The following is a 144,179-nucleotide window of genomic DNA, read 5'->3' as shown; positions in this document are numbered from 1 at the left end:
ATTTATATCAAACAGCCCAGTTCACGACTTATTCTGAATCTTAGTCACTTTGCATGACATTCTCCATATCCCTTGGGAACCCAAGTCTCTAAAAGTTAATTGATCTAAACTTTGATTAGGTATAGTAACCGAGCTTTCAGTCATTAATCCACATGACGATTTACAACTCCTCTTACTACAGAAACTCACCATCAGACTGTATCCTCAGACTGTGCTGGACAGTTCCTGTTCTTTCAATGGAACTTCAATGACACGGTGGCGCAGCGGTAGAGTTTCTGCCTTACAGCGCTTGCAGCGCCAGAGACCCGGGTCCAATCCTGACTGCGGGCGCCATCTGTACGGAGTTTGTACGTTCTCCCCGTGACCTGCGTGGGTTTTCTCCGAGAACTTCAGTTTCCTCCCACACTCCAAAGACGTACAGGTTTGTAGGTTAATGGGCTTGGTAAAAATGTAAATTGTCCCTAGTGTGTGTAGGGTAGTGTTAGTGGGCAAGGAACGCTTGTCGGTGCGGATTCGGTGGGCCAAAGGGCCTGTTTCCGGCCTGTATCTCTGAACTAAACTAAACTAAACTAAACTGTACCAGTTCAACACAGAACCTGGTTTATAGATGTGGAGTGAATGGTGGGCAAGGTTATGTTTCCTAAAGGACAGGAGAGGAAAAGCTTCCGCGACCATAAGACATTGGAGATAGACACAAAATGTAGGAGTAACTCAGCGGGTCAGGCAGCATCATGTATCATGTATCTGCGCACTGCGATTGTAATCATGTATAGTCTTTCTGCGGGCTGGTTAGCACGCAACGAAAGCTTTCCCCTGTATCTCAGCACACATGACAATAAACTAAACTGAACTGAACTGATCTGATCTCTGGACAGAAGGAATGGGTGACGTTTTGGATCGAGACCCTTCTTCAGACTGACCTGAATCGTCACCCATTCCTTTTTCTCCAGAGGTGCTGCCTGATCCACTGAGTTACTCCAGCATTTTGTATCTATCTTCGGTATAAAGCAGCATCCGCAGTGCATTCCTACACCATGAGACATTGGAGCAGGTGCTCTACTGCACTTCACACATGTGACAGTAAAAGCACCACTGGATTAGCTGGTGTGGCGGCCACTGTCCACAGCCGACACTGAGTGCCAGGGACTTGTCCAAGGTCTTGTGTTCCAGCCGACTCTCTCTAGGAGATGAACATCATCCATGTGTTGGAAGGAACTGCAGATGCTGGTTTAAACCGAAGATAGACACAAAATGCCGGAGTAACTCAGCGGGACGGGCAGCATCTCTGGAGAGAAGGAATGGGTGACGTTTCGGGTCAGGTCTGAAGAAGGGTCTCAACCCGAAAGGCCACCCATTCCTTCTATCCAGAGATGCTGCCTGTCCCGCTGAGTTACTCCAGCATTTAGTGAACATCATCCATGTTTGTCTAGGTGCTCCATGTATGGTGTTTAATGCATGTGTAAACAACCAGCTTCATGTATGATGTTTAATTCATGTGTAAACAACCAGCTTCATGTATGATGTTTAATACATGTGTAAACAACCAGCTTCATGTATGATGTTTTATGCATGTGTAAACAACCAATCACTGATGGAATTAGTTCATAAATTCATAGGTTCCAGGAGCAGAATGAGGCCATTCGGCCCGTCAAGTCCACACCGCCATTCAATCATGGCTGATCTATCTCTCCTTCCTACCCCTATTCTCCTGCCCTCTCCCCATAACCCCTGACACCCGTACCAATCAAGAATCAAGAATCAGTCGATCTCCCATTACGAATTACGTAACATCCGAGTTACAACTTCAGCATCCCAATTTAGATATTTTTTTATCTGAATCCAAACACTTGACTTTAATAAAAATCAGAAAATAATAATTTGCAGATGCTGGGTATCTGAAATGAAAACAGAACATGCTGGTAATACCTGACAGGCCAAGTGGGATCAGTGGAGACCCAATCAAAGCTAATGTTTCAGGCTCATGATCTTTCATCAGCTTTTTACTACATGTGCTCTGGGTGAAGGCTATTCTACACCGAGAGCTTTCAAACAACCCAATAAGCAAATTTTACTGCAATTATCAAAACATACTTGATATGAAATATTTCTAATTGATTACATATTTCTGCAACATTTGAACAAACTGGCTTAAAGCCGGGAGCACTTATTTTTAAATGCAGTTATCTTCAGAATGTATATCTTGCATTCACTCTTTATATTGCTAAATCGTTGTTAAAATATGGAAAATGTAAATCTGGGGTTTGGTGGGATTTTCCATTTTTAAGTTTATTTTATTTATTTTCATTCCTAATCGACAAATACTTCCAACTCATGTTTATTCATCCGATCTCACTCTTCCTGTTCAAAATCAATTTAGTTTAGAGATACAGCGTGGAAACAGGCCCTTCGGCCCATCGAGTCCGCGTCGACCAGCGTTCCCCGCACACAAACACTATCCTACACACACTAGGGACAATTTACATGTACACCAAGCCAATTAACCTACAGACCTGTACGTCTTTGGAGTGTGGGAGGAAACCAAAGATCCCGGAGAAAACCCACGCAGGTCACAGGGAGAACGTACAAACTCTGCACAGACAGCACCCGTAGTAGAGATCGAACTCGGGTCTCTGGCGCTGCAAGGCAGCCACAATACCACTACGCCAACGTGCCACCCATGTTTATCTTAATTATTTTCATTCCTAATCGACAAAAACTTACAACTCTTGCTTATTCATCTGATCTCACATTTCCAGTTCAAGATCAATTAAAGCAGCATTTCAGGAGACAGTGAGTATGTGAGTGGGAGCTGTAGATAACATGATCCAAGGTGGTTACAGACTTGTCAACTGCACAGACATCCCATTGACAGGAGAGTTCATTTATAAATCAGTCGAGATTCTTCACTTTTATTTAAATAATAATAGAGAAATCAAGCAAAACAATGCTGATGTGGAGCTGTTTGCTGAAGGAAGCGATACGCTCTTGGTATAAAATGAAACTCATTCTCTGTTGGTGGCGCACTGGTGCAGCGGGTAGAGCCGCTGCCTCACAGCGCCAGAGACCGGGTTCAATCCTGACCCCGAGTGCTGTCTGTGTGGAGTTTGCACGTCCTCCCTGTGACCACGTGGGTTTCCTCTCACATCCCAAGGCATGCGGGTTTGTAGGTTAATTGGCCTCTGTAAATTGTCCCTAGTGTGTAGGGGAATGGGCTAACATGGGAACTAGTGTGAATGTGTGATCGGTGGCCGGCATGGACTCAGTGGGCTGCCGGGCTGTTTTCAAACTCTGTATCTCCAAACTCTAATAACACTGATAAATAAGTGATTAAAATGTAAACAAATCACTTGCTGTGTTAATCTTGAATTACTAATAAAATAATCCACTGAGACCAATTGCACGTGAGGTTAATGTGATCTACATTTGCCAATGATTACTGTGTTTACTGCTGTCTCTATCCCTGCAGACTAAGCCCTAGCAATACCATTCATCTTGACAAAGTATTTTCTTAAGATGTGGCTTGACTCTACCTTCTCACTCAGTAAGTCTTCAGATGGTGTGTGTGGTTGACAGGCTGGCTAGGTAACCAGCTGTAACTCAGAATGCCAGACAAGATCCATCTGCAGACTTCGTCCCAAGCTGAAATCCCTCTTATTGCTTCAGTCAAGATTCAACTGCACCACTATACTTAGGTGGCGGCATGGTGGCACAGCGGTAGAGTTGCTGCCTCACAGCGCTAGAGACCCGGCTTCGATCCTGACCACGGGTGCTGCCTGTGCAGAGTTTGTACGTTCTCCCTGTGACTGCGTGGGTTTTCTCCAGGATAGAGTCATAAAGTGATACAGCGTGGAAACAGGCTCTTCGGCCCAACTTGCCCACACCGGCCAACATGTCCCTGCTGCACTGGTCCCACTGATCTCCGGTTTTCTCCCACACTCCAAAGACCTACAGGTTTGTAGGTTAATTAGCTTGGTGAAATTGTAAATTGTCCCTAGTGTGTGTAGGATGGTTTCAGTGTGCGGGGATCGCTGGTCAGCACCGACTCGATGGGCCGAAGGGCCTGTTTCCCCTCTGCATCTCTAAACTAAATTTTAAAGAAACAGGTTGCTTTCTGTCTTCTTTTAGATATGCTTCTTGCTGTCCAAAGTTTCACTTGATCCTATTATCTACATTCAACTTCCTCTCCTCTCAGTTCACACTAGTTCTACGTTATCCCACTTTTGCATCCACTCCCTAGTTTAGTTTTGCTATTGTCACGTGTACCGAGGTACAGTGAAAAGCTTTGTTTCAGAGAAAAGATTATACATGAATACAATCAGGCTGCCCACAGATTAAAGTTAAAGGGTACAATATTCAGTGGGCCTACACACCAGGGGCATTTTATAAAGGTCAATTAACCTACAAACCCGCACGTCTTTGGGATGTGGGAGGAAACCGGAGCACCCGGAGGAAAACCATACAGTCACGGGGAGAACGTGCAAACTCCACACAGACAGCACCCGAGGTCAGGATTGAACCCAGGTCCCTGGCGCTGTGAAGCAGTGGCTCTACCCGCTGTGCCACCGTACCACCACTCGGGAATGAATTTCATTTTATACCAAGAGCGTTTCACTTCCTTTCCCAAACAGCTCAACATCAGCATTGTTTTGCTTGATTTCTCTATTATTTAAATAAAAGTGAAGAATCTAGACTGATTCTGAATTCTAAAATGAAGTCTGCTGTCAATGGGATGTCAGTGAGGTTGACAAGTCTGTAACCACCTTGCAGATATATCTGTAGTACTTGTCGTGACATCGCATAGGTGGTATTTTGGGTGCTTCAAATATATCTGGACCATTAAAAAATATTCCAAATGGAAAAGGCACAAGGAACAGCAGATGCTGGTTTACAATTAAAAGACACAGAGTGCTGGAGTATCTCGGCAGGTCAGGCAGCATCTCTTCTCCACAGATGCTGCCTGACCCGCTGAGTTCCTCCAGCACTTTGTGCTATAACTGTAGCATCGTAGCTGGCTGATCACCAGTGAGGCCATAGCACCATGGGCAGCACAGTGGCGCAGCGGGTAGAGTTGCTGCCTCACAGCGCCGAAGACATGGGTTCAATCCTGACCTCGGGTGCTGTCTGTGTGAAGTTTGCACGTTCTGCGTGGGTGACTGCGTGGGTTTCCTCCGGGTGCTCCGGTTTCCTCCCGCATCCCAAAGACGTACGGGTTTGAAGGTTAATTGGCTTCCTTAAATTTCCCCTAGAGTGTAAGGAATGAATGAGAAAGTGGGATAACATGGAACTAGTGTATGAACGGGTGATCGATGGTCGGCATGGACCCGGTGGGCCGAAGGGCCTGTTTCCATGCTGCATGTTCAACAGTTCAACAGTTCAACAGAGCTTTATTTGTCATTCGGTACCAAGGTACCGAACGAAACTACATAGCAGTCACACACAAAAAAGAACACAAGACACATGACCCCAACACAAACGTCCATCACAGTGACTCCAAACACCCCCTCACTGTGATGGAGGCAACAAAACTTCCACTCTCTTCCCCACGCCCACGGACAGACAGCTCGTCCCCGACCGACCCGCACAGTCCCCGCAAGGGGATGGAAGTCCCCGCGGCCAAGTGGCACCGGGCGCTGAAACGTCTCGCGGCCGAGCCGGGCGATGGAAGGCCCCGCGACCGAGCCGTGCGCAGCTAAGTCCCGCGGCCGAGCCGCACCGGGCGATGTTAGGCCCCGCGGCCGAGCTGCACCGGGCGATGTTAGGCCCCGCGGCCGAGCCGCACCGGGCGATGTTAGGTCCCGCGGCCAAGCAGCACCGGGCGATGGAAGGCCCCGCGGCCAAGCCGCACCGGGCGATGTTAAGTCCAGCGGCCGAGCCACACCAGCGATGAAAAGTCCCGCGGCCGAACCGCGCCGGGCGATGTTAGGCCCCGCGGCCGAGCTGCACCGGGCGATGTTAGGCCCCACGGCCGAGCTGCACCGGGCGATGTTAGGCCTCGCGGCCAAGCCGCACCGGGCAATGGAAGGCCCCGCGGCCAAGCCGGGCCGGGCGATGTTAAGTCCAGCAGCCGAGCAGCACCGGGCGATGTTAAGACCAGCGGCCGCGCCGGGCGATGGAAGGCCCCGCAGCCGAGCCGCACCCCACGCCGTGAGGAAGAGACCTAAAAGAGAAAGGTTTCCCCCGTCCCCCCACCCACACCACCACCCCCCACACATACACAACCAAAAAAAAAAAAAAAACATCCCAACACCGACACACAACAAAAAAAAAAGGAAAAAAGACGAACAGACTGCTAGCGAGCCGTAGCCGTTAGGCGCCGCCACTTCCGCTTAATCGTTTAATCTCTAATCTCTAACCTCACTAGTATAATCACACGGCCTGCACTGGGTTAAATGAACAGGGGTTAATCACAACTGCAGACCCTATACACCACTTCCCAGTACTATTCCATGTTGCCCCACTGTAGTGCAGCAATTATTATTCGATTTGCAAATGAGTCAAGATTTACCTGGGGTTAATGTCTGAAGGAATCTTTTCCATCTCTGGTGCCATCTACGTCTTACCTTTATGGTTGTTTTACAGACCTATGGCTTGAGGTATATCATCAAAATTTCATTAACTCAAGAAGATAATTTTAAAAGATGTCATGTTTGCATGCCGTCTCTCATCAGCTACTTGCCTCAAACCAAACTGCTCATTATAGGCAGCGTACATCAAAGTAGCAGGATAAAACATGCAAACTTTAAAATCAAAATGCCCCTTTGTTGTGTTCTTTCGACTTACTTATACAATAATCTCAACGGTTTTATAAAATAAAGTTAATGAGATTTATACAACAACCTTACCTGATGTTAAATTGTTTTGATGAGCAAAGCAAATTGCTGCGGTTAACAAATTTGAGGCAGCCTGCTATATTGCTACAGGTTTGTATGCATGTGAATTAATCAAAGTGGAGGCGATGATGAACAGTTTCTGAAGAATACTGTCAAAGGTTAAGAGCTAGTTATTTTTAAGAATGACATGAATCTAGCAGGGACAGTGATTGTCTAGATGACCATTGTAATTACCAATTATTACTTGATGCAGAGAATATATTCATAGCATGCAGTCTTCTAAATAGAGGCAGGCATTAGCTCATTTATGTACTAATGCACATAATTTAGCTTATGAAAAGGGCAGAAATGGGAAATGAAAATGCTTAAAGATATAATAGATACTTTATAATATCATTTTGGAGAATATTGGATTTATGGAAAATGAATATTACTTTATACTCGGTTTTTTTAGAAGAAAGACCAAAAAAGTCTAATCTTGTACATCCTGCAGTGTAATCACATTGAAATATGACAGACCTGCAGAACTGGAGAACCATTGAGAAGGTGAATGCTTACATTTAAACAGGAGAATATTATTATACCGAATCATTGAATTTTAAACTATGACACAATAGAATTCCATATTTAATTTTCTAGTCGATTCTCTCGCCCATTTAAATTCCTGAGAGTGCTGGCAGGCTCTGTAAGCCCTTGTGTTCTCACTGTAGTCTGCAGTGTGGACTGTGTGATCACCAGTGAGCAAGGAACTTTAAAATTGTGCCATTCAGCGCAGTCCCATTTCAGATTCCAGCTAAAAATCTTAACTTGCGGACAAATAGTGAAATTGGAATTTCATCTCATAAAAAAGAAACAGAACCCAGCTTGGGCCTCTGTGAATTGCCCCCAGTGTGTAGGATGCGAAAGTGGGATAACATAGAACTAGTCAACGGCGGGGGGGGGGGGGGTCGATGGTCGGCATGGACTCAGTGGGCCGAAGGGCCTGTTTCCATGCTGTATCTTTAATCTCTAAACTCCCTAGTATTTCACACAGCCTTCATTGGGTTAAATGATCAGGGGTTAGGGGTGACATATGATGCGGTGTGAGGCATGATCAGGGGTTAATCATGACTCCAGATCCCCTTCACCACTTTGCTAAGTTCTCAGTTATCCTCTACACCACTTTGCTAAGTTCAATTATCAGCTGCATTGACCCTGGATTTCCAATGAAAACAGACAGTGTCATAGATCCGTAATCATACAGCGTGGTAACAGGCCCTTCGGCCCAACTCGCCCATGCCAACCATGATGCTCCTTCTACACTAGTCCCATTGAGAGGACATATTGAGAGGACATATTTTAAAGTATTTAAAATGAATTTGTGAGGATATGTTGGAAGTGATTTTGTAGGGAAAAAAATATTAAAGACAACATTGCCACTGATATTGTGGTGTGGCTTAAAGTGAGATCACGAGGCACAGATAGGCAGATTTTTTTTCCCCATGGTAAGGATGTCCAAAGCAAGATTGTATAGTTTTAGGGTGAGATGTAGGAACTTAAAGGATGCAGAGGAGTATGTTTTACTTTCACAGTGAGTAAAGGTGGTTGAGAATTTATTAAAGAGGGCGTGCAGCGGTAGAGTTGCTGCCTTACAGCGCCAGAGACCCGGGTTTGATCCTGACTACGGGTGCTGTCTGTACGCAGTTTGCACGTTCTCTCCGTGACCGTGTGCATTTCCTCTGGGTGCTCCAGTTTCCTCCCACATCCCAAAGACGTGCAGGTTTGTAGGTTAATTGATTTCGATAACATTGTAAATTGTCCCTTGTGTGTGTAGGATAATACTAGTGTAAGGGGTGATCGCTGATCGGCACAGATACTGTGGATTGAGGGGCCACTTCGATCTCTAAAGTCTAAAGAGTATTGATAGACAATAGGCAATAGACAATAGGTGCAGGAGTAGGCCATTCGGTCCTTCGAGCCAGCACCGCCATTCAATGTGATAATGGCTGATCATCCACAATCAGTACCCCGTTCCTGCCCTCTCCCCATACCCCCTGACTCCGCTATTACTAAGAGCTCTATCTAGCTCTCTCTTGAAAGCATCCAGAGAATTGGCCTCCACTGCCTTCTGAGGCAGAGAATTCCACAGATTTACAACTCTCTGAGTGAAAAAGTTTTTCCTCATCTCCGTTCTAAATGGCCTGCCCCATATCCTTGAACTGATGTCTAGAACGCGATGTTGCGGGAGGTGGTGGAATGAGTTGCCATCACTAAACAGACACGGTAAGAGAAACAGAATATGGAGGTCCTAGAAGGACAAAGTCCTAATGAGGCAAATGAGATGAATGTCGAGCGGCAAAAAGATTGGCAGAGATATTTCTGGCTGCAGGGCCTGTTTCTGTGCTGTGTGACTCCATGACTCAATGAAAGAACTCCCACATATAAAAGTTAGGGGAGCATTGATCTCAGCCTGAACAATATAAGAAAGTTACAATTAGCCTGGAGAGTATTAATTAACTAAAGACATGATCGTTTGCGTCAACAAAAATAAATTATTTGAATTAATGAATAAAATAGGTAATCTGGGAATATCCAAAAGAAACCAATAAAACAATTATGAAGATAATCATAGATATCAAATGAAAATTGGTAAAAGTAATTCGAAATAAAAATTGGATAAAATAATTGGATAAATTAATTGCGGGCTTAATGTTCACAAATAAAGGAATTATTTTAACACATTAATGGTGAGATGTGTGGGAAGAAGCTGTTCCTGAACATGGACGTTACAGTTTTCCGGCTCCTGTACCTTCTTCCCGATGGCAGGAGTGAAATGAGTATGTGGTGGTGGTGTGGGTCTCTGATGATGCTGGCTGCCTTTATTGAGGCAGCGACTCCGGTAAATCCCTTCGGTGGTGGGGCGATCAGAACCCGTGATGGACCGGGCAGTGTTCACAACATTTTGCAGTCTTTTTCGCTCCTGGGCATTCAAGTTGCCGAACCAGGCCGTGATGTAACCAGTCAATATGCTCTCTACTGTACACCTGTAGACGTTCAAAAGAATCCTCTCTGACATTCCGAATCTCCGTAATCTTCTCAGGAAGTAGAGGCGTTAATGTATTTTCTTTATAATTGCATCAGTGTGCTGGGTCCAGGAAAGATCTTCGGAAATATGCACGTCCAGGAATTTGACGTTTTTGACTCTCCACCATTAGACAATAGACAATAGGTGCAGGAGGAGGCCATTTGGCCCTTCGAGCCAGCACCGCCATTCAATGTGATCATGGCTGATCATTCTCAATCAGTACCCTGTTCCTGCCTTCTCCCCATACCCCCTGACTCCGTTATCCTTAAGAGCTCTATCTAAATGATCCATTGATATAAACAGGATTGTGGGTCCTCATCCTTCCTCTTCCAAAATCCACAATCAGTTCATTGGTTTCACTGATGTTGAGAGCCAGGTTGTTACGCTGGCACCATTTGGTCAATTGATCGATCTCACTTCGATGTGAGGGAGATGTGATTCTCCAGTGGCAGATGATTGGCTGGTTGGCCAGAAGCACTCTGTCTTCCACATTTCATGAACGTTACATTTGCCACTTTCCCACCCTCTGGAACCTCCCTGGAATCTTCATAAATAACAAGCAACACATCCTTCATCCCTGACCAGCCATTATCTTTAACATCGTATGATGCTGACCATCACATCTAGGGGACCATTTGTTTTTAGTTTTAGAGATACAGCGTGGAAACTGGCCCTTCAGCCCACCGAGTCCATGCCAACCAGTGATCACCCGTTCACACTAGTTCTATCCTACAAACTCCTGACAATTTACAGAAGCCAATTAATCTACAAGCATACATATATTTGGAGTGTGGGAGGAAACCGGAGCGCCCGGAGAAAATCCACGCAGTCACAGACAGAACGTGCAAACTCCGTACAGACACCACCCATAGTTGAGATTGAACTTGGGTCTCTGGCGCTGTAAGGCAGCAAGTCCACCGCTGCACCACTGTGCTGCCCTAAAGACTTATTGGCCTTTGAGATGGGATTGAGATGAGATGGCGATGGGGCCATTGGGGTTGAGAGGGGAAGATAGATCAGCCATAATTGAATGGAGGAGTAGACTTGATGGGCCAAATGGCCTAGTTCTGCTCCTACAACTTATGGACCAGCCCAATTGGTGCCCACAAGGCCATTCGAGTAAGCAAGGTGAGGCCACTGACTACTGCTGGTGAGAATAGAGTGGACTCATGCAAACATCCCTACTTCTGTTGGAAGCAATCGCCATATGTGGGCATTTCAGGCTCAAAGTCCTTTTGCAGTGCAATGTGTTTACACATTACATACAATAAATGGACGAAAAAAATCAAAAATGAAAGGTTATTAGTTAAATAATTAACTCCTCCAAACAACAATGCCCAAGAAACAAACTACATCAATTCAAATGAAGGAGATAACATTCTCCATTTTCCTGATAGAACATTTTCAACAGAATTAAAGTTTTGCACAATGCAAATCAATTTACAGAAAGTTACATTATTTAGACTCAAGAAGAATGTGTTTAGATAAGGTTAGTGTTAATGGCTCTTCTCTGGATAAACAAGGAACTGCAGATGCTGGTTTTCACAAAAAGACACAACGTGCTGGAGCAACTCAGCAAAAAAAGACACGTGCAAAAATGTAAATCTCTGGTAGGGATTTTAAATGGAAAGCAAAGCACAGCCACATATATTGGTCGGGTGATGTAACGATACGATACGATGGAACTTTATTGATCCCAGGAGGTAAATTGATCAGCCAACAGTCATAAACACACAAAACACATGAAACAACACAAAATACGTGAAACACTGATAGGCTGCCGAACATGAAGTTATCGGAGTGGACCGCGAGTGTAAACACTGGTGGGAGGTATATGGGAAAGCAACTTCTCCCCAGGTCACAGCGACCCACGCTGGCCTCAGTCTGTTTCCAAATGAAAATCTAAACAGAGCCTCGGAATCTCGTGTATTTCCTTGTGGTCTGTGTGCGGAACAGTCAGAGGAGCAGCCCAACAGCTGCTGAAGAGAGCTGCTTTCTCCAGCAGGGCTGGTGAATTCACACACTGTCCCTCAATCGCTGGTTGCTCACACAATCCGTCCACAATTGGTGGCTAAAGTTCAGCTGAATCCGGCTATTAGTTCACAGCTTTCTCCCCTCTACTCCATCAACGTTTTGTGTCACTTGTGATATCATGAGAGGTAGAGTCATAGAGGGGAGATACATTTCCTCCCGGTGGATGCAACAAGGACTACAAACCATCATGGCTGCCAGCAAAAGACTACAAAACCCATAGTCAGCAGGGCTGCCTGCCCTGCTGACACTGATTGCTGCTGACACTGATTGCTGCTGACACTGATTGTTGCCCAGCTGAACCAGATGAGCTGATTGCCTCAGTGAGAGAGCTAAAAGGGAAGGGAAGTAGTGTATTTAAAAAGAGGGACAACAACTGGAGCAGACAGGGGGAGAAGCAGTGTTTGAGTTATATTTTGTAAGAAGGCAGCAAGCTACAGTTTTGATTTAACTACCTATTTTGGTTTTGTGTACCTGTCTGCAAACAATTAAGTTTACCTGTTTTTGGAAAAGACTAAATATATGGAATTTAAGTTTGAAAACAAGAACTTTTCTGTCTTCATTTCCGGCACCCAAACCTCCCAACTTTCAAGAGAAAAGCTCCCGACCTCTCAAGACATCACACACTGTAACATGACATCCCAATCTTTGTATTCAGATCTGTAATCGAAGGCCAGCATGCCAAAAGCCTTCCATAGAAACATAGAAAATAGGTGCAGGAGGAGGCCATTCGGCCCTTCGAGCCAGCACCGCCATTCATTGTGACCATGGCTGATCGTCCCCAATCAATACCTCGTGCCTGCCTTCTCCCCATATCCCTTGATTCTACTAGCTCCGAGAGCTCTATCTAACACCCCACCACCGCACCACCCCACCACACCAGGGAACACTAAACAATGACTCATAGGTTTTGTAACAAAGTACTTAAGTACACGCTAAGATACAACACCCTTTGGCCGTTTCAAATTTCTGAGGTTGCCCTTCGGCATCAACTCCGCCAACAAAGTTTCCCAACGTACAATGGAACAGTTGTTTGCAGAGTACCCGTGCGCCATCATCGCATCGTTGATGATATTCTTGTCTACGGTCGCGACCTGGCTGAACACGACGCTAATCTGAAGAGAGTACTCGACCGCGCCATGGACATTAATCTCAAACTGAATCCACCAAAGTGCAGGTTTCGCGTTCCTGAGGTCACTTACGTCGGATATGTTTTCACCGGCAGCGGTCTCCGACCAGATCCACTGAAAACTGCAGCCATCAATGAACTGCCGGTTCCTACTGACGTTATGAGTTTACAACGATTCCTCGGCATGGTTAACTACCTGGGGAGGTTTATCCCCAACCTTAGAGAATTATCAGCCCCCCTGCGCGAACTGACGCACAAAGACCCGGCGTGGCCCTGATACCCGCAGCACCAAAGGGCCTTTGAGACCCTCAAGCTACACCTGGCTAGCGCACCAACACTTTCATATTTTGATCTGGAGCTACCGGTTACCATCACCTGCGATGCGTCCCAGTACGGGCTAGGCGCAGCGTGCCTGCAGACCACGACTGACGGCGGCTTCAAGCCCGTCTCGTATGCATCCCACTTCTGACACCATGTAACAAAGTACTTAAGTACATGCTAAGATACAACGCATCATTTTATTGAAGCACTTACAGCATAGGACCTGCAGTACATTACAGCTCCGAGCTGCTAATCTACTGCCTGACGTAGGCGAGTTCTTAATATTGAGGCACGGTGGCGCAGCGGTAGAGTTGCTGCCTTACAGCAAATGCAGCGCCGGATACTCAGGTTCGATCCTGACTATGGGCGCTGTCTGTATGGAGTTTGTACGTTCTCCCCGTGACCTGCGTGGGTTTTCTCCGAGATCTTCGGTTTCCTCCCACACTCCAAAGACGTACAGGTATGTAGGTTAATTGACTGGGTAAATGTAAAAATTGTCCCTAGTGTGTGTGTTGGCTAGTGCTAATGTACGGGGATCGCTGGACTCGGTGGGCCGAAGGGCCTGTTTCTGCGCTGTATATCTCAATCTAAAAATCTAAATTATAAAGCACGTACTAGGCGGGACTACTATTAACAAGCACTATGATTGGCTAGCATGCAATAGCCCATCTAAAGGTTTATTTTATTATTGTCACTTAAGTCATCAGAGTGGAATTAGGCCATTTGGCCCATCGAGCCTACTCCGCCATTCATTCAAGGCTGATCAATCTCACCCTCCCAACCCCATTCTCCTGCCTTCTCCCCATCTCAGCGAAAAGCTTTGCTTTGTATGCTATCCAATCAGACCAGATAATATTATGCATAAATGCGATCAGGTCACACTCAAGTACAATAGGTAGAGCAAAGGGCAAGATACAGAGGGCAGAATGTAGTTCTCAGCATTGTAGCGCATCAGTCCCACAGACAAAGTCCAATGTGCGCAATGGGGTAGAGGTGAATCGCACAGTACCCTAGCTTATGGAAGGAGCATTCAGAAGCCTGATAACAGAGGGGAAGAAGCTGTTTCTGAGTCTGGTGGTGCGCGCTTTCAAGCTTCTAAATCTTCTGGACGGGAACAGGGAGAAGGGGGAAGGAGAAGTTAAATAGAGCTCTAGATGATAACGGAACAAGGGGTATGGGGAGAAGGCAGGCAAGGGTTACTGATTGTGGATGATCAGCCATGATCGCAATGAATGGTGGTGCTGGCTCGAAGGGCCAAATGACCTCCTCCTGCACCTATTTTCTATGTTTCTCTGTTTTTATGAATGACTGGGGTGTGGGACAGATCTTTGGTTATGCTGAGGGAATCTTCACTACTTCCCTCTTTCCCACAGCACAGTGGCCAAAACACTGAAGTCAAGACTCCAAGCATGGCCTCACCAACATGACTACTGTGTTGGAGATTGTGACTGGAGCGGGCACATCTCCGATGTATCCTGGTACTTCAGCCGGACACCGGTGCCATGGAAGTCAAGTCAAGTCAAGTTTATTTGTCACATACACATACACGATGTGCGGTGAAATGAAAGTGGCAATGCCTGCGGATTGTGCACAAAAAAGAATTACAGTTACAGCATATAAATAAAGTTAATATGTTACTATAGTGTAGACAAAAATTTAGTCTCTGGAGTTATAAAAGTTGACAGTCCTGATGGCCTGTGGGAAGAAACTCCGTCCCATCCTCTCCGTTTTCACAGCGTGACAGCGGAGGCGTTTGCCTGATCGTAGCATCTGGAACAGTCCGTTACTGGGGTGGCAGGGAAAGAGGAGAAACAGTGACCGGGAACGAATGTGATATCCACAATGATATCAACAACTAATTTCACACAAGGTCACGTCCACAATCGAAGGGCGATCAATTTTTATATTTGTGTTGGAAACCGACTTCATTGTCAATTACCAGGTGGTTGGTAGAAGGGAACAAATGCAATTAGACAGCTTTACATCAGAAGAACAGATCAGTAGACATCAGTGACTGCTCTGCGATATCAGATCGGATGCAGAGGTTCCTTTTATTGCTCTCTAAGGTCACTCATTTAAACTCCTGCCCTCTGGACATGGGTTATCAGGCAACAGAGAAAACTATTTTTAAGCATGTTTCTACTTTTCAGGTAGTCAAATCAAGATTCTAGCCTGAGGGTGCAATAATACCAAATGATGCTAATTAGAAAGGGGATTTTATGATGTAGCGGTGGTTATAGATTGATATGTGTTGGGATTTGTGACCACAGGAGAAATGAATTCAAGCAAGAACCTCCAGCTATGTGATTGATGTCTGAAATGTTCCCTTCTTTAAAGGGAATAGCCAACTTTTCTTTCCAGCATTTTTCAATGCAAGACCACGACCATTTGCAGGGCAACCAAGATATATAATATTTATTCACAAAATGCTGGAGTAACTCAGCAGGTCAGGCAGCATCTCAGGAGAGAAGGAATGGGTGACGTTTCGAGTTACTCCAGCATTTTGTGAATAAATACCTGTGATTTGTACCAGCATCTGCAGTTATTTTCTTACAAGATATATAATATACTAACTTAAGGGCGCGGAATGATTTGCAACACAATGGAAACAAAATTTGAGAACGCACATCCAATAACACGACCAAAGTTAAAACTCGTAACTTAGAATTGTAGAGTTAAATGCCAACGTTTGCCCACCTTCGCTTGGTTTTGCTGCAAACTGCCTCTCCTCCCAGTTCCCACATACATCCAACTCTATCTCTTCTGCTTACATGGGTCTCTCTGGTTTTCGTCTCGTAAAGAGATACTTCCTGAGGGGGACAGATAGAGTGAACGCACAGAGTGCTTTACCCAGAGAAGGGCAATCAAGAAAGAACTAGAGGCCGTTAGCTTGTGAGAGGAGGAAGATTAAATAGGAACCCACCGACCCTGGATAATGGACTCTGCGCATTCATCCTTAATAATCCCCTCGTGATGTATCTGTTTATTGGATAGAAATCTAGATCTCCGTAGAGGCTGAGGAGTTAATGGTGGATGGATAACAGGAACCAAGGGTAGCTTTTTCACACAGAGGGTGGTGGGTGTATGGAACGAGCCGCCAGAGGAGGTGGTCGAGGCAGGTACTATAACAACGTTTAAAAGACACTTGGATAGGTACATGGATAGGGATATGGGCCAAACGCAGGAGGTGGGACCAGTGTAGACGGTCCATGTTGGTCAGAATGGATGGGTTTGGCCGAAGGGCCAGTATCATTAGATATGGTCAACACAGTCCATGTCACACACGTTGAGGAAGAAGCCCTTGGTGGTGTGAAAAATGTCATCCCCTTGATTCCCTTCTCAGATGACAATATCGTTTCAGTAGAGTTCCTGAGATGTGGAAGCACACGTGGAGATTCTGGTTACACCTGCCGTTCGTAAAAGGACAGAGGTGGCACAGTGACGCTGTGGTGGAGTTGCTGCCTCACGGCACCAGAGACCCGGGTTCGATCCTGACTACGGGCGCTGTCTGTACTGAGTTTGTACGGTCTCCCCGTGACTGCGTGGGTTTTCTCCAGATGTGGGTTTCCTCCCACACTCCAGGAACGTGCAGGTTTGTAGGTTAATTGGCTTCTGTAAATTGCACATTGTCCCCGAGTGTGTGGGATAGTGTTAGTGTACGAGGTGATCGCTGGTCAACACGGACTCGGTGGGCCTGGTGGGCCTTTTGTTCTCCAAAACTAAATCTGTAAGGACCACATATCATGGCAGTCGTCTGCCATCCTTCCAGCACTTTGTGGATGATAATTGCAGCAATAACAAGGGGCACACAGATTTTGGAAAACCAAGTTTGTAATGAACAGGTACAGCAACGGAAAGCCTTTCCTCTGACTGCCAAAACAACTTTTATACCCATGCAATTTGGAAAAAGATTGTATGAAAGGAGGAAACATGACTACCCATTAATACAATGTGGTTACGTCCTAACCTTAATCCTAACGCACTGTATAAATCTTCTACAGTTTCAATGATGGTTTGAGACTGGTGAAAAGGACAGGAACATACATTCACACTGGCAATCATGTACTTAAAACATGAACGGGAAAATAAACTAAAGACTTAAGGAAATAAAAAAGATCGACAAATCTGATGTACTTAGAGGATTTAATAGGACACATTTCAATTTGATTCCTGGTAAAATATTCCTAATGAGATGTGAACGATAAGATAAAAACAACACTTCAATAGCTGCACAATAATCAGAAAGGCAAGCACTTAAAAACGTCACTGTCTTATTATTTTCACTCTGTTGACAAATTTATGTGCTTTCGTATTTTTTACATTTGAGAATAACACCAAATCCCTAATGGACTCTCCTTTCCATCGGAAGGCAAGATATAGTTATTAATTTAAAAATTAGACTACATTTAAAAATAAAATTCCCCACTGTGAGATGCCAAATTATTTTAAAAGAGGTTACAGTATTAAATCTGGGGATATTGGAGAGGTTTTAAAAACAAATCTGTAGTGCAAGTCTTATTTTCCTGGTGGGGGCTCAGGACCTTCATCGGCCTGCTCGGCTCGGCCCTGGGACTTTCCATCGCCCAGTGGGGGCTTCAAGAGTTGGGAGCCTCGATCACCTCGTGGCACCACGGGAGAAGAATGAGGAGGAGATAAGACTTTTCTTTGCCTTCCATCACAGTGAGGGTGTGCCTGGAGCAATCACTGTGATGGCTGTTTGTGTTAAAAATTGTAATTGTGTGTCTTGTGTTCTTTATTGTCTACTGCCGGACCCTGACGTGAGAGGACGCTGGCGCTATTTGTTCGCCGCTTCTCCGTCAGGTCAGTTCGTTTGTTTGTTTTTATGTCTTGACTGTTTTTGTAAAGCATCTTTGAGCATCTGGAAAAGCGCTATAAAAAATAAATGTTTATTATTATTATTCTTATTATTCTTATTATTATTATTATTATTATATAAAATACAAAACTGCACAAAGACCTACAGCAGTATGTTTCTACACAGAAGAAGGGTCCCGACCAGAAACATCACCTGTCGGTATCCTCCAGAGATAGGCACAAAATGCTGGAGTAACTCAGCGGGACAGGCAGCATCTCTGGAGAGAAGGGATGGTGAAGATTCGGGTCGAGACCCTCCTTCAGACTGAGAGTCAGGGGAGAAGGAGTCTAGAGATATGGAAGGGTAAGGTGCTGCCTGACCTATTGAGTTACTCCAGCACTTTGCGGCTATTTTTTTGTACACCAGCATTCAAAGTTCCTCGTGTCTAGTTTTCCATTCTTTGGTTCGTTACCAAAGTTGTGTTTGCAAAAATAAGACTTCCGTAAATGATAAACCGTGGACAGGATTTTTTAATATTTGGATTGCCAGGTAATTAATGGTTCTTGATGTATTTTGCAAAGATGAATATCCTCTAAAAAGAGGGAGTCAAGCAGATTTTGTTGTGGGAAGGAACTGCAAATGCTGGATTAAACCGAAGATAGACACAAAACAGGCAGCATCTCTGGAGAGAAGGAATGTGTGATGTTTTGGGACGAGACCCTTCTTCTGTGTGGAAATATATTGTTGTTGGTCTTTGTACAGTTTGGGATTTTATATAATAAGACTTTTGAAGATGGGTCTCGATCCCAAACCGTCACCCATTCCTTCTCTCCAGAGATGCTGCCTGTATCGCTGAGTTACTCCTGCATTTTGTGTCTATCTTAGATTTTTTGTTGTTGTCTGTATTTAACCAGAAGGTAACATTTCGCCTGCTAACTTGCATTATGATGGGGAAGATAAGAACGGAATCCTATTTTTATTAATAATTCCTTAATGCTGTGGAGTTTTGAATTTATCAGGCATGTAACCACAACAGACTAATGCAGAGAATAATTACTGCTAACAGATTTTATTGGATTTTTATAGGAAAAAAATTCACCCAGCTTGTTTTCAATTTTTGTTTTCATCGTTTGCGAATAACCGCCATTTTCTACTAGAAAATATAATGACCCGTTTTAGTTTTGACACACATTTTATATGTGTGCAAAAATATGTGTGACTCGTTTTACACAAAGAAGCACATTTTAATTCTGCTGAAGAAATGCATTTTGTATTCTTTCATTCAAAATGTCATTCTATTCTGCATTCCGTCCACACATAATTCATTTTCCAATGGAAATATTTATTTTGTAAATCAAATATGTACTATGCACAGAATGCAAAGCACAACCTGCATTATGTTAATGAAATGGGAAGAGATATGAAATGCATATTTCATGGACAAAACAAAAACCTTAGCACACATGCTTTCCTTGATAGCATCTTTAAACAAAATCTCATTTGGTGGGTTACATATTGCAGAGGCAAGCAGTACCTCATTAAAATAGTTTCTTTTAAGATTGCTGCATAGTATATGGAGGCCTGTAAATAACCATTGAGGTGTAGGAACAGTAATGAAATACTGTATTATCTGCAGCATGGCACCTATGTCAGCACAAATTAGTAGTATTTGGTTATTGGAAAAGTGAATACAAAAATAGGCAAAAGATTCTCAATGATAATTTTACAGACAAGGAAGGCAGCTGACTAAGGCAAAGATGATATGCATAACACTTATAGCCAGGAAATTGTGCTGACCTTACAAAGACTCTGCTTTTATATTATATCTCCGTTACATTTAATGAATAATATATTCCACAGGTGTTGTTTACCTGATCACTGTGCTAATGAAACTGTGTGTGTGTGTGTGTGTGTGTGTGTGTGTGTGTGTGTGTGTGTGTGTGTGTGTGTGTGTGTGTGTGTGTGTGTGTGTGTGTGTGTGTGTGTGTGTGTGTGTGTGTGTGTGTGTGTGTGTGTGTGTGCGTGTGGCCGTGTGTGTGTGTGTGTGGGTATGAGTGTGTGTGGGCGTATGTGTGTGTTTGTGGGTGGGTGTCTTTTACTCTGCTGACCAACAAACAAGGGCAGCACACAGCTCTGTCGGACCTGACCTCTGTGTGTGTGTGTGTGTGTGTGTGTGCGCGCGTGTGCACGTGTGTGTGCACATGTGTGTGTGTGTGCGTGCACGTGTATGCGCACGTGTGTGTGTGTGCACGTGTGCGAGTGCATGTGTGCATGTGCATGTCCGCATGTGTGTGTGCGCATGCGCACGAGTGTGTGTGTGCGTGTGCGTGTGTGTGTTTGCGTGCACGTGTGTGTGTCTGCTCGTGTGCGAGTGCATGTGTATACACCTGCATGTGTGTGTGCGCATGTGCGTGTGTGTGTGCATGTGCGTGCGCATGTGCAGAGACCACTGCCTTTCAATAGACAATAGACAATAGACAATAGGTGCAGGAGTAGGCCATTCGGCCCTTCGAGCCAGCACCGCCATTCAATGTGATCATGGCTGATCATTCTCAATCAGTACCCCATTCCTGCTTTCTCCCCATACCCCCTGACTCCGCTATCCTTAAGAGCTCTATCTATCTCTCTCTTGAATGTATTCAGAGAATTGGCCTCCACTGCCCTCTGAGGCAGAGAATTCCACAGATTCACAACTCTCTGACTAAAAAAGTTTTTCCTCATCTCTGTTCTAAATGGCCTACCCCTTATTCTTAAACTGTGGCCCCTGGTTCTGGACTCAATCGACCACCATTGATAATTGAGCAGCTTCACTTGTGGCATTCATTCCCATCATAAACTCCCCGTGAATCAGGAACCAACCAAAATAGTGTCGGCAAAACGTTACTGTACCCACAGGTGACCTAAGGCAATGGCTTTTCACTTCAAGTTAATTTAGTCTACGATTTTTACATTTACTATTAAGCTATAAGCTGTATAAAAGGCTTCTTCAGAGTCCATCATTTGATGTAATAAAACTCAGGTGAACATTGATTGATCAGGAAGGCCGGCTCCATCCTGGGGGTGGAGTTGGATTCATGGGAGGTGGTATTGGAGGGGAAGATGCTCCTCAAACTGCGGAGCATCCTGGACAATACAGCTCACCCCCTCCATGACACACTGGTCAACCTTCAGGAGCACCTTCAGCAACAGACTGGTCCCACCAAGATGCAGCACAGAACGCCACAGGAGATCCTTCTTCCCTGTGGCTATCAAACTGTACAACTCCTCCCCCTTCTGTCGTGGGGTAGACTGACTCCCCTCCCCCCCACCTCCAAATTTTTGCAACTCCCCAATCCCCAATCCTTTCCTTTCGTCACTTTAATTTCATGTTTCATGTATTTTGTGTTTTTATGACTGTCGGCAGATCAATTTCCCTCCTGGGATAAATAGAGTTCTATCGTGTGGTACTCTGCAAATGTTTTCAATGAATGATACTTTACTGTCAGCTGTACCTAGGTAGAGTGAAATGCTATGTTTTGCGAACAACCTAGTTGGCGCCGACAATGTTTACAGAGGATACAATATATGGTTAAAGACCATGATTATGATTAGATATATGATTTTATTAAAGATACAACATATGAAAAAGGGAAGTGCAGGTGAGTTTGCTGCCTCCAGCGGCTGAGCATGTGCAGGAGGGAGCGAGAGATCAGAGCTGCAGGTCCATGGGCCATCTGACACCTGGAGCCGTGTGCTTCATGCTGGTGAGGTTTGCCCATTCTCCAGTGACGACAGAACAGGCAGCCTCTGTGCCAAGTTGCAGAGGAATCTGTGGAACCCATTGCCACAGAAGGCTGTGGAGACCAAGTCAATGGATATAAGAAAATAACTGCAGATGCTGGTACAAATCGATTTATTCACAAAATGCTGGAGTAACTCAGCAGGTCGGGCAGCATCTCGGGAGAGAAGGAATGGGTGACGTTTCGGGTCGAGACCCTTCTTCAGACTGAAGAAGGGTCTCGACCTCGAAACGTCACCCATTCCTTCTCTCCCGAGATGCTGCCCGACCTGCTGAGTTACTCCAGCATTTTGTGAATAAATCAAGTCAATGCGTATTCTTTAAGGCAGAGATAGATAGATTCTTGATTAGTACCGTCCTCAGGGGTTATGGGGAGAAGGCTGGAGAATGGGGTTAGGAGGGAGAGATAGATCAGCCATGATTGATCACAAGTGATAGGAGTAGAATTAGACCATTTGGCCCGTCAAGTCTTCTCCACCATTCAGTCATGGTGATAGGAGTAGACTTGATGTATGGAATGGCCTAATTCTGCTCCTATCACTTATGAGGTGAAGACAGGTGGCTCTTCCTCGTCTAAATGAGAGCTTTTTTGAAAAGAGTTGTAAGTGATGATCCTTGAGCTATCTCTCTGTGCCTTGGCTTTTTTTTTTACAGTTCTGTCCGAATTGTGTAGGTTTGGGTTTAGATCTAGGTTTATTACCATCACGTGTACCAAAGTACAGTGAAAAATCTTATTATGCTTGCTCTCCAATTAAATCAGGAAAACACTATATACAAAAACAATCAAGTCAAACTCAAATAAAGCAGGCAGGGCAACACCATAGCACAACAGTATAATAGCTGTCTTATAGCGCCAGAGACCCAGGTTACGATCTCACTTACCATCTTCAATTCTGGCCACAGGTGCTGTCTGTACGGAGTTTGTACGTTCTCCCATGACTGCATGGTAGCGCAGCGGTAGAGTTGCTGCTTTACAGCGAATGCAACGCCGGAGACTCAGGTTCGATCCTGACTACGGGTGCTGCACTGTAAGGAGTTTGTACGTTCTCCCCGTGACCTGCGTGGGTTTTCTCCGATCTTCGGTTTCCTCCCACACTCCAAAGACGTACAGGTATGTAGGTTAATTGGCTGGGTAAATGTAAAAATTGTCCCTAGTGGGTGTAGGATAGTGTTAATGTGCGGGGATCGCTGGGCGGCACGGACTTGGTGGGCCGAAAAGGCCTGTTTCCGACTGTATATATATGATATGATATGATATGATATGATATGACTGCGTGGGTTTTATCAAGGTGCACTGGTTTCCTCCCACATTTCAAAGACGTGGGTTTGTAGGTTAATTGGCTTCAGTAAATTGTCCCCTAGTGCGTAGGATAGAACTAGTGTACGGGTGATCGCTGGTCGGCACGGAATCGGTGGGCCGAAGGGCCCATTTCCACGCTGTATCTCTAAACTAAAAGAGGAGAAAGGGGTAATTTGCAGGAGAATAATAAATGTAATTTCCTCCGAGCACCACCAAAGTTTTGCGTTCCAAATTGTTCTGTGAAACCTATCTCTGTGTTCCTCCTTTATTAAGATTATTAAGGAGTTGGACACGTTAGAGGCAGGAAACACGTTCCCAATGTTGGGGGAGTCCAGAACAAGGGGCCACAGTTTAACAATAAGGGGTAGGCCATTTAGAACTGAGATGAGGAAAAACTTTTTCAGTCAGAGAGTTGTGAATCTGTGGAATTCTCTGCCTCAGAAGGCAGTGGAGGCCAATTCTCTGAATGCATTCAAGAGAGAGCTGGGTAGAGCTCTTAAGGATAGCAGAGTCAGGGGGTATGGGGAGAAGGCAGGAACGGGGTACTGATTGAGAATGATCAGCCATGATCACATTGAATGGCGGTGCTGGCTCGAAGGGCCGAATGGCCTCCTCCTGCACCTATTGTCTATTGTCTATTGTCCGCATGGCACGTGTTATGGAATGAAATGAATTTTTTACCCAAGGATCATAAACAATATGCACACAGTTAACTGTGCCAACTATTTAGGAAGAGAGAATACAATGCACTTCCATGAGTTATTGCCTGCTATCCCCCTCTGACAGAAACAATATTTGCAGATACAAGAGGAATACAGCAACGCTGATGTTGAGGCTGAGATTATCTGGGACATTTATAGAGTATAAACAAATAGGAGGCTTGTAATATTGGCTGAACTATGAGCGATCCATATTTATTGTACCAAAATACATACAAAACCTCTGAATAATTCACAGGTGCTGTGAAAATTGTTAAGGTCTCTCGAAGGTTTTCCACGCCTGGAGTCGTTCCTTATCCATTTTCACACATTTGTCATCAAATTATTTTTTTCATTTGATAATGTTCAAAATGATTCCATATTTTAAGTAAATGGCATCAGTGGAAATTACTACATTTACGAATCTGTTAACATTCTGCCGAGGCAATATGTAACACCTACTCATTTGAGCAGATGTTTATACGAAAATAACGGAGCAAGTCAATTCCACATTGAAAGAGATTGATTTGTTTGTTGGAAGACAATAAGCTGACAAACAAAATAGCATTTATTTAACTTATTAAAAAGTGTGTTTTTTTTTTTTTAAAAGACACAAAGTGCTGGAGTAACTCAATGGGTCAGGCAGCATCTGTGGAGAACATGGATAGGTGACGTTTCACAGAGTGCTGGAGTAACTCAGCGGGTCAGTCAGCATCTCTGGAGAACATGGATAGGTGACGTTTCAGGTCGGGACCGTTCTTCACACTGTCTTTTTTAAATGTGCTTTTGTACATTTACATTGATACTGGAAATAAATGTATCAAACACGATTTATTCTAAGTAAGCACATTCTTCCCAAAATTGGCTTCTACTCATGTATTTATTCATCTTATGTAATGTCCTTCCTCAATGTAATCTGAAACCAGCCCAGTGGGTGCATTTTGCTTTATGCCCATATAGAATATAATTTAGGATGGAATTGCAGATGGTGGTTTAAACCAAAGATAAACACAAAATGCTGCAGAAGGGTCTCAATCCGAAACGTCACCCATTCCTTCTCTCCAGAGATGCTGCCTGTCCCGCTGAGTTACTCCAGCATTTTGTGTCTATCTTTAGAATATAGCTTATTTACAGATACAGCATGAAAACAGGGCCTTCAGCCCATCGAGTCCATGCCGACATCAATCATCAGATTTTGCTTGGGGAGCTTACAACCCAGCAATAAGAACACTTCCTCTCTTTTTAAGTAACTTCATCTTACACTTCCCTCTCCTCCCCTCCCCTCCCCTCCCCTCCCCTCCCCTCCCCTCCCCTCCCCTCCCCTCCCCTCCCCGCCCCCTCCATCCTTGCCCCCTTCCTCTACCCTAGTTGTTTTACCAGTGCCACATTTCTCCACCTTGTTTGGCCTGAGATCACACCTTCCCCAGCCAACAATGGACCATAGACATGGACATAGAAAATAGGTGCAGGAGTAGGCCATTCGGCCCTTCAAGCCAGCACCGTCATTCAATATGATCATGGCTGATCATCCAGAATCAGTGCCCTGCTCCGGCTTTTACACCATATCCCTTGATTCCTTTAGCCCCAAGAGCTAAATCTAACTCTCTCTCTTGAAAGGTCATTTGTGGCTGGCCCTGATCTTTTCTAGCCTCCAGTTCTTAACCCACCTCCACCACCCCCACCCCCTCCACCCCCACCCCCAACCACCCCACCACCCCTACTTTCAGTCTGAAGAACAGTTCCGATCCGAAACGTCACCTATTAATTTTACTCCCAGGATGCTCTGACCCGCTCTGACCCGCTGAGTTACTCCAGCAACTTTGTGTCTACTCATTCACACCAGTTCTATGTGATCATACTTTGACGCACTGTCCACACAGTGTGCTCCTGGTTTTTCTACTGGTGGTCAGAAGGTTGCAGGTTCCACCATTGGAGAGGAAAGGCCTTGCATCTCGTCAGGGAAACATTAAACAGTGTATTGTGTTTGTCAGTGCAACACATCGGACAGGAGTCACTAGGCTTTTATTCCACTACACAATCTCCACATCGACATCACTGTCTTTATCTCTCTTTTCTTGATTAGTGCAGGTGTCAGACATTATGGGGCAAAGGCAGGAGAATGGGGTTAGGAGGGAGAGATAGATCAGCTATGATTGAATGGTGGAGTAGACTTGATGGGCCGAATGGCCTAATTCTACTCCAATCACTTATGATCTTATGACCTCCCTCTCCCCTGACTCGCAGTCTGAAGAAGGGTCTCGAGCCAACAAGTCACCCATTCCTTCTCTCCGGAGATGATGCCTGTCCCGCCGAGTTACTCCAGCTTTTTGTGTCTATTTTCGGTTTAAACCAGCATCTGCAGTTCCTTCCTATGCAATCTCCACATCCCATAAAACCCACCTGCTTCCATTTCGGTTCTTTCAATATCTTTCAAAAAACTTTTTTTTGCAAACTTGGACATTTTGGAGTGCTTAAATGAACAAAAAAGTAGTAAATGCAACCTATTCCAGTCCTACCACTGACATCCGGTGGCCATGTCTGGTAAAGCAAGAGTCATCAGTGTTGGTGATATTTTGAAGGTGTGTATGGTGGTAAGGAATGTTAATGAGGCTTCTGTTTGTCAACCTTACCACAAGAATACTCCCTGCTGGGAAAAATAAATCACTGCTCATGTTTCTATATCAGATCGCCACTTCATCTTTGGCCTGGGATAATTGTAAAGTAATTTGATAACCCGAGATCCAATGGATTAGTTTAGTTTAGTGTATTGTCACGTGCACCAAGGTTCAGTGAAAAGCTTTTGTTGCGTGCTAACCAGTCAGCGGAAAGACAATACATGATTACAATCGAGCCATCCACAGTGTACAGATACAGGATACAGGGAATAACATGAAGAACGTTTAGTGCAAGATAAAGCCAGTAAAGTCTGATCAAAGAAAGACACAAAAAGCTGGAGTAACTCAGTCTGAAGAAGGGTCAGGACCCGAAGCATCACCCATTCCTTCTCTCCAGAGATGCTGCCTGACCTGCTGAGTTACTCCAGCTTTTTCTGCCTATCTTCAGTTTGAACCAGCATCTGCAGTTCCTTCTTACACAAAGTCTGATCAAAGATAGTCTGAAGGTCTCCAATGATGTAGATGGTAGTTCAGCACTGCTCTCTGGTTGTGGTAGGACGGTTCAGTTGCCTGATAACAACTGGGAAGAAACTATCCCTGAATCTGGAGGTGTGCGTTTTCACACTTCTGTACCTTTTGCCCGATGGGAGAGGGGAGGAGAGGGAGTGGCCAGGGTGAGACTGGTCCATGGTTATGTTGCTGGCCTTGCCGAGACAGCGTGAGGTGTAGATGGAGTCAATGGAAGGGAGGTTGGTTTGGGTGAATTAATTAATCGCCGATGATTAATTTTATTTGACTGGATTCCCACTAATGTTGGAGACCCTGCATTTCTTCAGGCATCTCAGTGCACCAATGACTGGCGTCAGACTTCGATCATAGTGTGAGGCTTCATGTGTCACACAAACGGCAAGCGATTTATTGGATTTAGTGGACGATCGAGTGGAAAAAAAAACCTTTTATATTCTGGTTACTTAAGTAAAGTATGTGCCCTAGGAGTGGAGTCCTTGACTGAAGAACCAACAGGATTACAGTTAATGAAACCATCATTGCAAAAAAGGTTCAAGTTTATTTGTTCCATAGTTTGCCAAAATCAAATGTACTGAATGGAATTTCACACCTCCATCTATATACTAAAACTCTCGTTTGTTTGTTTGTTTGTTTCTGAACTACAGCCAAATGGTGCACGATAGCGCGCCAATTTTAGGCCCACCTTACTCACTGGCATCCCTTTGGGCTAATGGAAGAAGTTTCATTGAAATCGGTGTTATATTTTTTAAGTTATTCACATTTTAAAGTTTAAACCTATCTCCTAGGGAGGGAGGGGGGAGGGAGGGAGGGAGGGAGGTGGAGGGAGGGGGGCGGAGGGAGGGGGATGAGGGAGGAATAAGGGGGGTTGAGGGGGATGGAGTGGGGGGAAGGGAAAGGGGGGCAGGGGAAGGGGAAGGGGAATGGGGGGTGTATGGGGAGGGGAGGGGGAGGGGAGGAGGAGGGGGGTGGAGGGGGAGGGGAGGGGGGAGAGGAGAGGGGAGAGGGGAGAGGGGAGAGGGGAGAAGGGAGGTGCTGCACCAATGCAGGAGAGGTTTGGGCCCAACGGATCCACTTGGTCTCGTGTCCTTTAGAAATACCTGACCTGCTGAGTTACTCCAGCACTTCGTGTTGTACTCAACACAAGTAGGTCACCTAGAAAATAGAACAGTCCAACTGCCTTTCAGCCACAATGTCTGTGCCGAACATGGTGGTAAGTTAAACCAATGTCCTCTGCCTGGATGTGATTGATATCCCTCCATATATAAAAGCCTCTTAAACGCCACTATCGTAGCTGCCTCCACCACCACCCTTAGCAACGTGTTCCAGGCACCAGCCACCCTCCGTGTAAACAACTTGCGCACATCTCCTTTAAACTTTGCCCCTCTCACCTTAAAATCTCTGCCCTCCAGTATGTGACATTCTCACCCTGGGAAATACGTTCACAGGTTCATACGTAATGGCAGCTGAATGAGGCCATTCGGCCCACCGTCTGCTCCGACATTCAATCATAGCTGATCTATCTCTCCCTCCTAACCCCATTCTCCTGCCTTCTCCCCATAACCCCTGACACCCGTACTAGTCAAGAATCTATCTGTCTCTGCCTTAAAAATATCCATTGACGGCCTCCACAGCCGTCTGCGGCAAAGAATTCCACAGATTCACCGCCCTCTGACTAAAGAAATCCCTCCTCATTTCCTTCCTGAAGGAACGTCCTTTTAGTCAAGAGTCAAAGGGTCAAGTGTGTTTCATTGTCGTGTGTCCCAGATAGAACAATGACATTCTAACTTGCAGCAGCACAACAGAATATGTAAACATCGTACACTGTACACAATATAATAAACGGGAGAAAAAAGTTCAGTGTGTGTGTATATATATATATATATATATATATAAATAGTCTGAAGAAGGCAAGAAGACATGAAAGCAAAACCTAAAGTAACAAGGCAGAGAGGGGAGACAATCCCTCCCAATCATTCTTTCTCTGTCCTGCTGAGTTACTCCAGCATTTTGTGTCCATCTGCAACTTAAACCAGCATCTGTTCTTCCCTATATATATATATCTGTTCTTCCCTATATATATAGTTCAGTCTGAAGAAGGGTCTAGACCTGAAACGTCACCCATTCCCTCTCTCCTAGATGCTGCCTGACCTGCTGAGTTACTCCAGCATTTTGTGACCCATATATATGTATATATATATATATACACACACACATAAATAATAAACACATTAAGTGCAATAATAGTCTATTCTGAGGCGGTGCCCTCTGGTTCTAGATTCTCCCACTAGTGGAAACATCCTGATTGTCTCCACTCTCTGCCATGTTACTTCAGCTCTTGCTTTCATGTCTCCTTGCCAACAATTTAGAATGAATTCCATGGAGGGTGTTATACAGCCTCCCACCAGGATCCAAGCACGTTTAATTAAAGGTGACACATGTGATTAGCATCACATAACTGCTGAATATTTTCCTCAAATCCATGCAAAAATAAACATTTGGACTTTGACTTTCAGCTTACACATTCTCTATCAAGGTGCAGTGGATGTACAGAAAAGTAGAATCAGATTGGTGAGAGAGTTGAGGTGTCCACTGGGAACTCAATACACAGTCATCCTTTCCCAATACACCCAGGTCAGTGGGCATGCAAAATTCATGCTTCCCACATTATTATATCAGTGTCCAGCGCCTTAATATGCAACCACAGGGTCCAATTTCACAACTCACTTAGTTTAGTTTCGAGATACAGTGCAGAAACAGGCCCTTTGTCCCACCGAGTCCGCGCTGGCCATCGATCACCCCGTACACTGCACTACTCTATGCCCTAGCGAGAAATTACAATCTTTAACCGAAGCCAATTAACCTACAAACCTGCACGTCTTTGGAGTGTGGGAGGAAACCGGAGCACCCGGAGAAAACCCACGCGGTCACAGGGAGAACGTACAAACTCTGTACAGAAAGCACCCGTAGTCAGGATCAAACCCAGGTCTCTGACGATGTAAGCGCTGCAAGGCAGCGACTCTACCGCTGCCCCACCGTGCCACTTACACAAGAGCGAGGTGTTGTATTTTGACAGTAAACCAAGGCTGACCTCACACAGGCAGTGGTAGGGCCCTTGGGGATGTTGTAGAACCTAGGAGTGCAGGAGTATAGTTCCCCAAAACTGGCAACACTGATAGATAGAGGGATGAGGGCAGCATTTGACACACTTGACCTCATAAGGTGATAAAGAATAGTAGAATTAGGCCATTCAGCCCATCGTCTACTCCACCATTCAATCATGGCTGATCTATCTCTCCTTCCTAACCCCATTCTCCTGCCTTCTCCCCATGACCTGTGACACCCGTATTAATCAAGAATCTATCTATCTCTGCCTTAATATATCCACTGACTTGGCCTCCACAGCCTTCTGTGGCAAAGAATTCCACAGATTCACCACATTCTGACCAAAGAAATTTCTCCTCATCTCCTTCCTAAAAGAATGTCCTTTAATTCTGATTCATTGGTCAGAGCAATGAGTACAGGAGTTGGGATGTCACATTACAGCTGTACAAGTCGTTGGTGAGACCACACTTGGAGTGTTGTGTGCAGTTCTGGTTATCCATTTACAGGAAGGATGTCGTTCAGCTAGACAAAGGACAGAGCGCTGGTTTACCGAAAAAGGACACAAAGTGCTGGGGTAACTCAGCGGATCAGGCAGCATCTCAGGAGTTCAGAGTTTACAGCGCGGAAACAGGCCCTTCGGCCCACCGAGTCCGCACCGACCAGCGATCCCCGCACACTTACACACACGAGGGACAATTTAAAATTATACCAAGCCAATTAGCCGAGAAACCTGTACGCCTTTGGAGTGTGGGAGGAAACTGGAGATCCTGGAGAAAACCCACGCGGTCACGAGGAGAACGTACAAACTCTGTATAGACAGCACCCGTGGTCAGGATTGAACCCGGGTCTCTGGTGCTGTAAGGCAGCAACTCTACCGCTGCGCCACCGTGCTGCTCACAAGGACACGGACAGGTAGCATTTTTCTGTCGAGAACCTTTGACCCAAAATATCACCTGTCCATTACCTCCAGAGATGCTGCCTGACCCATTGAGTTACCCCAGCAGAGTGACGTAGCGGTAGAGTTGCTGCCTCACAGCGCCAGAGACCAGGGTTCCATCCTGACTACATGTGCAGTCTGTACGGAGTTTGTACGTTCTCCCCATGACCGCATAGGCATTCTCCGGGTGCTTCGGTTTCCTCCCACACTCCAAAGACGTGCAGGTTTGTAGGTTAATTGGCTTGGTATAAATGTAAATTATCCCTAGTATGTGTAGGATAGAACTAGTGTACGGGGATCGCTGGTCAGGGTGGACTCGGTGGGCCGAAGGGCCTGTTTCCACGCTGTCTCACTAAATTAACCAAACACATTTTGTTTTACTCAAAGTTCCAGCTTCTGCAGGTCCTTGCATCTGCAGTCGATGAGAAGATAGGGGAGAAAGGCATTTACTGTAACATAGAAAATAGGTGCAGGAGTAGGCCATTCGGCCCTTCGAGCCTGCACCGCCATTCAATATGATCATGGCTGATCATCCAAAATCAGTACCCCGTTCCTGCTTTCTTCCCATATCCCTTGATTCTGTTAGCCCTAAGAGCTAAATCTAACTCTTTCTTGATAACATCCAGTGAATTGGCCTCCACTGCCTTCTGTGGCAGAGAATTCCTCCATTTCACAACTCTCTGGGAGAAAAAGTTTTTCCTCAACTCAGTCCTAAATGGCCTACCCCTTATTCTTAAACTGGGACTCCTGGTTCTGGACTCCCCCAACATTGGGAACATTTTTCTTGCATCTACCCTGTCCAATCCCTTAAGAATTTTGTATGTTTCTATAACAAGACGAGACGGATTATAGACAATAGACAATAGGTGCAGGAGGAGGCCATTCGGCCCTTCGAGCCAGCACCGCCATTCAATGTGATCATGGCTGATCATTCTCAATCAGTACCCCGTTCCTGCCTTCTCCCCATACCCCCTGACTCCGTTATCCTTAAGAGCTCTATCCAGCTCTCTCTTGAATGCATTCAGAGAATTGGCCTCCACTGCCTTCTGAGGCAGAGAATTCCACAGATTCACAACTCTCTGACTGAAAAAGTTTTTCCTCATCTCAGTTCTAAATGGCCTACCCCTTATTCTTAAATTGGGACCCCTGGTTCTGGACTCCCCCAACATTGGGAACATTTTTCCTGCATCTACCCTGTCCAATCCCTTAAGAATTTTGTATGTTTCTATTACAAGACGAGACGGATTACACATGGTGGTTCCGATTTCCAGATACAGCTTGATCGTCACAAATGCTACATACATTATAAAACATGGCCTATTATAACTGTGAGGAAATTCATTCTGTCGTGTGCAATTGGGAGCCAACGAAAGATGTAAAATACTTGTTTGAATGAAATCAAAGCCAGTCAAAGAAAAAAAAGTCTAACACAGGGAGATATTAAAAATACATTAAAATTAGGAATTATCTTTTTGAAATTGTAATGTAAAAAAATAGACTCAAGCCCCATATTAAACTTAGTCACCGAGATGATAGAGCCGCAGTATAATAGCACTATTGTGTTCTCTGATAGGTTGAGATAGGCTATGCATAACTAACCCATCGCTCTGTATTTCAGTCTTTCCTTTCACTTCATACCTTTGATATTTTAAGTAGTTTTCTCCACTCTGCAGAAGTGAATGTGGTTTCAAGCTTTTTCAAAAGTTCGAGGTCCTCCGAGAAACGGCAGTCAAAAGAGTTTTCGAAAACTCTTCACTTGGGAAAATAAAATACGGGAAAAATATATACATACCTTCTAAAGGGTGCACATCTCTCTTTAGTTTGGCCGAGCAAAGCCTCCACATTCCCACCCCCGGCACTTATCACTGGTGTTGTTCTTTCACATTATTTATTTGGCAACATTTATCTGAAGAAAGAACAACATGCTGGTGATAAAATGAAATACAGTGAAGTTTCAGAAACATAAGCCCCTTGCTATTCTTTTTTAAATCGTATTTCTAGGTTTGTAATTTTAGACAATAGACAATAGACAATAGACAATAGGTGCAGGAGTAGGCCATTTAGCCTTTCAAGCCAGCACCGCCATTCAATGTGATCATGGCTGATCATTCTCAATCAGTACCCCGTTCCTGCCTTCTCCCCATACCCTCTGACTCCGCTATCCTTAAGAGCTCTATCTAGCTCTCTCTTGAATGCATTCAGAGAATTGCCCTCCACTGCCTTCTGAGGCAGAGAATTCCACAGATTCACAACTCTCTGACTGAAAAAGTTTTTCCTCATCTCCGTTCTAAATGGCCTACCCCTTATTCTTAAACTGAGGCCCCTGGTTCTGGACTCCCCCAACATTGGGAACATGTTTCCTGCCTCTAACGTGTCCAACCGCTTAATAATCTTATACGTTTCGATAAGATCCCCTCTCATCCTTCTAAATTCCAGTGTATACAAGCCTAGTCGCTCCAGTCTTTCAACATATGACAGTCCCGCCATTCCGGGAATTAACCGAGTAAACCTATGCTGCACGCCCTCAATAGCAAGAATATCCTTACTCAAATTTGGAGACCAAACCTGCACACAGTACTCCAGGTGCGGTCTCACTAGGGCCCTGTACAACTGCAGAAGGACCTCTTTGCTCCTATACTCAACGCCTCTTGTTATGAAGGCCAACATTCCATTGGCTTTCTTCACTGCCTGCTGTACCTGCATGCTCCTTTTCAGTGACTGATGCACAAGGACACACAGATCTCGTTGTACGTCCCCTTTTCCTAACTCGATACCATTCAGATAATACTCTGCCTTCCTATTCTTACCACCAAAGTGGATAACCTCACACTTATCCACATTAAACTGCATCTGCCATGCATCCGCCCACTCACAAACCTGTCCAAGTCACCCTGCAACCTCATAACATCTTCCTCACAGATCACACTACCACCCAGCTTTGTATCATCTGCAAATTTGCTAATGGTATTTTTAATCCCTTCATTCAAGTCATCAATGTATATCATTGAAGCTTTGAAGCATATTGAATAATTGAAGCTTATAATCATATTTCAGGGGCTCCTGATACGGTATCAAAGGAAGAAACGGCTGATGGACCTTAAATTCAATCAAGTAACCACGTCATTTGTTACCAGCCTCATTTACCAATTAGAAAGTTAATTATTTTCATAGAACATCGAACTAGGGTAGAACATAATACAGTGTAAAACAATGTTTGTGCTGAACATGAGAGAGTTAGATTTAGCTCTTTAGGTTAACGGAATCAAGAGATATGGGGAGAAAGCAGGAACGGGGAACTGATTCTGGATGATCAGCCATGATCATATTGAATGGCGGTGCTGGCTCGAAGGGCCGAATAGCCTACTCCTGCACCTATTTTCTATGTTTCTAAGATGCCAAATTAAACCAATCTCTGTCTGCACATGATCCATATTCCTCCATTCACAGCATATTCACGTGCCTACCTAAAAGCAGCTTAAACATCACTATCATATCTACCTCCACCCCTGGCAACGCATTCCAGGCACCCACCGCCCTCTGTTTAAAAATAACTTGCCCTCTCATCTCCATTAAACTTTGTCCCTCTCACCTTATACCCTCTGTTCCATGGAATTACTAGCCAGGGAAAAAGGTTCTGACTGTCTACCCTATCTAAACCTCTCATCATTTTATAAACTTTCCAGTTTCCCCTCAATCTCTGACGCTCCAGAGAAAACAATCCATATCCCTGTAGCTAGTACACCTCTAAATCCAAGCTGCATCCTGGTAAACATCTGCTGCACCCTCTCCAAAGCCTCCACAACCCTCCCCTCATCTGAAGCGATTTTATTTTACATTGGCAAAACTTCAATTGTGAAACATATGTTGGTGTAGATAGCTTTTGTGTTTATGGATGATGTGTGAATGGATATTTTTAATGGATTAATTTAATTAAAAATGAGAATATTTAAAGACAAATGTAAAAAGGCAAAGAATGACTTTGAATGTCACTAGATATAATGCAGTTTTAATTTTGTTATTTTTAGCTTCTTGTTTCAATATCGTAGATTTATTTGCTGATGTCTGGCTGACGAATCTTTCTCAATGCATCAAAGACAACAGAAGCAGCTGAGAGTAATTTTAAATTTCCCATTTATGCAATCATACTCACTTTTACAATGTAAATTTGGGTTAACAATCTCGACCAAAATATTTAATAAATGCAATACATTAACACTATTTCATGTATTTGCAGTATATTTAAAATTACCATTATAAAAGATTAAAATGAAACTAGACATAACATCCTGCCATTAAAAGCAATGAAGTGTGAATATTGCAAATTTATGTGTGTGCTAATGAAAAGCCAGGTTACCAATTGTCAAAATAATTTTGTAATGATCTGCTTTTCATGCGCTATTTTTGTTTGGAGATTGTGTTTATGTTGGGAAGGCATACCATGCTGGAAATGGGCTATATCCCGTTGTCATCCATTACTTTCACCATCAAACACAAGCCATTAGGAACCATCCACAAATTAAAAGGTCTCTCCACTCTATCTCACCACCAAAGAGAGAACTAGTTTCCCCACAGTGAAGAAGATATTCACATTTCCGACAGGGCATAGAAAACAGAACATTAAAATCACCCTCATTTTAATTCCCATTTAAATTAATTGGAAGGTTTTCATTTTATATCTAAAAATCGACTTCAGAGTTTTTGGCTTCCTTGCGCTCCACAGAATGATAAAAGTACCAAGGGCAGCACGGTGGCACAGCGGTCGAGTTGCTGCCTCACAGCGCCAGAGACCCGGGTTCCATCCTGGCTACCGGTGCTGTCTGTCCGGAGTTTGTACGTTCTCCTTTGAGACCTGCGTGGGTTTTCTCCTGGTGCTCCAGTTTCCTCCCACACTCCAAAGATGTGCAGGTTTGTAGGGGTTGATTAGCATTAGGTCCAAACCTCAAAAGGTGGCAAAAATTAAGAAAATGAATTCATTAAAATCTGATGATCTGCAAGCTTTCATGACACTAGAAAAAATATTTCCATAGTGTTGTAAAGATTGTACATTTCCCCTAGTGTGTGTAGCATCATGTTAGAGTACAGGGATCGCTGGTCAGCACAGACTTGGTGGGCTGAAGGGCCTGTCTCTGCGCTGTATCTCTAAATTAAACTACCACTCTAAGTCTCAATAAAGCACAAATATTTTGTTTCTCATTTATCACATTACCCGTTTGTAAAACCAGCCTGGCTGGGATATTGAGAACCAGGCATAATGTGACATTAGGTTCAAACCCCAAGAGGTAGCTAATTAAGAAAATTAATTCATTAAAATCTGATCATTTGCAAACTTTCATGACACTTGAAAAAATATTTCCATATTGTTTACAAAAACATAATGGGTCTCTACTGTTCTTCAGTGACATGATATTACACATTGTCTGGCAAAAATGTTGATAACTAATAGTTCAGGTTTACTTCCAAAGAAGGGTTTCGACCTGAACCTTCACCCAATCCTTCTATCCAGAGATGCTGCCCGTCCCGCTGAGTTACTCCAGCATTTTTGTGTCTATCTTTGGTGAAAACCAGCATCTGCAGTTCCTTCCTACACAGTTTAGGTTTATTATTGTCACGTGTACCACAATCCAATGAAAAGTTTATTTGTGCATATGATCAAACAGATCACAGAATTCTATACATAAATACAATCAAGCCAAACTCAAGTACAGTAGGTAGAGCAAAGGGGAAGATACAGAGTGCAGGATATAGTTCTCAGCATTGTAACGCATCAGCTCCAGAGACAAAGTCCAATGTCCGCAATGGGGTAGAGGCGAATCGAACAGCACCCTAGCTTATGGAAGGAGCGTGCAGAATCCTGATAACAGAGGGGAAGAAGCTGTTCCCGAGTCTGATGGTGCGCGCTTTCAAGCTTCTGTACCTTCCGCCGGACGGGAGCGGGGAGAAGTGGGAATAACCGCGGTGGGACAAGTCTTGGGTTGACAAAGGAATAACTATATTGAGGCTATTTATCGAGAATATCTATAAAAAAGCGTGACTGTTGTGTGGGAGGAAGCCGGTGCACCAGGAGAAAGCCCTTGCAGGTCACGGGGGAAGAACGTACAAACTCCGCACCTGTGGTCAGGATCGAACCAGGGTCTCAGGCGCTGTGAGGCAGCAACTCTACCGCTGTGCCACCGTGATGATCAAGATTAGCACAACAAATAATTTTCATTCCTTTAAACATTCTCATTACTTTTGTAGAATAACAACTATTTCTAAAATAAACTGATTTCGATTTGAGACTCAGTGAGACGGATTAAGGAGCATGTTTTAAGGTTGATACAAGGTGCACAGGTCCGTGCAGTCTGCCACCCAGTGGACATACGGGGGGTTGCGGCAGACTGGAGTCTGGATGCCGGATCAATCTCAGCAAGTACCAAGTTCAACCCCTTCCAGAGTAGATTGCACCATGGCGGCACGGTGGCGCAGCGGTAAAGTTGCTGCCTCACAGCGCCAGAGACCCGGGTTCAATCATGACTACGGGTGCTGTCTGTACGGAGTTTGTACGTTCTCCCCGTGACCTGCATGGGTTTTCTCCGGGTGCTCCGGTTTCCTCCCACACTCCAAAGTAGGTTAATTGGCTTCAGTAAAAAAAATGTAAGTTGTCCCTAGTGTGTGTAGGATGCTGTTAGTGTGCAGGGATCGCTGGTCGGCATGGACTCGGTGGGCCAAAGGGTAGTTTGTATCTCTAAATCAAACTACCACTCTAAATCTCAATAAAGCGAAAATGTTTTGTTTCTCATTCATCACATTAGTTATTTTTAAAACCAGTCTGGATAGTGTTAATGTGCGGGGATCGCTGGTCGGCGCGGACTCGGTGGGCCGAAGGGCCTGTTTCAGCTCTGTATCTCTAAACTAAGCAATACAATTCACTTGTAGCTGCAATCTTCTCATTCATGAAATTGGTCCAGCCACTACTATGCACAGTCCAAGCGCAGGCACCAGGCATGTTTGCGACGTTGTACACACCTAACAATGTCATTATTCATACATCACCACCTTCTCCACACACACACAGGTCTCTCTGACACAGCCGTGAACTGAAAAATGGGAAACTCACAACAGAACAGTGAACAGAGAGCAGTACTGCACAGGAACAGGCCTTGCAGTCCAAAGTTCCTCCTTTTCCTTCTCTCCAGAGATGCTGCCTGTCCCGCTGAGGTACTCCAGCATTTTGTGTCTACCTTCAGTCCAAAGGCAGACACAAACTGCTGGAGTAACTCAACGGGTCAGACAGCATCTCTGAGGAGAAGGAATGGGTGATGCTTCTTGCCGAGACCCTTCTTCAGACGGGGAAAGGGGAATGAGAGATATAGGCAGCAATGTAGAGAGAAAGATGTAGAACAATTGAATGAAAGATGTTGAATGAATTAAAAAGTGACGTGTGCGGCCCACAATGTCTGTGCCGAACATGATGCCAGGTTAATCTAATCTCCTCTGCCTGCACGTGATTCATCTACCTCCATTCCCTGCATAGCCACGTGCCTATCTATAAGCTTCATAAATGCCACGTTCTTATCTGCCTCCACACCACCCCCGGCAGCAAGTTCCCAACACCTACTACACCTGGTGCAAAAGATTATGCTCCACACACCTATTTTAAACTCTGCCCCTCTCATCTAAACGCTTTGCCCCCTAGGCTTTGCCATTTCCACTCTGGCGGCAACATTCTGACTGTGCCACTCCGAATGTCATCTATTTCTATTATGTCTCCCTCAGCCTCTGACGAAGTGTGAATATTGCAGATTTACGTGTGTGCTAATGAAATGCCAGGTTTACCAATTGTCAAAATAATTTTGTAATGATCTGCCTTTCATGTGCTATTTTTGTTTGGAGATTGTGTTTATGTTGGGAAGGCATGTCAAGTAGTCATCCATTACTTTCACCATCAAACACAAGCCATTGGGAACCATCCACAAATTAAAAGGTCTCTCCACTCTACCTCACCACCAAAGAGAGAGCTAGTTTCCCTCCAGTGAAGAAGATATTCACATTTCTGACAGGGCATAGAAAACAGAACATTAAAACCACCCTCATTTTCATTCCCATTTAAATTAATTGGAAGGTTTTCATTTTATAATCGCTCCAGAGAAAACCATCTAAGTTTGGCGGACCTATACTTTTTATGGGCAGCACAGCAGTACAGTCACTGCCTCACAGCGCCAGAGACTCGGGTTCCATCTTGACCACGGGTGCGTGTCTGTACAGAGTTTGTACGTTCTCCCTGTGACCGCGTGGGCTTTCTCCGGTTTCTCCGGTTTCCTCCCACACTCCAAAGTGGGATTTGAAAACTTAGTGAATCAGATGTGGTTTGTAGTGTCATAAATGTATCGTTGAGGGGTTGGACACGTTAGAGGCATCAAACATGTTCCCAATGTTGGGGGAGTCCAGAACCAGGGGCCACAGTTTAAGAATAAGGGGTAGGCCATTTAGAATGGAGATGAGGAAAAACTTTTGCAGTCAGAGAGTTGTAAATCTGTGGAATTCACTGCCTCGGAAGGCAGTGGAGGCCAAGTCTCTGAATGCATTCAAGAAAGAGCTAGATAGAGCTCTTAACGATAGCGGAGTCAGGGGGTATGGGGAGAAGGCAGGAACGGAGTACTGATTGAGAATGATCAGCCATGATCACATTGAATGGTGGTGCTGGCTCAAAGGGCCGAATGGCCTACTCCTGCATCTATTGTCTATTGTCTATTGCCCACTAGGGCATGTTTAATTGTCTGCAACTAATTTGGAATTACTTCAGTGTGTTTTTTTAAAAAAAACAGCATCTTGGTACCATCCATAATTAGCCTGCGCAGTTAAATAAAATTGTTTATCTTTAAATTGGCCCTGGTGAGAATGGGTCCATCTTAAAGGGTCAATCATTATTCTGCTTAATGGTCTTGAACTCATGTGGTTACTGACTTCATAAAACATTAAAGCAAAATCAAGTGTGCAGATTCCAGCAATAATTTAGACCATTGACTGTAACGCAGCCTCTTGCAAGATGGTTCAATTTTATTGTTGATTTTCAAAAATCTCTAGAACATTTGTGTGCAATTCTTCAGACCTGAACTGGGTCAAGGCGACTTATAACGCTTTGCAAACACAGAATTAAAAATTAGGAAATTGAGTAGATAATGAACAAGCAAAACCATGGCTGCTCGTGTTTGAACTCACTGCATTCAGCTGATCATCAGAAGGCCTTCAGTCATGCTGTTGACTCCATTTCAACCTCCATCAATAATGTGAAAATATTGCCAAAAAGCTTATTCTTTGACTTTTTGGTTCAAATTGAAGGTGTGAAGTAAGAACATTGATTGGTGGTGTCAATAGAGCAGTGCTGAACTACTATCTACCTCATTGGTGACCCTCAGACTATCTTTGATCGAACTTTACTGGCTTGACCTAGCACCAAATGTTATTCCCTTATCATGTATTTATATACTGCAAGGGCCTCGATTGTAATCATGTGTTGTATTTACGCTGACTGGTTAGTACGCAACAAAAACTTTTCACTGTACCTCGGTACTAAACTGAACTGAGATATGCATTTAGTTTATATATCAATCTGATCCATTTCCAGAATCTCACTTGAAAGGGTGCAGAGAAGATTTACAAGGATGTTGCCAGGACCTGAGGGCCTGAGCTGTAGGGAGAGGTTGGGCAGACTAGGACTGTATTCCTTGGAGTGCAGGAGGCCGAGGGGTGATCTTATAGTGGCGTTTAGGATCATGCGGGGAATAGATAGTGTAGATGCAAAGAGTCTTTACCCAGAGTAGGGGAATCAAGAACCAGAGGACATAAGTTTAAGGTGAGAGGGGAAATATGTAATAGGAACCCGAGAGGCAACTTTTTCCACACAGAGGATGGTGGGTATATGGAATGAGCTACCAGAGGAGATATTGTAATTGTGGCAGGTACAATAACAACACTGCATCATCTACGGTGATGCAATGGTAGAGTTGCTACCTTACAGTGCTTGCAGCGCCAGAGACCCGAGTTCGATCCCGACCACGGGTGCTGTCTGCATGGAGTTTGTACATTTTCCCCGTGACCGCGTGGGTTTTCTCCGAGATCTTCGGTTTCCTCCTGCACTCCAAACACGTACAGGTTTGCAAGTAAATTGGCTTGGTGTTTGTGTAAATTGTCCCTTGTGTGTGTAGGATAGTGTTAGTGTGCGGGGATCGCTGGTCGGAGCGGACTCGGTGGGCTGAAGGGCCTGTTTCCTCGCTGTACCTCTAAAACTAAAAACTAAAACTGAACATTTAAAAAGACACTTGGACAGGTACATGGCAACGAAAGGTTTGGAGGGATATGGACCAAATGTGGGCAGGTGGGACTAGTGTAGATTGGGCACCTTGGTCAGCATGGGAAAGTGGGCCGAAGGGCCTGTTTCCGTGCTGTACAACTCTATCTTATGATGCTGTCACTAACCTCAGTCCCATGACAGCAAACCTTAAAGTGCAATTAAGGTCATAAGTGATCGGAGCAGAATTAGGGCATTAGGCTCATCACATCTACTCCGCCATTCAATCTATCTCTCCTTCCTAACCTTAATTTTCTGCCTTCTCCCCATAACCCCTGACACTAATTGCCACAATCTGTAGGAAGAAAGTCAGGAAGGAAATTAATGAAGGTGCAAAAAAGGTTGGTGAGAAAACAAGTTCGATCAGAGTACATTAAGGCACTCGAGTCACACCTCAAGCCTGGACTGGAGATTGACAAGGATGTGTCACTGACTGGTGCCCACCCATTAGCACTTACTCACTGCTGCTACCTGGTGGCAAAAGGGATCCCCCGCAGCAGTTAATTTTAATAGAGGTTTCAGTTTCAGTTATTTTTTAATTTTTAGAGATGCAGCACGGAAACAGGCCCTTCGGCCCATCGGATCCGCGCCGATCAGCGATCCCCGCACATTAACACTATCCTACTCACACCAGGGACAATTTTTTCATTTACCTAGCCAATTTTACCAACATACCTGTACGTCTTTGGAGTGTGGGAGGAAACCGAAGATCTCAGAGAAAACCCACGCAGACAACATACAGACAGCACCCATAGTCGGGATCGAACCCAGGTCTCCGGCACTGCAAGCGCTGTAAGCGGGTCAACTCTGCCGCTGTGCCACCGTGCCGCCCAGTTTATTATGTGAACCAATTTAGTTTATTATGACCTAGGTAGGGTGAAAAGCTTTTGTTGCATGCTAACTAGTCAACGGAAAGACAATGCATGATTGCAAACAAGCCATTCACAGTGTACAGATACATGATAAAAGGAATAGTGAATAACATTTAGCGCAAGATAAAGCCAGTAAATTCTGATCAAAGATAATCCGAGGGTCACCAATGAGGTTGTTCAGGACCAATCTCTAGTTGCAGTGAAGTGTTCCCTATCAGTATGAGAAATAAATGACAAAATTCCACCTTATGGTGCTAATTTAAAGAATGCTATTGATTAAATATTCCTTTCATGCAAAATATTTAATCAATGATCAAGCTTGTTTCTTCCCAAATATATATTTATGGTTTTTTAACTGTGGGATCCAATACTGTTGTATAATATTATTCACAAAATGCTGGAGTAACTCAGCCTTGAAGGGTCTCGACCCGAAACGTCACCCATTCCTTCTCTCCCGAGATGCTGCCTGACCTGCTGAGTTACTCCAGCATTTTGTGAATAAATCGATTTGTACCAGCATCTGCAGTTATTTTCTTATACTGTTGTATAATACATGCATCGTCAAGTAAACTGAGCTGCTGAAATTAAACGTCTTGTTAAAAAATAGCTGGGATTTTATTTATTCATGTTCAGGATGAATGGAATGAGCTGCCAGAGGAAGCTATAGAAGGGGATGCAATTACGATTTTTAAAAGACATTTGAGCAAATATGTGGATTGGAAATGTTTAGAGGCCAAGGAAGGGTTTAGTAGAACCAATGTATATGGGTAGTTGATGGCCGGCGTGGGCATGATAAGCCTGTTTCCATGCTGCGCCTTTCAATCAAACACAAAGACTTCTAATTCTCTCTCCCCCCCTCTTTTTTTTGTTTTAATCCAGTTTAGTTTATTGTCACGTGTACCGAGGTACAGTGAAAAGCTTTTGTTGCGTGTTATCCAGTCAGCGGAAAGACAATACATGATCACAATCGAGCTTATCCACAGTGTAGAGATACATGATAAGGGGAAAACCTTTTAGTGCAAGGTAAAGCCGGCAAAGTCTGATCAAGTATAGTCCGAGGGTCACCGATGAGTTAGATAGTAGTTCAGCACTGCTCTCTCGTTGTGGTAGGATGTTTCAGTTGCTTGATAACAACTGGGAAGAAACTGTCCCTGAATCTGGAGGAACTCTTCCTTCTGCTCCGTGTGCCACTCTGAGGCAGTGTTGAGGATGATGTCGACTGCTGAGAGACCCGTTACCATCACAGGCAGCAGCAATGAAGCGGCACCTGTGATCTCTGTAGTCCACAACCATCAATACCTACACAGCTCCCAGTTCAAAGCAGCAATCAGCACAAAGACCTCAAAGAGCTCTTAAGGATAGCGGAGTCAGGGGGTATGGGGAGAAGGCAGGAACGGGGTACTGATTGAGAATGATCAGTCATGAACACATTGAATGGCGGTGCTGGCTCGAAGGGCCGAATGGCCTCCTCCTGCACCTATTGTCTATTGTCTATTGTCTCACTAACAATATTTAAAAAAGGCAAGTTCTCCCAAATCTGAAATTAGTGGAGAATGCCCCCCATTAGTTTTGAGTGCCAAGTGCAACACTTGTTTTAACATAGAACAGTACAGGAGCAGGCCCTTCAGCCCGCAATGTCCGTGCCAAACATGAGGCCAAGATAAACTAATCTCCTCTGCCTGTACATGATCCATATCCCTCCGTTCCCTACAGATCATGCCTATTTAAAAGCCTCTTAACTGCCCCAAATTGGAGCATTTTCTTCACCAAATATCAATACATTCCAACTTGCCAAACTTTTGAAAATGAACCAATAACTGATTTTGTCTGTTGTTGTACTTGGACTATAAAACAAACTCCAATCATCATCTCCCAACCATAAGAGTACAATACAGCTCTTTCCTACCTTCTCCATGAAGAGACCTTCACAATTAAATGATCAGGACTGCATTTCAATCCATGGTTTAGTATTCCTGCTGTCAACTGCCTGCAAATGCCTATCGGCTCATATTTGTTTCTGATAATTTAATATCGTTAAAATTCCCCAACCAAACACACCACTCAAATCCACAACTGCGAGATTAAGAAACTCAGAACGGGCTAAAGTGCCAGGACTCTGTGGTCCAATTACTCTCCTACAAATGATAACAGGCTATTATGAGTCAAGGAGCCCACCAGATCAGGACTTTTTAATTTTTCAAATTGCATGATTCTCTTTCGATCAGTGTGTAATTGGTGAGAGAAATGGCAAATTAAATTTAACATTGAGGTATGTTTGCCTAAGTAAAATACACCGCGCTTCAAAAGTAATTAGTGTGTGGAAAGTAATTATTTTTGTGTAAAATACCTTGAGATATTTAATTGAAAAGGTAAAGAGTGTATGAACATAAGAGGAAGGAGCAGGATTAAGCAAGATGTTCATTGGAGCCTCCTCAGCTGTACAATAGTATCATGACTGACTTTCCTTCTCTGCCAGAGATGCTGCCTGACCCGCTGAGTTTACTTTACCTTAGTTTAAAGTTGCAGCATTGAAACAGGCCCTTCGGCCCAACGAGTCCTTGCCGACCATCAATCACCCGTGCACACAGGTTCCATGTTATCCCACTTTCTCATCCACTCCCTACACAATAGGAGCAATCTTTGGGAGGAAACCGGAGCGCCTGGAGGAAACCTATACGGTCAGGTGCAAACTCCAAAAAGACAGCACCCCGAGGTCAGGATCAAACCCAGACTGGAGAACGCTGAAGAAGGGTTCCGACCCGAAAAGTTACCTAATCTTTTTCTCCAGAGAATGCTGCTGAGTTACTCCAGCATCTTTGTGTCGATCTTTGGTATAAACCAGCATCTGCAGTTCATTGCTTCCACAAAGTAAAGAATGTACATGAAAGACCATCAAGCCATGCACAATGCAGACAAAGGATACAACATTTACTGCCGATATAACATTGCGACTAGATAGAATTCACAGCAAAGAAACATATTCTTCAGCCCAGCCAACGCATGTGTTAATGATCCATTTAATCTCCCTCTAAATATAATTCAATCAGCATAACTTTCAATAAACCTTGTTAAACACACCACTATTTGCCACAACTGCACTCTGTGAAGCATTTTTTGCATTCTCACGAAACCTGGGTGAATAATTTTCCTCGGAATTCCCTACTTCATTTCTTGCCAATTATCTTAAATCAGTGGCCTCTAGTTTTAATACCCCCCTCAACTAGAAACCCATTCTCTGTTGTCTAAAGTTACGAACGGTTTTGATTTACAAAGACCTCTTTTAGTCTTTTCTTCATGAGGCTGTATAAAGCAGTTTGATCTTTTACCATCTTTTTGTCTTCCGTCTTAATGTTATGTTGTGGCCTAAAATGCACATTCCTGAAATTCTTGTGTATTACTTTCCCAAGCAAAGTATCGTTCAAGTACAGGTTTTGATCACGATGATAATTTATTCTATAGTTACCCCCATGGTAAATCCAACATCCTTATATCAACAAACCAACTCAAAAAAGTTTTTCTTCAAGAATAATCCTTCATCCTTCTTCAACACTGCTTCATGAGGTAATCTTGCCAGTGAATTTTTATTTTACACTGTTTTAAGTTCATCTTTCCTTATAAAAAAAAACTACACTAAATGTGCTCGTTTAAGTACAGGTTTAAGTACAAGTATAGGCTGTGGAATTCTCAGCCACAGAAGTCAGTGGAGGCCAATTCACTGGATGTTTTCAAGAGAGAGTTAGATTTAGTTCTTTGGGCTAAAGGTATTAAGGGAAATGGGGAAAAAGCAGGAACGGGGTACTGATTTTAGATGATCAACCATGATCATATCGAATGGCGGTGCTGGCTCGAAGGGCTGAATGGCCAACTCCTGGACCTATTTTCTATGTTTAAGCTTCACAGAATTCCAGCAAAATCTCCTTGTATTTGTACCCAACCCTTTCAATAAGGATTAAAGTACCATGTACCTTTTTAATAGTCTGCTGTACCGACATGTTGAGTGAATCATCTACAAGTGATGAGACACTTTCGTCTAATTATTCTGCTACAATTGATACGCCCAAATCTCTTTTGCATAGTTGTTCAGTTTATTGTCACTTGTGAATAGTGAAAGGCTTCAGTTGCATGCTATCCAGCCAGCAGAAAAACAATACATGATTGCAACCGAGCCATTTACAGTGTACAGATACATAATAAGGGAATAACGTTTAGTGCAAGGTAAAGCCAGCAAAGTCCAATCAAGGATAGTCCGAAGGTTACCAATGAGGTAGATGGTAGTTCAGCACTGCTCTCTGGCTGTGGTAGGATGATTCAGTTGCCTGATAACAGCTGGGAAAAAACTGTCCCTGAATTTGGAGGTGTGCGTTTTTACACCTATACCTTTTGCCTGATGGGAGAGGGGTAGAGGGTGGTGGGTGTATGGAACGAGCTGCCAGAGGAGGTAGTCAAGACAGAAACTATAACAACATTTAGAACACATTTGGACAGGTACATGGATGGGAAAGGTTTAGAGGGATATGGGGCAAAGGCAGGCAGGTGGAACTAGTGTAGATGGGGCATCTTGGCATGGGCAAGCTGGGCATGTATCCATGCTGTACCACTCTGACTCGATCAGCATTTTCTAGTCTCTTGCATTAATCACAATTTAAAAATTTAAAGAACATTGTTTTCCCATTCGTTCAACAAAAGTGAATAATTTCCCTTTTCCTGGCATTAAATTCTATTTACTGCCTTCTTTTCCAATCATTAACCGACAGATAAAAAATCCAAAGATAGACACAAAAAGCTGGTGTAACTCAGCCAGTTAGCCAGCATCGCTGGAGAAAAGGAATAGGTGACGTTTCGGGTCGAGACCCTTCAAGGATCTCGACCCGAAACGTCACCTATGCCTTCTCTCCAGAGATGCTGCCTGTCCCTCTGAGTTACTCCAGCTTTTTGTGTCTATCTTCGGTTTAAACCAGCATCTGCAGTTCCTTCCGACATAGAAAAACCAACTACCTTCTCAGAAAGGAGGGCGGATATACTGTAGAAAAACAAGGAATGGTTGACTATTTGGCCTGATATCAAGAGCAGGAAAATTGCTAGAATTCCTTTAGGAACTTGATAAGGGGGCCCAAGTTAGAAACATTAGGTCTGAATCTGCCTGTACAATTCCTTCATAGTTTTTTAAATGTTTGCAATAATAATACTCTTCCCCAAGTTTACAAAGATGTTGCAAGGTCTCGTGGTCCTAAGCGAAGGAGGGGGGAAAGGTTAGATGATTAGAGATGTATTCCTTGGAGCACAGGAGGCTATGGGGTGATCTTATAGTGTATAAAATCATGAGGGGGATAGGGTGAACTTTTTATCCAGAGTAGGGGAAACAGAAAACGGAGGATGGTGAGAGGGGCAAGGTTTAATAGGATTCTGATTGGCAACTTTATCACTCGAGTGGTGGGTATATGGAACGAGCTGCCAGAGGAGGTAGTTGAGGCAGGTACTATAACATTGAAGACACTTGGACAGGAAAGATTTAGAGGGACTGTGGGTCAAATGCTGCCAATTGAGACTAGCATTGATGGGGCATTTAGGTCAGCATGGACCAGTTGAGCCATTAGGCCATGCTGCACATCCAACTATTTTGAGAGGCTTTTACCATCTTCACAATTAAGACAAAATTCTAGCAGACTACGCAACAAATGATTCCGAAAATTGTAATAATTCTCATTCTACCGTAGAAACAGCATGTAATGGACAATGTTGAGGGATCAAAGTTCTGCAGTCATTAGGCCGTAGAGCACAGACAGAGGTCCTACCCTGATGTTTCCATGTGTGGTGGTGGACTATTGAACAATGGACAGAATCTCCGACTCTCTGATGTCCATGAATTCTCAAGGTATGTCTACTTTGAAGAAGTTCTCCTCTCTTCGACGAGAGTTTAGCAAAATTCTCTCACTGCGCCCCCTGTGCCGATTACATTCTATCTTTATACCGCCCCCTCCCCTGACATCAGTCTGAAGAAGGGTCTCGACCCAAAACATCACCCATTCCTTCTCTCCAGAGAGGCTGCCTGACCCGCTGAATTACTCCAGCATTTTGTGTCTACCTTCCATGGAAAGAGAGATTATTTCAAAAGAAGATGCCATCTATCAAACATATTAGAAACATATAAGATTATTAAGGGGTTGGACACGTTAGAGGCAGCAAACATGTTCCCAATGTTGGGGGAGTCCACAACCAGGGGCCACAGTTTAAGAATAAGGGGTAGGGCATTTAGAACGGAGATGAGGAAAAACTTTTTCAGTTGTAAATCTGTGAAATTCACTGCCTCAGAAGGCAGTGGAGGCCAAGTCTCTGAATGCATTCAAGAGAGAACTAGATAGAGCTCTTAAGGATAGCGGAGTCAGGGGGTATGGGGAGAAGGCAGGAACAGGGTACTGATTGAGAATGATCAGCCATGATCACATTGAATGGTGGTGCTGGCTCGAAGGGCCGAATGGCCTACTCCTGTACCTATTGTCTGTTATAGCACTTTAAAATAATATTTCTGTTGATCGTAATTTCAAAACAAGTTAAACACTTCTGATTGCACCATTACAGGGAGGATGCAGAGGCTTTGAAAAGGATGAAGAGGTTTACCACAATGGTGCATGTACTGAGGGGGGTTACCTTCAGGGAGAGGTTGGATAGACTTGCATTGTTTTCTCGGGAACGTCAGATGTTGAGGGGAGACCTGACAGAAGTATATACAACTGCGAGAGGCGTAGATATGGTAGACCGTCAGGATCTTTTTAAACACAAGACAGAAATGTTAGAGTAGTCGATGTAGCTTTAAAGTGAAAGTGGCAAGGTTTAAAGTGTGGGCAACTTTCTTTTTTGAAAACACAGGATGGTGAGTGGCTGCAACACTGTGCTGGGGAGGAGCCAGATACGACAGTGGCATTTAAGAGACATGGATAGGCACATGGATATGCATGGAGTGGAGGGATAGGGGGCAGTGCAGGCAGATGAAATCAGGCATCATGTTTGGCACAGACAATGTGGGCTGAAGGACCTGTCCTGTGCTGGACTGTTCTATGTTCTAACACTAAATAAATACAGCAGGCATTATGTACAACTGATACAACTTATCTTTGGGATTACTGTAAATTTATCAAGAATGATCCGTTGTCAATGACGTCACAATCATTTGGTGCTGCGATATTCACTGATATTCCAAGGAAGCCACAATGGAATATTTGGTGGAATTTATCAATTCAATGCACCATAGTAAAATCAAAGATACCCGCATTTGCCCTTAATACGAGATCATGGTTTAAAACTTGACGTTGCACAAACCACAGAATGGAAGAAACTTTATAAAATACATGAGGGATGTGAATGGTTTGATTGTAATTATGTATCTTTTCGCTGATTAAATGGCACACAAGCTGTTCGCTGTACCTCAGTACACGTGACAATAATAAACTAACCCAAACGGAAAAAAACAATAATGTGCAATGGTAGGCAGCTGTGAATGAGCTGATCGAGAAGCAGCAGTTTTTGTGGAGGCCAAGCCATAAGGGATAGCAGACTTAGACCATTAGGCACATCAAGACTACTCTGCCATTCAATCATGGCTGATCTATCTCTCCCTCCTAACCCCATTCTCCTGCCTTCGCCCCATAACCTCTGACACCTGTACTAATCAGTTCAGTTTGAAGAAGGGTCTCGACCTGAAACTTCACCCATTCATTCTCTCCAGAGATGCTGAGTTACTCCAGCATTTTGTGTCTACCTTCAATTTAAACCAGCATCTGCAGTTCTTTCCTACACAAGAATCTATGTATCTCTGCCTTAAAAATATCCACTTACTGGCCTCCACCGCCTTCTGCGGCAAAGAATTCCACAGATTTATCACCCTCTAACTAAAGAAATTTCTCATCTCCTTCCTAAAAGAACGTCCTTTAATTCTGAGACTGTGACCTCCAGCCATAGACTCTCCCACTGGTGGAAACATCAATGGATATTTTTAAGGCAGAGTAGATTCTTGACCCATGTCAGGGGTTATGGGGAGAAGGCAGGAGAATGGGGTTGAGAGGGAAAGATAGATCAGCCATTTTTGAATGGCAGAGTAGACTTGATGTGCCGAATGGCCTAATTTTGCTCCTATCACGTATGAGCACAGAATTTGGTCTGGAAAAGTGGCCATCAATTGCCAATGTCAAAGCACAGCGCGCTGGAGGAACTCAGCAGGCCAGGAAGCATCTGTGGAGGGAACAGACAGACGACGCTTCGTGTTGGGACTCTTCTTCCGGCACTTTGTGTGTTTTCATCACAATTCCAGCATCTGCAGCTTCTTGTGCCACCATGAATTGCCTATATCTGCACCCAAAAGATGACCGCTGTAAATGTGAAGCACTCCATGTCCAATTAGTTCAACATGTTAGTTTTAAAAACGAAACCACAACCTACAAAGGGGAAAGAGGTGGACATGTATTCTAAATAGTAACATCTCTTCAATATCTTTTATAATTTCAACGTTTCTTATCAAAATAACGCAGTTGAAAGAGAATGTACAAAGGTCTATCATGTCGTGCAAGGTTTATTAAATTGAGACTAATGCACAACACACATTTACAGATGAAAGCTTGTAAATTTTCAATGAACACATTTACAAAGGTCATTTAAGAATTCTACACAAAATAGGATCTTTACAGCTTGAAAAAAGACAGTTGCAGTACTTTTTAATCTATTCCAATATGCTAAAATAAACAGTTAAGTGTAGCAGGTTAAATATATGAAGAAACCTGACCAACTTGTTTTACTGCCCAACAACTGAACAACTGAATGTTCGGAAAATGTGGCATCGTGGAAATTTTATAAAATCAGCTTCACATTCAAATTTATTTCTTAGAAACAAACATTCAAAGTATTAAAGTACTGAAATCACAGTTTGAAAAGATTTTTTTTGTTAAACAAGCAAACAAGACTCTGTGCAAACGTAGACAGTGCAAGGATCCTGTTTATCAACGTTTTAATTCAGCCACAAAATATAAAACAGATGGTACTGAAGGAAGTTCATTTCTTCTGCTGCATTCGAGCTGCTTTAAACTTTGACACCCTCCTCTGAGGCTCCTGCGAAGTTTGGAGAAAAGTTTCTTCCTCAGACACTTTCTTCTCAGGAATTGTTGGTAGGATGGGATGAGCAATAGTCAGATGTGGAATTAACGTGGGTGAGATAAGTTCTTTTTCCACTACCATGCCAGAAAATGCCTAACAAAAATAAAATTGATTGGCCCATCATCAATTTGGAAAACAGTTTTAATCAAATTTAATAGGAATCATAAAAAGTTAAACTGGTATTTATGTTCTGAAATATACATTTAGGTTTATTATTGTCACGTGTACCGAGGTAGTGAAAAGCTTTGTTTTGTATGCTATCTAATCAAATCAGATAATACTCTACATAAACACAATCATGTCAAATTCAAGTACAATAAGTAGAGCAAAGGGGAAGGTAGAGTGCAGAATATAGTTCTCAGCATTGTAGCGCATCAGTTCCAGAGACAACTAATTTCTGCAATAGGGTCGAGGTGAATGAGGCAGTATCTTAGCGTATGGAAGGACCGTTTAGAAGCCTGATAACAGAGGGGAAGAAGCTCTTCCTGAATTTAGTGGTGTGCATTTTAAAACCTCTGTACCTTTTGCCCAACAGGAGCAGGGGGAAGGAATGACCGGGGTGGGACAAGTCTTTGATTATGATGGATGTTTTCCCGAGGCAGCGTGAAGGGTAGACAGAGTCAATGATGGAGAGTCTATTTTGTGTGATGGATTGCGCTACATCTACAACTCTCTGCTGTTTCATGTGATCTTAGGCAGAGGTGTTCCCAAACGAGGGTGTGGGTGTGGTGTATATTGGTGTGTGTGTGTGTGGGTGTGGAGTGTATATGGGTGTGTGTGTGTGTGTGTGCGCACGCGTGCGTGCGTTTGCACAGGGGCATGCTTGCGGGGCCGTGTATGGGCATGTGTGTGTGTGTGTATATGGGTGTGTGTGTGTGTGTGTGTGTGTGTGTGCGCGTGCGTGCGTGTGTTGCAAATGATCACTCCTGCACACATGCCTTATACAACCGACCAAGCAGAATGAAAAGTAAGCGCTCCTCTCTCTTACCTCAAATGCACTTGGCCAAGGCAGAGGTTTGCTAGAACTGATTTCATCCTCTTCCAAAATGCTGCATTCACTGGCATCACTGTGTATTGCTTCTTCAAAGCTTAGAGAGCGCAGGGTACACCGTCGGTCTTCAAACTCTGCCGTGCTGCTCTCACTAGTGTCACTACATATACTGTTCTCCCGACTCCGCGACTTCAGAATGGATTTACGTGGCATATATTCTCCATTTACAACATCAACAAATAGTCTGCAAGGAACGTCGCAAATAAACTTGTAATACCACCGCCCAACAGGTTAGGTTGGGGGGGGGGGGGGGGGGGGAAGGGGGGAGGGAGGGAAGGGACCAAAATGGAAAACTACCGGTGGTATGGGAAACTAGTGCGGCACGGTGGAGCAGCGGTAGAGTTGCTGCCTTATAGCGCTTGCAGCACCAGAGACCTGTGTTCGATCCCAACTACAGCCGTTTGTCTGTACGGAGTTTGTACATTCTCCCCGTGACCTGCGTGGGTTTTCTCCAAGACCTTCGGTTTCCTCCCACACACCAAAGACGTACAGGTTTGTAGGTTAATTGGCTTGGGTTTGTATACTTGGTATAAGTGTGAATTGTCCCTGGTGTACGTAGGCTTGGGTTAATGTGCGGAGATCGCTGGTCGGTGCGGTCGGTGGGCCGAAGAGCCTGTTTCCGTGCTGCGTCTAAACTAAACTACCATTTTAAAATTCAGCAAATTTAAAATACCTGTAAATATCTGAAGGAGTTTTGATATTTGGCAGCTCATTAGCAGAGTTTCCATTGCCAGTACTATTTTTCCTTTTCCTCTTGGCCTCTTCCTTCTTCTCACTGAATTTTAAGGTTGTGTTTTTTCCAGTGTTTATTCTTACCTAGAAATGTACAATTTCAAGAGCAAAAGGCTGAGTAAGAATTCATGACATAACAGAATATTTCTATTTAATTTCCTTAACAGTAAATCTGTAAATTGCATTAAACTGTGTTAAACATTTGAGAAGAGTGATAAGAATCCTCAAGGTATGACTACACCTGAAACTTGCTTCCTGAGGAATAGTGTCACAAAAGCAACTAATTTCATGATGAAAGAGTTAAACACAAAGAAAAACACTGAGAATCCATGAGAATTCCACACAGACAGCACCCGAGGTCAGGATTGAACCCGGGTCTCTGACGCTGTGAGTGGCATATTCTACCAGCTGTGCCACCGTGCCGCCCTGTTAGGTCTCAGCTGCCTTGCCTCAGTGGAAGAGTCAGTGGCACAAATAGGGAACGTGTCGAGGGAGCAACCTGGGGGAAACAGTGGCTGGGATAGACTGCCTGCAGGGGTCTGGCAGTCCGCCCACTCTGCTGGCGGGAAGTCTGATGGGACCTGCTCCTGGTGTGAGACTGGGTCAACTATATATAAGACCTGCTCCTGGTATGAGACTGGGTCAACCTGATCCTGGTGTGAGTCTGGATCAACCTGCTCCTGGCGTTAGACTAAGTCAACTAGAGGACCTGCTCTTGGTGTTAGACTGGGTCAACTATAGGACTTGCACCAGATTGGGATAGTATGGGACCTGCTCCAGGTGTTAAGTCTGGGTCAACCTGCTCCAGGTGTTAGACTGGGTGAACTTATCCTGGTGGTAGACTAGGTCAACGATAGGACCTGCTCCAGAGTGGATCATTATGGGACTATTCCTGGTGTTAGACTGGGTCAATATTTTTTCCTCCCCTAATCTTGGTGTGAAGAAAGCAAAGACCGCAAGAAAATGCAGAGAATTGTGGACATAGCCCAGACCATCACACAAACAAACCACCCTTCATTCCACTGATTCCATCTGCGCTTCACGCTGCCTCGGCAAGTCCGCCAGCATAATCAAGGACCAGTCTCATCTCGGTCACTCCCTCTTCTCCCCTCTCCCATCAGGCAAGTTTGAAAATAAATATCTCCAGATTCATGGACAGTTTCTTCCCAGCTGCTATCAGGCAATTGAACAATCCTCTCATCAGCCGAGTGCAGTCCTTTGAACTATCTTTAATTGGACTTTATCAGGCTTCAATGTTATATCTTGCACTAAATGTTGTACCCTTTATCTGTGCACTGTGGAAGACTTGATTGTATTCATAAAGTCTTTTCTTTGACTGGCTAGCATATAAACAAGTATTTCACTGTATGTCAGTGCACGTGACAATAATAAACCAAGCTGACAGGAGTCTCAAATCAAGTGTTATTAGCAGTAATAAAATGCTTTATAAGGGTACAAAAGTACTTTGCAGTTTCAGCACTTTTCTCCCCCAAGAAAATGCAAACAAGACTATAAGTGAAGATTAAAATCTATATCCCACAATTTTATTCCGACTGTTCATAATTGAAGCACAATTTAAGTTTGTGCCTTATGACTGCAGGTGTGGAACTGATTAATATTCAAGAGAGTAAATGTTTGTAGATACCCTTTTTGGTTCCACGGTGTGGATGAAGTGTATAGTGGGGACACTGTCATCGTCCCCAGTCACCTCCTCCTCCTCATACTCCGCTTTGAGACTCCGGCCGTATTCCACGTTGTTGGCGTGGGGGGCATCCACGAGCAGCTCCACACCGTCCTCATCAGCGCCTCCCTCACGTACCGCTGGCAGGCGCATCCAGTCCGGCCTCTCGGCCGAATTAGCCTTGACGCTTCTGTCCTTCTCTTCTTCAGAGGAGCTGCTCTCTTCACTATTTCCATTCAACACGTCCGACAACCTGAATTAAAAATCATGGATTACTCCAACAGCGGCGACCGATTTGTTCTGCGGTCACGGAGGCACCAGGGACCGAAGACGCTGGTTTACAAAATAAAAGACACAATGTGCTGGAGTAACTCAGTGGGTCAAGCAGCATCTCAGGAGAATACATTTCAAGTCGGGACCCTTCTTTAAACTGATTGGAGTGTGTTGGGGGGGGGGGGGGGGGGGTTGAAGCTAGAAGAGAGGTGGAGGTGGGACAAAGTCTAGAGAGTGTTAGGTGGATACAGGTGAGGGGGGGTTGATTGGCAGATGGTTGCACAGATGCCAGAGATGAATCTTACATTTTTTTGTCTTTTCATCTCTAGCCTTTGTCCATCCATCTGCCAATCAAAACTCCCCTCCCTGTTCCCACCTATCACTTGACCCATGTCTGAAGGGTCCCGACCTAAAACCCTATTTATCCATGCTTTCCAGGGATGCTGAGCTATTGCAGCATTTCATGTCTAATTCTCACTCCATTCCTCACATTCTTAAAAGATCTCCATAGTCTACTTAAGGTAGCAAGCTCAAGGGGCTCACCAATCACTCAATAATATATGGAATCATATTTTGACCATGGTCTATGAAATTTACTCTTAACAATTACACACCTTTTACAAGACGGACTTTGCTTTAATAAAAACAATATGTAAAAAGGACATTAATGGCGGATGAAAGGATTAAAAGTATCATTAGCAAATTTGCAGATGATACAAAGTTGGGTGGTAGTGTGAACTGTGAGGAAGATGCTATGAGATTGCAGGGTGACTTGGACAGGTTGTGTGAGTGGGCGGATGCATGGCAGGTGCAGTTTAATGTGGATAAGTGTGAGGTTATCCACTTTGGTGCTAAGAATAGGAAGGCAGAGTATTATCTGAATGGTGTCAAGTTAGGAAAAGGGGACGTACAACGAGATCTGGGTGTCCTTGTCCATCAGTCACTGAAAGGAAGCATACAGGTACAGCAGACAGTGAAGAAAGCCAATGGAATGTTGGCCTTCATAACAAGAGGAGTTGAGTATAGGAGCAAAGAGGTCCTTCTGCAGTTGTACAGGGCCCTAGTGAGACCGCACCTGGAGTACTGTGTGCAGTTTTGGTCTCCAAATTTGAGGAAGGATATTCTTGCTATTGAGGGCCTGCAGCGTAGGTTTACCAGGTTAATTCCCAGAATGGCGGGACTGTCGTATGTTGAAAGACTGGATCGACTGGGCTTGTATACACTGGAATTTAGAAGGATGAGAGGAGATCTTATCGAAACATATAAGAATATTAAGGGGTTGGACACGTTAGAGGCAGGAAACATTTTCCCAATGTTGGGGGAGTCCAGAACAAGGGGCCACAGTTTAAGAATAAGGGGTAGGCCATTTAGAACTGAGATGAGGAAAAACTTTTTCAGTCAGAGTTGTAAATCTGTGGAATTCTCTGCCTCAGAAGGCAGTGGAGGCCAATTCTCCGAATGCATTTAAGAGAGAGCTAGATCGAGCTCTTAAGGATAGCGGAGTCAGGGGGGTTTGGGGAGAAGGCAGGAACGGGGTACTGATTGAGAATGATCAGCCATGATCACATTGAATGGCGGTGCTGGCTCGAAGGGCCGAATGGCCTCCTCCTGCACCTATTGTCTTTGACAAAAAAATCAATGACTGGTCCCATAACATGGTGAAATTTTGTCTAATTCTTGAAAGGAACTAGAAAACTTAGTTGAATGGTTAGGCACCGGGCAACTGAGTGAAACAGAAACTTGATGAAAGATACATTACATTAAAATAGACCACAAATAGCAAACAATGCAAACAGATCATCTGTGCAATTTGAATGCCAATATTTCACGTTAAATATCTTCAATAGCTCTGACATTCTGATGATAAAGTAAGAGTCCATGAAATGCCTGTTATTTTGATCATCAATCATATATCATATTAAGATTAAAGCGTATATGGGCAAATGATTCGGTCAATATCCCTCTAAACCGTTCCTATCCGTGTGCCTGTCCAAATGCCTTTTAAATGTTATAGTACCTGCCTTCTGGCAGCTCCTTCCATATACCCACCACACTCTGAGTGAACAAGTTGCCCCTCAGATTCTTATTCAATCTTGCCCATCTCATGTTGAACTTATGTCCTCTGGTTCTTGATTCCCCTACCCTGGGTATAAGAGTGTGTATTCACCCTATCTATTCCCCTCATGATTTTACTGAAGTACATAATGATACGAGTTGAGTTTGAAAATAAAAAACTCAAAATACTGTATAATGAAACATCATTGCTACTTCATAGAGAACCTTTTGCAGGCTGCATAATATAAAAATCCTTACATCAACAGCAAATCACTATTCCGATGAACATTACGAGAAGATAAGCAAGACTGAAATTAAATTTTTGTTTCAGTATTTTCTCCCCCATTATCGCCAGGTATTCTTTGATAATGAACGCAAGCATACAAATGTGTAAAACACAAAGTGCTGGAGGAACACAGCGGGTCAGGCAGCACTGTGCCTCTTGGCAATCAAGCAGATCAAATAGTTGTGCTGAAAGAATAGGAAATGTTTAATAACACAAATATTAATTGTAATAATAAAGACCGTACCTCACTTGGTTAACAAATGAAATGGATTAAAATGCTTAAATATATTTTATGATTCAATAACAATGTCGTTTCAGTCACCGCTATTTAAGCTATGAACAGGTTACCTATCAATTTCATCCTGCATCTCTTCCTGTTTCTCCAGCTCTTCCAGCCTGTCCCACAATTCCTTCTCGGATAACAGTTCTGACTTGCAGTCCCCGCCACCATCGCCAACCTCCAAATCAGCCACAAAAATCTCTTTGGGCTTGCAGTTTTCCTTCGCCATGTGTGCTCTCCTGTATTTCCCTGCAACACCAGCACGTTTTAAGCAACCTGATCAAAATTAGAATTTTCAAATGTCAGGCATCTACTTTAAAATAATGTAACTGCACCATTACGCGTAAGAGACTAATTAGGTGCCATAAGTGCTGCAATGATTTAAGGTTTTGACATTTTTAAGCTATCATTGTCCAAGGTCAACACTAACACACAAGTAAAGAAAGTGGTCAATTTCACATTTCTAAGTTTAAAGGTTTTAGGTAAATTGACAATAATTAATTTATGAGTAAGGTAAATATATTGCCAAGCAGTTAAAAGTATTTCAGAAATTATTCAAAACCATTAAAAAATATATCTATATACTAAAACTCTCGTTTGTTACCTTGTTTGTGACTGAACTTCAGCCAAAATGGTACATGATAGTGCAACAATTTTAGGCCCACCGTACTCACCTTTGTCACTTTAGTGATAATGCAAGTAGTTTTATTGAAATCGGTGCTATATTACATTTTTAAGTTTAAAAGGAGGGGAGGGGGAGGGAGGAGTGGGGGAGAAGGGAGGTTGATGAGAGAGGGGAGGGGGGGAGGACAGGGTGCTGCACCAATGCAGGAGAGGTTTGGGCCCAACGGGTCCACTTGGTCTAGTATATTATAAATATGTTCTACATCCTAATGTGCAAAAACTTTTGTCATTTAAAAATCTAACTTTTAATCAGGTACTAGACTGAGGTGGACCCGTTGGGTCCAAATCTCTCCTGAGGCCCTCTCCTGGGGCAACCCTTCCCCAACTGACGATCCTGCAGGCCTGACAACCCTCTCCAAATGACGAAGCCCGTTGCCGGGCGGGGAGTGTCCCCCGGGGCCGTTAGCGGGCGAGGAGGGACAGGGAAGGGGACAGGGTGCCACTTACCTCAGCACCGTGCCGCCAGCGTTGCAGCCAGAGCGAGCCATGGATCCAAAGCCTCTCCTGCATTGGAATAGCACCCTTCTCTCCCCCTCTACCCCCCCTACTCACTCACTCAATACCCCCTTCATCCACCCCCACTCTCAACCCCCCAAAACATCTCCTGCATTGGTCTAGCACCCTCCTCTCCCCCACTCCTCCTCCCCTCGAGGCATGTGAGTGAGGTAAAAAAAATGGAAAAGAGCCGAGCACTTGCAGCGGGAGTCAAAAAATTGGATTAAAAAAAAAAAAATCACACAAAATTACCAGCTTCAAGCTTCTTTTAGCGCATTTCAAAGTAAAAAACAGGCATTACAAAATAATGTGAATGTCACTATACTAATAACATTTTGAAGTTCGCACATTAATTGATAATCAGCCCAAAAAGGTGGTTATTGGCTTTTCTGCTGTGCTTTATATTTTAACCCCGTCTTAATTAATTTAGTTATATAATCTTGCAATTAAATTTAATATTTACTCATTACAGTTCCACCACTGATTTTCTGGCACTCTTGGTTCCAGAGCTTTGCTGGTTTATCCAGCCGGCCAAGGAAGTCGGCTATGGGCATAGATGTGCTGGCTCCAGCTGGGCTGGAGTTCCAGAGCCCTGGCCGCAGGTTGCAAATTCAACCCACTGATCGGCCGTGGAAATCCCGATGAGGTCGAGATTGGCTGCTTTGCCCAGCCAAGGTGCCACATTTTCGGGGAGACTTCCATTATGTGGGGATTTCTCGCGGAACCTCTAGCGACATCTAGCGGAACCCTAGTGTTCATTGCAAGTCTTTACACCGTTTCTTTTCTTTGATCCGATTTCTCCGTTGGTAAATGCAATGTTGGCAAAATGAAAAACGTGGAAATCATGTAAAAAGTGCGGGAAATGGAATTTAAAAACGCGGAAATCTGCGGAAAATTCACATGCCTGCCCCTTCCCCCCTCCCTCCCCCCCCCCACCCCACTCACCCTCCCCCCCCCCACCCCACTCAACCCCCCCCCTACCCCACTCACCCTCCCCTCCCCCCCCCCCCACCCCACTCACCCTCCCCTCCCCTCTCAACATCAACGGGCCCCAACTGCAGAGGCACGGACCCATTGGGTTCTGCGCACGCACGGATCCGGCGGCCATCTTACGTAATTATTAGATCTACGGGCTCCAACTGCACAGGCGCGGACCCATGCGCCCCCCCCTCATTGGCCGTCACTCGGGCGGGTTCTATTGTGACCTCCCACGCTGAACATGGCAAGCAATCGGTTTAATAAGGTAATTTTTAAACTTCAAAATATAATACCAATTTGAATGAAACTTGGATGAAAGGGTCCCCGGGACAAAGGTGGTCCTATAATTGAGTGCATTTCTTCTCATTTTGCAGCGATACTACAGCGGTTAACCTTTTTGTTGAGTCGGGTGGAGCAAAGTACAGAAGAGGAAACAACATTTAGACGTAACATTACTGGTTCAGCCTTTGCACATGGGGCTATGATTGCTTTCAACGTGTGCAAGTTAATTTGGTTGAAAAATAATCACAAGATCCTTATCCCTCCCCACAAGAATATTTTATAGTCCCGAGTCCCAGTTATAAACTTCAAATTACAATTCTTACAGGAAATAAACAGTAGAAACAAAATGTTAAATACCTTCAGAATTTAAATCTTTAATTTCTAGATCTTCATTCTGAATTTCTTCATGTATTTCTATGATATCTTCCTTTTCCTAATAAAAGATTATACAATAAAAGTTCAGTTGTATAAAATGAGGGGACTCGTTTTATCTGCAAATATTTGAAATATTTATTTATACATAATATACATATGGATAAGTTGTTTCAATACTGCAGCTTACAAAAGAGTTGTGAATCATTCAAAATTTCCATTACAATGCTGATAAACTACAAATTATGTATTGTATTACAAAAACACAGACAGCATTACGGAACCAGCAACAACATATGAAAATTAGTAAATTATGGGAGCTTCCATTCAGTTTCCATACAAGATTTGCAAAAGCAGAAATAAATATGTTTTTCTCCTGTCTCCAACCATGGTTGCTAATCACATTCATGTTTCAATAGACAATAGGTGCAGGAATAGGCCATTCAGCCCTTTGAGCCAGCACTGCCATTCAGTGTGATCATGGCTGATCATCCACAATCAGTACCCCGTTCCTGCATTCTCCCCATATCCCTATCTTTAAGAGCTCTATCTAACTCTCTCTTGAAAGCATCCAGAGAATTAGCCTCCACTGCCTTCTGAGGCAGTGAATTCCAGATTCACAACTCTCTGGGTGAAAAAGTTTTTCCTCATCTCCGTTCTAAATGGCCCCTTGTTCTGGACTCCCCCAACATCGGGAACATGTTTCCTGCCTCTAACGTGTCCAATCCCTTAATAATCTTACATGTTTCAATAAGATCCCCTCTCATCCTTCTAAATTCCAGTGTATACAAGCCCAGTTGCTCCATTCTTTCAACATATGACAGACCGCCATCCCGGGAATTAACCTCGTGAACCTACGCTGCACTCCGTCAATAGCAAGAATGTCCTTCCTCAAATTTGGAGACCAAAACTGCGCACAATACTCCAGATGTGGTCTCACCAGGGCCCTGTACAACTGCAGAAGGATCTCTTTGCTCCAACACTCAACTCCTCGTTCTGAAGGCCAACATTGCATTAGCTTTCTTCACCGCCTGCTGTACCTGCATGCTTACTTTCAGTGACTGATGTACGAGGGCACCCAGATCTCATTGTACTTTCCCTTTTCGTAACTTGACACCATTCAGATAATAATCTGCCTTCCTGTTCTTGCCACCAAAGTGGATAACCTCACATTTATCCACATTAAACTGCATCTGCCATGTACCTCAAGTCACCCTGCATCCTCATAGCATCCTCCTCAGTTTACACTGCCACCCAGCTTTGTGTCATCTGCAAATTTACTAATGTTACTTTTAATCCTTTCATCTAAATCATTAATGTATATTGTAAATAGCTGCGGTCCCAGCACCGAGCCTTGCGGTACCCCACTAGTCACTGACTGCCATTCTGAAAGGGACCCGTTAATCCCATCTCTTTTTTTCCTGTCTGCCAACCAATTTTCTATCCATGTCAGTACCCTACCCCCAAATAGCATGTCCTCTAATTTTGCCCACTAATCTCCTATGTGGGACCTTATCAAAGGCTTTCTGATAGTCCAGGTACACTATATCCACTGGCTCTCCCTTGCCATTTTCCTAGTTACATCTCAAAAAATTCCAGAAGATTAGTCAAGCATGATTTCCCCTTCGTAAACCATGCTGACTCGGAGTGGTCATGTCACTGATATCCAAATGTGATGCTATTTCGTCTTTTATAATTGACTCCAGCATCTTCCGCACCACTGATGTCAGGCTAACTGGTGAATGGTGGTGCTGGCTCGAAGGGCCGAATGGCCTACTCCTGTGCCTATTGTCTATTGTCAGAGATTGAGCACTGAACTAAAGCCAAAAACAACATGAGATAACAAAATGAAAGCTTGTGAAAACCCCAGAACATGAACGCTCCAGGTATAATTTCTATAATTTGTCCCATTATCTTCAAAGGAGATAAATAATGCCATCTTAACTGTTCTACAGCTTGTAAAATATTCACGTTTCTTCAGGTTTATTTTTCACATTTCAGGTTTATTTTTCGACACCAAGAATTGTATTTTATTAATTACAATTTCTCTCATTAGTTGGAGAATAGGATAAAACTAAGAATCTGGAGCTGTACACCATTTAATTTCACTTTTAGTTCTAGCCAGCTCAGGCCTTGTGTTCAGATCTGTAGATTAATTCTTAAATTTTTTAATTACCTACAAATATTGCTATATATTATCCAGACAATACTAGTATTCCATAAACTGATAGCTTCAGGACATAACAATGATTAGGAGTTGAGAACTCCTCAACATAACCTACACAGTGCATGGCAGTGATGCAATGAACAGCAGATGCTGGAATCTGGCACAAAACACAACAAACATTACTTTAGACTTTAGAGATACTACAGGAATACAGAGCTTTATTTGTCATTCGGTACCGAGGTACCGAACGAAATTACATTGCAGTCACACACAAAAACAAAAAAAAGAACACAAGACACATGACCCCAACACAAACATCCATCACAGTGGCTCCAAACACCCCCTCACTGTGATGGAGGCAACAAAACTTCCACTCTCTTCCCCACGCACAGACAGCTCGTCCCCGACCGACCCGCACAGTCCCCGCAAGAGGATGGAAGTCCCCGCGGCCGAGCCGCACCGGGTGCTGAAACGTCCCGCGGCCGAGCCGGGCGATTGAAGGCCCCGCGGCCGAGCCGTATCGGGTGGTGAAACGTCCCGTGACCGAGACGTGTGGAAACAGGCCATTCAGCCCACCGAGTCCGTTCTGGCCAGTGATCACCCTTTACACTAGCACTATCCTACACATTCGGGACAATTTACAATAGCCAATTACCTACAAATCGGCAAGTCTTTGGAATGTGGGAGGAAACCAGACCACCCGGAGAAAACCCATGCGGTCACAGGGAGAACGCACAAACTCCATACAGACGGCACCCGTGGTCAGGATCGAACCTGGGTCTCTGGCGCTGTGAGGCACAACTATAAACACCAACTAAACTAAGAACTACGAACTGTTGTTTGCACTGGGGAACTTTGAGCTTTTTATGCACTAATATTAGGTTTCCTTTTTAACTTATTGAACACAAACTACTTCTATGTTCATCAAGCCTCATCATTCAGCCTGGTCACGTCTAACCATGCTGCTTCACCTTCGCTACACTATTAGAAGTCATTTACTTCCACGTTTTAGAGCCGGCCATTGAACACCATGTTTACATACAACAGAAGCATGTTGTGCTCCCCTAAAGTGAAAGAAATATTCATGTGAATAAGTGTAACAACATTTATCGTTAAATGAGCCAAACAAAAAACACAGAAATATCACCTACATTAATCAGTTTCTCCAAATCAGTGAACCGAATTCTAGATTCAAAGTTGTTCATAACTTTGTGAAGATCGTCCAGTGCTTCTTGGACATCTGAAAAAGCAGATAACTAAACTGTAAACAATATATTCTTGAAGAAAAACAGCAATTTATTTAAACTAAAAAACCACACAAAGTTGATGAAGTAGCTCAACGGGTTAGGCAGCATCTCTGGAGAACAAGCGTGTAGGAAGGAACTGCAGGTGCTGGTTTAAACTGGAGATAGATACAAAAAGCTGGAGGAACTCAGCGGGGTCAGGCAGCATCTCTTTAGAGAAGGAATGGGTCTGAAGAAGGATCTTGACCCGAAACGTCACCCATTCCTTCTCTCCAGAGATGCTGCCTGTCCCAAGGGGTTACTCCAGCTTTTTGTGTCTATTTCCAGAGAACAAGGATAGGTGATGTTTCAGGTCAGGACCCTTCTCCAGTTCTTTGTGTCGCTGATCCATAGACCACATAGATCTATAAGCAACAAAACCTCATCCCCAATAATCATCGACACGGGTGCCCCACTAGGGTGCTTCCTCAGCCCCCTACTACACTCCCTATACACTCACAACTGTGCAGCTAAATTCTGCTCTAACTGCATTAGCAAGTTGCAGATGCCACCACCAGCCAGAGTGGGCCAGATCACAAACAATGTCATCAAAATAGTAACTACTTAAAGCACTATAGCTCAAAATGGCATTTCTTTTTAATTTAATATATTAATAAAGTAATATGAAAGCCCCATACGGTGTTTTTGTTTGGGGAATTTTCTCTTTATATTTTGTGACTGATTTCTTTAAAAAACAAATATGCATCCACTGAAAAGAGCTCCTCAAAATCACATACAAAGCCTGTCTCTTTTGGCACTGATCACGAGTAAGTCATAGGATATTCTAATTTATAATGTCAAGGCGAGTTACACAAAGCACATATTTAACTTCCATAGCCTTCCATAGATCCCATCAGATCAAAGAGATTCTAATCACAGTTGAGAAATCTGCTTGTTATCTTTTTCTTCACACTCTCCTATCTATCCTATACTATTTTTAAAGCATTGATACTGTGGCGCAGGGGTCGAGCTGCTGCCTCACAGCACCAGAGATCCAGGTTCGATCCTGACCTCGGATGCTGTCTGGGTGGTGTTTGCTTGTTCTCCCTGTGACCGCGTGGGTTTCCTCCGGGTGCTCCAGTTTCCTCCCACATCCCAAAGACGTGTGGGTTTGTGGGTTAATTGGTCCCAAATGTGTAGGGAGTAGATGGGTAGAACAAGTGTGAATGGGTAATCAAAAGTCAACATGGACTCAGTGGGCCGAAGGGCCCGTTTCCATTATCTCTAAATTAAACCAAGCTAAGTGCGTGGTAGCTAATGCTTAACAGGTTCTAGTAGTAGGCTAGAATTATAGAATGGGAGGACTCGGGAGGTTTGACATTTAGGAGTACTAAATGAACCTAGAAGCAATGCACAAAACAGCACAGATCCATGTTTAGGAATGCCTGTGCGGGAACTATGCAGACTGACCATTGAACAGTTTTTGAGCTGGATTGCAGCAGAGCTGGCATCAGTACCAGGAAGAAGCAACAACCAGTGAAAGACTGAATCAACAGAAATTACAAAACTAAATAATTAACAAAGGTGCATTCAAAGACAACTGGTGTATGAATTTCATTGTTCCATCTGGGACATATGACAATGTTTGAATAATTCAGCACCAATCACAAATTGGTGTTTTACTACAACTATGCTCGAGTCAGATTTGAAAATAAAGAATTATGTGAGTTTTTGTGGCCTGCATACTTCTGAACTAAAGAGCATTGATAACCTAGGTAGGGCAACAGTAGATTAGCTGCCTTACAGCTCCAGAGATCCGGGTTCGATCCTGACTGCGGGTGCTGTCTGTACATAGTTTGTACGTTCTCCCCGTAACCTGCGTGGGTTTTCCCCGGGAGCTCCAGTTTCCTCCCACACTCCAAAGACCTGCAGGTTTGTAGGTTAATTGGCTTTGTTAAAAATTGTAACTTGTCCCGAGTAGATGAGTGCAAGTGTACGGGGATTGCTGGTCGGTGTGGACGAAGGGCCGGTTTCCGTGCTATATCCCTAAACTAAACTATCTTGCTCTCAAGGAGCTGATTGTTGACTTCATAAAGGAAAAGCCAAGAGTCCATAAACCTGTCTTCGTCAATGGGACAGCAGTGGAGAGCGTCCAGCTTTAAGTTCCTGGACGTCACATCTCTGATGATCTGCCCTGGGCTCAGCACATCGACACAATCTCAAAGAAAGCTCAATCTCGCTACTTTCTCAGAAGTTTGATGAGGTTTTTCATGTTGCTGAATACTCTGTAGAACTTGCACGGGTGTACAGTTGAGAGCAAACTGACTGGTTGCATCGCTTAGTTTTAGAGATACAGCGTGGAAACAGGCCCTTCGGCCCACCGAGTCCACACCGACCAGTGATCCCCACTGTGGAGTCATTTGAATGCTCAAGAATGAAAGAGGCTACAGAAAGTTGTAGACATTATAATCCTTTAAGTGATTAATTAACTCTGAGATGGCCAACTCCTCCCCGTGAGGCTGAACCTGGTTCTAAATTCCCCAGGATCTTGTTTCAAGCACCACAACAATGTTCTTCATCAAGGAGATCATCTCAGGCTTTTCTGAATTCTATGGAATATAGGGCTAGTCCATTCAACCTGTCAGAGGATCATCCCCTTATCCCTGGCATCAGTTTATAAATCTCCCAGACATTCCACCGACTGCACAGAGGATTCTAGGTTTGGTCTCAGCATGGTCTGATAAAATCCAAATATAAATGCCTTTATTTTGAAACTCCAGGCAAAATAATATTCTAAATAAGTATTAGACAATAGACAATAGGTGCAGGAGTAGGCCATTCAGCCCTTCGAGCCAGCACCGCCATTCAATGCGATCATGGCTGATCACTCTCAATCAGTACCCCGTTCCTGCCTTCTCCCCATACCCCCTCACTCCGCTATCCTTAAGAGCTCTATCCAGCTCTCTCTTGAAAGCATCCAACGAACTGGCCTCCACTGCCTTCTGAGGCAGAGAATTCCACACCTTCACCACTCTCTGACTGAAAAAGTTCTTCCTCATCTCCGTTCTAAATGGCCTACCCCTTATTCTTAAACTGTGGCCCCTTGTTCTGGACTCCCCCAACATTGGGAACATGTTTCCTGCCTCTAATGTGTCCAATCCCCTAATTATCTTATATGTTTCAATAAGATCCCCCCTCATCCTTCTAAATTCCAGTGTATACAAGCCCAATCGCTCCAGCCTTTCAACATACGACAGTCCCGCCATTCCGGGAATTAACCTAGTGAACCTACGCTGCACGCCCTCCATAGCAAGAATATCCTTCCTCAAATTTGGAGACCAAAACTGCACACAGTACTCCAGGTGCGGTCTCACCAGGGCCCGGTACAACTGTAGAAGGACCTCTTTGCTCCTATACTCAACTCCTCTTGTTATGAAGGCCAACATTCCATTGGCTTTCTTCACTGCCTGCTGTACCTGCATGCTTCCTTTCATTGACTGATGCACTAGGACACCCAGATCTCGTTGAAATCCCCCTCCTCCTAACTTGACACCATTCAGATAATAATCTGCCTTTCTATTCTTACTTCCAAAGTGAATAACCTCACACTTATCTACATTAAACTGCATCTGCCATGTATCCGCCCACTCACACAACCTGTCCAAGTCACCCTGCAGCCTTATTGCATCTTCCTCACAATTCACACTACCCCCCAGCTTAGTATCATCTGCAAATTTGCTAATGGTACTTTTAATCCCTTCGTCTAAGTCATTAATGTATATCGTAAATAGCTGGGGTCCCAGCACCGAACCTTGCGGTACCCCACTGGTCACTGCCTCCCATTCCGAAAGGGACCCATTTATCCCCACTCTTTGCTTTCTGTCTGTCAACCAATTTTCTATCCATGTCAGTACCCTACCCCCAATACCATGTGCCCTAATTTTGCCCACTAATCTCCTATGTGGGACCTTGTCGAAGGCTTTCTGAAAGTCGAGGTACACCACATCCACTGACTCTCCCCTGTCAATTTTCCTAGTTACATCCTCAAAAAATTCCAGTAGATTTGTCAAGCATGATTTCCCCTTCGTAAATCCATGCTGACTCGGAATGATCCTGTTACTGCTATCCAAATGCTCAGCAATTTCGTCTTTTATAATTGACTCCAGCATCTTCCCCACCACTGATGTCAGACTAACACAGCATTTCATACTTCCTTTTTCTAGCTTTTATTTCTAATCTAATGGGGGGGGGGGAATTCAAGTTTGCAACAAACATCAATTGTCCCAATCATGTCTAGGTCAGAAACTATTTCCTGCTTCTTCCAACACTGTATCCTTAGCTGCCAAACTAAAAGGATTGATTTGTTGATCAATTCTACTCTGATTAGCGCTATTTTATTGCTAGATATTTGATCTATAATGTAAGAGGCAAGAACAATTGTTAGCCAATGATTCAATTATATCACGGGTGTAATAGGCAAACACGACATATAATACATACATATTAAGCACAAAAGTACCTTGCTGCCTGCCTGACCTGCTGAGTTACTCTAGATAGACACAAAAAGCTGGATTAACTCAGCGGGACAGGCAGCATCTCTGGAGAGAAGGAATGGGTGACGTTTCGGGTCAAGTCCCTTCTTCAGACTAGTCAGGGGAAAGGGAAATGAGAGATAAAGAACTGTGTTATGCTCAAGATTCTGGAATCTGTAGTTCCTTGTGTTACTGCTAAATAACTCTGGTTGCAGTGAGTAGAACTGCGGTCTCACAGCTCCAGAGACCCGGATTCAATCCTGATCTCGGGTGCTCCTCTATGGAGTTTGCACTCTCTCCTTCTGACCATGTGTTTCTCCTCCGGGTGCTTTGGTTTCCTCTCACATCTCAAAGAAATTAGGCCGATAGGTTAACTGACCACCGTAAATTACCTTTAGTAGGTAGATCGGTGGTAGAATCCAGGGATTGATAGAAATGTGGGGGAGAATTAAAACAATGGATAAACGTAGGATTAGTGTAAATGGGTGCTTGCTTGATGGTCAGAAAGGTCTATTTCCATGCTGTATATCTCTAGCACTATTTGTTTACAGTGTAACAGATATAATAAAGGCATGGTTGAAAAAGGATTTCATAAATCTATATCTAATGCTTTGTAAAGGAACACCCATCTTTAATCTGGAAGTCAACGTGTAACACTTGTGGGACTGCACTGCTGAAGATTTTGCTACGGCAAATATTCATAAAGCCTTGAAGTTTGCTTGAAGTCATTAAAGTTTGGCAACAATTAGGGCTTTATACGCTGCTGCTGATTAGTGTTGTTGCCAGATCAACTCAACCTTGAAGTCATTTAATCTTAGCATCTGCAAAGGTCAAACTTAGACTATGACAGGTTTCAACCAAGCATTGCCAAAAATCAATACTATAAAACCATGCCCGCGATTGTTAAACCCTGGAGGTCAGAGAAAAGGTTGCGGGTCTGGAATATACTGTTTAATTGCAAAAGTAGTATAACTATACAGGGATCTAAAAACAGCTTTAGGTGGGAAGCTAAAATTATCCATGTCTTGCAAGTGTTAGAATGACAGACAAATCACTGAAAAACAAGTAAGATCTTGCTGGGGAAGCCAGCAGTTCACGGTGAACATGCAGCATTAGCTCACATAGATGTCAAGAAGTTTAGGACAACTGTACTAGCATACCTGAAGATGGAAGTGTAACACACAAGAGTCCAGCAGCATTTACTGAGAGTCACTAGGACATTTACTGAGAAATCTGCTGAAGTATCCTGCACCTGGTTCAGGATCTGCAAGCCCATTTGAATGAATTTTATGTGGTTGAGTAAGAAGAGCAACCTATTTGCATTTGTTTGTTTCAGGATTTTAATAACTCTTGCATTTTTAATGAATTCTGATACTTCCCAGTCCAAACCACAAATGCCATTCTTTCTAACATTCCTCTCTCATTTCCAACACTGAAGGTTTGCATCCTATTGGCCTGAACTTCTCAGACAGGACTGATGCAAGAAAAATAATTATGGGGCTCATCTTGTGGCTCAGCTTTACAGCGATTCTGAACAGAATCCAAGATTAAGGCAACCGTCTTTAATAAAAATACACAAAGTCGATTCTTTGCTTTTTTGTATAAATCTATCAGCCATTTATACAAGTAATAATAATCTTATTTTTCACTCTGGGATTGCCAATATCAGAGACATTGAATGGTGTAAGATGGACAAGTTACCCACAGAGCTTCAGCCCATGGGCTTCAACTAGAGTGGAATAAAACCTGTTCATTCTGGGGCTAGGAGGTGTAACTAAGATCCCTCCCACTGGGTTTAAAACTAACATATCACCAACCTATCAAGTGAATAAATTCCATTCAAAGACTGCCACGTAATGTGTGAAGGTACAGGTTCACTCCATAACAAAGCTCTTTGATAAAGAAGCTCGAGATATGGCATGAAACATACCAAACATACAAAACGCCCACCGAGTCAACGTTGACCATTGATTACCCGTTCACACTAGATCTACGCTATCCCAAGATCTCATCCACTATCTGCACACCAGGAACAATTTAAAGGCGCTAATTAACCTACAAACCCTCACGTCTTTGGGATGTGAGGGGAAACAAGAGCACCCGGAGGAAACCCACATGGTCACGGGTGTAAACTCCATACAGACAGCAAAGCACGCAAGGTCAGGATCGAACCGGAGTCTCTGGTGCTGTGAAGCTCTCCTCTACCAGTAACGCCATTGTGTCACTCCGGATATATTAAAATAATAGTCTGACATGGATAGAAAATTGGTTGACAGACAGAAAGCAAAGAGTGGGGATAAATGGGTCCCTTTCGGAATGGCAGGCAGTGACCAGTGGGGTACCGCAAGGTTCGGTGCTGGGACCCCAGCTATTTACGATATACATTAATGACTTAGACGAAGGGATTAAAAGTACCATTAGCAAATTTGCAGATGATACTAAGTTGGGGGGTAGTGTGAATTGTGAGGAAGATGCAATAAGGCTGCAGGGTGACTTGGACAGGTTGTGTGAGTGGGCGGATACATGGCAGATGCAGTTTAATGTAGATAAGTGTGAGGTTATTCACTTTGGAAGTAAGAATAGAAAGGCAGATTATTATCTGAATGGTGTCAAGTTAGGAGGAGGGGGAGTTCAACGAGATCTGGGTGTCCTAGTGCATCAGTCAATGAAAGGAAGCATGCAGGTACAGCAGGCAGTGAAGAAAGCCAATGGAATGTTGGCCTTCGTAACAAGAGGAGTTGAGTATAGGAGCAAAGAGGTCCTTCTACAGTTGTACCGGGCCCTGGTGAGACCGCACCTGGAGTACTGTGTGCAGTTTTGGTCTCCAAATTTGAGGAAGGATATTCTTGCTATGGAGGGCGTGCAGCGTAGGTTCACTAGGTTAATTCCCGGAATGGCGGGACTGTCGTATGTTGAAAGACTGGAGCGATTGGGCTTGTATACACTGGAATTTAGAAGGATGAGGGGGGATCTTATTGAAGCATATAAGATAATTAGGGGATTGGACACATTAGAGGCAGATAACATGTTCCCAATGTTAGGAGAGTCCAGAACAAGGGGCCACAGTTTGAGAATAAGGGGTAGGCCATTTAGAACGGAGATGAGGAAGAACTTTTTCAGTCAGAGGGTGGTGAAGGTGTGGAATTCTCTGCCTCAGAAGGCAGTGGAGGCCAGTTCGTTGGATGCTTTCAAGAGAGAGCTGGATAGAGCTCTTGAGGATAGCGGAGTGAGGGGGTATGGGGAGAAGGCAGGAACGGGGTACTGATTGAGTGATCAGCCATGATCGCATTGAATGGCGGTGCTGGCTCGAAGGGCTGAATGGCCTACTCCTGCACCTATTGTCTATTGTCTATTGTCTATTGACTGAGCAACAGTGCACACTAAGCAGTTAGTTCTGCTCAACAGAAGCACAAGCAGCTGATCATAATCACAGTTGCATACAAAGGATAAGAAGAACCCCAGCTAGCCTGTGCTTTAATGTAGAGAATATTGTATTCTGGGCCTATTCGCAGAAGCAGTGGATTACCCATCTTGAATCAGGTATTATATTACAGGAATGAAAGATAGAATTCAAGTACATTAATTCCACCTTTTTTTCGGCTTCCCCGTGTTATTTATACTCTTTAAATCACATTCCTATACACGTTAAATTTTCCAGTGCAAAATGCTATTTTGAATCAATCACCTTATAGGCTCAATAAGGACATTCATTTTGCCATATAGAAACATAGAAAAATAGGTGCAAGAGTAGCCATTTGGCCCTTCGAGCCAGCACCGCCATTCAATATGATCATGGCTGATCATCTAAAATCAGTACTCTGTTCCTGCTTTTTCTCCATATCCCTTGATTCCATTATCCCTAAGTGCTAAATCTAACTCTCTCTTAAAAACATCCAGTGAATTGGCCTCCACTGCCTTCTGTGGCAGAGAATTCCACAGATTCATAACTCTCTGGGTGAAACAGATTCACAACTCTCTGGGTGAAAAAGTTTTTCGTCATCTAAGTCTTAAATGGCCTACCCTTTATTCATAAACTGTGACCCCTGGTTCTGGACTCCCCCAACACCGGGAACATTTTTCCTGCATCTAGCCTTTCCAATCCTTTAAGAATTTTACATGTTTCTATAAGATCCCGTCTCATCCTTCTAAATTCCAGTGAATCCAAGCCCAGTCGACCCATTCTTTCATCATATGTCAGTCCCGCAGTCAATAGACAATAGGTGCAGGAGTAGGCCATTCAGCCCTTCGAGCCAGCACCGCCATTCAATGCGATCATGGCTGATCACTCAGTCCCTGGAATTAACCTGGTGAACACCTACGCTGCACTTCCTCAAAAGCAATAATGTCCTTCCACAAATTAGGAGACCAAAATTGCGCACAATACTCCAGGAGCGGTTTATTCAGTCATTAAAGGACAAAGTGCTGGAGTAACTCAGCACGTTAAGCAGCATCTCTGGAGAACATTTAGAGTCGGAACACTTCTTGAAGAAGGGTCTGGAGCCGAGCATCACCGCTCCATGTTCTCCAGACATGCTGCCTGACCTGCTGAGTTTCACCAGCATCTTGCATTTTCCTTAAGATTTGGCCTCCACAGCCTTCCGTGGCAATGAATTCCACAGATTCACCACCCTCTGACGAGAGAGATTTTTGCTAATCTCCTTCCTAAAAGAAAGTCATTTAATTCTGAGGCTATGCCCTCTAGTCCTAGACTCTCCCACTAGTGGAAACATCTTCTCCACATCCATGTTCGTACAAAGCAACAAAAATTGCAACATTCAAGGTTTATAACCGAGGGTGACTCACGTTTTTTCCTGTGGTCCACCAAGCGAGCAGCTTCCTTTGCAGAGCACTTTGCAAACCAATTGTCACCTAGTAAAACAGTGACTTCATTTGTGTGGATTAACTGTCCAGGCATCAATGCAAGTGGGCCAAATGGTACCTGACCGAAAAACAATTAGTAAATAGAACGGTTTATGCCAGTAAGTATATCTTGTCATGGGCCAAACGTTTAGTTTAAAGATACAGCATGGAAATAAGCCCTTCGGCCCACCGAGTTCACGCTGACCATCAATCATCCATTCATGCTAGTTCTATGCTATCCAATTTTACAGAAACCAATTAACCTGTAAATCAGCACATCTTTGGGATGTGGGACAAAAGCGGAGCACCCGAAGGAAGCCCACGTCGACACACGGCGAACGTGTAAACAAAAAATATTTTTAAAATAAAAATCGACTAAAATTCTATAAGGTGTCTGCTATAAAAATAATAATTTTGAATAATTTCACTGTACCCAATGAAAGCCAACATAACAGACAGAAAAAAGCATGGTCGTTTTACGAGCTGAAAATTTAAAACATCCAATTTCCCAAAAATGTTCTCATCCCTGTCAAATTTAAGTTGCTGCAAACCATGTAAAATATCAAATATGATTCCTAGGCAGCAAGTTCAATGTCAGTCAACCAGCTTAATAATTTTAATTCCTTTCAATCCTGGTTGGTGGCAAGTTAATTGCCAATATTAATCACTACTTTGCAGCCTTCTCTGGATCTCAGATAAACAAGTTGAACTGCTATCTCTCAGCGTCAGAGAACCAGGTTCTATCCTGATCTCAGATGATGTCTATGTGGAGTTTGCACATTATCTCCGCACTATTATTGTGTTTTTTGTGTGCACGTATGTGTGCGCGTGTATGTATGTGTGTGTGTGTGTATGTGTGTGCGTGTGTGTGTGTATTTGTGAGTATGTGTATATATACACACACACTGAACTTTTTTTCTCTCTCGTTTATTATATTGTTTTTACAGTGTACCATGTTTACATATTCTGTTATGCTGCTGCAAGTAAGAATGTCATTGTTTGATCTGGGACATATGACAATAAAACACTCTCAACTTTCTATCTTGACCACGTGGGTTTCCTCCAAGTGCGCCGGTTTCCTCCCATATCCCAAAGATGTGCAGGTTTGTAGGTTAATTGGCCTCTAAATTGTCCCTGATGTGTAGGGAGTGGAATGCAACATGGGATAACATAGAACTAGCGTAAATGGGTGATCAATGGTCAGTGTGGACTTGGTGGTCTAAAAGGCCTGTTTCCATGCTGTATCTCTAAACTAAACTAAAATTTCAATTCCTTTTAATCTCCCAAAAAACACAAAGTGTTGGAGTAACTCAGCAGGTCACGCATCTCCTCTGAAGAACATGGAACGGTGATGTTTCTTCAGACTGATTGTGGTGGGGTAGAGAAGAAACCAATCCTAGTTGGTAGCAAACTAATTGTCGATATTAATTACGATTGAGCAGCCCTGTCTGAGCCTCAGTTAAACAAGATTATGCACAACTGCAACACTTACTGCATACGAGTAGACTGAAGTAGCTCATAATCTGCACTCATGCATGAAAACTCGCCGGGTGGCCACTGTAAAACTAACTCAGAGAGTCAGCTTCTTATGAAACACAGAAAATTTACCAAACAAAGAGCGGTAATTGCCCATTTGTTGTGCGTCTCATAATACCATAAATGATGCTAATATTAAATTATGGCTAAAAACAATTCCAAAAAGAAAAAATAATAATGGGTAGATATTCTAGTGGATTGTGCAAACAGCTATTTTGTATTTTAGAAGAACCAATCAAATTGTTATCTTAGGGTGGAAATCTCAAAGCAAATTGTTTTCTTCCTCCGAGACCTGGATCTTTATTCGCCTCCACAGCGCTCATATTTCTTTGTCTCCTCCCTCCCCCACTAACAATAGTATAACTTGGCATATGACAAACAGTCTCGACAGGGAAGCCTGTAGTAGATTGGTACCCCTCCAAATGTAAAGATCCTAAAGTCAATAGCAGCTTTTATTGGGAGATAGGCTGATAATTCCGTCATGAGGAAGTAACAGAACACAGCTACACAATTTCCCTCGGGAGGAAAGCCTTTCAGGATTTCATACTCACCATTACATCATAACACAGCTTATCAGGTAGAGTCTTAAGCCTTTCTTGAAGTGCTTCATAGTCACTTTGTACTTTAACCCTAAATATTAAAATATTCACATTATTTTTTTTTTAATTGCACTCAGAATCTGAATAATACAAGTACAATGTAAATTATAAATCCATGTGACTTGACTTGCTTTTATGACAGAAATTATACATTCGTGATCACACCAATTAGAAATTGATTGAAGCTTGATTGGCAACAGATCCTCATGGAATTTGCATAAAGACATGAATTTTGTTCAAATATAAGAACATTGTGAAAAATGTTCTTAAAATTTAATATGCTGATAAACAAAATAATTCATCAGCAGCCATTCAAATTATGTTGTTGAAGTTTAAGGATTGGCCAGGACATTGCACAATAACTGAGCTCTCTAAACATGACAAAGATGAATATATCAAATTCTATCAATGCAAAATGGGTCAATGGTAAATTGAAACCGTGTTGGGATACTGATACTCCATCAGGTGGTTTTACAATACCAGTCTGATCAAAAGTTTAGAGCTTATGCAGGGAACAACACCTCTGTTTAACGGCTCAGTGGAAAATGGGACTTTATCGCTAATCCCACTGAAATGTTAGCCTTAATCATCTTTAGAAACTTAATAGTGCTTGAAAATAAAAAGTTGGTAATTTAAGAGCTGAGACTTCTGCTACCAAGCTTCTAAGCAGGAAAAGAAGATTTCTCCAATAACTAAATATTTTTCTTAAATCTTCTTGCAACAAAAGAATTAAACAAATAGTAATGATTGGCAACAATATAAGGAGACACTGTCCATGGCAAATGGGACCATGAATCCCAAATGCCTTCTTGGCTATCCTGTGCTTGCATTAAAGATATCAAGAGTCAATAGTGATTATTTGTCATATGCACAGGATATGAACTGGAACTATAAAATCCTTACTTACTTCAGCTTTACAGGCACATTAAACACAATAGCAAAAATAAATTATGAAACACCAGTTATTCTAAGTAAACCAAACCAAGATAGTGCAAAAATAAAAGTGCATCGAGCAACTCTAGCAGTGTTTCATGATTGTTATAGAACGAGTATAAAATGGAAGATAGACACAAAAACTGGAGTAACTCAGCAGGACAGGCAGCATCTCTGGAGAGAAGGAATAGGTGACAATTCAGGTCGAGACCCTTCTTCAGACAAAATGGAAATTGCACTAACATGGGAATGAACAACGATGATTAAACTGGAAATGAACATCTGAAGTTCAAGGTACACTGTGAGAATATCAATGGTTAACTTTATCTCCAATAATACCAGAAATATCCACATAACTACCTGAGCCACGTGCATTTTGTGAGTTGAAGAGTTTTGTGAGAGACAAAGGTTCTGGTTCATGAATTACAGTCATTAATACTTTGGAAAATAATTGATTGATGGTTACTTAAAGATGCAAGGATAGTACAATGTTAGAAGTCTTGTAATGTTGCCAGAATGAAGATTGGAAACTTTAGATAACACAAAGAACGACCAAAAAAATTGATGAAGAGAGAAAATAGAATGAAAAGAAACTGGCAGGAAATAAAAACACAAGTAGGAACTTCTTCAAATATTTAAAAAGCAGCAAGTGTGATCATGTGACCCTAAGAAGCAGGGAAAATACATTATGATGGGAAGAAAGGGGAGTACTGACAAATATTTTATCTATTTGCAATAAAAGATACTAGTTATAGCAGAAGTTGTGAGGAACTAAGGAGCTAATAAGAGAGAAAATTAAATAATTAATATAAGTTTGGGAAAAAACAATGAGACTAAACTCTATCAGATCTCTCGGATGTGTTCTGAAACGGGCAGTTGCACTGAGAATGGAAGCATTTATTGCATTCATTCAAAATTCCCTAGGTTCTGGAACAGCCCCAATGGTTTGGAAGGTACCACTGCTCAAACAGGAGGGTGCCGAAAAATGGAGGGAGCAAAGGAGATTAGTTAATCTTGGCATCATGTTCGACACAGACATTGTAAGCAAAAAGGCCTGTTCCTGTGCTGTACTTTTCTATGTTCTATGACATCCTGATATCAGTTCACACGGAAATGCTAGAATCTGTTGTAAAATGATTATTAAAAAGCCATCTAAAAGACCATTATTAAGCAGCGAAAAGGTGATTTCATAAAATGTGAATGTTTTTGACAACAAAAATTGAGAATAATGGCAGCTGTGGGATTAAAAAAAAATCAAAAGATATTTGATAAAATCTCACATCAAAGATTGTTAACACAAAATAGGGGTCCATGGTTTTGAGGTAATATATCAACATGCTTAGAGGAATGATCACAGAAAAAGGAAAATGTAAATGAGCATTTTTGCAGGATATCAGTAGAATCAGGACAGGGTACTCAGCTATATGAAATGACATTGATGATAGGAAAGGACCATGAGTAATGTTTCCAGGTTTGGATTATCCACAGCTCCTCAGCTGCAATATTGTTCAATAAAGACATTTTGACAACCTCACAGGTGCTGGCACAGTAACGTTAAGTAGGGCTGTATCTTTCAGAGAATCCAATTGTTTAAGGAAGTGAGTGTCATTAGGATAAAGTTGTGTCAAAAGGTCAGTATAAAAAGTAATTGTAAATGGAGCTCGCCAGGCAAATGAGACCAGTTAGTTTTGCAATTATCAGTCAGGTAGGTCACTACTGCAATGTAAAATCACATAGAATAGCTTGCACCATGCAGGATTAATACTAGATCTGAGAAGCTCCTGCAGAAAACCACACACCTCTGCTTTCTATTATTAAGATCAATTGCTTGGGTTTGCAATTACTTTTATTTGAATTGTGTGTGCTTATTTCTAGTATTCAAACCAGTCATTTTGTTTAACTGCTTTGGAATTTATACGTAATTTGCATCAAACACAACATTTATTATCTATTCGACAAGAAATACTGAGCCAAGTTACTCTTTCTTAAATGCTGACTTATTTGATCTTCTGCAATAATATCTGGTGTACTGTAAAGCACAGGCGAGATGCTGCCTGTCCCGCTGAGTTACTCCAGCATTTTGTGTCTACCTAGAGGAAGGATATTATTGCCTTTATAATATATACAATACTCAATCTATATGAAACGCACAATAGTTTTACTTTTACTCAAAAACAATGCATTTATTGACAGGATTTATACCTGACAAGCAAAATCAATTAATATATTAAGAAATGTTGGGCTTACCAGTGTTGGATTTTTTCTTTGCAGCTTGAGACCACCTGTTATTGAAATAAACAACTGCTCATGAAAAGCAATATTAAAAATTTGGAAACTGTCCATACTATAACCACAAAAAGGTGCAACTTAACTTAATCCAAAATCATATTAATCTTCAAGATGATCTTAATTAAATAATCCAAGTGATTCTACGCTAATCCTCATTAATTGAATAATTTAACAGGCCTCAGCAAAACTAGCACAGAAATGTAGGCCTATCAATTTTACTGAGGCCTTGAAATGTTGTTTTGAAGAGACATCTTTTCCCCACTTCCCCTTCATTTGGCAATGGGTTCATCGTTAGAATACTGTACAGCCGTTGACACCACTTCACTCAAGTGAGATTTTAGGCAAAGCAGTTCGGTCGCTGTTGATTGGAGCAATACGCTCAACCTGTAGGTACAGACATGCCATATAAAAACACATACAGTGTGTCAATTGATTTAGCACTTCTGACAATTAAAATTCTACAGCATTTTTGTTGTTTGTATAGTTTATAGAAAACACAGACACAGGAAATTACTGAATAGGTCTCAACTAAGCATGGAGATATAATCAGAGACAAAGATTACATTAACAACATATTTTGGCATAAGCTAAAAAAAGGTTCCAAAGTGTATTAGAACATAAATTCTCTATAGATCATAGCAGTTTGGCACGTGCCTATTAGAACAATTTATATTCATTATATATTCTGTACAGAAAGGAATCAGAGAATGAATATGAAACGGCTGAGGACAAAACTAACCAAATAGGCTGTGCATGCCTCAAGGGGGGTTCAGAATCTGAAATTAATGTCACAGAAGAGAGAAACAAGTCCTCCAACAAAACCAAACAACCTGAATATGCTCTAAATTATTTCATGACCATCACCTCCATAAAATCCTTCAGCCACGATTTGAGTGCAGTCAAAAGCGTTTCTGCGTGAATAATGTACACAGCATATCATGTTATAATATAAACCATATTCTATCCTTTCTAAAATGCTGAGTTAAATAACATCTTGATCAATTTCCGAGTTGTTCTGACATTATTGAACTAGCAGCAGGAAATAACTATAACTAGCCTCAACCTTTGGTAAATGAGAGAAAAATTAACTCCAGTGTGAATCAACATCCAACAAATCTTACTGCAGATGTAGACATCATGTTATGACAGGATTGGTTCAGCTGCAATGCCTTCTGTGATTAAATAGCCTACATCACTGTCTGGACTTGTGTGAAGATTTGTCACTTGAATATGGCACCAAACTTTGCGCTGCAGAGAGCAGTATCTGTGGTACCACGAGAAAACACACAGGAGGAATAAAAATGATGGATGACGCAAACATATATTGGTGTATTCATCTTATCCAGAGCTTCCCAGAAAGGAAGACAACAATTAACTTCCAAATATGTAGCTGGGTTTAACCGAATTGTGTACTTCCACCAAACAGCCCCGAGCCCGCCATCCCATTTTGCTAGTTTTTTTCCTCTCATCTGTCAAAAGAGTGAACTCTCTACTGGCCACCAATCTAATTAGTGCAGTCCTTCTCAGGATTCCTATGTGGGAGCACAATAGTTGTCCTTGATAACTCCGCTAATCTGAAAAACACTCCTGAGATGCATTCAATTGTAGAAACACAATAGTTACTACAATGTTCCAGAGAACCCCTCTCTGATTCAGCCGTGCTCCATTTCCCATCTTTAGTCCAAAATACCACCACATAAGCAGTAGTCCCGCAAAGTATTCAAAAGCTAAGCACACACTCAATCCTTGTAACCCATGGATTTGTTATCCATAGATCCACATACTTAAGCAATCAACCCCCAGTCCCATTTCAAATATTTTCCAGGGGCATTATAGTCAATATAGGAACCAACCATCGATCCACTTACAATGAATGCATTGTGGCTTAAGGTACCTGGCACCAGAGTTAATAGAAAGATGTTACATCTGAGGCTCGACTTCAAACAACTCCAAATAAAAGAGCATTTGAACGGTTTAACATTTTAATGATAAATGTTAATCTTTTTAAAACATTATGGGGCGTTTTTACCTTTATTTGGGGATTTATCAGAACATAGAAGGGGGCCTTACTGTCACCTGCATTTTCTTTTATCCAGGGGTAAGTATGTGCCTTTATCCTACACTGCTAACAGGGGCTGGATGAATACTTCAAAAACTTAATGCCTGTGAAAGAGTTTGGGGGATAATCATGAGGGTGTGAAAAACAGGACATCTTGGCTGTGGAATTTCAATTACTGTGGAATCTGAGGTAAAGCAATGCTATCTATTATAAGCATGAAGTGGGGTGAAGAACAAAATGTATCAGTATTTCTAATGTACTACACAAGTTAACTAAAACTATTCTCTCATTCACATTCTACTTAGCTTCAATATAGTATCTATTTATAGCATTGTATTAATGGTATAAATTTGAATTTTCTTTCCATTTCTGATTATTAAACATTCTATCTTCCACCTTTAAGCACCAAAGAAAAATATTTGAAATATATTTACCAATACATTTTCTTGGTGCTGGAATCTTCCTTAGTGGAAGAAATTTAAATGCAGGCAAGAAGATTGAGATGGACGAGATAGTGACATGATTGTTTGGATTCAGATCTGGCTTAACTGTAGAACTATAGAAGACAGGAGATAGATTGGAAGGCTGTTAATCTGGATGGAGATCAGTGACCAGTACTCTTCCACAGGGATCTGTGCCACGTCCACTGTTATTTGAAATACATCTATAAACAACTAGGATGCAAGTTTTCACACAACACAAAAAGTGAATTTGTGGACGACGAGGAAGGCTGTCAAAGGATAGAGCGGGATTTAGATGAAATGCAGATGGCACATGGGAATTAATCTGGGCAGGTTTGAGGTGTGGCACTTTGTGAGGTCAAATGTAAGGAGAAAGTATACAGTTAATGTCAAGACCCTTAACAGCATTGATGTGGAGAGGGATCTTGGGGTCCAAGTCCAAAACCCCCCTAAAGTGGCAACACAAGTAGAATGAGTGGCACAGAAGATGCATGGCATGCTTGCCTTCATCGGTCAGGGCTTTGCATATAAAACTCAGGAAGTCATGTGGTAAGCTGTTTTATAACCTTTACAAAACACTGGTTAGATCGCATTTGAAATATTGCGTTCAATTCTGGCCGCCCCATTACAGGAAGGATGTGGAGGTATTGAAGAGGGTGCAGAGGTAGTTCATCAGAAACTACATACGTCCAAAGACGTACAGGTATGTAGGTTAATTGGCTGGGTAAATGTAAAAATTGTCCCTAGTGGGTGTAGGATAGTGTTAATGTACGGGGATCGCAGGGCGGCACGGACTTGGAGGGCCGAAAAGGCCTGTTTCCGGCTGTATATATATGATATGATATGATATGATAATGTTACTCGCATTAGGAGGTATTAGTTATACGGAGAGATTGGACAAACTTTGATGCACATTATAATAATGATGTTTAAGTGGCTGAAGGTCCTGACTATGTCGAGCTGTACTGCTGTATATTCTGTTTTTATAAAGCATTATATTCATTATATGTGGAATTGATAACATTCACCCCTTACGTATCAAGTAGTAACATTACTTTCAGAATGTACTTTTTAAATATATGTTGTAAAATGTCTTTAAACCCTTTTGGCATACCAACATTTATAAGGGTATTTCGCTACTAGTGACAGCTTACTGACAATGAAAATTAGGGGGAAATCTATTGCCCTAGCTTTCCTGCATAATCAAGATTTATTTACACAACATAGGTAGCCAGTTCTGATCATATGGAACATTTACAAAGTTTAAAAACACATCTTCTGAAATGCTTGCATCAAACTCTCCTTCAGAAAAAGAAGTGTGGAGAACCAATGGAAAAGTACAACAATGGCAGGAAAATCTGAACACAAAGTCAATCTGACTACAATGTTTGGAAATTCATGAGAAACCAGGTAAAATAGTTTTATCTACTACAGCTAAGTTAACCGAGAAACAATAGATTGCAGATGCTGGAGTCTTGAGCAAAAAAGAAAACTGCTGGAGGAGACACAAGGAATTGCAGGTGCTGATTTATTTATTTTTGTAGTAACTCAGCGGGCCAGGCAGCATCACTGGAGACCATGAATGGGTGATGTTTCAAATCACCAAAGTATCAAAAGTGAACATTCACAATGAATGTTTTTTAAAAACACACCCACTATCAATTTACCGCATCTGGACCCTGAAGCAGTGATTGGTTACTAGTAGATACTTCTCTTGACAATGATCAACCTCTGCATCAGACCTTGATAACCAATCACTTCGTCTGATGCACTTCCAAACAGGTTGTTGAATAATTATGAGTGTACATGTCAACCTATATTTCCCAATTTACCCAGCTGACCAGGTAAATAAAATGCAGCAACATTAATAACACCTTTCTTAAAACAGACCGAGGATTAACACAGGGACTTGCGTTGCACGTGTCTCCGCTACTTATCAGTGATGCTCACTGAACTCTTCAAGGGCACAACATTACTACAGCTCAATAAAACTGGCTTGCCTCAATTAGCGCAGAGAGTTAGGTGTATCAAATCACCAATTAAACCAATCTCCAAGCTAACACCCTACTCAATAAATAAGCAGCCAGAGAACTCAGTGGACAGGCATCATCTGTGGAAAGAAATGGGTTGGGACGGATGATTAGGTTGGGACTGTTCTTGCGCTCAAGACTTCAGCATCTGCAGTCTGTTGTGTCTCCTGACATCCTATATCATATCATATATCATATCATATATATACAGCCGGAAACAGGCCTTTTTCGGCCCTCCAAGTCCGTGCCGCCCAGTGATCCCCGTACATTAACACTATCCTACACCCACTAGGGACAATTTTTACATTTACCCAGCCAATTAACCTACATACCTGGTCAAGAAAATACACTGTCAATGTATTAACAACACTCAAAGATAAAGCAGGTAAATCTTAAAAATGCAACAGCAAAATAGATAACCACCAACAAAGCTACAGAGTATATTCAAATTAAAATTATACTTTCAACATGAAAAAAATTCATTATATTGTAACATTAACAGCCAAATGTGCATCATGCTCCTTGAACACCAGGGCAAATCCAAATGCCTATCTATTATATATTTAGTTAATACCATAAATAAGTCAAATCTACATTTCAAACAGTGACAAACAAGAACTTTTAGCAAAAGCATTTTTAAAATTCTATCATTAATGAGACAACAACCTTGTATTGCTGATACAATGACAATGCAGAATGCCACAATGTTGGTACACATTTGTTTGGTTAAACTAATGTGGTTGAAATGGTTGAAACAATTATAAGACCATCCATATCCCAAAAATACTAAATAATTAAACATACAAATTAATTTCTCACATTACAAAAACATGTCGATCATTTAAATTAAATTATCACTGAAACAACAGTTGAGTAACAAGTCTGTATATAATTAATCTACATGGAAAGAAAGGAAGGTGCTGTTAAGATTATGACTGATGGAACTTGAATAAGTCATGAGGAGTGTGTGATCCTTCTTGAATTCAGATGCTAAATTTAACTTGGGTCACATATAAATACGTATAGTCCAAAAACTTAGATGCATAACATCGGGAAGTAAAACTGTTGTGAACTGAAATGTTATATGCTGTAACAAATCCATTATTTCGGTAATTTCTCATGTTTGAAAGTAGAATATTCTGTATTTAGTGGAACCAGTCAGCAGGGCAGGCAGCAGCATGTGAGAACAGTAAAAGTGTGAACATTTCAGCTCAAGGTCCCTCCAACAGACTGGGTAAAATGAGAAGTGGTGTATTTTAAGCTGCAGACAGGGAGGAGGGTGGAGAAAACGAAACTAATTTGGTCTGCGCACTATCAAAAACATTCTCTCCAGCCCTTCCCATCTGCAGCTTAAGACACACTTTCATTTTCACTCTGTGAAGGCTTCTTCACCTAAACTGTCGACCAACTGATCATCCTGCCCATTGCTTCCACCATTTTGTTATTTTCAGATTTCCAACAACTACAAATTGGCTCTATTTATTTATTTATTGCAATGCTACTATCTGCATACTGTCCATTGTTCACTTATCACATTTTTACTTTTACATAGTTTACTAAACCTGATGCAACATGCTCCATTTTACAATCACCTAGGAACACAATTGGCAACAATTGACAGAGTGAAACAACTTATTTATGCAGATTAATTGCAATTCATTTGCTTCCATCCAGAAAAATGGCAAGTTATGAATATACAATGCATGATCTAAAATTAAACTTCAAATTGCAAAATCAGAATTTTTTTAAACAAGTATTTCAGTTGTCACATCATTATTTATGCATCAACATATCAGTAATTTCTCCAAATCACTTTTGCCTTTCTCCACTCTCTCCTGGCACTCAACAGGCCGACTTGTTTAACTTTGATGGTGTACAAATATAATCCATTCAGTTTCAGTTTATTGTCACGCTAAGGGTCAGCATTAACATATTTAAAAAGGCACAGATTAATCAAGGGCAGTTAACATAGATTTGCTAATGGGGATGTAGTACCTAATTGTGTAGGAAAGAACTGCAGATGCTAGTTTAAATCTTCACTCCAGAGATGCTGCCTGACCCAGAGTTACTCCAGAATTTTGTGTCTACCTTGTAGTACCTGATTCATGTGTTTAAATTATTTGAGGAGGTAATTATTTGCCAAGGTTTCACATGGCAGAGTGGGATCTAATCATGTCACATTGGATCTAAAATTAATCAGTCAGAAGCAGCAACTGATGGGTATTTTGTGATGGGTATGTAGTGGATGGCTGTCATGGGTGGCCCTCCAAAGGGCTCAGTACCCAATCCCTTACTTTAAAAAGGTATAGCAAAAATTGGACCTAAATGGAGGAATATGATTTAAAAACTTTGCAAAGATACAAAATTACATTGTATCATTGCATCACTCTTTTAAAAAAAATCAGTGTTGATTTCAAACATGGTAATGTTTACAAATATTTCAGGTTAGCAAACTTAATTACATAACTGTTACTGGGCACCAGTAGCCAGAATAAAAATTGTATAGGTCACTATATCTTCACCATTAAATTACAATCCTTCTTTTCCATATCCAACTTCATATGGATCGGAAAGCTTAGAGAGATGTGTCAAACATAGAAAATAGCAGCAGTAGGCCATTCGGCCCTTCGTACCATTCAATACGATCATGGCGAATCATCCAATATCAGTACCCCATTCCTGCTTTCTCCCCATGTCCCCTTGATTCCATTGCGAACATAAGCAAATGGAGCTGGTTTAAATGGGCACTTGGTCAGCATGGACTAGGTGGGCCGAAGGAGCTGTCCCCATTTGACTCTTACGAACGGGACGTTCAGTCCTGTACTTTATCATATCATATCATATCATATATATACAGCCGGAAACAGGCCTTTTCGGCCCTCCAAGTCCGTGCCGCCCAGCGATCCCCGTACATTAACACTATCCTACACCCACTAGGGACAATTTTTACATTTACCCAGCCAATTAACCTACATACCTTTATTGTGATTTATTGTGATAGGTTCAAAGGAGACAGTCATACTGATTAGTCACAGATCCCAGACGCCCAGCAGAAGGCGCTGCTCTGTTTTACTGGCAGCAAGAAACTCCACACAACATCCATGACGAGCGGGCCTCAATAAAATCCTCAGCACTGGTTTCAAATAGGGGAATAATAAAACATTTGCTAAGTGAGCTGGAGAAAACCAAGTATTGAAGAAACGTCTGATACCTATGCACACGTCACTAATATATAAAACAGATATTATGATCTTTATTACAACTACTCAACTAGAAACAAACATAACATAAAATTATTTCCATTTGCTAACAATGGGAATCGCCGATTTACTTATGTTTGAAAGCGATCGTAAACTCATCTGATTCTAGACGGAAATAGGATGAAACCGACAATCGCTACTATTGTCTATTTATATATACAGATTTTTGTTTACTGTGTGGGTTTTACAAAGTCATGTTTGTTGTGCTGTTGCAAGTAAGATTCTCATTTGTTCCGTTTCGGGACACATGGATATAAAAACACTCAGATTCTTGAAATTGAAGAAATGTGCAGTGTTGAAGTGCAGTGGTTTGGTTGGTGCCCAGTATTTACAGCTGCGATCGAGATATATCACGTTTCAGTGTTGTTTAAAAAGGGGGGGGGTGTGCAAGGGGAAATGTAAATTATAACATGTTAAGGACATTTTTCTTTCAAAAAGAAAACATTGATCGAACATTGCTAAGTAGAAAAGCGGTTTAAAGTGAGAGTAGGTGTGTGTGTGTGTGTATAGGAAAGAACTGCAGATGCTGGTTTAAAGCTCCTATTTTCTATGAAGGTAGACACAGAAACTGGAGTAACTCAAGCGGGACAGGCAGCATCTCTGGAGAGAAGGAATGGGTGAGGTTTCGGGTCGAGACCGTTCAGTGTGTGCGTGTTGACGGGTGTGGTGTGGATGCCCGTGTTTACAACTAGCTGCCAGTGGGTCCCACCACACGTTGTGGCCGCTTTAGGGGAAGAGATGCATTTGAAGAGTTAGATTTAGTTCTTAGGGCTAACGGAATCAGGGGATTTGAGGAGAAGGCAGGAACGGGGTTCTGATTTTGGATGATCAGGCATGATCATATTGAATGGTGGTGCGGGCTCGAAGGGCCGAAAGGCCTCCTCCTGCACCGACGTTTCTATGTTTGTGTACATCCTCCAGCAGCGCCTTCCCCTCAACAGCTCAGGGGAGGGGGAGGAACTTTGGCAGCCGCAGCTGGAGAGCCAGGGCCGGGGCAGCGCTGCGACCCGTGTCCCGGGGCCCTTTACCTTGGCGTGCTCAGCCCGAAGCCGGGAGCGGGCCTGCGGACCGAATGTGGGTGCGGGTGTGGGCCCCGGTGCGGGCGACGGCGGCGGTGAAGCGGCCATGTCCCACGGCCTCAACAACGGGCAGTCCTAAAGAAGTGTTTGTGCGTGTGGCCGCGGAGCCGCGCTCTCCTCGTCGCACACACGACGGCAACAACGGCGGCGGCGCTTCTCATCCGCGACTCCTCATCGGCGGCGGCGGCAACAGCAGCAGCAGCAGCAACGGCGGACATCTCACACTCGCATCGTCCTCCTGCCGTCCGTCTCTCTCTCTCTCTCGCTCGCGCGCGCGCGCTCCCGCCCGACCTCAGCGCCGCACTCCCACCACCATCTTGCCCGCATGCGCACTGCCCGCCGCCGCACGTGGTCCCGGTGGGCGGGGAGATTCTCACGTGGTCTGGGGTCACGTGGTCCGTGGGGAGAGGGGGATCACGTGGTCCCAGTAGGGTGGGGGCACGTGGTCCCAGTGGGGGGAGCACGTGGTCAGAGTAGCACGTGGTCCCGGTGGGGTGGTGAGGTGGGGACATGTGGTCCAAGTGGAGGGAAGGGGTGAGGTGGGCGCACGAGGGCCCAGTGGTGGGGGGGTGGTGAAGTGGGGGCACGTGGTACGGGGGGATGTGAGGAGAGGGCACGTGGTGCAGGGGATGTGAGGTGGGGGCACTGTCCCAGTGGGGGGAGTGAGGTGGGGGACCACGTGGTCCCAATGGGGGGTGTGTGGGGGAGCACGTGGTCCCAATGGGGGGGTGTGGGGGAGCACGTGGTCCTACGGGGGGGGGTGATGTGGGGGTACGTGGTGCGGGGGGGGGGGGGGATGTGAGGTGGGGGCACGTGGTGCGGGGGGGGGGGGGTGTGAGGTGGGGGCATGTGGTGCGGGGGGATGCGAGGTGGGGGCAAGAGGTCCCAGTGGGGGGAGTGAGGTGGGGGAGCAAGTGGTCCCAATGGAGGGGTGTGGGGGAGCACGTGGTCCTACGGGGGGGGGGGTGATGTGGGGGTACGTGGTGCGGGGGGGGGGGATGTGAGGTGGGGGCACGTGGTGCGGGGGGTGTGCGAGATGGGGGTAAGAGGTCCCAGTGAGGGGTAAGGTGGGGGCTGGTGGTGCGGGGCGTGTGGTCTGAGGGACAACGCGTGGTGTGGGGTCTGGCAAGCTGACCTCAACGATGCTGAAGCCAGCTCATTCCGACACATGTAGTGTGGAGGGGAGGGTACAGACAGCACATGGTGACCAGCTCCCAGAGATAAAGCAGAGCGTAGGGGTGGCAGGGCAATCGGGGGACTGGAGAAGGGGCATGGTGGAGTGTGGGGGAGGGCAGAGCAGGGCGTGGGGTATAATCAGGCGTGAAATGCACGGAGTGTGGGATATAATCAGGTGTGGGATATAATCAGGTGTGGGAGGTGCATGGAGTGTGGGAGAAGGGGCAATCAGGGGTTGTGGGGAGAAGGCAGGAGAATGGGGATGAGGGGGAAAGATAGATCATCCATGATTGAATGGCAGAGTAGACTTGATGGGCCAAATGGCCTAATTCTACTCCTCTCACATGAATACAGGTGATCCTAAAAAGCCCCATCCACTACTGCCACGTGACCGACCACTTGCTATTTGGGTGGAATGTATGGACCCGCATCCTTTTGTCTGTGCAGCCAGCTGCCTTTTTAGAGATGAAACAGGGGCAAAGAATGTAGACGTACCTTTATTTAAAATAAACATAGCAGCTTAAAGTTCATAAACAATTTTATAAATCAATATTATAACCTTACTGGTCATTTATCAGAGCCACCCTCCCTAGCAGCTTTCAGGATTACTCAAAAGTACTCCTTATTTGGTTGGAGTTTTTGGCTACAAGGTCAATATTAAAAACAAATATATATCTTTAACATCCAGAATTAAGTGACACAGCCGCTGGAAGGATGCAAGTAAAATTCCGGGCCGTGTTCAGCTTTCAATATCACACACATCAAGGCCCACCTGTTCTTGCATTACAGCATATTCGCATTCGTATTCCTCAGCACGAAACATTCACCCACTCCGTGTCATTGTTCAATTGGGTTTCACAAGGAGCCACACCTGGAGTTTTGCTTCTTGCCGCTTTGTGGTGGGGTTAAAAGACCCAGCAATGCAGGTGAACTTTGTTCCAATAGCAGCGCCTGCTTCGAATGAGCTTTGTCCTTCAGAAATAATGCAAAGTGTTACCGAATTAGGTTGACTGGAAACAATTATTTTGTTTCCACCAGTGGAAAACAGTTTGCAGATGTTACCTTGATGGTTCTTGCTTTTTATGATTTCAATACTTTAATGAAATATTGAGTTTAATCATTGTTGTAAAACAAAGGAATACGGCGACCAAAGTACAGATGCAAGATCCAGCAGAAGCCTGCAGGTAATATTTCCAGTCATGCCAATGATAACTATTGTTCAGGTCCAGGTCGCAGCATGCCTGCTCTTCAATCACATGGTGAGTAGCCAAACTCTGTGACATGCCTCGTTAGTGACATTTCAGTGTCAATAGACAATAGGTGCAGGAGGAGGCCATTCGGCCCTTCGAGCCAGAACCGCCATTCAAGGTGATCATGGCTGATCATTCTCAATCAGTACCCCGTTCCTGCCTTCTCCCCATACCCCCTGACTCCGCTATCCTTAAGAGCTCTATCCAGCTCTCTCTTGAATGCATTCAGAGAATTGGCCTCCACTGCCTTCTGAGGCAGAGAATTCCACAAATTCACAACTCTGACTGAAAAAGTTTTTCCTCATCTCAGTTCTAAATGGCCTACCCCTTATTCTTAAACTGAGGCCCCTTGTTCTGGACTCCCCCAACATTGGGAACATGTTTCCTGTCTCTAACGTGTCCAACCCCTTAATAATGTTATACTTTTCGGTAAGATCTCCTCTCATCCTTCTAAATTCCAGTGTATACAAGCCTAGTCGCTCCAGTCTTTCAACATATGATAGTCCCGCCATTCCGGGAATTAACCTAGTAAACCTACGCTGCACGCCCTCAATAGCAAATGTCTGACCATGTTATCATCCTGAGCTCAGGATAAATGCACCAAGATAAAGTGTCACCCAAATAATTAACCCAACCACTTGAATATTTACAGGATTGATCAGAAAAAGGCTAAAGATCTAACTGCTTTGTTTAAAAAGTAGAGGCAAGCATCCATGTTCCATCTCCCCCTCCCCCCCCTTCATGTTGTACCAAGGTGTAAGTTAACAGTTATAACACGTCTAGTCCTGTGTGCATGCAAAACATACCAATAATACCAAACTGTTGGAGTGCGTCTGTATATTGTGCATTTCCTCAGGGTAGATGCCTTTCCAATTCCTCCGTTTTATGCTTCCTGCTTCCTTCAAGGCCATGGCAAAAGGAATCATCCATTTTACACAACCTTCTATTTCACTCCATTCAAAACCTAAACATTAATTCAATTGTTAATTGAAATAAATTCACATTATACAGTTTAGTTTAGGTTTAATGTCACGTGTACCAAGGTGCAGTGAAAAGCTTTTGTTGCATGATAGTAAGAATCCTACCTGATACTTTGTGAACCAAGTCACAAGAAGAAAAGAAATACAAAGCTGAAGCTGCCACAGCTCCATATAGGAACTTCAAACACTTGAGGTCTAAGATACAGAGATCCAACAGCTATGGAGAGAACAAAGAAGTTTGGCTGTTATTAATGCAGTTACCGTCAAAAAGCAGAAGAAACTGGGTATTTAAGAATATTCCTTTCATCACCCCACCCCCTTCAAACACCAGTCCATTGAAGTGGTTAATCCAATTCCATGTTGTGTATGTACAGGGATCTATGGAAATCTAGCCTAGTATTTCCAGTAGTCAGGAGAAAGTTTGTGCAATACTGCACGTCTCCCAGATTCTTCACAATTGGGGACAAAGTTATTTGAACGCATTTAAAAAATATATATATTTAAACTTGTAACTAGTCATTCAGGATGAAACTTGTTTCTAATTTAGTTTATTGTCACCTGTACCAAGGTAGAGTAAGATGCTTTTTCCAATAGTAGTGTAACCTCTGGATTCTTGACGATGGTTTTGAAACCCTGTTTCGGTTGAATATTTAAGAACCAAGTTGCTGTGCTCAGAGTGCTTTTGACCCAGACAGTCCAGCCGTAATTTCCTTCCACTTGCTTCTTCAGAATCCCATGAAAAATGTTAATTTTTACTGTGATTTGTTGTTAAGCCACAGATACCAAATTGAGATATTTGACTCGGGATTTGTCAACAGTAGCCAAAACAAATGACTCAAGATGCATTTACCTCCATTACTTGAATAAATATTTCCTGGGGGTATTGTGGTACCAATACTTCATACATTTCCTTCAAATAAGCAACTTGCATGTAGATGTTAAGCCAAGACACAACAGTGACCGGACACAAACTCCACTTGAGAGCCTAAAATAATGAGAAAACATTAGATAAACTGTTACACAATTCAGCTCAACTGGCAGCATTTGTAAATACTTTGGAATTAATGGAGATCATTTTTAATGTCTATTCAAGGTGGTACAAAACCATGTATTCTATTTCTTCAGCCATCTTGTATATTAGTTATTATTTGAAATACTTTAATTTTATAATACTTTTAATTTTACCTTCAAAATAACAAGTTCCATGTCAAGAATGTCTTCTTCCATGCAAGCCCCGTCAGTTACAGATGCAAATTGGTGCAACTTGGGTGGGTAAATTTCCTGCAAAAGTGTTAGAATTAAGTGTTCTGTGTACTTGGAAATACACACAATACTTCACTTGCTTGTAAATGTTGCCATACCTCCAGCTTTGCAGCAATAAATAAAGTTGAGATACCAATAAGCTGTAACCGTGTCTTCACAACGTTGTTCTGTGTTGCCATAAACCTATCGAAGTAGTCTTGTGCTAAATAAAATGTTTCTCTGTGTAGCTTGTAGACTTTACAAACCTTTCCAATGGTTAAAGAAAAATCAAAGTTAACATGTTTTCATTACAACTACTTCTAGTTATTCTTAAATTTGTAAAAGCATTCCTGCAAACCAATAATAAAACCCAGTGCACAATTCCCCTCTCAGGATGTACAATTATACCATTCACTATTTCCGGGTTTTAGTGGGTTATTAACTTAAAACTGACTATCAACAGACTGCTAGATGACAACTTGGCTTTCAATATTTAGCCTTTTCCAAATTTCTCACCTCTTGCTTGGAAGACTCAAGACAACTTTTATATTCACAATCAGACTTTATTAGCCAAGTATGTTTTGCAATATTACGAGGAATGTAATTTGCCATACAGTAATAACAATAAAAAGCAACAGGACACACAAAATACATTTTAACATGAACATCCTCCGCATTCCTCACTGTGATGGAAGGCGAATAAAAAGTTCAATCTCTCCCTTCTTTGTCCTCCAGCGGTCGGGAGCCTCTAATCTTCCGTTGACGGGACGATCTTGACTCCCGTAGCCGGCGGCAGGTCTTCCTCGTCAGGGCGATCAAGCTCCTGCTTCGGGGGGGGGAATCTTAGCTCCCCCATGCCGGGCGATCTACCCCGGATCGGGGCTCCTAGAACGTCGTGCGGCTTGGAGCTCCCGACCGGTCTCAATCCGAGTGCGAGCTCCTTGATGTTAAAGTCCACAGGCCGCATTGGAGCGTCGATCCAGGCAAGGAATAGCACGCTTGGATGGTAATTCCACTGCCACGCGGGGGCTCAAAGTCAGTCCCAGGCAAGGCCCCCAGCTCCACGATGTTAGGCCGCAGAGCGACCGGAGATACGATCCGGAAAACAATCGCGTCTCCGGCAAGGTAAGAGATTGAAAAACAGTTTTCCACGACCCCGCCCACCCCCCACATAAAACAAACCAGAGAACATTAACACAAACTTTAAAAACTTACTAAAAATAACAAAAAGTACGAAAAGGACAGACTGTCGGCGAGGCAGCCACCGTGCGGCTCCCCCTGGTGGTCTCATATGGCAAATACCATTCTTGAGTTATTCACACAACCATCCTAACATGGACTTTGTTCCTGTGGATCAAAACCCTAATGTTCCAACAAGGACTAGGGCAACTGCTTGCTGACCCTATTTTAACCTGTTTACATGCCATGTTTTTTTTCTACTATTGGCCATGATCACAGAATACTCAGGGGTGGCAGTGAACAGGTTAAAGGACAACTAGAAATAAGCAATAAGCTTTGCCAACATCCACAAATAACACAACAATGGCTTTAGAATTTGATTGAAAACCTCTTTCCCAAGACAGGTTCACGTGTTTGTTTAAATGAAAATCAAACCATGATAACAAATTCTCCACGAGGTGTCCTTACCTCCATTAGCCAGTCCAAAAGAATTGTCCTCATCTTTGGTTGCAAGAGTGGGTGTTTTTGTAAAAAGTCTTTGTCTCGCAGATACATCTGTTCCTTTTTCAGAAGAGCATTCCATACATCATCTCCATTGGCCCAGCTGTTTATATTTTTAAAATACCATGATAGTGTAAATCTCTATTATCTGCTAACATGGATAATAGATACTTATATGGAATATGCACAAGTGTACAGTGGAACTAAATAAACTCACCAGAAGGCTGGTAATGGTGAAGCTCTAGCTGGGGTGACCAATACATTTTTGAATTTACAAAGTATATTACTTGTCGAGTATGCTGTAATATTGCCATCGGGATTTTTCCGTGATGAAATGAATCTGTATGGACTCACACAGTTGGTTTTAATTTTCCAACAATCCTGCAATTAAAGTCAATTTTGCAAATGCATAAGGTAGATACTTCATTGTCACATGTACCACGAAGGTACAGTGAAATTCTGTTTTTGCGTACACAGTGGGGGGGTTTTTTGGGAGTAGGCACAAATCCATTTATGATGGAAAAGTCAAGATTCTGCATAGCTGTGTCCCCAAAACATCACCTTTCACTGTCATGGGGGTGAAATGGTATAGCAGTATTACTGTGCAAGAAGGAACGGCAGATGCCGGTTTAAACCAAAGGTAGGCACAAAAAGCTGGAGTAATTCAGCGGGACAGGCAGCATCACTGGAGAGAAGGAATGGGTGACGTTTCGGGTCTAGTCTGAAGAAGGGTCTCGACCCAAAATGTCACCCATTCCTTCTCTCCAGAGATGCTGCTGTTCCGCTGAGTTACTCCAGCTTTTTGTGTCCGTCTTTAGCAGTATTACTGGCTTTATAACTGCCTTAGGAAAGTCTCAACTCTGGCCGGTGGAGTGCTGAAAGTAATTTCCCCAGCTGTGTTGACAAAATGCTCCCGATTACTTTAAAGCTAAAACGTGATTACATTACTCAGAAGCCACGCAAACCATCTGATGAGAGTTCCATTTCGACCAGCTGAAGAATCTCAAGCATTCTAGATTTAATCAAAGAGCCAACAAACAATAGAGGGGACAATGACACTGGTGATTGCCATTAAAACAACTGCTGTGTGATAACATTTGGGGAAGGCACTTTGCTGTCCAAACTAACAGTGTCATTCCATGATGAGGCTACGCAAGGGTTGGGAATGTGGAACTTGTGAAAACCTGCAACAGTGAACTTGAATGCTGTTCATTGACTTTAGTTCAGCATTCAACACAATAGTCCCCAGCAGACTGGTTGAGAAGCTGCTGGAACTGGGGCTTAGCACCCCTCTGTGTGCCTGGGTCCTGGACTTTCTCACTGCCAGGACCCAAGTGGTCAGGATGGGGGAACACACATCTAGCTCCCTCACCCTGCGTCCTTAGCCCCCTACTGTACTCCCTGTACACACATGACTGTGGGGCCAGGTTCAGCTCAAACTCCATCATCAAGTTTGCTGATGACACTGTGGTGGTGGGCCGGATCTCCAACAACGATGAGAAGGCCTACCGGGAGGAGGTGGCTGATCTGGCACTCTGGTGTCAGGACAATAGCCTCCTCTTGAATGTCACTAAAACAAAGGAGCTGATTGTGGACTTCAGAAGGGCTAAACATCCAAGGACGTACACGCCACTGGAGATAAATGGGTCGATTGTGGATAGGGTGAGCAGTTTTAAATACTTGGGAGTCCGCATCGCAGAGGATCTGACGTGGGCAACGCACATTGCCGCACTGGTGGGTAAGGCTAAGCAGCGCCTTTACCACCTTAGACAACTGAGGAAATTCAGAGTGTCTCTGAAGATCCTTCATTGCTTCTACTCTGGGGCTGTAGAGAGCATCCTGTCCGGCAACATTACAGTCTGGTTTGGGAACAGCTCTGCCCAGGACAGGATGGCCCTGCAGAGAGTAGTGCGTTCGGCAGAACGCACCATGGGAACTACACTCATCCCCCTGCAGGACCTATACATCAGGAGGTGCAGATCCAGAGCAAGTAAGATCATGAGGGACTCCTGCCACCCCAGATGCTACGATCAGGCAAACGCCTCCGCTGTCACGCTGTGAAAATGGAGAGGATGAGACGGAGCTTCTTCCCACAGGTCATCAGGTCTGTCAACTTTTATAACCCCAGAGACTAAATTTCGACACTAATAGTAACTTATTAACTTTATTTATATGCTGTAACTGTAATTCTTTTTGTGCACAACCCGCAGGCATTGCCACTTTCATTTCACTGCACATCGTGTATGTGTATGTGACAAATAAATTTGACTTGACTTGACAATTATTATCTTGAAGCGCATTTAAAACTCCTGATGGGTGTCAGGGGTTATGGTGAGATGGCAGAAGAATGGGGTTGAGAAGGAAAGATAGATCAGCCATGATTGAATGGTGGAGTAGACTTGATGGGCCGAATGGCCTAATTCTACCCCTATCACTTATGAACTTACGAAAACAAGAAAAACTGAGTGAAGATGGAGCATCATCCCGAAACAAGCCAGATTTGAGATGGCCACAGAAATAGGAAAGAATCATTCAGGTTTGGTTAAAAGGAATGAATTGGGTAGGAAATTTAACCATGGCAGATGCACAGGACAAGATTTTTCTATTAATTAGATCGGGAACAATGTTCAAGGACTGCATCTCCAGTTCCTAACTATTGTTCCTAGATTAGAAACCCAAATAGATCCTAGATTAGGAACAGCAGATGCTGGGATTTTGAGCAAAACAATGTTGGAGAAACTCAGCAAATTGGGCAACGATAAGAACTTAACCCGCAAGGTTAAGAGGATGTAGGCTGATGTATACAGGAAAAATGAAACTAAATGCCAGAATAAAATCCAGTTTATGCAAAATGGTGAAAGGACAGTGTCCTGCCTTTATAGGAGCAGTTTATTCAGTATTTGCAGCTAGAGAAACTAGCAGGATAGACACAAAATGCTGATGCAACTCAGCAGATCAGGCAGCATTTCTGAAAAAAAAAGAGCAGATGATGTTTCAGGTCAGAACCCTTCTTCAGAAATTACCATTTCGATATTAAACATGAACCCAACATGCCATACCTTATCTTCAAATGGTTTCACTGCCCATTCTTCAGTAATTTCATCCAAATCGTGCAAACACTACGATCAAAGGATAGTGATTACCAAATTCAGAGTTTTATGTCACACACTACTGGACTATGACACACTGGTGTGTCGGTAAACTCACAATTGCAGCAGCTGCCTTTCGCTTTCTAGATCGCAGTACCTCGTTCGTTTTGGCCGGCTTTGTTGAATGGTCTTCCATTCTTCCACTGAAAGTTGAATTACAATTAAAAGGCAACTCACAGCACAGCACAGTACAGACCGGGGCACCATTACAGACTGGATGGGCATTCACACACCTTTTCCTGGGCATCCTCCAGGCAGCTGTGTTCGTGAGGGGCGTCCTGTGAGTGAGAGGGACAGAGTCAAATCCCCTCACTGACATAGAAACATAGAAAGTAGGTGCAGGTAAATAGGCCATTCAGCCCTTCGAGCCAGCACCACCATTCAATATGATCATGGCTGATCATCCAAAATCAGTGCCCCATTCCTGCTTTTCCCCCCATATCCCTTGATTCCTTTAGCCCTAAGAGCTAAATCTAACTCTCTCTCAATTACATCTAGTGAATTGCCCTCCACTGCCTTCCTTGGCAGAGATTTCCACAGATTCACAACCCTGGGTGAAAAAGGTTTTTCCACATCTGCCCTTCACACCCTTCCACCCCCTACTCTTCTCCGCCACCATTTGACTTCTCCTCCCTCCACAACCATTCAGCCCCTCATGCCTCCCCTATCACCCACCACCACCATTCAGCCTCTCACCACCTTCTAAACACAATACCACCATCTTTCTTTATCCTCCCCCTTTGCAGCCATTCAGCCCCTCTCCGGCTGCTATCCCACACCACCACCATTCATCATCCTCCTCCCCCACGACCATTCAGCCCCTCATCCCTCTCCTAACCCACACCACCAGTCATCCTCTCACACCATCCCCGTGGCCATACAACCCCTTGTCCCGCTACCCCTGCCAGCTGCCATTCGGCCCCTCGCACTCCTTCTCTTCCTCCTCTCGCCATCATTGAGTCCCTCCCTTCGTCTGTGTCTCTCTGTGTCCCTCTCTCCCTCTCTCCCTCTCTCCCTCGCTCCCATTCTCCCACTCTCTCCCTTTCTCCCGCGCTCACCCGCAGCCGTCAGCACTGTCTCCACAGCGCGCTTGCGCTGGCCTCTTTAAATCCGTGGCGGGAGTGGAACGCGCCCGCCCCCGCCCCCTCGACCAGGCCCCTCCCCCTCCACCAGGCCCCGCCCTCTCCACCAGGCACCGCCCCCACCACCAGGCGCCGCCCCCACCACCAGGCGCCGCCCCCACACGAAGGCCCCGCCCCCACCACCCGGGCCGCCCCCACCACCAGGTGCCGCCCCCACCACGAAGGCCCCGTCCCCACCACCAGGCGCCGCCCCCACCACCAGGTGCCGCCCCCACCACGAAGGCCCCGCCCCCACCACCAGGCCCCACCCCCAACCCTCCCCCCTTTCCCCCCAACAACAAGCCCCGCCCCGCGGTCGGCCGTTGCCCGCTCGAGTGCCGCCGCTGCCCGGGGTCCGGGGCCGGGATGCGGCTACAGCGGCTGTGGGGTTCGGTGCGCTGCGCCGTGCTGGGGATGGTGCACCTGCGGGCGCTGCCAGGTGAGGCCCAGACACAGCTCACAGCGCCCCCTCCTCCTCCTCCTCCTCCTCCTCCTCCTCCTCCTCCTCACCCCCTCCCCCTCACTTCTCATCACTCTCACCCCCCACTCTCACCCCCCACCCCCACTCTCACTCCCCACCCCACTCTCACCCCCCACCCCCACTCTCACTCCCCACCCCCACTCTCACCCCCCACCCCCACTCTCACTCCCCACCCCCACTCTCACCCCCCACCCCCACTCTCACTCCCCACCCCCACTCTCACCCCCCCACCCCCACTCTCACCCCCCACCCCCACTCTCACCCCCCACCCCCACTCTCACCCCCCACCCACCCCCCACCCCCACTCTCACCCCCCACCCACCCCCCACCCCCACTCTCACCCCCCACCCCCACTCTCACCCCACTCTCACCCCCACCCCACTCTCACCCCCCACCCCCACTCTCACCCCCACTCTCACCCCCCACCCCCCTCTCACCCCCCACCCCCACTCTCACCCCCCACTCTCACCCCCCACCCCCACTCTCACCCCCCACCCCCACTTTCACCCCCCCCACTCACCCCCCCCACTCACCCCCCACTCTCACCCTCCCCACTCACCCCCCCCTCTCACCCCCACTCTCACCCCCCCCCACTCTCACCCCCCACCCCCACTCTCACCCCCACTCTCACACCCCACTCTCACCCCCCAGCCCCACTCTCACCCCACACTCACCCCCCCACTCTCACCCCACTCTCACCCCCACCCCACTCACCCCCCCACTCTCACCCCCACCCCCACTCACCCCCCACTCTCACCCTCCACCCCCACTCTCACCCCCCACCCCCACTCTCACCACTCACCCCCCACCCCCACCCCCACTCTCACTCCCCACTCTCACACCACCACTCTCACCCCCCACCCCCACTCTCACCCCCCACTCTCACCCCCCACCCCCACTCTCACCCCCCCTCTCACTCACCCCTCACCCCCTCTCAACCCCCCACCCCTCTCACCCCCAACCCCTCTCACCCCCAACCCCTCTCACCCCCAACCCCTCTCACCCCCAACCCCTCTCACCCCCAACCTCTCTCACCCCCCCTTTCACCCCCCACCCCCCTCTCACCCCCCCTCTCACCCCCCACCCCCCTCTCACCCCCTCTCACCGCTCTCACCCCCCCTCTCACCCCCCTCTCACCCCACATTCCCCCCCCCCTCCTCTCTTCCCCACTCCTTCCCCTTGCCCTCAGCCCCTCACCCTCTCCTCTTGCCCCCAGGTGCGCCGCGGCACCACCTCTCTGTGCCGCAGATAGTGGAGAAGGCGTGTGAGGAAGCGGCCGTTTACGTGGAGGCCGGCATCGTGAGTACCGGGCCGCGATGGGAGGGCAGAATGTATCAGTGCAACGGAGGTGGCAGACCATATCAATGTAGGGTGGGGAGGTGGGGGTGTGTGACAGATTGTAACACGAAGATAGACACAAAACGCTGGAGTAACTCAGTGGGACAGGCAGCATGTCTGGAGAGAAGGAATGGGTGACGTTTCGGTCGAGACCCTTCTTCAGAGCAGGGTGAGGGGTGAAAGAATGTATTAGTGCAGGGGTTGGTGGCAGAAGGTATCAATACAGAGCGGGGTGATAGATTATATCAGTGCTGGGGGTGGGGGGTGTAGAATATCTCATTACATGGTGGCAGAATGTATTAGCACAGGGGGGTGGTGGCAGAATGCATAAGTGTAGGGATGGTAACAGAATATCTGCAGAGATAGGCGGTGACACTGACCACAGAGAGAGACACAAGGAACTGCAAATGCTGCTTTACGAACAAAGTCACAAAGAGCTGGAGAAATCCAGCGGGTCAGGCAGCATCACTGGAGAACATGGATAGGAGACGTTTTGAGTCGGGACCATTCTTCAGACTGACCACAAATACTCTGATAGATGTCGTGCAGGAAAGAACTGCAGATGCTGGTTTAAATCGAAGGTAGACACAAAATGCTGGAGTAACTCAGCGGGACAGGCAGCATCTCTGGAGAGAAGGAATCAGACTGAAGAAGGGTCTCCACCCGAAATGTCACCCATTCCTTCTCTCCAGAGATGCTACCTGTCCCATTGAGTTACTCCAGGATTTTGTGTCTACCTTGATATGTTGTTTGGAGCTTTCCAGTCTCTAAAACCATTCAGTGAGATCATGGCCTATTTTTACATTGTACTACCCCCATATCCCTCAGTTCCCTTAAAAGTTCATCAATCTATTGATCAATTTTCAATGAACTCAACAATTGAGAATTAACAGCCCACTTCATCTCATTTCCAAACAGCCAACCACTAATTCTGAGTTTGTGATTGTACACTCCAATGTTCAATGGCACTCCATTGTCATATGTACCTAGGTACAGGTAAATTCCTTTTTTGTGTACTGTTCAGTAAAAAACTTACTACACATAAGCGCAATCATACTTAAGTATAAGAGTGTAGGAATTGTAAATTACACTGAGACAGTGCACAAGATTCACCATGTTGTTGTCGCCATTTTATATGATTCATGTCGAAGGTTGTTTACAAAACGAATCTGATCTTCGCCATGTAGGCCCGTTGTCCTGGTAGCGGCACTGAGTCAGAGTTGCAGTGGTCAGCCTGGCCAGGCAAGGTTGACAATGTCGGAGGAAACAATCTGATGAAGGTTCTCGACCCGATACGTCACCCATTCCTTCTCCCCAGAGACGCAGCCTGTCCCGCTGAGTTACTCCAGCATTTTGTGTCTGTCATCAGTGTAAACCAGCATCTGCAGTTCCTTCCTACACGAAACAATCTATCTGCAGATAGACACAAAATGCTGGAGTAACTAAGCATTTAAGGCAGTGTCTATAACTCAGGCTGCATCTCTGGAGAGAAGCAGCTGCCTGTCCTGCTGAGTTACTCTAGCATTTTGTGTCTATCCTCGGTGTAAACCAGCATCTGCAGTTCCTTCCTACACAATTGAATCGTTTCGGCTCATTCTGTGGTCGGTTTGCCTATCCACCCTGAAATCGAATAGACAATCCCATAAAGACAAAGATTAAATTTAAAATATTCATGCATTATTATTTGTGAATCAGAATCAGGTTGCTGACCTGACAGCAAGGTGTAATTCTGTGTCCAGAGTTAATACCAGGCAACTGAATTATTCAACCAACAACTGGAGAACTACTATCTGCCTCACTGAAGACCCTTGATTGGACTTTACTAGCTTTACCTTGCACTAAACGTTATTCCCTTTATCCTGTATCTGTGCACAGCGAATGGCTCGATTGTAATCATGTATTATCTTTCCGCTGACACAACTAAAGCTTTTCACTGTACCTCAGTACAAGTGACAATAAACTAAACTCACCTAAAATGGTAAACAGAATTAGTATTTGAAATTTTAAAAACTATTTATTCATGACTTCAGTAATATTCTGTGGTTAGAATAATCTCAGTAATTTAAGTAAACAATTAGTTCATTTAATATTTATATTATCCTCTTTGGATCGGTCACCTTGTTTGTGGTGAAGAGGCTTGCCTGCCCTCATGATTCCGAGAGTGATGCCGTCGGAAGCACTAGCTTCTGGTAGGGCCACCCATGGCAGTAAGATCGAGGATGAGGGTCGGGATGAAGAAGGATCCAACCTACAAGACTTCAACGGCGGACCAGGCGGACAAAGTTATCTTGAACTCAATGGCTGTGAAGGCGGAAGAAGGCTGCAACCGATCTATCAGCTCCAGTCGTCTTGGTTCCCTTGCCATTGGAATTAGTTGATTGATTTGTGAAGGACCGTGTGCTTCTTGGAGTGCAACATCAAGTACACGTTAAACAAACACACGCACAGGGGTCTGCATTCTTTGGAACATCATCCTCGACCTCGAGGGATAGCCACGACGAATTATATTATCAATATTTTCTGAAATACCTTTAGGTTTAAGTTTGTCATTGTCACTTGTACCGAGGTACAGTGAAAAGCTTTGTTTTTCAATCAGATCAGATAATATGATAGGTTCATACAATCAATTCAAACTCAGTATAATAGATGGAGCAAAGTTCAGGATACAGAGTAGAGACCCGAGCGTTCTCAGAGACAAAGTCCAATGTCCAAAATGGGATAGAGAGAAAAGCAATTTCATTAATATTACAATTTCATGGACTATTTTTGAACATTTTGCTAATTGAGGGATTGAGATTAGGAATGGCAATACTCTAGCTTGTGAGAGAGGAATTCCTCTGTATTTGCACGTGTGACCATAAAGCACCATTATGTTCTAGAGATTGGAATTGGTTTTTGATATGAAGTAAAGATTATCACGTTCAAATATATTTATTTATCTATATTTCCTGGATTTGTCCGGTGTTCCAAAGGATGGATTGATTGTGGAGAATATGCACGACATTCCCTACAGTCCAAGAGTGGGTCCGGAGGTCACCGCGATCATGGCCGCCATTTGCGTTGCGGTCAGACAGTCTTACCCCAGCCTTCCTCTCGGTGTCCAGATGCTCTCTGCAGCCAATCAACAAGCCATGGCCGTCGCACTGGCCACAGGTCTGTATATCTGTGAACAATTCCATTCCAAGCCCAGATCATCTGTTAAATGGAGTGCATGCGTTTAGAAGTTAGAACAACCTCTATTACCACAGACACACAAGAGTCTTTGAACATAAAAGAAAATGCTGGAGGAGGTCAGCGGGTCAGGCAGCATCTGTGGAGAGAGAGACTTAAAACTGCAGATGCTGGTTTACAAAGGAAAGACAACAGTGCTGCTGGAGTAACTCAGCGGGTCAGGCAGCATCTCCAGAGAACATTGGATAGGTGATGTTTCAGGTCGGGACCCTTCTTCAGGGAGTCTGAAGAAGGATCCTGAGCCGAAACATTACCTGTTCTCCAGAGATGCTGCCTGACCCGCTGAGTTACTCCAGCACTTTGTGTCTTTATTTGTAGTGGCAAGTTATTTAAGTTTCAATGAAATCTCCTCTCATTCTTTGGTTGGTTTGGTTATCCACCCTGAAACCTAATAGACAATCCCCAAAACAAGTCTGAAGAAGGGTCACCGACCCGAAACGGCACCCATTCCTCTCCTGAGATGCTGCCTGACCTGCTGAGTTACTCCAGCATTTTGTGATACCTTCGATTTGTACCAGCATCTGCAGTTATTTTCCTACATTATCCCAAAAACAACGATTATATTAAAAATGTGCATGCGTATTATTTACAGATCAAAAGCATCGTTTAAGCACGGTAATTTTAACAAGCTGTAGTAATATCTTCCATTTTAATTGTCCAACCATGAAGTCACTTCTCTGTTCTCTCACAGCCACAGATTTCCCTTGAATGTCAACAATCTGACATTATTAAAGTGTCTGTGGCAATGAGCCTGTCCAACTCCTTGAGTCCTACAAAGGACAGCTTAAATTCGGAAGAGAATGAAATAATGTGAAAGGGACGCAGTGATAGAGTTACTGCCTTATAGCGCCAAAGACCCGGGTTCAATCTTCACTACAGCTGCTGCCTGTACAGAGTTTGTATGTTCTCCCTGTAACCACGTGGATTTTCTCCAGGTGCTCTGGTTTCCTCCCAAATTCTAAAGACGTACAGGTTTGTAGGTTAAGTGGCTTCTGTAAATTGTCCCTCGTGGGTAAGGTAGAACTAGTGCACAGGTGATCGATGGTTGCCGTGGTCTCGCTGAGCTGAAGGACCTGCTTCCACGCTGTATCCCTAAGCTGAACTACACTAGACTGATCTATGCATCCAGCTATTTTGTCCTCCTGTATAATTTTTCGTTTAGAGTATGTCCACTCTCCGAATAAACATATTGAACGTTCCATCTATTTCTTTCCTAGACGCTGATTTTATTCGGGCTGAAGGGTTTGTGTTCTCACAAATTTCAGATGAAGGGTTTCTCGATGCATGTGCTGGCGACCTGCTTAGATACCGCAAGCAAATAGGAGCTGAGAACATTCAAATCTTTGCTGACATTAAGAAAAAGCACAGGTACTGTTGATATTAGTAATTATTTCTACCCAGTTATTAGCATATACAAACTGCAGAAGTATTCTCCTTTGTTCTGATAAAGAGTCCTTGACCTGAATCTGAGGGGTATCTTTTTCACACAAATGGTGGTGGGTGTATGGAACAAGCTGCCAGAGGAGGTAGTTGAGGCAGGGACTATCCCAACCTTTAAGAAACAGTTTGACAGATACATGGATAGGACAGGTTTGGAGGGATATGGCCCAAACGCAGCAGGTGGCACTGGTGTAGTTGGGACATGTTGACCGGTGTGGGCATGTGGGATCGAAGGACACTGTATTACTCTGACTCCATGACCTGAAATGTTTAGACAGCGTCTGATTCCACAGATGATGCCTGATCTGTTGAGTGTTGCCAACATTTTCTGTTCTTTTGGATTTGTAGTAACTGGAGATTTCAGACTTTCCATTTTCCTTAGCATTGCTAATGTCTTTGCTCAGTGAGGATTATTTCCCTGGAGACACAAGGAACTGCAGGTGCTGGAATCTAGATCAAAGTACAAAATGCTGGAGGAGCTTAGCGGGTCAGGCAGCATCTGGGAAGGGAGTGGACAGACAGCATTTGGGGTTTAAACCAAAGACAGACACAAAAAGCTGGAGTAACTCAGTGGGACAGGCAGCATCTCTGGAGAGAAGGAATGAGTGACGTTTCAGATCGTCATTATCCATTCCCTCCAAAGATGCTGCCTGAGCTGCTCATTTCCTCCTGCACTTTGTGTTATTCAAGAATCATTTCCATCGTTCATCCCCATCCAGATAAAACCTATTTTCCTGTTGACCAGTCTCCCATCTCTAGAGCTGCTGAAAGTCTGCCAATACACTCGTGTCTCCACTTTAAAGTCCTCGTCCTTGTGTTTAAATTGCTGCCTGGTCTTGTTCCTCTGCAACTGAAAAGCACAAGCATGTCACTGTTAAAACTGTCTGCTGCTGAAATAATGCATTTAGTTTCACTGGTTTGCTTCCAGCTCTCACGCCCTGACTGCAGACATTAGTATAGCAGAGACCGGTCGGGCTGCTGAATTCTTCCTGGCTGACGGTGTCGTCGTGACTGGAATAGCCACGGGGGTGGAGGCGGATCCTGCAGAGCTGAAAGGTACATGCGTCCTTGTTTGAGCTGCTGCTGTCTAACAGTAGCCTTGCAAATGAAGTCAGTCATCAACACCATTGCCTTTTATTTCCAACACCAAAGAATATACAAACAATGGTAGGCAGATAGACTTAGAGTCATAGAGTGTAGGAAGGAACTGCAGAGAGACACAAAAAGCTGGAGTAACTCAGTGGGTCAGGCAGCATCTCTGGATAGAAAGAATGGGTGACGTTTCGGGTCGAGACCCTTCTTCTGAATAGGGACTCAACCCGAAACTTCACCCATTCCTTCTCTCCAGAGATGCCTGTCCTGCTGAATTACTCCAGCTTTCCTTCCTACACAAGGAACTGCAGATGTTGGTTTATACCAAAGATAACTTCAGTAAACTTCAATACATTCAAAACTCCGCTGCCCGTCTACTCACCCACTCCCCGATCCGTGACCATATCACCCCCGTCCTTTACAAACTCCACTGGCTCCCCATCCCCCAGAGAATCCAGTACAAAATCCTCCTCATGACCTACAAAGCCCTCCATAACCTGGCCCCATCCTACCTGACTGACCTCCTCCACAGGCACACTCCCACCTGCACCCTCCGCTCTGCTGCTGCCAATCTCCTGTCCCCCCCCCCCCATCCGGACCAAACTCAGATCCTGGGGGGACAGGGCTTTCTCCATCGCTGCTCCCACCCTCTGGAACTCACTACCCCAAACCGTCAGAGACTCCTCCTCACTCACCACATTCAAAACATCACTGAAGTCTCACCTGTTCAGCACTGCCTTCAACCACTGACCGTCACCTCACCTTCTGTCTCATTTTTCTGTTCGTTTACTTATTTATCTATTTATTCACTTCTCTATGTTCTAGTAATCCCTGTAAAATGTCTTTGAGTGTTTGAAAAGCGCTATATAAATGTAATGCATTATTATTATTATTATTATTATTATTATAATTACAAAGTGCTGGAGTAACTGAGCGGGTTAGGCAGCATCTCTGGAGAGAAGGAATAGCAGACGTTCGGCTCAGACTCTTCTTCAGACCCAATCTTTTACAGTCATAGAACCTGGTAAAGTGGCTGTAGCTGTTTTTTTATTTGGTTTAGTTTAGTTTAGTTTAGAGATACATCGTAGAAACGGGCCCTTTGGCCCACTGGGTCTACACCAACCATCGATCACCCGTTCACTGGTTCGATGTTATCCCATTTTCGTATCCCACACACCAGGGGAATTTTCCAGAGGGCCAATTAACCTGCAATCCCGCACGTCTTTGGAATGTGGGGGAATGCCGGAGCACCTGGAGGAAACCCACGCGGTCACAGGGAGAACGTGCCAACTCCACACAGACAGCAGCCATAGTCAGGATTGAACCCAGGTCTCTAGTGCAGTGAGGCAATATGAACGGGTGATCATAGGGTGAACACATTGGGCCGAAGGGCCTGTTTCCACGCTGTATCTTTAATCTAAATAAACAAAGTCATTCGGCTGTATTATGCTATTTCTTTAGTTTAGTTTGGCCCACTGAGTCCGCGCCGACCAGCGATCCCCGCACATTAACACTATCCTACACACACTCGGAACAATTTACATTTATACCAAGCCAATTAACCTATAAACCTGGTCTTTGGAGTGTGGGAGGAAACCGAAGATCTCGGAGAAAACCCACACGGTCACGGGGAGAACGTACAAACTCCGTGCAGACGGCGCCCGTAGTCGGGATGGAACCCGAGTCTCTGACACTGTGAGGCAGCAACTCCACCGTGCCGCCAGGTTAAAGTTGAAAACTTTATGTTCAAGTTCTTAATCTTCTCCAAAACGAGGCATTTGATATTGTAACGATTATTAGTGTTAATATTATACACGAACATCCTCTATTCTTTGCAGAGGTTAAAGAAGCTTTGAAGATTCCTGTGCTGGTTGGCTCTGGGGTGAGCTATGACAACATGGAGCAGTACATGGCAGCCGACGCCTTCATCATTGGTTCACATTTTAAGAAAGCAGGATATTGGGCCAATGAACTGGACGCTGATCGAATAAAGAAATTCATGTCCAAAATACACCAACTGAGGAAATGAAAAGCAAATCTGCTCCAATAGCCCTGCAGCAGTTTGGTAAAGCAACATCGAGATTGCTCCTGTACCTCGACTAAACTAACTTTATTTTAATGCTGCCACAATCGGTACTCGTCCTTCACAGATGCCCTGTGCTCTCGTCGTCTGCATTCATTTCAAATAGTTTGACTTCAGTCTTTTTGAATGCATGAAGATTGAAATCACTCATAAATTTATTTTGATTGTAAAATGGGATTTACTTGAACTCTGAAATAAATAAATATGTCACTGAATATTGTAAAATGGGATTTACTTGAACTCTGAAATAAATAAATATGTCACTGAAGATTCAGATCAAAGCATGGTATATTAGGGTGGTGCCTTGCAGCACCAGAGACCTGGGTTCGATCCTGATTACAGGTGCTGTCTGTACGGACTTTGTATGTTCTCTCCGTGACCTCATGGGTTTTCTCCGGCATAAAAGTACCAGTTTCCTCCCGAACTCCAAAGACGTGCAGGTTTGTAGGTTAATTGGCTTTGGTACAATGGTACATTGGACACAGAATTTGGACAGATGGGTATTGAACAGTCAGAATAACGAGTTACTCTGGAGTTACAGTGTCCGATGTCTGAGTGTAAGAGGTTGTTTATAGCTTTGGGACATTCTCGTTGTCAAGAGTGCCGTTTCCATGCTGGATTAGACAATAGACAATAGGTGCAGGAGGAGGCCAATCGGCCCTTTGAGCCAGCACCACCATTCAATGTGATCATGGCTGATCATTCTCAATCAGTACCCTGTTCCTGCCTTCTCCCCATACTCCCTGACTCCGCTATCCTTAAGAGCTCTATCTAGCTCTCTCTTGAATGCATTCAGACAATTGGCCTCCACTGCCTTTTGAGGCAGAGAATTCCACAGATTCACAACTCTCTGACTGAAAAAGTTTTTCCTCATCTCCGTTCTAAATAGCCTACCCCTTATTCTTAAACGGTGGCCCCTGGTTCTGGACTCCCCCAACATTGGGAACATGTTTCCTGCCTCTAATGTGTCCAACCCCTTAATAATCTTATGTTTCGATAAGATCTCCCCTCATCCTTCTAAATTCCAGTGTATACAAGCCTAGTCGCTCCAGTCTTTCAACAGGATTCTGCCTCGTGAGACTCCGTTTCTTGCCCTCTGCCTGTAGTTTGGCTGCACATGCTGCACACACGACTTGTGTGGACCACACAACATTTCTAATCAAAGATAATAATGTGCTTCTGGGAATGCGATGAACAACAAAAACAGCCCTAAAGGAAAAGAGGGAACTGAAATTAATATTTGCATCGTATAAATTCTGGTAACACTGGAATATTTGCAGGAACGTTGTATTTACTCCTCTCTAGAAAAGTATATGCACTGCTGATATGTTCAATTGCATACACACACTTCACTGTAAAACGTTAACTCGTAAAGCTAGTTTAATTATAGTAAACTTCAGAACATTTTTCTCTTGGCAAAACTGCTAATAAGAAAATAGTACAAAATAGAGCATTTCCATTTATATAAGAAAAGTTTTGACAAATTCAGCTTATTATTCAAGGTAACAGACACTTCGCTCATTACAGAACACTCAACTAATTAGAATTACATGCGACCTGTCCACGTGTAACCCCCATCCTTGCCACAGTGTGGCCCAATCTCTACACTATCGATGCCTCACATAATTTTATATACTTCTCTCAAGTCTCCCACCCGTAACCTCTGACGTTCCAGAGAAAACAATCCAAGGCTATCCAGCCTCTCCTTGTTGTTGAAACCCTCTAATGCAGGCTGCATTCAGGTAAATGTGGGAGACATGTTCAACATTTTTTGTCGTCTAGCTGTCAGATGTTGCATTTACTACCTGCTTAATGCACCCTGCAGTTCCAGACAGGCACATCAGCATGGGGCAGTGTGGTCTGATACTCACAGTGACAGAAAGTTAGCACCATCTCACGGTGCAGTCCTTGAGACATGAGCAGAGATGTAAGAAAATAACTGCAGATGCTGGTACAAATCGAAGGTATTTATTCACAAAATGCTGGAGTAACTCAGCAGGTCAGGCAGCATCTCAGGAGAGAAGGAATGGGTGACGTTTCGGGTCGAGACCCTTCTTCAGACTGATGTCGGCGCGGGACAAAGGAAGGATATAGGTGGAGACAGGAAGATAGAGGGAGAACTGGGAAGGGGGAGGGGAAGAGAGGGACAGAGGAACTATCTAAAGTTGGAGAAGTCGATGTTCATACCGCTGGGCTGCAAGCTGCCCAAGCGAAATATGAGGTGCTGTTCTTCCAATTTCCAGTGGGCCTCACTATGGCACTGGAGGAGGCACATGACAGAAAGGTCAGACTGGGAGTGGGAGGGGGAGTTGAAGTGCTCAACCACCGGGAGATCAGGTTGGTTAAGGCGGACTAAGCGAAGGTGTTGAGCGAAACGATCGCCGAGCATGCATTTGGTTTGGCCGATGTAAATAAGTTGACATCTGGAGCAGCGGATACAATAAAAGGATGGAAGGGGAGGAGCCAGCGCTGCCGTCGCAGCTGCGACTTGCCTGCAGTCCGTCTGTCTTTTGTGTTTTTTGTTGTTTTTGTCTGAATTGTAGTTTTAATATGGTGTAAGGTTTGTATGTTATGTTTGGGTGGGAGGGAACGGGAACTGTAAAATTCTCTCTCCCGAACGGAGACGCGACCTTTGTTTCTGTGTCGTGTCCCCGTTCCCGTTGCGGCCTACCACCGGCCATGCACCTGGGACCACCTGGGGCTCTGGTTCGCAGAGCCCGCGGCCCGGACTCACCACCTGCGGCGCTGGCCGCCTGCGGATGCTGCGGGAGCAGATGCGACTCGTCTCCGGAGGCTCCGGCGAGGGCCGTGTGGATGTCGGAAGCCCGCAGGCCCCTGGGTGGGGGCCGACATCGGGAGCACCGGCAGCGGCAGAGGCAGCGTGTTCGCCCGCCCCGAATCGCGGGGCTTGGGTCGGCCCGCCGCGGACCTTTCACTGTCCGGCGCAGCCTGAAATAGGCCGCGGGATTTTCACCGCCCGGCGGGGGCTTCAATGTCGGGAGCCCCGACCACCCCGACGTGGCAACGACAACAGCCTGACCGCGGGACAAGACGGCAGGGGAAGAGAAAAGACTGTGGCCTTCCATCACAGGGAGGAGGGGATTGGAGGAGACTCACTGTAATGGATGTTTCTTTTTGTGTGGTGTTAGTTTGTGATTGTATGTGTTATTGCATTTTTATTGATATTCTTATTGGTCTTATTGTTCAACTGCGGGTAATGTTTCATTTCACTACACATTTATGTGTATGTGACAAATAAACAACTATTGACTATTGAATAGATGAGGTTGGAGGAGGTGCAGGTGAACCTCTGTCTCACCTGGAAAGACTGTTTGGGTCCTTGGATGGAGTTGAGGGGGGAGGTAAAGGGACAGGTGTTGCATCTTGTGCGGTTGCAGGGGAAAGTGCCCGGGGATGGGGTGGTTTGGGTAGGAAGGGACGAGTGGACCAGGGAGTTACGGAGGGAACGGTCTCTGCGGAACGCAGAGAGGGGAGGGGATGGGAAGATGTGGCCAGTAGTGGGGTCCCGTTGGTTGTTGGATACGCTGGCTGATGGGGTGGAAGGTGAGAACGAGGGGGATTCTGTCCTTGAGCAGAGATGTAAGTCAGCTGTTCGTAACCCCACCATCTCCACCCCATCCCAACTCTCCAAGCTACATCTCCCACTAATACCTTCTCCATATCCTCCTCCCTCCCCTGATTCCTTGCTAGGATCTACCATTACTAACGATAGACACAAAAAGCTTGAGTAACTCAGCGGGACAGGCAGCATTTCTGGAGAGATGGAATGGGTGATGTTTCGGGTCGGAACCCTTCTTCATTCCTTCTCTCCAGAGATGCTGCCTGTCCAGTTACTCCAGCTTTTTGTGTCTACGGTCTAAACCAGCACCTGAAGTTCCTTTCTCCACCATTACTGACGTTCCCTCCCATTCAAGTGCGTAAAGTCAGATACGGAGCTAACTCTCGGTACACGATGCACATTCACTGCACACGCCTGCCACTGTTCAGGTTCATCGTTGCTGCCCAGGATGCCTCACGCTAATTGGTCAAATTGGTATCTACAGAAAGCTGAACAGTCCAGTTATATCCTTGTTTACTCGCTTGCTAACCACAGTTACAATCTCATCAAATTCCAACAGACTTTTGAATTCCCTCCGACTATCTTTGATAGGACTTTACTGGCTTTATCTCCAGTTACAGTTTAGTTTATTGTCAGTGAAAGGTTACTTGCACTAAATGCTATTCACGTTATTCCCTTTATCATGTACCTGTACATTGTAAATGGCTCGATTGTGATCTGATGTATTGTCTTTCTGCTGACTGGTTAGCTCGCATCAAAAGCTTTTCACGTGACGATAAATGAACCAAACAAAACTAAGATCAATGCATGCCAAAAACTGGAAGCCATATAAGAGGAATAAAGATGTTCACACTGAGGTTTATGATGGCCTTCACTCGAGAGGAGAGGATTAATTGTACAGAAATAATTGGAAACAATATGGTTTCAGTCATTCATCAATCCTGGAGCTAAAGGTCAAAGATATTGTAACACTGTGCAACAAATGTCAATGTTTTTCACCCTCAGGCAGAATATTTCAGGCTATTGGTAGCAATGCCGAGGTCATGGTTCATTAATTGTAGGTTGGGGTGAGTTGGCTGGAGTGAGATCATGCTGTACTATCCATGATTATTCACACCTTAGAAATGGCATCTGAATATAAACACGAATCGCAATAAAGGACAAAAGCTAAACAGCGATAACAATGCAGCTCTTAAAGCTCCACCTTACATCAGCACGAAATACATGTTTACTGAAGTTGCGCGTGTGACCCTAGAAGGGAAGAATCTGCCCGTGCTTTTGTTTTCACACTTCTTTCTGTACCTCTTGCCCGATGGGAGAGGGGAGAAGAGGGAGTGGCCGGGGTGAGACTGGTCCTTGATTAACTCAGTGGGTCAGGTAGCATCGATGGGGGGAATGAACAGGGACCCCATACCTTCAGCGTGAGGAGAGGTGGGTTTGAGAAGGTAACTCACTACCAGGTTTTCATGGGTCATCACCAATAGGCGTAAACACTGAACTTGCCAACAACACTGACAAACAAATAGAAAGTACACAATTGGATTTGCAAGCCGGTGTCCCATCATGTGTCCTGTGGAGGAGTTCCCGTCTCTCACTGTCCCACCTGAGAGTGTTAAAGAATGAACACCACAATTTCCCCCAACGTTCAAACAGGGAACAGATTACGGCCACTGACATTCACAGCAATGGAATTCAGGATGGAGAAGGATCTTGTATCTGGTGATGGGAGGGTGAAATTGGAGAATGTTACAAGGATCTTGCCAGGACAAGAGATCCTGAGCTATAGGGAGAGGTGGAGGAGGCTGGGTCTCTATTCCTTGGAGAGCAGGAGGATGAAGGGTGATCTTATAGAGGTATATAAAATCATGAGAGGAATAGATCAGGTAGATGCACAGAGTCTCTTGCCCCGAGTAGGTGAATCGAGGACCAGAGGACATAGATTTAAGGTGAAGGGGAAAAGATTTCACAGGAATCTGAGGGGTAACCTTTTTCACACAAAGGGTGGTGGGTGTATGGAACAAGCTGCCAGAAGAGGCAGTTGAGGCTGGGACCATCCCAACTTGTAAGAAACAGTTAGACAGGCACATGGATAGGACAGATTTAGAGGGATGTGGGCCAAATGCAGGCAGGTGGGACTAGTGCAGATGGGTCGGTGTGGGCAAGTTGGGCCGAAGGGCCTGTTTCCACACTGTATCACTCGATGATCAGCAGGTAATGATTAAAAGATATGGGGTGGAATAAGATCAGATACAGATCACAGCAGATTAGTTTACTGTCATAAGCAACACGATGCAATGAGATTCCTACTTCGTATAAAGTTCACAGAGTAAACTATCAATACAACTATAAATAAAATAACGAATACAGCTGAATAGTGCAAAGATGTAGTTTAATCTAAATTAATGCAAAAAAAACAAAACCTATGAACCTAACTTCATGTCAATAATAACCTCACATTCCAAATCACGAGTTCAGTGATGTTACTACAGATTATGGGCGGTGCAGTGGGTAGAGCTGCTATCTCACACCGCCAGTGGGCTCTGTCTGTGTAGAGTTTGCATGTTCTCCCAGCGACCACGTGGGTTTCCTCCAGGTGTCCCAATGTCCTCCCACATCCCAAAGACGTGCGGGTTTGTAGGTTAATCGGCCCACTGTAAATTGCCCTCTGGTGTGTAGGGAGTGGATGAAAAAGTGGAGATAATGCAGAACTAGTGTGAACGGGTGATCGAAGGTCGGCACGGACTCGGTGGGCCAAAGAGCCTGTTTCCATTCTGTATCTCTAAACCACTCTAAACTAAACAAACAATGTTTCAAAAAGATCAAAGTGCATCTTTCACAAAGATTATTTTCCAGGAGTAAATTGCCCCTGGTGTGTAGGGAGTGGATGTGAAAGTGAGATAACATAGAACTAGTGTGAACGAGTGATCGCTTGTTGGCATGGACTTGGTGGGCCGAAGGGCCTGTTTCCATTCTGTGTCTCTAAACTAAACTAAACTAAACTAACTGAATAGGAAGGGAACTGCAGATGCCGTTTTACACCGAAGATAGACATAAAATGCTGGAGTAACTCAGCGGGACAGACTGCATCTCTGGAGAGAAGGAATGGTCGAGACCCTTCTTCAGGCAGAGTTATGGGGGAGGGAAATGAGATATGCATTGGAGAGAGGTGGAGAACTTCTTCATAGTGGACATACCTTGAGGAGATTTCACAGTGAAGCAGACAGAATATGTAGGAAGGTGGTGGCACGGTGGCGCAGCGGTAGAGTTGCTGCCTCACAGCGCCAGAGACCTGGGTTCAATCCTGACCATGGGTGCTGTCTGCACAGAGTTTGCATGTTCTCCCCATGACCTGCGTGGGTTTTCTCTGAGTTCTTCGGGTTTCCTCCCACACTCCAAAGACGTACAGATTTGTAGTTTAATTGGTTTGGTGTAAAACGTAAAATTGACGCTGGTGTGTGTAGGATCGTGTTAGTGTCCGGGGATCGCTGGTCGGTGCGGACCCGATGGGCCAAAGGGCCTGTTTCTGCGTTGTATCTCTAAACTAAATGAAACTAAACTAAAGAGAGACACAAAAGGCTGGAGTAACTCAGCGGGACAGGCAGCATCTCTGGAGAGAAGGAATTGGTGACATTTTGGGTCGAGACCCTAAAGAAGGGTCTCGACCCGAAACGTCACCCATTCCTTCTCTCCAGAGATGCTGCTCTACCCTCTGACTAAAGAAGCTTCTCCTCACCTCCTTTCTAAAAGAGCTCCCTTTAATTCTGAGGCTATGATCTCTAGTCCTAGACTCTCCCACCAGTGGAAACATCCTCTCCACATCCACTCTATCTCTGCCTTTCATTATTCTGTAAGTCTCAATGAGGTCCCCCCTCAACCTTCTAAACTCCAGCAAGTAGAGGCCCAGGATGATGCCCTATGCTCATCATATGCTAACTCCAGCATCTGCAGTTGAACTGGTTCCTCCAGCACTTTGTGCTTTCCCCAAGATTCCAGCATCTGCAGTTCCTTGTGTCTGACAAATCTTCAGTTCGGTTTGTTCAGGAAGGAACTGCAGGCACTGGTTTACACCGAAGATAGACACAAAGTGCTGGAGTAACTCAGCGGGTCAGGCAGCATTTCTGGATAGAATGAATGGGTGACGTTTCAGGACCTACAGTAGCTAACAATGATCTATTTTACATTTTCCTTGAAAACATCTCTTTTGATATCTTGTTTTCACACCTTACCCTTCCTTATCGCTGTGTCTCCCTCTCCCCAGACTCTCAGACGGAAGAAGGGTCTCGATCCAAAACATCACCCGTTCCTTCTATCCAGAGATGCTGCCTGGCCCGCTGAGTTACTCCAGCATTTTGTGTCTACCTTCAGTTTGGTTTTCCTGATGAAAGAAAAAAAGAGAAATGGGCGACTGTAATGATGAGGGACTGTGGGATCGCAAGCAGAGACATGTTGGGGAATGACTTTAAACCATTATTCTCAGTGAAATCTAGAGTGATTATCTTCCCACTTTTCACATTTCCATTTTCTGGAGTATTTTGAATGTCTTGGTACACTCTGAGAAGAAAAATAATGATCAAATATTTATTTTGTCCAATTTCATTTGCTGCCATATTTATTTTGCTTGTGAGATCTAAAATCCATCTATAAACAGACTTAAAATATTTTATCAAGACCAGATATTACATCCCTTCTTAGAATTGCACTTCCTCTGAACATTGAATGCACGTTCGATAATGCTGATACATGTAGAGTGTCGTTCCACACAGCTGCTTATTAAAGTCATTTGAGAATGTGATGATCCAGTTGGAATATGACCCGTGCTACAACGCACACAGCCTTCACTGCAAATGTCCGTGTGGGATTCATACAGAAGGTAATACACGCATGTCAAGTAGGCAGCGGAGGAGTAAGTGACTGTTAGTCATTCCTTCTCTCCAGAGATGCTGCCTGTCCCGTAGTGTTACTCCAGCATTTTGTGTCTATCTTCGGTGTAAACCAGCACCTGCACTTTAGTTTAGTTTTGTGCAAGAAGGAACTGCAGATGCTGGTTTCTTTAGTCAGAGGGTAGTTAATCTGTGGAACTCATTGCCACAGGCGGCTGTGGAGGACAAGTCAGTGGATATTTTTAAGGCAGAGACAGACAGATTCTTGATTGGATCAACCTGCGAAGGGTTATGGGGAGAAGGCAGATGCCCTACCCTCTCCCCTATGCACAGGGTGTCCAAAGATGAGGATGGTGGGTGAGAAGTGCAGCCAGAAGGCAAGGAGCAGCCCCTTTAGATATTGGAACAGGGGCTGCAACCTCACGCACTCCATGTACACGTGGTACACAGACTCACACACTCCATGTACACGTGGTACACAGACTCTTCCAGCCCGCAGCAGCGGCAGGCGGGTGGCGAGTCTGTGAGCCGCGCGAGGAACAGGTTGCAGGGGACACCTCGGTGCAATACCCTCCACCCCAGGTCCCCGATGGAGAGGGGCAGAATCCCTGCGTAGAGGGACCCCCACCGCGGGGCCCCCTCGCGACCGGAAGGCAACACCGACCGCCACTTAGTGTCCGGACGGCGGACCAGGGCGAGGAAGTGCAGGGTGTGGAGGAGGAGCCTGTACAGGACACGCCTCCCTGCGTCTAACCTACAGCACTGTTGACGGGTGTTGGCTTCCTGTCCTCACATTTATATCTCACCTTTGGCTGTAACATGCAGTATTGACTGACACTTTATTGTCATGTGTACTTGGAACAGTGAGATCTTTTGTTTGCAAGAATTGCCACGTAAAGGGCACCAAGAAACCTGTAGAGTCATAGAGTGATACAGTGGGGAAACAGGCCCCTCGGCCCAACTTGCCCACACTGGCCAACATGTCCCATCTACACTAGTCCAACCTGCCACAACATTTGGTCCATATCCCTCCAGACCTGTCCTATTCATGTACCTGTCTAAAAAGTCACAAAAGTATTCAATATAGTCCCTCTTCCTTCTCTCTCCTCCACCCCCCCCCCCCCCCCCCCCCCGTCCTTCTTGATTCTCGGCAGCCCGGCTGTCAGCCACAGAAGTGTTCAAAGAACACCTTTGACAAGACATTTGGACAAGACGTTTAGAGATACAGTGCGGCAACAGGCCCTTCAGCCCACCAAGTGCACGCTGGCCAGCGATCGGCCCGCACACTGACACTATCTGACACACCACGGACAATTTATCAAAGCCAATTAACTTACAAACCTGCACGGGTTTGGAGTGTGGGAGGAAACTGGAGCACCTGGAGATCACCCACGCAGGTCACGGGGAGAACGCACAAACTCCGTACACACAGCACCCTTTAGTCAGGATGGAACCCAGGTCTCTGGCGCTGCGAGGCTGCAACTCTACCGCTGCGCCACCGTGCTGTGCTGTTCTGTGTTTTATATACAGAAAGAGGAAGGAAATCTCAACCACCAAGACGGTGTACATCAGCCTGAAGAAGGGTCACAGCCTAAAACATCATCTGTCCAGTCCCTCCACAGATGCTGCCCAGCCTGCCGAGTTCCTACAGCACTTTGTTATCTGTTCATCTATATATATATTTTTTTACAACTAAAAGTCTCATCTTGTATGTACGTATGTATGCATGTTCCCGATATACAGCCAAAACGGTACACGATAACGCAACAATTTTAGGGCCACCTTACTCACCATTCGCCTGCGGTGTACAGTATCGAGTTTCATTACATTTAAAAAGCAAATAACTTTATAAACTTTAATAAATGCGCTCCCCCCCCCCCCCCCCACCCGCGCGCAGTTCATCCAGTGTATACAAGCGACTAGGCTTGTATACACTGGAATTTAGGATGAGAGAGGATCTTATCGAAACATAACATTATTAAGGGGTTGGACACCTTAGAGGCAGGAAACATGTTCCCAATGTTGGGGGAGTCCAGAACCAGGGGCCACAGTTTAAGAATAAGGGGTAGGCCATTTAGAATGGAGATGAGGAAAAACTTTTTCAGTCAGAGAGTTGTGAATCTGTGGAATTCTTTGCCTCAGAAGGCAGTGGAGGCCAGTGGAGGACGAACATGCGGCAGTGCCTTAGGGCCGCTCTCCTGCTGCTAGCCGCGCGGAGCCGGGGTGAGTGGCTCCCTCTCCTCTTTCCTCTCTTTCCTCTCCCCCCTCGCCCACCCCTGGCTGGCAAAGGGTCCACGGGTCGTCAGTTGGGGAGGGTTGCCGGGCCCGGTATCCGTGCGTACGCAGTTGGGGGAGGCTTCTCGCACCCAGCGGCGGCCCTCGACCTTGGGATCTTGCTGAGCGCTTTTGAGCTAAATAAAATTGTGTTTAGAAGTTCATCAATGCAGGAGAGGTTTGGACCCAACAGGTCTACGGGTCATCTAGTGAAACATAAAGCTGATCTGGCTCAGTACGTTCAAGTGGACTTGCGGTCTCACAGACGTCTGCTGACTATTAATCAGCTGATGGACAAAACACACTTTTAATCAGCCAACCCGAACAGGAAGATAATAGTTGAGCTCATTAGCAGTAGACAATGGACAATAGGTGCAGGAGTAGGCCATTCGGCCCTTCGAGCCAGCACCGCCATTCAATGTGATCATGGCTGATCATTCTCAATCAGTACCCCGTTCCTGCCTTCTCCCCATACCCCCTGACTCCGCCATCCTTAAGAGCTCTATCTAGCTCTCTCTTGAATGCATTCAGAGAACTGGCCTCCACTGCCTTCTGAGGCAAAGAATTCCACAGATTCACAACTCTCTGACTGAAAAAGTTTTTCCTCATCTCCATTCTAAATGGCCTACCCCTTATTCTTAAACTGTGGCCCCTGGTTCTGGACTCCCCCAACATTGGGAACATGTTTCCTGCCTCTAAGGTGTCCAACCCCTTAATAATCTTATGTTTCGATAAGATCCTCTCTCATCCTAAATTCCAGTGTATACTAGCCTAGTCGCTCCAGTCTTTCAACATATGACATATGACAGTAAGATAAGGACAGAGGTTTGTACACACCCCCACTCTCTGTGCAAAATACTTGCCCCACACATCTCCTTTCAACTTTGCCCCACTCACCTTAAAGCTATGCCCTCTGGTCTTTGACATTTCCACCCTGACAGTCCTGAAAAAGGTTCTGGCTGTCTACCCTATCTATGCCTCTTATCGTGTGTGGGGCAACGTGTTTGCAGGGGTGGTGGTAGAGGCAGATACGATAGTGGTGTTTAAGAGGCTTTTAGACAGGCACATGGATATGCAGGGAATGGAGGGATATGGATCACGTGCAGGCAGAGGAGGTTAGTTTAAGATGGTATTGTCTCCAGCACGGACTTTGTGGGCCGAAGGGCCTGTTCCTGTGCTGTACTATGTTCTATCAGGTCTCACCTCTAACCTCCGACCAGAAACATGAACTGGTTTCTCTTTCCACAGATGCTGCCTGACCGACTGAGTTCTTCCAGTACTTCTGACTTAGTTTCAGACGCGGACAGTTTAATTTTCTCCCTGACCTGTTTCCTTAACTCTCTCCTTTAAGATTTAAAATCTCAATTTAAAGACAAGCCAACACTCAAAAGCCTAATAGGGCCACAAGGAACTGCAGATGAAATGTTGTAGGAAGGAACTGCAGGTGCTGGTTTACACTGAATCTGTGGAATTCTCTGCCTCAGAAGGCAGTGGAGGCCAATTCTCTGAATGCATTCAAGAGGGAGCTGGATAGAGCTCTTAAGGATAGCGGAGTCAGGGGGTATGGGGAGAAGGCAGGAACGGGGTACTGATTGAGAATGATCAGCCATGATCACATTGAATGGCGGTGCTGGCTCGAAGGGCCGAATCGCCTCCTCCTGCACATATTGTCTATATCTATTGACCCAAAAAGCTGGAGTAACTCAGCGGGACAGGCAGCATCTCTGGAGAGAAGGAATGGGTGACGTTTTGGGTCTGAAGAAGGGTCTCGGCCTGAAACGTCACCCACTTCTTCTCTCCAGAGATGCTGCCTGGCCCGCTGAGTTGCTCCAGCTTTTTGTGTTTATACCAGCATCTGCAGTTCCTTCTAACACCTTCAGCAACAGGCTGGTTCCACCAAGATGCTGCACAGAACGCCACAGGAGATCCTTCTTCCCTGTGGCTATCAAACTGTACAACCCCTCCCCTTCTGTCGTGGGGTTAGACTGAGACTGACTCCCCCCCAATCTTTGCACACCCCCTATCCTTTTCCACTCGTCACTTTAATCTCTTATACTTTGTGTTTTATGACTGTTGGCAGAACAATTTCCCTCCTTGGATAAATAAAGTTTTATTGTATGGAGTGGGTGACGTTTCGGGTCGAGACCCTTCGCCAGGCTGTAATGTGGGCAGGATCGTTGTCCAGACCTGAGCTGTGAACAATAACCAGATTATCTCTGGGGATTAGCCTCGCGATCCTGATTCACATGATCTTTGTCCTCGCTCACTGGCGACAGGGCAGAAACCAGGAGATAATAATAATCCCTCTGATGCCCAGCCCAGCTCTGCAAGACTGGAGACTGGGTGAGTCTCAAGCTTCTACAGAGGGTGGTGTGTGTGTGTGTGTGTGTGGGGGGGGGGGGGAGAGAGTGAGAGAGGGAGAGAGTAGTGTGTGGGGGAGAGAGCGAGAGGGTAGTATGTGTGGGGAGAGAGAGAGCGGGTAGTGTGTGTGGGGGGAGAGAGAGGGTAGTGTGTGTGTGGGGAGAGAGAGTGTGTGTGTGGGGAGAGAGAGAGAGAGGGTAGTGTGTGTGGGGAGAGAGAGTAGTGTGTGGGGAGAGAGAGTGGGTAGTGAATGTGGAGAGAGAGGGAGGGTAGTATGTGTGGGGAGAGAGAGGGGGTAGTGTGTGTGTGGGGGGAGAGAGTATGTGTGGGGAGAGAGAGGGAGGGAAATGGGAGGGAGAGAGAGAGAGAGAGAGAGAGAGAGAGAGAGAGAGAGAGAGAAGGAAGGGGGAGGGGAGGGGAGGGAGGGAGAGAAGGAGAGAGGGAGAGAGGGAGAGAGAGAGAGAGAGAGAGAGAGAGAGAGAGAGAGAGAGAGAGAGAAGGAAGGAAGGGGAGGGAGAGAGGGAAGGAAGGGGAGGAGGATAGTGTGGGTGTAGAGCGAGTGCAGATCAAAGATAATAGCTCCTTCTCTTATCTTTGGTGCAGCCGGCGGAACCCTGGCCTGTGTGTGAGAGAGTGTGAGTACTAACGTGAGTGTGCGGTACACATTGTGAGGGTCCCAGTGTGTGTGTGTGGGGGGGTCCCAGTGTGTGTGGGAGGGTCCCAGTGTGTGTGTGTGGGGGGGTCCCAGTGTGTGTGTGTGGGGGGGTCCCAGTGTGTGTGTGTGGGGGGGGTCCCAGTGTGTGTGTGTGGGGGGGGGTCCCAGTGTGTGTGAGGGGTCCCAGTGTGTGTGTGAGGGGTCCCAGTGTGTGTGAGGGGTCCCAGTGTGTGTGTGTGAGGGGGTCCCAGTGTGTGTGTGTGTGGGTGGGGGGGTCCCAGTGTGTGTGAGGGGTCCCAGTGTGTGTGTGTGTGTGGGGGGGTCCCAGTGTGTGTGTGTGTGAGGGGTCCCAGTGTGTGTGTGTGAGGGGGTCCCAGTGTGTGTGTGGGGGGTCCCAGTGTGTGTGTGGGGGGTCCCAGTGTGTGTGTGGGGGGTCCCAGTGTGTGTGTGTGTGAGGGGTCCCAGTGTGTGTGTGTGTGAGGGGGTCCCAGTGTGTGTGTGTGAGGGGGTCCCAGTGTGTGTGTGTGTGGGTGGGGGGGTCCCAGTGTGTGTGGGGGGGTCCCAGTGTGTGTGAGGGGGTCTCCAGGTCGGTCCGGCACCTGAAGCAGCGGCTACTCAACGCGACCCGGACCCGCAGGTAAATGTGCCCAGCGCGGCGCTCCCTCACTCACTCACAGCGCGGCGCTCCCTCACTCACTCACAGCGCGGCGCTCCCTCACTCACTCACAGCGCGGCGCTCCCTCACTCACTCACAGCGCGGCGCTCCCTCACTCACTCACTCACAGCGCGGCGCTCCCTCACTCACTCACTCACTCACAGCGCGGCGCTCCCTCACCCCCTGATCGCAGATACATTGACAATAGGTGCAGAAGGAGGCCATTCGGCCCTTCGAGCCAGCACCGCCATTCAATGTGATCATGGCTGATCATTCTCAATCAGTACAAACTGTTACAAAACTGTTAAAACTGTTACAATTTGTTTCGTTGTGTTGCTGTTGTTTAAATTAACTAAATTATTGCATCGTATGGGAGGCGCATTCCCAATCTCGTTGTACCCCTGTACAATGACAATAAAGGTATATTGCATTGTATTGTATTGTACCCCGTTCCTGCCTTCTCCCCATACCCCCTGACTCCGCTATCCTTAAGAGCTCTATCCAGCTCTCTCTTGAATGTATTCAGAGAATTGGCCTCCACTGACTTCTGAGGCAGAGAATTCCACAAATTCACAACTCTCTGACTGAAAAAGTTTTTCCTCATCTCAGTTCTAAATGGCCTACCCCTTATTCTTAAACTGTGGCCCCTTGTTCTGGACTCCCCCAACATTGGGAACATGTTTCCTGCCTCTAACGTGTCCAACCCCTTAATAATCTTATACGGTTCGATAAGATCCCCTCTCATCCTTCTAAATTCCAGTGTATACAAGCCTAGTCGCTCCAGTCTTTCAACTGGAAGGATGAGAGGGGATCTTATCGAAACGTATAAGATTATTAAGGGGTTGGACACGTTAGAGGCAGGAAACATGTTCACAATGTTGGGGGAGTCCGGAACAAGGGGCCACAGTTTAAGAATAAGGGGTAGGCCATTTAGAACGGAGATGAGGAAAAACTTTTTCAGTCAGAGAGTTGTGAATCTGTGATATTCTCTGCCTCAGAAGGCAGTGGAGGCCAGTTCTCTGAATGCATTCAAGAGAGAGCTAGATAGAGCTCTTAAGGATAGCGGAGTCAGGGGGTATGGGGAGAAGGCAGGAACGGGGTACTGATTGAGAATGATCAGCCATGATCACATTGAATGGTGGTGCTGGCTCGATGGGCCAAATGGCTTACTCCTGCACCTATTGTCTATTGTCTATCATCTAATCAGTGCCCCGTTCCTGATTTCTCCCCATATCCCTTGATTCCATTAGTGCTAACAATAATAATAATCCTTTATTCGTCCCACAACGGGGAAATTTGCAGGGTTACAGCAGCAAAGTGGATAGTAAACATAAATAAGCATTCATTATAAAATTAAAATAGCGGTGATTATCTTTATTCACTGGTCTGCTGGGAGCAGTGCTGGTTGTGCAGTCTCACAGCAGCGGGAAGGAGGGACCTCCGATATCTCTCCTTCACGCACTTGGGGTGAAGTAGTCTGTCACTGAAGGAGCTGCTCAGTGCAGTGACAGTGTCCTGCTTGGGGTGGGAGGAGTCGTCCAGCAGTGATGATAGCTTTGCCATCATCCTCCTCTCTCCCACTGCCTGCACTGAGTCGAGGGGGCATCGCAGGACAGAGCTGGCCTTCTTGATCAGTTTATCCAGTCCCTTCCTGTCAGCAGTTGAAATGCTGCTGCTCCAACAGACCACTCCATAGAAAATGGCTGATGCTGTAAGAGCTAAATCTAACTCTCTCTTGAAAACATCCCGTGAATTGGCCTCCACTGCCTTCTGTGGCAGAGAATTCCATCGATTCACAACTCTCTGGATGAAAATGTTTTTCCTCATCTCAGTCCTAAATGGCCTACCCCTTATTCTTAAACTGTGACCCCTGGTTCTGGACTCCCCCAACATCGGGAACATGTTTCCTGCATCTACCCTGTTCAATCCCTTAATAATTTTATATGTTTCTATAAGATCCCCTCTCATCCTTCTAAATTCCAGTGAACACAAGCCCAGTCGACCCATTCTTTCATCATATGTCAGTCCTGCCATCTCGGGAATTAACCTGGTGAACCTACGCTGCACTCCCTCAATAGCAAGAATGTACTTCCTCAAATTAGGAGACCAAAATTGCACATAATACTCCAGGAGCGATTTCACCAGGGCCCTGTACAACTGCAGTATGACCTCCTTGCTCCTATACTCAAATCCTCTTGCTATGAAGGCCAACATGCCATTAGCTTTCTTCACTGCCTGCGGTACCTGCATGCTTACTTTCAGTGACTGATGTACAAGCATACCCAGGTCTCATTGCACTTCCTCTTTTCCCAATCTGACACAATTCAGATAATAATCTGCCTTCCTGTTCTTGCCACCAAAGTGGATAACCTCACATTTATCCACGCGCCTTCACCGTGGTGCATGGTTCAGGGGGGGGGGGGGGGGGGGGCTGGAAGAGAAGGGGGGTAGGCCCACACAGTTACTCCAGCACTTTGTGTCCTTTTTAGAGGGGGAGGACAAAGCCTGGCAAGTGATAGATGTAGGAAGGAACTGCAGATGCTGGTTTACACCGAACATAGACACAAAATGCTGGAGTAACTCAGCGAGTCAGGCAGCATCTGTGGAGGGAATGGACAGGTCAGGCTTCGGGTCGCCACTCTTCTTCAGACTGAGAATCAGGGGAGGGGGGGACACAGAGATATGGATCTCTCGTTTTCACACCTTACCCATCCTTATCTCTGTGTCTCTCCCCTGACTCTGTCTGAAGAAGTCTCTGAAGCCGAAACGTCACCCATTCCTTCCCTCCAGAGATGCTGCCTGGCCCAGCTGAGTTACTCCAGCTTTATGAGTCTCTGAAGTGATAGGTGGATACAGGCGTGGTGGGGGGGGGGGGGGGAGTCGATTGGCAGATGGGTGGAGTAATTGACAAAAAGGCTGGAGATGAAAAGGAGACAGAGGGGGTGTCAGGTGAGTAAATGTGAAGACAGAGGAGGGGATGTGGGTGGAAGGGAGTGGGGGAGGAAGGGGGCATAGTAGGAGAAATGACTCCATTCAGTGTGGATTTTGTTCAAGATTCGCATCTGCATTTCCTTGTGTCTTCACTGCAAGACAAGGCTCTCACTTTAAGGCTATGCCCTCTAGTCTTTGACAGGTTCTTGCCTCTATTGTTCTGCATGTGACTGCTAGTTTAAGTCCTTAGCTTCTTCACTCTGTGCCCACGTGCAGAATGTAGTCTAACTGGGTTGCAGGGAACACCCTGACAAAGGTGCACCTTACTTTTTTTCTCACTTTAATACCATGTCCTCAAGTCTTTGACGTTTCCACTATGGGGGAAATGTTCTGACTGTAGTGTACCTTTAGAATGGAAATATTTCTAGTACAATAAACATGCACTTTGCCACCTACGTTACTGACAATGACCAGGCTTAACTTTTAGACACAAAATGCTGGAGTAACTCAACGGGACAGGCAACATAACCGGAGAGAAGGAATTTCAGAGGGGGAGAGGTTAGAGTAGGTAAGGGGAGTGGGAAAAGTTGAGACGGAGCCCCCTTCCGCCTGGCACCGTGACTCGCGGATGGTCAGCTTGGCCAGGCCCAGGAGCAACCCAACCAGGACATCTTCAGCCCTTCCCTCTCCCCTACGCACAGGGTGTCCAAAGATGAGGATGGGTGGGTGTGACGTGCAGCCAGAAGGCAAGGAGCAGCCCTTTTAGATATTGGAACAGGGGCTGCGATGAGCTGGACCTGACAGGTTTCGTTCTGACTCTGACTCAAATCCCTAGTTGATTATGAATGGGTGTAGCCATATTCCGGGAAATAGATAACGCGAATAAAAGTTACGTAAATAAAAGTCAACTTTTCCCCCTCTGAACATCAACTGTCTCAACTTTTCCCACTCCCCTTACCTACTCTAACCTCTCCCCCTCTGAAATTTCTTCTCTCCGGTTATGTTGCCTGTCCCGTTGAGTTACTCCAGCATTTTGTGTCTAAACGTTAAGCCTGGCATTGTCAGTAATGTAGATGGCAAAGTGCATGTGTATCGTTTATTGCGCATGTTTATTTTTGACCGGAGTGGAAAGGTCAAAGACTTGAGGGCATCGCATTAAAGTGAGATGCGCAAGGTTTAAAGGAGTCAGAAGTCAGAATAAATGCATCGGCCAAGTATGCATACATGCAAGGAATTTGACTTGGTGCCTTGCTCGCACGGAGTACAAACACGAAACACAGTAGACAATTAAAAATAGAACATTATAATTTAAACATGTGAAAATAAAATACCAGAGTAAAAAGAGGGAAACGAGAGATATGAAAAGATACATAGAACGAATGAAAGAAAGATTTGAGATGATGTGCAGAGCAAGTTTGTTTACAGAGTAGTGGGTGCCTGGGGTGCACTGCCAGGGGTGGTGGTGGTGGCAGATACGATCATGGCATTTAAGAGGCCTTTAGATGGGTACATGGATATGGATCGCAGATGAGGGTAGACACAAAATGCTGGAGTAACTCAGCGGGTCAGGCAGCACGGTGGCGCAGCGGTAGAGTTGCTGCCTTACAGCGAATGCAGCGCCGGAGACTCAGGTTCGATCCTGACTACGGGTGCTGTACTGTAAGGAGTTTGTACGTTCTCCCCGTGACCTGCGTGGGTTTTCTCCGAGATCTTCGGTTTCCTCCCACACTCCAAAGACATACAGGTATGTAGGTTAATTGACTGGGCAAATGTAAAAATTGTCCCTAGTGTGTGTAGGATAGTGTTAATGTGCGGGGATCGCTGGGCGGTGCAGACTTGGTGGGCGGAAAAGGCCTGTTTCCGCGCTGTATCTGAAATAAATGTGAAAATATGAAAAATATCTCGGGAGAGAAGGAATGGGTGACGTTTCGGGTCGAGACCCTTCTTCAGACTGATGTCAGGGGAGTGGGCGGGACAAAGATAGGATGCAGACAAAGACAGGAAGACTAGTAGGAGAACTGGGAAGGGGGAGGGGATAGAGAGGGGAAGCAGAGACTACCTGAAGTGGGGGAAGTCAATGTTCATACCGCTGGGGTGTAAACTGCTCAAGCGAAATATGAGGTGATGTTCCTCCAATGTGCGCTGGGTCTCACTCTGACAATGGAGGAGGCCCAGGTCAGAAAGGTCAGATTGGGAATGGGAGAGGGAGTTGAAGTGCTGAGCCACCGGGAGATCAGGTTGGTTGAGACGGACTGAGCGGAGGTGTTCAGCGAAACGATCGCCGAGCCTGCGCTTGGTCTCGCCGATGTAGAGAAGTTGACATCTGGAACACCGAGCCCATGCCGGCCAACAATCGCCCGTTCACACTAGTTCTACAGTAGATGAATTTGGAGGATCACAGATGAGATGACTTTAGCTTGGCAGAGACATTGTGTGTTGTTCCTGGGCTGTCCTGGTCCACGTTCATTAAGTATCTTTACAATCCATCCATTGGCTACAGTTATTTACGTCTACCAGTATACATTCCCCATAGCCTCTGAAAATCCAGAGCAACCAATCCAAGCTTGTCCAACCTCTGTATCGCTAATACCTTCTAACTCTTTAATATAAACTCTGCTTGATTGCAATTTGAATCTGAAACATCTACTTCTATTGAAAACAGTTCATTGTCACAAACTATTTACCCCTAGCCTCGGCAGTAGGATTGGAGGTTGTAGCAATCTATAAATGATGTGCCTTTCCAAGATGAGTTGGTGATTCTTGGTTCTTGGTCCTCCAAAATATTCCAAATGGAATTTAAACTGGAGGTGGCGGAGTATGGACTTGAGCAAAAAGGGCTTCTTGGAGAAGAAGAGCTGCCTTAAATTTAGTTGCGTCTGGTTGGAGTAACTATAGCAGGGTGAAGACTATTCCACGCTTTAATTGTGCGAGGGAAGAATTAATTGCAGTACACATCTGTCTTGATAGCCGGTATCTCAGATTGAATCGAATGCCCTCGTCTACACACGATAGGTTTGGGTTTGGTGTAGATGTGGTCATCTATGTCGAGCTGACCATTTAACATTTTGCAAACACAGGTCAAACGGTGGGCTTTACGTCTGTCTTGGAGAGGGTTCCACTCCAATGAATTTAGAAGTTCGGTGACACTCGCTTCTCTCTCATAGGTATTTGAGCTGTTCCAGCAGGTGAAGTGAACCCTGCAGTTGGGACGAGATGCCGGTGGATATCAATGGAATAATGCACTTGGTGCGGCGCGTCTCGGAGGTGGAGAAGATGCAGGTGGCCATTAAGCATTCTGCCAAAGGAGCACTGTTAGCCGGAGCTGTGGCCTTTGCTGGTGGCATGGTGGGCGGCCCGCTCGGGATCGCAGCCGGTAAGTTTAGTCCGGAGATACAGCACGGAAACAGGCCCTTCGGCCCACCGAGCCCATGCCGACCAACAATCGCCCGTTCACACTAGTTCTATAAGAAAATAACTGCAGATGCTGGTACAAATCGATTTATTCACAAAATGCTGGAGTAACTCAGCAGGTCAGGCAGCATCTCGGGAGAGAAGGAATGGGTGACGTTTCGGGTCGAGACCCTTCTGAAGAAGGGTCTCGACCCGAAACGTCACCCATTCCTTCTCTCCCGAGATGCTGCCTGACACACTAGTTCTATGTTCTCCTACTTCCACATTCACTCCTCACACAAACGTCACCTTTCCATGTCCTCCACAGTTCCTAGTCTGGTTTCACTGTCGTCCTGCTGAGTTTCACTGTTGGTATCATTCGTTATCACCTTCCCCACAGCCAACAATGGACCATTGTGGGCTCCACCTTTCTTTTAGCATGTTGGTAGGCCAACATGCCATTATCTTTCTTCACTGCCTGCTGTACCTGCATGCTTACTTTCAGTGACTGATATACAAGCACACCCAGGTCTCGTTGCACTACCAATTTACAATTACACCAACTCAATTAGCCTACAAACCTGCACATCTTTGGAGTGTGGGAGGAAACCGGGGCACCCGGAGAAAACCCACGCAGGTCACGGGGAGAACGTACAAATTCCGTACAGACAAGCACCTGTAGTCAGGATCGAACCCGGGTCTCTGGTGCTGTGAGGCAGCAACTCTACCGCTGCGCCACCGTGCCGCGCTGCCACCATATTATGCATTGTAAAGGTGGAAAATAAATGCTATTCCCTCTCCTTTGCTTTCCCCAGGGGGTACGTTAGGTGGTCTGTTGGGGGCGTGGATGACCAGCGGACAATTTAAACCCGTGCCGCAAATCCTGATGGAGCTTGCACCAAACGAGCAGCTGATGCTTTCCAATGAAGTGAACAACATTATCCAGCACCTGGACTGGACTGATGTTGTCCAGCTGACATCGTTAGTCATGGGAAACGTTGCCCTTAAGCAGCAGGTGGTGGCGGCGATCTGCAGTTTCTTCATGAAACAACTCAATGCAGAGGTACAATATCGGGACTGAGGCCAACACAACCTGGTTGTACTTCAAATATGGATTGTGTTTGGGTAGATGGGCTCACCACGGTGGTGCCAACTGAATCAAGGATCTGTGGAGAATGCTGTCTCGATTATTCTGTTTTCAATATTGGTGACAATGGGGAGGTGGGCAAGACTTGTGTGGCTCCAAGTCGAATGTTCAGCACCGTTGATTCAAATGGAACTGAACAATAAGTTAAGTGTTGAACTGGTGGCCAATGCAATATTGTCCATCGTAGCCCCATCATCCATGATCAATTTCCACCTCAATATATCAGCTTCTGGATTCATAGTTTTTGTTTTAATTTGTCAGCTGCCTTCTCTTGCCTTTTGGTTTGTTAATAGTCAATGAATAAGAAATGGACTGGGTTTACAAGAACGGCAGGTTCTACTGAAGCACTCAGCAAACACAAGGAGAACTGGTTCTGTTTTTTAAAGGCTTGCTAATAATCTTTTAATTAATGTGGCGATACTTGATAAAGTTGGTACTTGGAGTGATAATGTAAAACTCTGCTTTGGTGTGTGTTGGAAAGTGCAAGAAATGACTTTGTAGTTACTAGGAACGTAATACTTCACCAACCAGACATCTCACTAAAGCTGGTGCAAGGAGACAGTATAGTGGATTCTGAAGATAGATCAAAGTGCTGGAGTAACTCAGGGGGACTGGCAGCATCTCTGGAGAGAAGGAACGAGTGACGTTTCAGGTTGAGACCCTTCGTCTGACTGGATTCAGTAGATTCTGATCAGATATTCCAGTGACCAAACTATGATTTGAGAAGAACTTATTATTGGTCAGTCTTCAATTTTCAGTAACCACAATGGCAGCTTTAGCCAGAACAACCATTTAAGTCCAAGGTCGACACAAAATGCTGGAGTAACTCAGCGGGACAGGCAGCATCTCTGGAGAGAAGGAATGGGTGACGTTTCGGGTCGAGATCCTCCTTCAGACTTGCAAAAAAAAAATCATTTATATCTAAATACATATTCATACGAAATGTTTTTGTTTATTAAGCCATACTCTGTGTAAACGATCACAAACAACAAAACAATAGACAATAACAGTGCAAAGTCAAACGTAAAGGCATGCCCACAGGTCAATATAGTTTGGAGCCCATTTAGAGGTGGTGTTGTATTGGGATGAACATGGCAAGTGGTGGATGAGCTGCTGATAAAACGAGTGCAGAGTGGTTTTTGGAGTTGCGATCATCTGGACAAGTGTTGAACATTTCATCACAGCCACAACTTCTGCTTTATCGACGGTGGGAAGGAGGTCAGAGTCAGGAGATGGCCAATTTCAAGAATACTCGACTCAGCTTTTGTGGCCACAGTTTCCATGTGACTGATCCAGTTAGATAGTTACTGAGTGTCCTGTTCTGATGTAGGGAGTGTTGGCAGTGATGATACCACTAATGTTTAGACCAGGTGGTTATCTCGGGCACACTAGGAGATGGGCATAGCCTGGAATGTTTGATTGTTTGAAAGGTAATGGAAGCATGGAAACAGGCCCTTCAGCCCAGCGAGCCCACACCGACCAACATCAACCCACTCACACTAGTTCCGTGTTACCCCACTTTCATAGTTCCATGAACTTTATTTGACACGGATCGACCAAACATTGAACATTCTTCAGGCGTTGGGGCATTCCTAAATATTCTTTTCTTTTATTATCAAAAAATACTTTATTCAAGGAATAAATATAAACAAAACATGTTCCTTCCAAAACTCCATCCGACATTCTCGGAGGCTATACATACGTTCAATACAGACATTCAATTTTAAAAAATGATGCAAAATTAACCACCACCATTTCCACTCATGTGGCCCACTGGCATGGAATCCCTTCCCTTATTTGGAGGGGTGTCCCCACCACACCCTGCCCCCCATGTCCGGCAGCGGAAGGACCCTAGACTGTGGTCCACCCCGCACAGAGCCTTGGCGTTGGCTGCACCGAGCTTTAGTGCGTCCCTCAGCACGTACTCCTGCAGTCTGCAGTGGGCCAGTCGGGCAACATTCCCCGATGGACATCTCGCTCCGCTGGGAGGTCAACAAAGCTCGGGAAGACCAAAGAGCGTCTTTCACCGAGTTACGGTGAGATTGGATGGGTGGGAAAGCATATCATGTTCGTGAAGGTATTTGTTGACAACACAATTTGTTGTATCACAGCCTTCAAGGCAAGGCAGAGTCGTTCCACCAGATGGATTATTGAACAATAGAAACTATTTTCCAACCTAGATGTTGCTGAATGTATTTAAGTTTACTTTCAATATATTTGGGAGAGAATGGAGTTAATCAGAAATGTAGACGTTGGACACAAGTCATGATCTTAATGAATAGTTTAGTTTAGAGATACAGCACGGAAACAGGCTTTTCGGCCTACCGATCCCCGCACACTAGCATTATCCTGCATACAAGTACACAAACCCAAGCCAATTAACCTACAAAACCTGTACGTCTTTGGCATGTGGGAGGAAACCGGAGATCCAGGAGAAAACCCATGCAAGTCACCGGGAGAACGTACAAACTCATTACAGGCAAGCACCTTAGTCAGGATCGAACCCGGGTCTGTGGTGCTGCAAGGCAGTAATTCTGCTGAGGACCAGGTTAATTGAGCCATGTAGGTGCATTTTTTTGCTTGAGTTCTCAAGGCTAGGTCTGCCCGTAACCTGGTAGGTCATTCTATAGGCTGTAGGTCTTTTACATTTAATCTCAAAGTTACTTTCCCAAAGTCCACGTTCTAAGTCTGGACTCTAAAGTAGGCTGGCTGAGTTCTATACTGATCATAAATTGTTTATTCTCAGCCAAAACACCTTCTAATCTACATGCTATTGTCGAGACATAAGAAACAGCAGATGCTGAAATCTTGAACAAAATGCAAAGTGCTGGATGAACTCAGCGGGTCAGGCAGCCTCTGTGAAGGGGACAGGACAGGCGATGTTTCGGTTAGAGACCCTTCTTCCCTCCATTTCCTTCCACAGATGCTGCCTGACCCGCTGAGTTACTCCAGCACTCTGTGAAACGTCACCTATCCATGTTCTCCAGAGATGCTGCCTGACCCGCTGAGTTACTCCAGCACTCTGTGAAACACCACCTATTCCTTTTCTCCAGAGATGCTGCCTGTCCCGCTGAGTTACTCCAACACTCTGTGAAACACCACCTATTCCTTTTCTCCAGAGATGCTGCCTGACCCGCTGAGTTACTCCAGCACTCTGTCAAACGTCACCACCTATCCTTGTTCTCCAGAGATGCTGCCTGACCCGCTGAGTTACTCCAGCACTCTGTGAAGTGGTAATTTGAAGGATTAATTTGATGTGGTAATTTGAAGAAAAGATCAAAATTGCTGGATGTGGTTACAAAACCCTCAATAATTATTGAACAAAATTTTGGTGTTGATTGTGCTCTGTTTTGGAACTAATTAATTTTAATTGTACGAAATAATGTTTACATCCATTACGATAGATAATTAACTAAAGTTTCTAAATTAATGAATTATTTCCTGGGCCGTGTGTATTATGTTTGTAGTTAATTAAACAAAGATCAAAATGTTGGAATCATTCAGGTACATTGTGTAAAATATAACTTAATAATAAAATTATATTTAAAACCTTAAAGATGTCCAGTGTTTGCTTGGCCAGTTTATATTATAGAAAATATAATATAAGGCATAGCAGTAGAGCTATTGCCTTACATTGCCAGAGGCCTGGGTGCTGTCTGTACAGTTTGCACCTTCTCCCCGTGACCTGCGTGGATTTTCTCCGAGATCTTCGGTTTCCTCCCACCCTCCAAAGACATACAGGTTTGAAGGTTAATTGGCTTGCTATAAAATGTAAAATTGTCCCTAGTGTGTGTAGGGTAATGTTGATGTGTGGGAATCGCTGGTCGGCGCGGACTCGGTGGGCCAAAGGGCCTGTTTCCGCGCTGTATCTCTAAACTTAACTACATAAATTTGACGAAGCAACTTAACGTGTTAAAGACTCCTTCCCGCACTGTCCAATTCTCGTTTCTTGATTGACATCGATATTTATCACTTTGGAGAAGAAATAACAGCGCCATTTAGTGGCTGAATCAAGAATTACAAAAAAGACACAGGAAGTTGTTATACAGGTAGGGGCAGGGAAATCTCATCACAAAACAACATTTTTGTGATCTATATGACGCTAGATTCAGGAACAGCTACTTTCCTACTACTGAGAGGAATAGAGAATGATTTAAGTCTTTTACCCAGAGTAAGGGAATCAAGAATCAGAGGACATAAGTTTAAGGTGAAAGGGGAAAGATTTAATAGGAACCATCACTGGGTGGTGGGTGTTTGGAACAAGCTGCCAGAGGAGGTAATTGAGGCAGGTATAATGACACCATTTTAAAGGTTTAGAGGGATATGGGCAAATGCAGGGAGGTGGTACTAGCGTCTTGGTCGGCATGGGCAAGTTGGGCCGAAGGATCTGTTTCTGGTGCTGTATCACTCTCTGACGATGACTCCACCAAGTTCTCAAACCAACCCTAATCCTACATTGGCAATGGAGCACGATGACCTTTTGCACCACCGTGAACTTGCACTACCATGTTTTGCACTAATGACCATTATTTCGCAGTCTTTTAGAAATGTTATGTATAACGTAAGTCTTGGTGTGTTGTCCGAGTCTGTGTGTCTGTGATGCTGCAAGCAATATTTCATTGTACTTATACCTCACTGTACGTGTGAATTTCATTGAACTCGAAACTCAAGGAACTGCAGGTACGGCAATTTTGAGCAAAAAGCACAAAGTGATGGAGTAACATTGAAAAAATGACTTTTCTACACATGGGTCAAGTGTAAAATAGCGATAATTTGAAGAAGAAAATATCAAAATTGCTGGGTGTGGTTACAAAACCATCAATAATCTGAACAAAATATTGCTGTTGATTTTGGTTGGTTTTGGAAATTATGTATTTGATTGCAGGAAATCATATTTCCATCTATTACGATAGATAATTAAATAAAGTCTCTAAATTAGTGAATTATTTCCTACGCTGCGTGCATTACGCATGTAATTTATGAAACAAAGATCAAAATGTTGGAATTATTCAGGTACATTGTGTAAAATGTAACTTAATAATAAGACTGTTTAATCTCGGTGTGTTAGAAAAATAGGTGCAGGAGTAGGCCATTCGGCCCTTCGAGCCAGCTCCGCCATTCATTATGATCAGTAACCCCGTTCCTGCTTTTTCCCCATATCCCTTGTTGTCTGAGTCTATGGCCTGTGATGCTGCTACAAGCAAGATTTCATTGTACTTGTACCTCACCGTTTGAATGACATTGAACTCGAGGCACAAGCATTACTGCAGATGCTGGAATCTTGAGCAAAAACCACAAAGTGCAGGACTAACTCAGTTGGTCAGGCACCATCTCTGGAGAACATGGTTTCAAAGTACTGCAGATGCCGGAATCTTGATTCTGAAGAAGATTCCCAACCCCAAAACATCACCTATCCATGTTCTCCAAAGATGCTGCCTGACCTGCTGAGTTACTCCAGTATTTTTTGACATTCAACTCGACTTAAGTTTTATTTATTTTTAGAGCTTAATGGTGTACTTTTGGGAATTTGTTTGGGGATTTCCAAATGTCTGGACTGACCCCCTTTCCCCAGCCACCTGTAAGGTGGGAGTTTCCTGCACAGACCCATCTTGTGAATCTCTGCACATTGAGCCAGTCCCACCTCAGTGCTGGTGGGGTTAAGATGATTTTCAAGACTGAATTACTTCATAAACCGTTTCCTTTCTCCATGCACCCTTTCACTCCCATTGCCTCCCCAGATCTCTCCGCTGGCTCCATCATGCTGTTGTCCTTTCCAGTGTAAAAACTCGTCGTTTCAGTCTGAAGGAGGGTCCCGAAAAGTCGCCTGTCCTTTCACTCCACAGATGCTGCCTTGAATAAATTTTATTGGCCAAGTATGTGCACATACAAGGAATGTGCCTTGGTGCTCCACTCGCAAGTAACAACACGACATCCAGTAAACAATTAAGAATAAAACATTAAAATATTAAGAATAAAACATTATAGTTTAAACATGTGAATGAAATAAAATACCAGAGCAAAAGGAGGCTACAGACTTTTGGTTGTTGAGTAGAGCTACTGCTCATGGAAAAAAAGCTGTTTTTATGTCTGGCTGTGGCTGCTTTGACAGTCCGGAGTCGCCTTCCAGAGGGAAGTGCTTCAAAGAGTTTGTGACCAGGGTGAGAGGGGTCAGAGATGATCTTGCCCGCTCGCTTCCTGGCCCTTGCAGTGTAGAGTTCGTCAATGGGGGGAAGTTTGCAGCCAACAACATTCTCAGCTGACCGAACGATTTGTTGCAGCCTCTGGATGTCGTGCTTGGTGGCTGAGCTAAACCAGACCATGATGGAGAAGGTGAAGACAGACTCTACAATGGCAGTATACAATTGGACCATCATTGCCTGTGGCAGATTGTGTTTCCTCAGTTGCCGCAAGAAGTACATCCTCTGTTGGGCCTTTTTGACCGTGGAGTCAATGGTGCCCCCCCTCCCCCATTTAAGGTCCCTGGAGATGATGGTCCCAAGGAACTTAAATGACTTCACAGATGTGACTGTGGTATTGTTGATGGTGAGTGGGTGGAGGGGAGGGGGAGCTCTCCTAAAGTCTACAATTAGTTCCACTGTCTTATGAGCATTGAGCTCCAGGTTGTTGCAATGGCACCAGGACGCCAGCTGTGTCACTTCCTGTCTGTAGGCAGATTCCTCCCCATCCTGGATCAGTCCAATCAGGGTTGTGTCATCCGCAAACTTGAGAAGTTTGACAGAGGAGTCTGTGGAGGTGCAGTCGTTGGTGTAGAGAGAGTAAAGGTGAGGGGAGAGTACGCAGCCTTGCGGTGCTCCTATGCTGAGGGTCTGCGGGTCCGAGATGTGCTTTCCCCGCCTCATATGCTGCTTCCTGTCTGTCAGGAAGTTGATGATCCACTGACAGAGGGGCTCAGGCACAGTTAACTGGGAGAGTTTGGAGTGTAGTAGCTCTGGCACAATGGTGTTAAATACAGAGATAAAGTCCCTAAACAGAATCCTGGCATCGGTCCCCTTGCAGTCTAGGTGCTGGAGGATGAAGTGCAGGCCTAGGTTGACTGCATCATCTACTAATCTACTGGCCCAGTATGCAAACTGCAGGGGGGTCCAGCAGGGGGTTTGTGATGTTTTTCAGCTGGGCCAGCACAAGCCTTTCAAGGGTCTTCATGATTACAGTGGTCAGTGCGACAGGCCTGTAGTCATTAAGACCAGTAATCCTTGTCTTTTTGGGTACAGGGACAATAGTGGAGACTTTGAAGCAGGCAGGGACAGAGCAGGTTTGCAGGGACTGGTTGAAAATGTCTGTGTGGACTGGTGCCAGTTGATCGGCATACAGCTTGAGGGTAGAGGGGGAAACATTGTCCGGTCCCGCCTCAGTGCTGGTGGGGTTAAGACGATTTTCAAGACTGAGTTACTTCATAAACATAGAAACATAGAAACATAGAAAATAGGTGCAGGAGTAGGCCATTCGGCCCTTCGAGCCTGCACCGCCATTCAATATGATCATGGCTGATCATCCAGCTCAGTAACCTGTACCTGCCTTCTCTCCATACCCCCTGATCCCTTTAGCAAAAAGGGCCACATCTAACTCCCTCTTAAATATAGCCAATGAACTGGCCTCAACTACCTTCTGTGGCAGAGAATTCCACAGACTCACCACTCTCTGTGTGAAGAAATGTTTTCTCATCTCGGTCCTAAAAGACCCTCGGCCCTTATCCTTAAGCTGTGACCCCCGGTTCTGGACTCCCCCAACATCGGGAACAATCATCCCGCATCTAGCCTCTCCAACCCCTTAAGAATTTTATATGTTTCTATAAGATCCCCCCTCAGTCTTCTAAATTCCAGCGAGTACAAGCCTAGTCTATCCAGTCTTTCCTCACATGCAAGTCCCGCCATCCCAGGGATTAATCTGGTGAACCTTCTCTGTACTCCCTCTAAGGCAAGAACGTCTTTCCTCAGGTTAGGAGACCAAAACTGCACACAATACTCCAGGTGCAGTCTCACCAAGGCCCTGTACAACTGCAGCAGAACCTCCCTGCTCCTAAACTCAAATCCTCTTGCTATGAATGCCAACATACCATTCGCTTTCTTCACTGCCTGCTGCACCTGCATGCTTGCTTTCAATGACTGGTGCACCATGACACCCAGGTCACGTTGCATCTCCCCTTCTCCCAATCGGTCACCATTCAGGTAATACTCTGCTTTCCTGTTCTTGCCGCCAAAGTGGATAACCTCACATTTATCCACATTATATTGCATCTGCCATGCATTTGCCCACTCGCCTAATCTATCCAAGTCACTCTGCAGCCTCCTAGCATCCTCCTCGCAGCTAACACTGCCACCCAGCTTCGTGTCATCCGCAAACTTAGAGATGTTGCATTCAATTCCCTCGTCCAAATCATTAATATACACTGTAAATAACTGGGGTCCCAGCACTGAGCCTTGCGGTACCCCACTAGTCACTGCCTGCCATTCCGAAAAGGACCCGTTTATTCCTACTCTTTGCTTCCTGTCCGGCATCCAATTTTCTATCCATCTCAAAACTGAACCCTCAATACCGTGTGCTTTAAGTTTGTACACCAATCTCCTATGTGGGACCTTGTCGAAGGCCTTCTGAAAGTCCAGATATAACACATCGACTGGCTCTCCCTTATCCACTCTACTAGTTACATCCTCGAAAAATTCTATAAGATTCGTCAGACATGATTTGCCTTTGGTAAATCCATGCTGACTTTGTCCGATGATTTCACCACTTTCCAAATGTGATGCTATCACATCTTTAATAACTGACTCTAGCATTTTCCCCACTACCGATGTTAGGCTAACTGGTCTATAATTCCCCGTTTTCTCTCTCCCTCCCTTTTTAAAAAGTGGGGTTACATTAGCTACCCTCCAGTCCTCAGGAACTACTCCAGAATCTAAAGAGTTTTGAAAAATTATCACTAATGCATCCACTATTTCTGAGGCTACTTCCTTAAGCACTCTGGGATGCAGCCTATCTGGCCCTGGGGATTTATCTGCCTTTAATCCATTTAATTTACCTAACACCACTTCCCGACTAACCTGGATTTCCCTCAGTTCCTCCATCTCATTAGACCACCGGTCCCCCGCTATTTCCGGCAGACGGTTTATGTCTTCCTTAGTGAAGACAGAACCAAAGTATTTGTTCAATTGGTCTGCCATCTCCTTGTTCCCTATGATCAATTCACCTGTTTCCGACTGCAAGGGACCTACATTTGCCTTAACTAATCTTTTTCTCTTGACATATCTATAAAAACTCTTGCAGTCTGTTTTTATGTTCCTTGCCAGTTTTCCCTCATAGTCTATTTTCCCTTTCCTAATTAAGCCCTTTGTCCTCCTCTGCTGGACTCTGAATTTCTCCCAGTCTTCTGGTATGCTACTTTTTCTGGCTAATCTGTATGCTTCATCTTTTGTTTTAATACTATCCTTGATTTCCCTTGTTAGCCACGGATGCACTACCTTTCCTGGTTTGTTCTTTTGCCAAACTGGGACGAACACTTGTTGTAGTTCATCCATGCGACCTTTAAATGCCTTCCATTGCATGTCCACCCTCAACCCTTTCAGCATCAATCGCCAGTCTATCTTGGACAATTCACGCCTCATACCCTCAAAGTTACCTTTCTTTAAGTTCAGAACACTTGTTTCTGTATCGACTTTGTCACTCTCCATCCTAATGAAGAACTCTACCATATTATGATCACTCTTGCCCAAGAGGCCTCGCACAACAAGACTGCTAACTAACCCTTCCTCATTACTCAATACTCAGTCTAGAATGGCCTGTTCTCTCGTTGGTTCCTCAATATGTTGGTTTAGAAAACCATCTCTCAAACATTCCAAGAAATCCTCTTCCTCAGCACCCCTGCCAGTTTGGTTCACCCAATCTATATGTAGATTGAAGTCACCCATTATAACTGCTGCACCTTTAGTGCATGCATTTCTAATTTCCTGCTTGATGCCATCCCCAACCTCACTACTGCTGTTAGGTGGCCTGTACACAACTCCCACTAGCGTTTTCTGCCCTTTAGTGTTTCGTAGCTCTACCCATATCGATTCCACTTCCTCCAAGCTAATGTCCTTCCTTTCCACTGCTTTAATCTCCTCTCTAACCAGTAACGCTACCCCACCTCCTTTTCCTTTCTGTCTATCCCGCCTGAATATAGAATATCCCTGGATGTTGAGCTCCCAGCCTTGGTCACCCTGGAGCCATGTCTCCGTAATCCCAACTATATCATATTCATATATTCATATATTCATAACTATCTCCACATTTAATTCATCCACCTTATTACGTATACTCCTTGCATTGAGACACAAAGCCTTCAGGCTTGTTTTTACAACTCTCTTACCCCTTATACAATTATGTTGAAAAGTGGCCCTTTTTGATTTTTGCCCTGGATTTGTCTGCCTACCACTTTTACTTTTCGCCTTGCTACCTGTTGCTTCTACCCTCATTTTACACCCCTCTGTCTCTCTGCTCCTGCTCCCATCCCCCTGCCACATTAGTTTAAATCCTCCCCGACAGCACTAGCAAACACTCCCCCTAGGACATTGGTTGCATTCCAGCTCAGGTGCAGACCGTCCTGTTTGTACTGGTCCCACCTCTCCCAGAACTGGTTCCAATGTCCTAAAAATTTGAATCCCTCCCCCTTGCAGCATTTTTCAAGCCACGTATTCATCTGAAATATCCTCCTATTCCTACTCTGACTAGCACGTGGCACTGGTAGTAATCCAGAGATTATTACCTTTGAGGTCCTACTTTTTAGTTTATCTAAACAGTTTCCTTTCTCCATGCACCCTTCCACTCTCGTTGCCTCCCCAGATCTCCCCCCCCCCCCCCCCCCCCCTCGGCTCCATCATGCTGTTGTCCTTTCAAACCAGTGTAAAGGCTCTTTGTTTCAGTCTGAAGGAGGGTCCCGACCCGAAACATCACCTGACCTTTCCCTCCACAGATGCTGCCTAAGCCGTTGAATTCCTCCAGCACTGTGTTTAGTTTAGTTTAGAGATACAGTGCGGAAACAGGCCCTTCGGCCCACCCAGTCCACACTGACCTCTGATCCCCGCACACTTACACTATCCTGCACAAAGTAGGGCGGCAGGTAACTTGACACAGCTGCTTAGTTGTCAGCCGTCAGTAATGTCCTACTTGTGCCAATATCAGTCACGGGATCTTTGGGTTTTTCCCCAGAATAATTGTCTTTTATCATTGTTTAGATAAAATATGAAGTGATAAGGGAGTACAGATGCTGGTTTACAAAAAAATAGACACAGAGTGCTGGAGTAACTCACACAGGTCAGGCAGCACCTCTCAAGAACATGGATAGGTGACATTTCAGGTCTCCATTGTTTCTGAAGAGGGGTCCTGACCCAAAACGTCATCTATCCACTTTCTCCAAAGATGCTGCCTGACCCGCTCATTAACTCCAGCACTCTGTGAAATGTCACCTATCCATGTTCTCCAGAGATGCTGCCTGACCCGCTGAGTTACTCCAGCACTGTGCGACCATTTTAGATAAAATATGGATTAGTTAAAGTCCGGATTGTAAAGTAAAATGAAACTAACCTCATGACAAACTCATGATGGTTTTATAGATGCTGTGATCTCCATTAAATATGAAATATGTACAAACTGAAACAACTAACTTTACCCTGTGTTTCACATTCCATACATGCCAGAAAGTCCAGTAAAAAGAAGTGAATGTGAACACCACACTCCACACACACACAAACATCTTTAATTAGCCTGACTTGTTTACCGAACTTGCATGTATCTAATTTTACCATCAGGATAAAGACATGGATGAAACCAGATAGATTTCTTTCACACACCATGAAAGCACACCCAGGCATTTATGAAGCCGCCACTTATTCTGATTTTCTCTAGATCCAGTTAATTCTCTTCCCTGGCAAATATTTGCCTTGAAATTCATCACTAACAAGGAGCACAGCATGTGTTGTAATTTCACATGAGTTTAATCCTTACATTTTTAATTTAGCTTAGAGATACAGCGCGGAAACAGGCCCTTCGGCCCACCGGGTCCGCACCGATCAGAGATTCCCGCACACTTACACTATCCTACACACACAAGGGATCATTTACAATTTACAATTATACCAATCCAATTAACCTAAAAACCCTGTACATCATTGAAGAGTGGGAGAATCATTGAAGAATCATTGAAACAGGAGCACCCGGAGAAAACCCACCCAGGTCACATACTCCATGCAGCCAGCATCTGTGCTGAGGATTGAACCCGGGTCTCTGGCACTGTAAGGCAGCAGCTCTACCGCTGCGCCACCGTGCCACCCTTTGATCTTCCAATTATGTTCTTTGAAGTTTAATTGCTGAAGCACCAGATCAAGGCGAGTGGGATGTAGCTCCTGGCATCGCTGGTAGGAAGAGGGCAGAGCCTGGCACAGCGGCACCTCACATCTGCTCTGGCAGTTGGCACGATTGTTGCAATCACTACCATGCTCTAGCCAGCCCACTGCCACCTCCAATCCACTTCCACACCAACAACCCCTGAGCTCAGGCCCGACTATGAGAGCATCTACAGCCACTGGCGACTGGGAATGCCAAAGATCTCTGAAGTCTGAAGAAGGGTCTGGACCCGAAACGTCGCCCATTCCTTCTCTCCAGAGATGCCGCCTGTCCCGCTGAGTTACTCCAGCATTTTGCGTCAATCTTCGGTTTAAACCAGCACCTGCAGTTCCTTCCTACACAAACTCCAAAGAACGTGTTCCCTTAGTACGATTAGTACGAGTGTCAGAGGTTATGGGGAGAAGGCAGGAGAATGGGGTTAGGAGGGAGAGATAGACCAGCCATGATTAAATGGCGGCGTAGACTTGATGGGCCAAATGGCCCAAATCTGCTCCTATCACATGACCTCCCACCCCTTCCACCTACATTCCTTCCTCTCGCCTCACAATTCGCAAATCTTCAATTGTGTGGTCTCTCACCTTCCGTCTATTCATCCCTGGCCTTTATACAACCACCTGCCAATGACCCCACCCCCTCCCCACCTTCATTGTATCCAACTATCACTCATCAAGCTTTGTCCTGCCCCTCCTCTGTATCAGCGTTCTTCCCCCTCCCCATGCCCAATAAATCTGAAGAAGGGTCCCAACCCACAAGAACATGCAAATTCCACACAAGACAAAGTCCACACAGACAGCACCCGCGGTCAGGATTGAACCTGGATCTCTGGGGCAGCAACTCTACCACTGTGCCAGCATGCCGCCTGGGTACCAAACCACCAGGATTTCTGATGGTTTTCACACCACCTCTGATGGAGATTTACAGTAAGAGGAGCTTTAAATCAGAGTCACTCTCAGAGCCATGGTATAATAACTCAAAGAACTATTCCTCTTTGAATATATTTATAATACACCATAAAGTTCAAAGATAATCTCTCAACACCTTCGCTCAGTCCGCCTCAACCAACCTGATCTCCCGGTGGCTCAGCACTTCAACTCCCCCTCCCACTCCCGGTCAGACCTTTTTGTCATGGGCCTCCTCCATTGTCATAGTGAGGCCCACCGCAAATTGGAGGAACAGCATCTCATATTTCACTTGGGCACCTTACACCCCAGTGGTATGAACATTGACTTCACCAACTTTAGATAGCTCCTCTGTCCCTCTCTTCCCCTCCCCCTTCCCAGTTCTCCCACTGTCTTCCTGTCTCCAACTACGTCCTTTCTTTGTCCCGCTCCCTCCCCTGACATCAGTCTGAAGAAGGGTCTCGACCCGAAACGTCACCCATTCCTTCTCCCCTGAGATGCTGCCTGACCCGCTGAGTTACTCCAGCTTTTTGTGATACCTTCGATTTGTACTAGCATCTGCAGTTATTTCCTCGGGAAATTCCCCTGTATTTCCCAGCAAAACGTCTTCCTCTCAGCTGGTGTAATTCTGAGAAACATTATCTTTGGGCAGTAAACATTCCTGTTGCTCGTGTGAGTGAATCATCGGCACAGTGGTGTGGTTTTAGTCAAAAGGCACGGAATGCTGTGCACATGGTTAGTGCCACAATCACAAGAGGAATGCATTAGGGTGGCACGCTGGCACAGCGCTATTGTTTCCACAGCTCATGCAAAGGGAGGAACAATTCATTCATACCTGAGAAAAGTGAAATGGTTCAAATTAACATTCAAACACCTGCAGCCTCAAAATCACGCAAAACCTGCGGAGAGAAATGAGCATTTCACTGCAAAGACGAGGCTGTGGTTTGTCCAACAATTACTGCCGATAACCACCATACGTCAATATAGTGGCGCAGTGGGTAGAGCTGCTGCCTCACAGCGCCAGAGACCCCGGTTCAATCCTGACCTCAGCTACTGCCCACGTGG

General features: G+C 44.8%; 4 protein-coding genes across 6 annotated transcripts; 2 read left to right on the top strand and 2 right to left on the bottom strand.

Moving 5' to 3' along the window:
• Positions 1 to 50,650: 50,650 nt before the first annotated feature.
• uri1 (URI1 prefoldin like chaperone) lies at positions 50,651 to 88,000 on the bottom strand. 2 transcript variants are annotated; one of them, XM_078400449.1, is made up of 11 exons: positions 87,633 to 88,000; positions 78,753 to 78,787; positions 75,525 to 75,603; positions 73,381 to 73,516; positions 63,974 to 64,062; positions 60,641 to 60,716; positions 57,913 to 58,093; positions 54,915 to 55,203; positions 53,211 to 53,353; positions 52,475 to 52,721; positions 50,651 to 51,579 (listed from the first exon to the last, which is right to left on the bottom strand). In XM_078400449.1, the coding sequence occupies exons 1-11, from the start codon at positions 87,729 to 87,731 to the stop codon at positions 51,385 to 51,387; spliced, it is 1,569 nt and encodes a 522-aa protein (XP_078256575.1). In that variant the 5' UTR covers positions 87,732 to 88,000; the 3' UTR covers positions 50,651 to 51,384. The 2 variants fall into 2 exon arrangements, with proteins under 2 accessions (XP_078256575.1, XP_078256574.1); XM_078400448.1 differs by having other exon boundaries at positions 50,653 to 51,579; positions 57,913 to 58,120.
• Positions 88,001 to 89,515: 1,515 nt separating this feature from the next.
• Positions 89,516 to 97,299, bottom strand: ccne1 (cyclin E1). Its single transcript, XM_078401653.1, has 9 exons — positions 97,219 to 97,299; positions 94,229 to 94,392; positions 93,979 to 94,114; positions 92,451 to 92,597; positions 92,275 to 92,370; positions 91,940 to 92,074; positions 91,195 to 91,306; positions 90,916 to 91,073; positions 89,516 to 89,831 (listed from the first exon to the last, which is right to left on the bottom strand). Exons 1-9 carry the CDS (start codon positions 97,294 to 97,296, stop codon positions 89,715 to 89,717), a joined length of 1,143 nt encoding a protein of 380 aa, XP_078257779.1. The 5' UTR covers positions 97,297 to 97,299; the 3' UTR covers positions 89,516 to 89,714.
• Positions 97,300 to 98,580: 1,281 nt separating this feature from the next.
• On the top strand, positions 98,581 to 108,154 carry LOC144594794 (uncharacterized protein F13E9.13, mitochondrial). The gene is made up of 6 exons (XM_078401652.1): positions 98,581 to 98,720; positions 99,979 to 100,061; positions 103,073 to 103,253; positions 104,549 to 104,699; positions 105,700 to 105,827; positions 107,702 to 108,154. The coding sequence occupies exons 1-6, from the start codon at positions 98,648 to 98,650 to the stop codon at positions 107,890 to 107,892; spliced, it is 807 nt and encodes a 268-aa protein (XP_078257778.1). The 5' UTR covers positions 98,581 to 98,647; the 3' UTR covers positions 107,893 to 108,154.
• Positions 108,155 to 121,637: 13,483 nt separating this feature from the next.
• Positions 121,638 to 133,381, top strand: LOC144594223 (protein C19orf12 homolog). Of its 2 annotated transcripts, none has more exons than XM_078400447.1 (3): positions 121,638 to 121,676; positions 128,447 to 128,655; positions 129,488 to 133,381. In XM_078400447.1, exons 2-3 carry the CDS (start codon positions 128,496 to 128,498, stop codon positions 129,751 to 129,753), a joined length of 426 nt encoding a protein of 141 aa, XP_078256573.1. In that variant the 5' UTR covers positions 121,638 to 121,676; positions 128,447 to 128,495; the 3' UTR covers positions 129,754 to 133,381. The 2 variants fall into 2 exon arrangements, with proteins under 2 accessions (XP_078256573.1, XP_078256572.1); XM_078400446.1 differs by lacking the exon at positions 121,638 to 121,676 and adding an exon at positions 122,242 to 122,333 and having other exon boundaries at positions 129,488 to 133,380.
• The last annotated feature ends 10,798 nt before the right edge of the window (positions 133,382 to 144,179 follow it).

Source organism: Rhinoraja longicauda, chromosome 6 (genome assembly GCF_053455715.1).
Source record: "Rhinoraja longicauda isolate Sanriku21f chromosome 6, sRhiLon1.1, whole genome shotgun sequence".
NCBI classification, from domain to species: domain Eukaryota; kingdom Metazoa; phylum Chordata; class Chondrichthyes; order Rajiformes; family Arhynchobatidae; genus Rhinoraja; species Rhinoraja longicauda.
This window is presented reverse-complemented; position numbering and strand designations above follow the sequence as displayed.

Excerpts from the sequence above, each read along its gene's own strand:
- LOC144594223 (XM_078400447.1), top strand. The coding sequence starts at position 128,496 with ATGCCGGTGGATATCAATGGAATAATGCACTTGGTGCGGCGCGTCTCG. Across the intron at positions 128,656-129,487 it reads CCCGCTCGGGATCGCAGCCG|GGGGTACGTTAGGTGGTCTG; the intron begins GTAAGTTTAGTC and ends TGCTTTCCCCAG.
- uri1 (XM_078400448.1), bottom strand. The coding sequence starts at position 87,731 with ATGGCCGCTTCACCGCCGCCGTCGCCCGCACCGGGGCCCACACCCGCA. Across the intron at positions 64,063-73,380 it reads GGTGGACCACAGGAAAAAAC|ATGTCCAAGAAGCACTGGAC; the intron begins GTGAGTCACCCT and ends CTGCTTTTTCAG. Across the intron at positions 52,722-53,210 it reads ACTCCTTCAGATATTTACAG|ACTATTTGTTGATGTTGTAA; the intron begins GTATTTTAAATT and ends CGTTCCTTGCAG.
- ccne1 (XM_078401653.1), bottom strand. The coding sequence starts at position 97,296 with ATGGAAGACCATTCAACAAAGCCGGCCAAAACGAACGAGGTACTGCGA. Across the intron at positions 94,393-97,218 it reads GAAAGGCAGCTGCTGCAATT|GATTGTTGGAAAATTAAAAC; the intron begins GTGAGTTTACCG and ends CTTTAATTGCAG. Across the intron at positions 91,307-91,939 it reads TATTTATTCAAGTAATGGAG|CTGTTGGATCTCTGTATCTT; the intron begins GTAAATGCATCT and ends TTCTCTCCATAG.
- LOC144594794 (XM_078401652.1), top strand. The coding sequence starts at position 98,648 with ATGCGGCTACAGCGGCTGTGGGGTTCGGTGCGCTGCGCCGTGCTGGGG. Across the intron at positions 103,254-104,548 it reads GGCCGTCGCACTGGCCACAG|ACGCTGATTTTATTCGGGCT; the intron begins GTCTGTATATCT and ends TTTCTTTCCTAG. Across the intron at positions 104,700-105,699 it reads GACATTAAGAAAAAGCACAG|CTCTCACGCCCTGACTGCAG; the intron begins GTACTGTTGATA and ends GTTTGCTTCCAG.